Raw genomic sequence first — 144,179 nt, forward strand, 5'->3', positions numbered from 1 at the left:
ATGCGAACTCTTTCGTTTCCTATTCAGACTTCACCAAGTAGTTTTTTAAAAGTGGTTGTTTGGGGGTAAAAATGGAATGTTTATGCCTGTGGGAGGGTGTTTATAAAATATTTTTTTTTATTAATTTGTGTTTTTGATACACTTTATTTTCTATTAAATGCAGTTTTCTACGTATTACTATAAGAATTCATTTATTAAGATGTAGTAGTTATTTGCTTCAATTCTATTTCTTGTTTTTAAATGGAAAAATTCCTTTCTTTTTATGTTATGCATTTCTTTTGACTTCGAAAATTTTGAAATGCAATTTTGAAATCGAAAATTTTTCCATTACCTGAAATTTATTAAATTTACACAACGAATTCTATTGTCTTCTAGAAATCTCTCGAAAGCTAAATTCATTTTAACAATAACTGTAAGTAACTGAATGAAAAGTTTATAAAATATCTTTGTAATAAAAGCAGAATTTATTCCATACTCTAGGAATTAAAATAGAACTGTTAATATTATATAAAAGATGACATAATTCTACAATAAAAATTCTTTTGATTGAAACGGCTTTTACATTTTTATGGCAACACGAATATATTTAACATAAAAGTGTATAACATTCAAAAATTTTATTAAAAATGCATTTTTATATCTTTCTCTATTCTTATATTGTATAATAATAGTCATAAAATTTGTTAGTGTTTTAACATTCATCCTATTGCAAATAATTTTTGATGAAAACGATAATAGTGAAATTAACAATGAAATATATCTAGTGAAGCTATTTATCTTAATTTTAAGCTAAATAATTGCTTATTAAAATATTCTAAAATAAGAAGACATAAAATAGAATAAAAGAAATAGAAATGAATTACTCTAATTTTGCTGTAAGTGGAAAATGAGGGGAGGGGGGAGGAAATACAGATCGAAAATTCATAAATTTTTCAAATTATTGAAGAAGAATTCGAATAAACAGAGTGATTGAGAAATCTTGGATAGATTGCTAAATCGTTTAAAACAAAAATTATCAGATACAGAAATAAAATATTTTTAATTGCTTACGTTATAACTGTTAAAGTAAATAAATCTTAATTCGAGACTCTTAATTGTACATAGCATGTCCAGACAATATTTAATTTAATGTCATGCATATGCAAGCACTTGAGGAGTTATAGAAGGAAAAAACAACTATGGTACCCTGCTTTAAATCCTGCACAAATTAATGGCTCACATCTGATGAACATTTCCGTAACTGATCTTGAAAAAAAAAATCTAAGTTTTTAAAACAATATGTTAAAACCACTAAATGAAAGTTTCTCATTAAATCATTATCAAGCTACACATAGCGCCATCTATTGGATTATGCTAAAGAGAAAGGCTGTTTAATAACACTTTATGAGACATGTTATTACTATGCAGCATCGAGAAATGCCATTATTTTCTCTTAGATTTTTTAATATTTTATAACATGTTTAAGAATCCTCTGATAAACTGTATTTCAAAGTTAATTCAATCGATTACATAAATCGTTTAACAGGCACAAGCTTGCATAAATAAAATGTCATTATCGTATTTAAACTATGATAAGAATTAGAATCTCATTGAAAATTATATATTTTCTACTTGGCCATTCGACCATTTCAAATTTAATTTATTTTCAATAAAAGTAAATTCTGACACAATTCATTTTTGAATTAATACTATACTTTATATTAATATAAAATGCAATGATTACATTAATATTATGCTTTGTATTAATGCAAAATACAAAGATTGCATTAATACTATACTTTGCATTAATGCAAAATACTATGATTGAATTGATACTACACTTTGGATTATAATATTTGAAGTAATAATATATATTGTATCTAATATAAAATTTTATTTTCAAAAAGTAACAGAGATTTTGATAGATGTATTTAAAATTAGGAGATTTTAAATCATTTTATGCTTATACAAATTTTTCAGCTCGCCTTTTAAAAGAGTCAGTATTGGCTTGATAGCAACAGCTCAATGAAAAATCGACTGAACGCCAAGTAAAAGACCCAAGAAAGGACGCTATCGTTAATTGAATCTTCTTTTGCCCCATCTTAGAACTCTTAATCCTGTAAATCTCCGCGAATGCACTCCAGTACTCCATAAAAGTAATTACTATCCTGTTATGCGCCTTAGAAAGTTAAGGTTATCTTCTGACTTGGATGGCGTAAATCTGCATAGAAAACCGGGAAGGAATCTGATACCGCTGCTTTGGAAGCCTGCGTTTTTCCAGAGAAACTTTTGTTGCCCTTATCATGCGTAAGTAAATTAGACCAGTGCATTCTGTAATTAGATAAATGGTTGCGGTGGAATTAAAGTCCAGAAGATAAGTCGAATGATGCGGAATGCGAATAACTTTTCCGCTTGTTTACCAGCTTTATTACGAATGAATTATTTTGGATATAGAGTTAAGAATTCACGATATTTTTGTGTGAGAGAGATGTAATTGAAAATTTATCTTCAAAAAATCCTTTGCCGTTCACAATATTCTTATGAGGAAGGAACTTATCGCAACAATTCGCTTAAAAGAGAATTCCTTACAGGATTCACCTTTCATGAATAACTGAATGTGAATATCATGCGGATGAAAATAACTTTTCCGCTTATTTACCAGCTTTATTACAAATGAATTATTTTTGATATAGAGTTACGAATTCATGATATTTTTGTATGAAAAAGATGTAAATGAAAACTTTTCTTCAAAACATCCTTGCCGTTGACCATATTCTTATGAGGAAGGATCTTATCATTACAATATATTTATAAAAGAATTCATTACAGGATTCACATTTCATAAATAACTGCATATGAATATCATGCGGAATGTGGATAACTTTTCCCCTTCTTTTCCAGCTTTATTACGAATGAATTATTTAAGATACAGAGTTACGAAATCATAATTATTTGGTGTGAGAGAGATATAAGTCAACCATGTAACTCTCCCACCCGCCACGAAGGCACACGGATTTAAACCATAAAACTGAATGACCAAACCTCCGCAACAGCAACATTGGCGGGAACTGTGGTTGAGCCCTAAGGTCCGCCACCGGCACGGTACAACCCTCCCCGAAGGAAGTACGTCCCGTCATCGATGGGAGGAGTCAGATCCCCCACCTATCACTGTACCCTCCAGGGTGGCGAGATCCAACCACCATGCCTGAAGCATCTCATCCTCATTTCGAGGTGCTCCCCGGGGGACTGTGAGAAAGATATAAATGAAAACTTATCTGTGACCATATTCTTATGGTGAAGGAACTTATCACTTCAATACGCTCATAAGAGAATTTATTACAGGACATTTCATAAATAACTGCATATGAATATTATGAGGAATGCGGTTAACTTTCCCGCTTGTTTACCAGCTTTATTACGAATGAATTATTTAATATACAGAGTTACGAAATCATAATTATTTGGTGTGAGAGAGATATAAATGAAATCTTATCTTTGCCTTTGACCATATTCTTATAATGAAGGAACTTATCACTTCAATACACTTCTAACAGAATTCATTACAGGATTCATCTTCCATGAATAACTGTATATGGATATCAAAACCTATTATTATTACATAAATTACGTCACTTATAATAATAGTAGGGTTAATAATAGATTTTCGTATAGGTTTTAGAATTCTTTCTGTCTCTAGAAGGTATAAATCGTATATAAAATATTCAAAGTACTGTAATCGTCAAAAAATCAGACCCGGAGGTTTTAAGGAATCATCTTGTTTCGACGTCCACAAGTCCGAAATGCACAAGGGCCGCTGTGGCCTGGTGGTAAGATCTCGTCCTCGGAACCGGAAGGTTTCAGGTTTGAGACCCGATTCCACCGAAGAACTGTCGTGTAAGGGGGTCTGTTGCACGTTAAATCCGTCATGACCAAACGTCCTCTCGCTGGTGTTGTGTAGTGTGGAGAGAGGGTAGCCAGCTAAGGTGTCGTCCTCGTCATCTGACCGCGGTTCAAAATTACGAGGTCCGTTCCAAAATAGCCCTAGTGTTGCTTCAAAACAGGACGTTAATATAACTAAACTAAACCAAACCAAACCGAAATGCACAATTTTAAAATTTCATCTGCCTTTTGCTCCGTTTCCGTCTATTTATGACGAAAACGAACTCAAAAATGTTCGAGTTAGAGGGATGATATCCGATTGTAGACCATACATGAGATTTAAGGATTTCCATTAAATTTGAACGAAATCCATTCAGAGGAAATCAGTATGCTCGATTGTTCACATGCTAGTGAGTGCGGTAATTATAAAACGTATTTTTTTGAGAAATAAAATCTGTTCTATAGATTTAGTGCAATACAGTACGCTTATAATATAATCCATTTACAGGATTCATCTTCCACGAATAACTGCATGTGAATATCAAAACCTGTAAGATTGCTTAGTATTATACCAATTGTGTCACTCATAATAACGTTAACTTTTCGTGATATTTTTAGAATTCCCTTTACTTGTGGAAGATATAAATTACTCGTAATACTGTAAAATTCAAAAAGACCGATCAGGAGGTTTTGCGGAATCTACATGTTTAGGATCTCTCTGTCCGGAATACAAGTTTCTGCAGTTATATATGCATGTCGCTCCATTTGTCCGTCTATCTATGAACACGTTAAATCCGTCATGCCAAACGTCCTCCCGCTGGTGTGGTGTGGAGAGGGGAGTGCCAACTCAGGTGTTGTCCTCGTCATCTGACCACGGTTCAAAATTACGAGGTCCGTCCCAAAATAGCCCTTGTGATGCTTTATAACGGGACGTTAATATAATTAAAACTAAACTAAAACTATGAACAGATTACTCGAACATTCTTTAAGTCAGAAGGACGATGTTCAATTTATAGACTGTACATGAAATTTAGAAATTTCCACCAAATTTTGAACGAAATCCATTCACAGGAATTCTGCATACCCGGCTGTTACATACAAGTGAATTCGGAAACTAAAAAACATGAAGAGTTTGAGAAATAAAATGTGCTTTATAGATTCAATATCTTACGTATAGAACTGTATCACATTTTGAACTCATTTTTGTAAGGATTGACCATTAATTGGTTTGTTTCGCAAGCATGTAAATATGGTGATTAAAAAACGCAAGCAAGCTGAAATATATGAAATTTTCTTTGTGATTTTGCAACTACAATGTTAGTTCTATGTCAGTTTTTTCCTTTAAAGACCAGAAAAAGTCGCCATATATACTCATGTAGATTTCTAATACTTAATGAATTAACTGCCTTAATTTATGTCAAAAAATACTTATTGTAGAATGCAAATTGTTGAATTAAAAAGTTGATAATTTTTGCTGTAGCATTATTTATTATCATATTAATTTATTTTATTATTATATCATATTAATTTATTTTATTATTTTTATTTTTTCATATTGCTAACTTTTAATACAGAAGCAATATTGGTTAATACTTATAAATACATTTACAAAACATTATTTTATTAAATAAAATATCGAAAAGTTATGCAGTAAGAATTTTCTTTCGAATTGTTCAACAATAAGTATTCAGCCATCACCAATGAAAATCGATATTTATAGCTAAAATATGATTTCTGTTATGTTTTATTATGAATAAAGACCACAGAAAATAAACTAAACTAAATAAAAACTGATAAAAAGGAATTATGATAAATAGAATTACGGAAACGTGCTCTAATCATGACAAATCAATAATTATATATGCACATTTCGCTTAAAAATGGATTCAAATAACGTAGATTGTCAATTTTAATAAAATACAATTAATGACTGAAAATTGGATCAAATTATTCATATATAAAATATTCTTTAAATTTATTAATCATTTGCCATTCACAAGAAATTCGACAAATAAATGAGCAAAGTTTACTTTATTTTTGGTTCAATTTAAACAAAATCATAACCATCTTAAAGAATAGACACCCTCAATGAAACATTTTCCTTTTTGCAAAAAGTGTGCAATTGCTAATTAATGCCACTCCCAGCCAACCACTTTATGTGACAGAAATGTGACATTTTGAGGAAAAGGGAGATATACGGCTTTTAATTCTACTAGCATCTTGTAAGATAGAAAGAAAGGAGAGTAAAGTTGGAAAAAGTTATAACTCTAGAGAGAAATTAGTGTCAGTTAAACGCCGTATCAATTGTCCACTCTTAAGGGTAAAGGCACTTAATAACGACCGGGATTTCCGTAGCTTCCTTTGTAGCCGGTGGCAGCAGATGTTTTGAAATTGCGTTACGATGTGGAATCCTTTTCATGGAGAATTTCTTCTTTCCTGGAATGGAAGTGAAGCAGAATGGGTGTTGCCTTTCAGAAGCTGTCTGGAGAAGGAAATTAGTTATTTTTCGGTTAAAATACCAGAAGAATTAAGGTATTCTTTTAAGAATGGATAAATGAATTTCAAGTTATATATGGGCATAACTATATATTTTCGAACTCTTCTTGGAATTTATTTAAAATACAGTAAGAATTAAAATGATGTATAGTTTATAATATAATCAAGAATGTTAATTCAAATATATTAATAGTTTGAAGCAGAAAGGAAAATTTTAAAATTGATTGATTCTAAATTGAATATGATTAAATTTGAGAAATTTATAATCATCTAGATTTTATAGGAAACTAATAAGGAAATATACAATAAATTTTTGTTTAAAAATTAATAAAATTGGATACATTTAAGGATTATTTTTTGTATGAGTGACTCTAATATCAATTAATAAAACACTATTTAAAATACTCTATAAAATACTCTAATAAAATATTTTATTTTTTCTAGATGTGTGAATACCTATTTTTGCTACATAAAAAAAATGAACTAACTCATTTTTAGAATTATCATATCTCACACATCTGTATAAATCTATATTTGAAGATTTTCCTTTGGCATGCCGAATTAAATTATTTCAAAATATTTATATTTGTTGATATAACTTCTTTCAAAATAAAACTTTTTCCATCTCTATATACTTACTCCTTTATGTACTAAATTATTTTTTAAAAAAAGCTTTGGCTTCATCAATTACATTTAGCATTTTTTGTCTGTTTTTTTTTTCTTTTTAAGATGAATTCTTCTACTTTACACGACTATTTTATATTTGCTTTAATCATTGTCTTACTTTAAAATAGTTCTTTTTATTATTTGTATCGACATATTTTATGTGGTTTTAACTATTTACATTTGTTTTTAAATACGTGTTAATTTAAAAATCTATTTTGATTTTACCTTACGCTTGGCGCAATACAGTGGTTCTTGTGCTAGTAAATCAAACAAACAATCATGCACCAAATTCTTTGATACTTCTTCGACATTCTTAAATTTTCATTTATGAAAATATATCAAGATATTTATGAAGATATATTTATTTGAAAGTTAGACAATAGTTTACTTTTAGATCTCATGCGCGTTCATACAAAACCGAACTTAAATTATAATACTTTTAAAGTGTTTAGACATATTAAACGGCATATTTTGTTTTAGAAAAATGCATGCGATCGCCAATTAAATGGACTACTCTTTCCGAACCCGCCGCTTTATACGACATTGTTGTAACTACTTTAGAGAAATGGAGGAATATGGCCTCTAATTCTAGCAACATCTTACAACCGTTAAAGAAAATAGCGCAAAGTTGGAAGAAGTTATAACTCTAGAGAGAAATTAGTGTCATTTAAACGCCGTATCAATTGTCCAACCTTAAGGATAAGGGACTTAATAACGACTAGGATATCCGTAACTTCTTTTGTAGCCGGTGGCAGCAGATGTTTTGAAATTACGTTACGATGTGGAATCCTTTTCGCGAGGAATTTCTTCTTTCTCGGAATAATAGAGATGTGGAACGGGTGTTGCCTTTCAAAGGCCATCTAGAAAAGTAATTGCTTGTTTTTCAGTTATAGTTTAACTCTACCAAAACTAACTTTTCTTTTGAGAACAGATTGTTCAGTTTTATGAACAGATTTGTTCAGCTATAAATGAGAATCAGTATTCTATGTTTATATTTTCTTAATTCGCATTTATAATTATTTTTTAAAATGTCAAGAACTAAATTGATAGGAGAAATATATTAAAAAGCCCATAGATTAAATGTCTTTACTAATTTTAAATAGAAAAAAATAGTTTTGGAACCGATTGATTACAGTCAATTATATGAAAACACCTGTAAAATTTTTATGGAAAGATAAAATTTAAATTGGGGCAACATCAGAAATATTTCTTTTAATTGAAAATAAAAATACATAAATTTAGATAAATTTAGTAATTTTTATAGATGAATAAATTTAATTTTTAATAATAAACTACCAATGCTTGTTTGTTACTCTTACGAAAGCTTGATTGTAAGAAACTTTAAGATACTGGTACTGGAAACTTCTTGAAGAGGAATTCTTGATTCTAGATATAAAAAGCATTGACTATATTCTTGTATCCTCTGTAATTAATTCTTTGGTTTTTTATTCACTACTTACTTTAAAGCGTTTTAATGTAAATAATTATAAAATTTTGTGAGAAATTCACGGGGCAGGTGAGACTTCAAAACGAATTATAAACATAATTCAAATTTTCAATAGTTTAACAATCTTTTAAAATAATTTTTACATTCTTTTTTTGCAATGTGATGTCATTCTGTGATTATTTCAATGGTTGGACTTCCAGTTAAGAGCAGTTCGAGTTTGAAGATCTAAAACCTTAGTTGTTACATGCTCCTATTAAATTTTTGAAAAGTTACATTGTCAGCTTCAGTGTTTTGTGGGAGTTATTTGGCTCTACTGACGTACGCTTTAATACTGGATACTTCTTATGGTTAGTAATAAATTACTCTTAAAACGATAAGAAAATTCATAGTATGTATAATAAAGTTTATGTAAACTTGATCATCTATATTTATAGATTAAATGTTTTTATTTAATGCTTTCCATTGGTCTTACATATACCTTTCTCAATGTTGTATTCTTTATTATAAAGCAATTTGTGCACGCGTGCTTAATCAAATTGGTTTGATTTGTTAATATAAGTTATTCTAAATGAAACTTTTACAGATCTCAATAAGTATCCCCTACATATCATAAGCTGTGTCATTATTATTCAGTGTTTATGATTTATATAGAAATATTTATTAGAAGAAATGAAAAAAAAAACAAACAAACATGAAGGTTTAAATAAGATTTTAATTCATCTTCGCTTGATAATAAAATAGTTTACTCTGATATGTATTATATGCATTATATATATCCATCCATATATATTATATCCATTATATATTGTATTATATCTATTCATACAAAAGCAATACTTAAATGAAATTACTGTTAGCGAACAAGCCACAAAACTTGAACGCCATATTCTTTCTTCTAAAAACATATGGGACTAGCAATTAAAACGAATCTATTGCTCATTACACTACTTAAAGCGTCAGAGATTGTAACTTCTTTAGAGAAAAGAAGCAATTTAGTCCGCATTAGTTCAACATCTTAACAGATATAAACTGGTTAGAAGAAATTATAACTCTAGAGAGAAATTAGGGTCAGTTAAAAGCTGTATGAATTGCCCCCAAAGTAAAGAACTATAACGGCGGGAATTTCAGTTTGTAGTTGGTGGCAGCAGATGTTTTTAAATGGAAGAATTTCTTTTCCTGAAATGGCAGCGAAATGTAACGGACGTTGCTTTTCGAAAGATATCTTGAAAAGCAAATTGATTATTTTGGATAAAAGTTTTGAGAAAGTTTTTCTTATATTTATTAGATAGATGACTACGTGTAAAAAATAGATAAATATTTAAATTCCATGAGTATGCTTTAACAACTATATAATTCCGTTGAATGAGTGTTTGGGTGTTCTCTTTATTAACCGATTTAATATTGACATTTAAGAAAATGCTTATAATAATTAATCCATGTATGATAAAAACTATATATATCAATATTGCTTTTTACAGTTAAATTTTCTATTTGAAATGGCTATTAAAAATTAGTAGATAAAATTTTATCAAAAATTGTGATAATTTGTAGCGGAAAGCATATGACTTTATTTTCAGGGAAAAAAAAGAAGAAAAAAAATTGCCGCCTTAGAGTAATAGTATTGTATCCATTATTGTAAACGAATATAGACCATAATCATATCAGTGACTCTCCGACCCGCCCGAAGGCACACGGATAAAGTTAACTGTGGTTGAGTCCTAAAGGCCATCACTGGCCGAAGGAAGTAAGTCCCGTTATCGATGGGAGAAGACAGATCCTCCACCTATTTGTGTACTCTCCAGAGTGGCGAGATCCAACCAAAATACCGGAAGAATCTCATCTTCTCATCTTGGCCTCTCGGTTGCTGAATATTGACCATAGAACATTCTGTGTAGGATGAGGCTCTTCTTCACCTAAATAGGAATGCCAACATACATCGATTAAGTACTGGTGCTTTTAGAAAAATGCAGTGAATATTAATGGGCAAAATAAAAGATTCGTTTGGCGCAAATGTCTGTGCTAATGGATTTTGGCATTCCCATTTAAGAAAAAAATGGACCTTATTTATCGACAAGATGCTTCTCATAGTCAAATCATTATCTGCAAGTGGTAAATTTAGGAATGGAATTTATCCATCTAAAACATATTTCTGATAGTCAATGTTCGTCTACAATGATACAAAGAGCTTAACTACCCACAAGTGGTGAATTTGTAAATGGACATTATCCATCTACAAGATGCTTCTCATAGTCAGTGTTCATCTACAATAATGCATACAGCATCCTCATCTGCAAGTGGTCAATTTAGGAATGGACATTATCCATCTAAAACATATTTCTCATAGTCAATGTTCGTCTACAATGATACATAGAGATTAACTACCCACAAGTGGTGAATTTGTGAATGGACCTTATCCATCAACAAGATGCTTCTCATAGTCAGTGTTCATCTACAATAATGCATACAGCATCATCATCTGCAAGTGGTAAATTTAGGAATGGACCTTATCCATCTAAAATATATTTCTCATAGTCAATGTTCGTTTACAATGATACAAAGAGCTTAACTACCCACAAGCGGCGAATTTGTGAATGGACCTTATTCATCTACAAGATGCTTCTCATAGTCAGTGCTCATCTACAATAATGTATATAGCGTCATTACCCGGAAGTGGTGAATTTGTTAACTTTTCCCCCTTTTTTTCTAGAAATAAAATCATCTTGTTTTCTTGCAAATTAATGCTTGGTTTGATAAAATTTTGCCCAGCAGTTTGTCCTTCCTTCCTTTCTCAGCCATTTCAATGTGAAATATTAATTATAAAGACACTGCATTTCAAAATATTCTAGTTCATACCAATTACAAATTTATTGTGCATTTACAATCAAACTTTACTTATCTTCAATTCATTTGAATTTTTCTGGAAAAAAATCATTCAAATCTCTCCCGTTTTATATAAGATTTTACATATATCATTGCAGAGAACAATAGAAAACTTCAATAAAAAAGATAAATAAAAGTTTATACTGACAAAACGCCAAAAACTTTTCATTTTGGTTCGCATTTTTTTTTCTCAAAGCGAAATATCCACATAGTACGATGCAACATTTTTTTTCTTCTTCTTCAGTCTACTTTTGCTATGAAGGGTATAGTTTTACACCCGAAAGAATGAAACATTTCTATTTCGAGAAGACAATCCTCTCGCACGAATAGAATTGCATACCAAACAGCTTTTTCCGAATCCTGCAGCCTTCCTTATCTTCCAAATCGTAAAGAAATTTATGTCAAACGTCGGCTTATAAAGGCCATAAAGTTCACGTCGACTACTTTGAAGGGTGTTTTACTTTCTGATCGATTCGAAAAGGGCAAGTTTTTTTCTTTCTTTTAGATCCAATTCTTTCGGTTAGGTATCGAATTGACCTCTCGACCTTCTTTTGTCTGCTTCCTTTGGAGAAAAATACATCCTGTTTTTTACGTTTTAACTGAAAAGGGAATTTTTTTATTTGACATTTAGTTTTTCTGTAAACCCACTATGACATGCAACAGTAATAGATGTTTTCTGAAAGAAACTTGATTTTCACTTTCATTGTATTATTATTATTATTAACTGGCTTAAGCAGCTGATCAAATCCAGAAGCATACAGACACACAAATTACCATTTTTATTTCTTTCATGATTCTGAAAATAATGATGTGAATTTAAATATCACACAGCATGTTAAACAGAATCTTTTAAAATGTGAAGTGCTACCAATTCTTGGATATTGTGTTGTTGATAATAATTAAACTTTTAATATTTTTTCTGTATATTGAATATGCTCTTGCAAATGGTTTGAAATAAGTGCCAAACTTAAAGTTATGAAATTTTATCTAGTTATCTAATAATCAGTAATTAAATTCTTTTGGTTAGGTATCGAATTGACCTCTTGATCTCCTTTTGCTGCTTCTTTTGGAGAAAAATACTTTTTGTTTTTTCGTTTTAGAAGGTTTGCGTTACTAAAAATAATTTTTATTTTTACGTTTTAGAAATGTAAAAGAAGTTTTTTCTTTGAAATTTTGTTTTCTGTAAGAACACAATAAAAAGTAATAATAATTTTTTGAATCTTGTTTTAATTTAGTGTTTTTATTATAATGCATTATTTAGTGTTGTTATTATAATAACACTACTTAATAATTCACTTTATTGTTATTATTATGTTATTTACAATAGTGTTATTATTATAATTAATTGGTTTAGGCAGCTGATCAGATGCTGAAGCGTAGTGAGAGCCACAAATTACCATCTATATCTCTTCCAAGATTCATAATTAAATGATGAAATCAATCCAAATATCAAATAATATGAAATCCTATCAATTCTTGGATATTGTGTTCTTGGTACATATTAAATTTTTAATAATATTTTTAAATTTTAATATAGTATATTTTAATAATATATATTAGATTTTTAATAATATGTTTTTAAAATATAATTTTTAAAAATATTAAATATTAAATTAAAATTATAATATATTATGAATTTAATATTTAAAATAAATATTAAATTTTTAATAATATATTGTGTATTGAATATTTTTTTATCTATAAATGGCTAGAGATAGATATGAAATTTAAAATTATGGAATTTTACATAGCTATCTAATTACCAGCAATTAAATTTAACTTTTTCAAGGATACAAATATTTTTTCTTAACAGATTTGAAATTAATGGTTATATAAATCCCCCCCCCAAAAAAAAGAATTTTTGCTGCTATCTGTTGTTTTTATTAAATATAAAAATGAACATTCTTCCCAATAAATCATAAAACGATTAATACCTAAATAAAAAATATTAAATTGTAAAAAAAAAATCTTCAGTCCCTTAACTAAACCGTTTTTAAAATGACCTAATAAACGTATTTCATATTAAATGCAAGTTTGATAGATTGCGTTATAGATAGCGGTAGCAAATCTGATAGATTGCTTTTTATATAGAGAGATAGTATTACGAGAGATAGACTACGATAGTATTATGAGAGTATCACTCTATATTACATATATAGAGTGATAGATTACGTACATGAAGACTATTTTTATATCATGCATAATGACTACGTTATGAATAGAAAATATAACTTGTTTGGGGTTTGTAACCATATATGTTTGTAATCTCGTTATACTCATATCAAAAGTAGATTAATTTAAAATCCCCAATATTGAATTTCAATTCAACATGAAAAGAATGCAAAATCCAAAAATAAGAAAGAAAACTTTAATCTGTGGATCAAATTTCAATTGGCACTTACTTAAATAATCTCATCATTTATTGATGAAAACAGCGGATTAAATAAAATAACCTATTAAATAAACTGTTCCGAAATGAGAAATGTACTCATTCACATATTACAATTTCCTTCAATATTTAAATACTTTTCATTGTAACATTATGTCTAGTCATTAATTTAAAGATTTTGCATTCGTAATCACTTTGATGAATTAGAAGATTATTTAGCGCAGATATCCGCTTTGATCACAGTGTAAATAAATGGATCCTCATTTAATATCCTTTCATTGAGATATATTAATGTCACTTGCAAGAATTAGCAAATATTGAAAGAGTGTGTTTCTGTTTATTTGCATTTCATTCAGAATGGATTATTTCAGTTGAATGTAATTAGATTATATTGATTATCTTCAAAATAGTTAAATTGAATGGAGTGATGATTCCCTGATATGTTGACAAAGTTTTGAAATTTGTTACAGTATATTATTTGTCTTTTCTTATTGAGGATTAGCTCAGAAATAAACATTAAAATTTTAATCAGATTAATATTATATGATAATAGGTTTAACTTTAAAATATTTTGCATATCTATAAAATAATCAAAAGCTGAACTTTTTTGGTCAAACGATGAGGTTTTTTTGTTTTTGTGTATATGGCTTTTATATAAACGCATGGTTTTTAGAGAGGATTTATGTATTAACTAAGGAGAAAAATAGACAAATAAAATGAAGAATATGTAAAAGCAATTATTTTTTAATGATTGATATTTAATAATAGCACATAAAACCTAAGAATATACAAGGTTATCGTATTCCACCGGAAAACTGCATAGGAAGAAAAGCTTTAAATTGATCACATAGATATATTTGAAGAATCATACATCTAGATATCATAGCTTTCAAGAAAAATTAAATTATAATGAATATTGTAGCACAAGATTTCTGAGAGATCATACATAAATTGGAGAATAATATATAATAAAATATCTTTAATTACCTATTCTAGAATTGCTAAAAATAATTAATCTGAAAGTGAAATATTTTGAATGCGCTGAGTGTATTAAAATGATATACAATTTTAACTGTTTGGTTTGGTTATATTAACGTTTCGTTTGAAGGAACACTAGGGCTATTTTGGGACGGACCTCTTCATTTTGAACCGCGGTCAGATGACGAGGACGACACCTGAGCTGACACACCCCTCTCCACATCACACCACACCAGTGGGAGGACGTTTGGTCAGGACGGATTTAACGTGCAAAAAACCCCTTACACGACGGTTCTTCGGTGGAATCGGGTCACGAACCTGAAACCCTCCGGTTCCGAAGCCGAGACCTTACCACCAGTCCACCGCGGCCCACAATTTCAACAGTGGTTTCGTTTGAGGAATTATAGAATGAATAGCACATGTGGTAGGTTGCAAATTACAGAAATGTATTTAATAAACAATTATCCTATAGTCTTACATGGAAAAAAAATGCAGGAACTTAGTTTTAATACTGTAGCTACGAAGTTAACTTTTCTTATTAAATCAATCCATACATAGCGCCATTTATCAGATGTAGAGAAACAGCACATTATACACATTAAACATTATACACATTAAACAGTTTTATTACAGTTGTGTAATAAAACTTTATGAACCCTGTTTGTAATATGTAGCATTGAAAAATATCATTATTTTTAATTATTCATTAGATAATTTTGAAATGGGCCAAAGAATACATATAATGTTTCATAGAATAGATACATGAAACATTATACATATTATGCAATATTCTGTATAAAAAATAAATGTTATTTAACTTCTCAAAATAGAAGAATGGTTGAGGTACAAGAATTTTAAAAAATAAATGTTACAAAATATAAAAATTGTACTCTGTAGGCATAAGTAAGTAGAAAACAGTTTAAGAAAAATAGCATGTGCGTGTCTCTCACACATAGCCGTTAATGTCATTCGGATAGCTTAAAAGTTGTGCAATATCCCAGTCGCTGAATTACTCTTAAGAGTACAGATTTTGGACACCATGACCATCATATTTGACTTCTGATCATATATTTTTTCTTATCGTATTTCTAAAAGATATAATATATAGAATCCCAATTACTTCAAAAAGCGAATTATAACTGATCTTTAACTTTTGTAGACACTCCAATGTTTTAACATGTGGAGTTAGCACGGCACCAGCACATGTTTCCAATTCGTGGTGGTATTTTCGAGCAGCTATTTATGTAAATATCCTGTTCTATTTAAATTTCACTATTCCATTTTCAGTTATTATTTTCTACGTACCAAATGCGATGACATACTTCTTTTTTCTCAAAAATTGTGTATTGTAGACTTTCTGGATGACTTTTATGTACAGAACAAGAATTCTTGATCTGCGTAATTTTTCAAGTGATATCCGTATATCTAGGTATTATAAAAGAAATAGTGTCCTCTTCTAACATATTTTTCTGCTCTTCCAAAGTATGTGCTTATTTCACGTGTAAGTCTTTCAAAACTATTTTAAATTAGGATTTACCTGATTAGTAATATAATTACTTTATCCGACATAAATTGCAAATGGTAAGAGGTAGGAAATGCTGCTATAGTGGTTTATGACCCACATGGATTAATCTATAAATCTGAATTCTTTAGCAGAATAGGTCAAATTCCCTTGTATAAATATATTAAAAATGCTATAAAAACCTATTAACGCATTTAAAAATTTGAAAAAACAATTTAGAAGTAATAAATAATGATACAGCTCATATCAATCATGACTATACAAAGTAAATAATTTGGTAATGCAGCTTGCCAATTTATCAGTAATCACACGAGTACAGCAAAAGCCTACAGAGACGTCTGAAGAGCTGTGCTGTATTCGCAACGAATCGGAAGGATCATGATGGCCTTAAATTATCCAGCTGAATCTAGTAAATTCCCGTGTATCCACAGTGAGAAAGAAATCTTTAGTTTAGTTAGTTCAGTTATATTAATGTCCCGTTTTTCGTAATTTTGAACTTTGGTCAAATGACGAGGACGATACCTGAGCTTGCATCCCACTCTCCACACCACATTAGCGGGAGGCCGTTTGGTCCCGACGGATTTAACGTGCACCAGACCTACTTATATGCCGGTTCTTCAGTAGAATCGTGTCTCGAACCTGAAAACCTTCCGGTTCAAAAGACTTTACCACAGGAAATCTTTATAAGCCCAAGAGAATAATTAGAATCGAAGGAATGATAGTTGCACTTTTCAATTACACAAGAAAATTATTTTTCTGTCTCTTTGCCTCAGTCTGAAATGATGACTGCAAAACAATACCTCATGTCAGGGTAATGAGTAATGGAAGGGTTTCGAAAGATCCATCAGAAATAAAAACAATTTAAGATGGGAATTTTCACAAATTAAACTTACTTTTTAACCAAAATGAAATAATATTTAGATAATGACATTTTAATGAAATATCGTCTTTTATAATGATATAAGTAATGAAGTCAGAATAAGCATGAGTTAACACGACTAACGCATGATTCACCAGTAATTCATACGTGTTATATAATAATTAATATGCATTATCTAATTATATGACTTTATAATTTAGATATAGCAAAGAAGATGCCATTTAATTATATGATCCGAATCACAGGTGTAATCGATGGGCGCATTTTCATACTTAACATACACAGTACAATGAAAATTTATTTAAATCTGCACCTTAAATATATATTTTTTAAGACCTACTAACTTAAATACAAATAACTACTAACTTAAATACAAATAACTACTAACTTAAATACAAATAACTACTAACTTAAATACAAATAATTATTAACTTAAATGCAATGGAAATTCTTAATTTATGTAGCTTATATTGAAAGACATAACAAATTCATCAGCACCCCCTAATGATCATCCGATATTTCCTCATTATCCAATTAAACAAGAATATGGCTTTTTAAAACACAGGAAATGCGTCTTTCCTGTCGGAAATGACATAAAAAGACTCACCCATAAATATTCAGATCACTTCATTCAGGGAAAAAATAAGTTCTTCACATCTGTTCAAAAGACGGAAGCAGCTACTGCTAATGAAGACAAGTGTTAGTCCTAATGGCATTTGCATCCTTAAGCCTGTTTCTTTGTCCACTGAGACTGCCATTCTGTTGTCAGCGATTTTTGCATCCCTGTTGGGAAGATGGAAGCAGTCTGATAAGGAAGTGAAGGCCATCCATTTATTATGAGAGTATTCAATTAAAAGGGAACTCATTATCAGTAATAGTTTATCAAAGGAAATCTGTAGGACTTACAGTTGATTGCGCAGTGTTGTTAGGAATTTGTTATTTTTACACACACACACACTGCACACATGTGGTCACGATTTAATGCTTTTTTTTAACACTAGGGTTCCATATCATGAAAGTTCTGGTGTTTAACATTTCTATATTTCTTCACCGGTTTATTTACTGTTATCTTAACAAATGTGAACTTCCTTTTGAAAAAGAGTGAAATATCATAAGAAGAAATGAAAATCAAATTAAAACTTGAAAATAAAAAAAAAACTGCTTATTCGATTACACAAAGCAATGTGCTGTCATATAAAACATGCTCTTAATAATAAATAGTGCAATATAATTTAATTATTTAGGATTTTGATATTTCTTAGAAAGACAAAAATTTAATAATAATCAGACGTGGGAAAAATAAAAGTGATAAAGAAGTTATCCCGTAAGTAGCAAAACGTTAAAATCTCTCAGAGTATGTATATTTGGTGATTGTCGGTTTTAACGATGACCAAAATCTGCAAAGAAAAATGTATCCAAATTATTAAAATATACTCAAGTGCATAAAAATATATGATAAATATCTTTATAAATACATATTAAATCATGTGAGAATCACAAGCTGCATAACTGAAATCAATAAACTGACGAAATTTTTTCATGGCACTATTTGGTCACCGTTACAACCGATAAGTACCATATATTACGTAGTTATAAAACCGTCAAGAGTGGTCTCGTGAAATCTTTCTAGCATATTCTCTAATAAAGCTGATATTTCAACGAATGCCTTTCATGTCATTCTCGTACAAAAGTTACAAAATATTAACCCTTGGCATGAATTGAGCATTTTTACCGAATTTATCTTGTCACCCTTAATTAGCTATTTGGCGATTAATCCAGGGTGTGTGTTAATAATATTCAAAAATAGAATTTCTGTTTTAAACGCGTCTTTCTCAATAGATTGAAACACAAATTGGCACAAAATTGCAATTGTGGTCATAAAATCCAATACGAAATTTGATATATTTAAGTCATAGCGTTTTTGAATTATCGTGTTTAGATGTTTCTGAAAGTACAGACCTGACGGACACTCAATTGTTGTTGGATTTGTCTTAAAATTTGACAAGTTCCGACGATATAGATGTTAAGTCTCGGTACCGAATTCATCTATTTAGTTCTCTTCGTTTCATAGATGTCGTGTTAGCTTATATTCGAATAGCCGGACAAATAGACTTCCCCTTGTGGTGAAAGCTTATAAACCAGTTAACAGCTACGCTACACTGGCAATTGCTTTTGTATAGTGGTCATGTTACTTGGCTGCAAACTACAAGGTGCCAAGTTCTATCTTCGCTCGTACAAATCCGCTACACCTTAAAAAGATTTTACTCAAAATTTGATAGAAATCTATAAAGTTGGTGTAAAGACTGTACACCAACAAGATAGACAGAAGGACATTTTCCAAACGTGTTTTTCGAATTTAAGAAAGTCTAAAATGTGAAGATTCGCCAAACTCTCAAGTTCAAATTTTTTGACGATTACTATACTTTCTCTGTACTATGTATAGGAGAAAGTAATAATAACATTTTTCATATATTTTAGATTCATGTTAGGTTGCAAATTTTATTAATACAAACATTCAAATTACAGCTTGCATCTATAATCATCCCCTTTGATATATTTGACTGCTTTTATTTAAAATGTATTATAAAAAAGTTACAAAATATTTTCTATTAATAGACGAATTTTATTTATGCATTTCATATAGAGAAAACTAAAAAGCTTGAATGATATACTCATTGGTTATTATCTAATCTTCATCTTATGTATATGGACAGGAAAAAGAATACAGCAGCTTCTTAAAATAGAGGACAATGAGTCTCTCCTGTCGGAACAGAGAATAAAAAAAAAGAGCCCCATAAATACTGAGATCACATTATTCTGGAAAAAAGGCCTTCCGCATCTGTCCCGAGGACGGGAGCAGCTGCTGCTAATGAAGACAAGTGTTATTCCTAATGACACTTGCATCCTCCAGCCTGTTTCTTCATCCACTGAGACTCTGTCGTTCTGTTGTTATCACTTCTTGCATTCATGTAAGGTGGGGCTCTCTGACCAAAATGGGGAGATGGCCCATTTATTATAGGGGAATGTTCAATTATAAGGAAGCTAATTATTGGCAATAATTTATCTGCAGAATCTGCAAGGAAAGTTATCTTAGAAAGTTTGGTTAGATCAATAAATGTAAAGATTCAGGAAGAACTGAGGGGAATTATTAAGATTTCCAGGGAAGATTTGCAGTGTCATTGGCCTATTTCTGCAAAGCGCTAGTAGTATTGAATTATGATAGATCTATCCATCAATCATTTTTTTAGAGTTTCTGTAAAAGAATAATCGTGCATAAGTAATATGCATGGGGACAACTTTTACCTTAGAAAGTTGGTTAGATCAATAAACGTAATGATTCATGAAGATTTCGAAGGAAGATTTGCAGTATTATTCACCTATTTCTGCTAAGAGCTGGCCGTATTGAATTATTAAAGATATATCCAACAATCACTTTTTATTTAGAGTTACTGTAAAAGAATAATCGTGTGCAGGTGATAGTTATTTAGAACATTTGGTTAGATAAAAAAAATCCCCTAAGGATTCAGAATGAAATGAATGGAACGACCAAAATTTCGAAGTAAGTTTTGCAAATTTATTTTCCCATTTCTGCGAAGAGTTAGCAGTATTGAATTATAATGGATTTATATATCAATCAATTTTTATTTAGAGTTTATGTAAAAGAGTAATCGTCCATAAGTAATTTGCATGGAGATAATAGTTATCTCAGAAAGTTTGGTTAGATCAATAAATGTAAGGATTTAGGAAGAAGTGAGAGAAATTATCAAGATTTCAAAGGAACATTTGCAGTGTATTTGCCTATTTTGTACAAAGATTGATGAAATTGAGTTATAATAGATTTATCCATCAATCGCTTTTTATTTAGAGTTTCTGTAACAAAGTAATCGTGCATTAGTAATCTTCATGGGGATAATAGTTATCTTTGAAGGTTTAATTAGATAAGTAAATGCAAAGATTCAGGAAGAACTGAGCGAAATTATTAAAATTGCGAAGAAAGATTTAAAGCGTTATTTGCCTATTTCTGTAAAGATCTGGTAGTATTGAATTATAATGGATCTGTCAACTAATCAATTTTTATTTAGAGTTTCTTAAAGGAGTAAACTTGATATTTATCAAGTTTAGTAGTCAATGAATAAAACAATGTATCCATTTTCATGCGAAAAAGTGTAACATTTATACTAATTTTCAAATTCTCGTAATAAAAGGGATGCATTTTTTAAAACTTATAACAATAATGATATACTGTTTTTAAGCTACTTCAGGCTTGAATTACTTTACAATATATGGAGCTTTTACTTTCCATATAATAAATTTGACAATTTAAAAAAAAAAAAAATAATTGACAGAGTACAAAATTGCTTTTAATATGAATCTACTTTTTGAGGCTGTTTTGTTCTTATATCTTTAATATATCTATCACATTTTTGCTTAAATGAATACCTATTAAATATTTAAAGCAGATTTTTATTCTTTTAAAAAAGATTTACAAGAAATTTTAATAATTAACATATGAAGATATGCCCGAAAACTCTACATAATTACAAAATTCCAATATTTCATAGAATAAGATATTCACCTCATTTAGATAACTTGTAATGAATTCTGTTCTGATTCAAACAGATAAGAACTATTACTGCTGCAATCTAATATTTCCATAAGTGATACATTCTATATATATGTAATAATGTAGATACTTATAATTATATGCATATATGGTAGAAGATAATTATATTTCGTCATGTTAATTTCATTTGAATCATTTTATTATGTGCTAGTCTCAATTGCATAATAACTATATCAAAAAGATGTGATGAATACGTTATTGAAATGCTCGAATATAATTTGATTCTATATTTCGAATTCATTGGAAGTAACTTATCAGTCATATTGATAATAATTATAATATCTAGCTGAAATATTCAAGGAGTTTATTTTATCACGGACTTCATTCTTCAGTTCATTACTTCAGTTTTATATAATTATGACGCTTTGTGCATTTGAATAATATTTGTTCGAATAGACTATCGTGTTTCTAGAGAATCAATTTACAATCAATTGGTTTATTAAAGTCACAATTATATTTTGTTGGTATATAAAGCTAATAGAATGTAATATAATTCTGAATTATAACTGATTACTTTTTGTAATTATAAATAAGTTTTCCAGATAGCATTGTTAAAAATATAAGGTTTAAAAAAGTTATATTAGAATTATAACTACTAGATTTCTTGGATAAAATATTTATACCATTATATATATAATATACAATATATATAATAATAATATATAATATACAATATATATAATAATAATATATAATATATATTAATATATACTTATATATATTAATACCATTTATTTATACCTGGACTAAAGACACACTTGTTCAGATTTCTTTAAAATGCAATCTATCACCATAAAAGAACATTATGGATTACATTTTTTAATCACATTATTATACACATTATTTTAAAAATCTCAAAATATATATATTTCCATTTTGAACTTTTGAAATAATATTTGTCCTTATGTATTCACCTGAATGACGAAATTATCTTTCAGTGTATAATTGCAATTATAAGATAAATCAAATATTACACATTCAATTAATTTACTATTTATATTATACATATTTTTTTCATTAGGGAATATATATTAATAATTCCTATTTATAATAAAAAAATTCTAAAAATAATGTCAATACCATTTTTCAATTATATGAAAATATTTCATTCAATATCTGCTTATGCATATGTTATATGAGGTTCAAAGAAAAACTAATATTGAGATTAAAGTATTCATTTTCAAAATTTCTTCACGTAATGAATCATGGTAAGGTTTTTCAGAAATATAAGTATTTTAAAATATGTGAATATAAATATTGTTGCCTTATGCCATGAATGAAAGAAAAAAAACTGAATAATTATTTTTTCAAATATTTTTTAATACTATGCAATCATAAGCTCAAAGATGCCATTTAAGCCATCTGAGATTTAAAATTAGAGAGAAGAGGCGATGCAACTTTACGCCATAGACACGTGACCGCAATAAAAATTTGCATTTATTGTGATCTTAAATCTTAGAAATATGCTAAATAGAATCCAAATGCATTCACTTTTTGCAACCATTCTCTGTGATATAGAGTAACTGCAAACCGTTGCTGCATTTTATATCTCTGCAAGCATATATTTTAATTTCACATTTTTATATTTTTATTCTTTTATAAGCAGTAAAAAAAAAAGTAAAAACTGTTTCATAGTCACTTACGTAGTGTTAATAAAAATAATATGCTTAATTCAAGCAGTTGAAGCCAAAACTATTCTAAATAAAGAATTCACATTCTTAACTATTATCATAATTCATTTAATTTTCTGCAAGTTATTGCTAACTATTTTACAAAGGCGTAATCTGTTTATTCATTCGTTAGATTCAAGCTTCAAAAGCTATTAAAAATATTATCTGCTGAATTAAAGATCTAGAGCTTACGAAAGGTACTTAGAAACTGATTCCACACATTTTTGCATAGAAATTAGATGAACCGAAAGACATCTAAGCTGACATCACATTACCCACCATTAAATACCACAATGACATGAAAAAATTTTGACTTCAATTTTCCATAAAGAAAGCCTAAAGACTTTTCCATTAAATCAGTAGCCAAGACTGCATTGTGCCATCAGACCACTGTTTTAATAATCACTTCATACACAACGGGATGCAAACTCATCTTTTCTTCACCAGAAAAGGATGTAGAAATATAATTAGGTATATTTAGTATAGCCAATTTTTCTGTATACTAATTTCTTAATATTCAACACTGCAATAAAAAAGTAAGACTTCATTTTTCTTTGCAACTTGTTGGGTATCTTACTTGAAGTTCTGCTTATAGTATTAACACGGTAATAAACTTTAACACCTTGACTGCCGTGGGGATCACTGGTGATTTGCGGACCTATATAAATCACATTATAAGAAATTCAGCTCGACAGTCAAAGTGTTAAAGATGGATTTGAGATTGCATTATTCTTCAGCAACATCTTTGAAAAACAAAATATATCAGATATCACTATCTTAAGAAGATAATGCTATAGAAATCAATTTAACTATGAAAAAGAGAAAACCAGGACTTACTAGAATCCAGCCTAGAGTTTTCGTCAAGAATAACCTCCAAACATTAACTAAAAAAAGGATTTTTTTTCTGTAAAAAGTCAAAAATTGAAACTTTGTTGTCTTAAAATCTTATGAAGTAGAAAGTCTCAGAAATTTAGCATACAACTGAAGTTCAAGATCTCAAAAAAACTATTATTCTTGGTTTTTTTTCTTCATTTTTCTTATTTAAATAATTTTTATACTGAGATTTTTGATGCCTTTGGAATCTATAGCCCTTGGCGTGCTCCAATCGCAATTGTTTTGCAATTAAATTTATTGTTTATTGAATTTTTGGTACTTTCGCGAAATTAATATTAGTTATATTCATACAGATACCATGACGTTTGATACATAGAAAGTAATATTATTATGTTTTTAACATACACAAGATTTTTTTTTAAATCCCTAATCACTTTCAATAATAAATACACAAACAATTAATACCCGTTTTAAATTTTCATGACGAAAATTTATTTATATTAAAACTTTATTAGTTATTGGAAGAGTTCGAATTGCTGATTGTCATCATATAAGCACTACTGATAATCGATATAGATACAATTATAAACGGCGATAAACATATCAATCCACCTATGGACACATTAATTTCAAAGAATGCTCTCACGATATCGTTTGTATTTGTTTCACAGACATGATTATTATGACGCATACATCACACTAAAAAAAAATTCAGCAGTTGAACATCAGGTGAAAGATATAGTTCAAAACTCAATTATTTGTTCATCTATGTACCATCAAGAACAATTGATGGTACATATATGGCACATTATAATAATAAAGTGAATGTACTTTAATTTTGCTGGAAGTATGTAACTTGGCAATATGTAACATTCTGGAAGTATGCAACATTCGTGAGAATGAACATTTCTACTAAAAAGTTTTAAAATACTCTAGGCATGGTGTTCTCAAAAGATGCTATTTATAATGAACCTGATCAATGCATACAATACAACATGCATGATAATCCATATAGTAAACTATTTTATAAAGTAAATGTTTGATAATTTCAAGTGTTACATTATATATATATAAAAAGGAATATTGTCTCCGGAATAGAGCATAATCATTGATCAATTATAATTTAATTGTACTTTTAGTACTAAAATTGTAAGCTTAAAATATGAAAAAATAAATTTTAATTGATTAACAACATGAAATTTCAAGACATTTTCAAAAATCTAATAAAAAATATTTCAGAGTTGTGGAAGAGCATATAGAGTTTTTAAAAAAGAATTTGCAATATTTCATTTGAAACATAATATTGGTGGTTTATTAAACAAAAACTGTGATAAGCAAACTGAATATATTAAATAATGAACGTCTTATCAATATTTTTTCAGGCTTCAAGACATATAAAGCAAGATTAATGATCAAATTATTGATTTAAAAAACAACCGTAGCTTAGATATTAAATTAGATAAAAAGAAGATATCATTCTCCAAACTATTTCCTTTATTTCTTTTCATTGTGGTAATTTACATGCAGCTATAAAAATAAATGAATATAAAGTACTTCATCTCAATATTTATTAGATTTTTACTTTCTGCAATGCCATGACATATGATGTGAATCTCGATTTTCATATTAAAATATAAGACATATTCAATATGTGAACACGAGAGGGTGTTTCCTGTATAAAAAAAATAACCTAGTTGAAAATGAAAATATGAATGTTTAGAAAAAAGATAATGTATACATGAAGATTTTTATTGATATGAAATGCATAGAAATGTGCATTATTTAAGCAGCAGAAGATATAAAATATTTAAGTAACATGATAAGAGGATTTTATTCGAAAATAAAAACCCAGAAATAAAACATTAATTACTAATATTTTAATAACAATCCTTAATTGTACATATTTTAAAAATAAATCATTAAATCGTTTATTCATTAATTGTTTATTTATCTTTCAATTAGGTGAAACAGCAAAATAATTGTTTATTAAAAGGATTTTTCATTTAAATGCATAATTATAATAAAGGGGATAATTTTAAGAATTTTGCACTACATATTATCATCAATTAAGAATTCCCTTTTCTTCTTTTCCAAAATAAAATGCCACTGAATTAAAAGCTTTTTTTTAAAAAAAATTTAATGAGCATTGACAAAAGAAAAATATTGTCCAATCTTCAAATCATTATTTTTTGAGAAAAAAAATACATTGGAAATTTTTTGTCGATATTTTTTTCTAGGCACTTGATGCAGTTTAAAAGTTGAAAGTCTTTTCATAGGGCTCTAAGTTTTCAGATCAAGTATTTATTCAATCTTTTCGTCCATTCTTAACAAGAAGAATAAAAAAGGTTTAAAAACATCCAGGACTTTTATGCCATCCCCCGAGGTTGTTTTTATCTTTTCCTCCAGTTTTGTAATCTTCTGGAATGTAGATGGCATCAGTGGGGCATTTTCCATTTCAAAATAAATAAATAAATAAATGAAACAGAAGAATTTCCTAGCTCCCTGTATTCACCAGATGATGACATTTGTTCTACCAAAAGAATAAGGAAGAAAATCTAAATATGTTGACACTCCTTTTTCCGAGAATTTAACAGACAGAGATTGTGTACTTAGCACAGTGAAACAAGATTTTTTTTTATTTTACTCGTAGGCCAAAGTTTATAAAAGAAAGGGGAAGGAATAAAATGTGTTGATAACAAAATTTGAATTAAAGTATTTTTAGAAAGGAACCATATAGAACCATGTGACTAGACGTAGTGATAATATAAATAAGATAAGAATATTAATTTATAAAAATAAATCATATGAATACATAAATGTTTATTATTATAAGATTTCTGCACTATACTTTTATAAAAAAAAGAAATTGTACTTTATTTGGTTTAGAATGATTACTTAAAAATTTTAAACCATCATGAAAAATTTATATTCAAACTTAACAATTTAAGCAGTTTCCATCTTATTAATTTTAAAAATGACAATTGTATTGTTAAAGAAAATTGAAAATCTTATCGTTTCGTAAGCACTTATTGAAAAAAAATTGTAAATTTTTTTCCTAAATACGGCATTTTCTGATATTTTGAATAAAATAAATTGTATATTTGCAATATATAACACTGATATTTTCTTTTAGAAAGTTGTAATTAACAAATAAATAATGTTCCTTATAAAAAATTGTTTCTCAAGTTTCGATCAATTGTTTAAAAATATTAGATAATTTTTAAAATTCATAAAAGTAAGAATAACATGATTAATATTTATTTAAGAAAATGCATATCACAAAAAACAAACAAACAGATACAAAGTATATTTTAAATGAAGAGCAAACGTCCCCAAAAATGTTACAATAAAGTAAATATTAAAATATTTAATATAATATATAAATAATATAAAATATATAAGTAATATATTTGATGCACAATGTATAATTTTTTTTTAAATATGAGAATTTAAAAGTAAATAAGTAATTCTAAGTAAAAAAAAGTAAAGTAAACAATTCTAAGTAAAGAAGTAATTCTAAGCCTTAAAAACATGAAGTTGATTATATGCAATTTTAATTTTTGATTTAATAGCGGAATATATTCAGTCGTAATAGAAATTTAAATGGTGCAATGTAATAAAACTTACGAGAATTGAAATATGCACCAGGGATTCAAAAATATAATAAAAGTTAGTTTTAAAGCATTAAAAACATATAAGAAATTTAAAAGTTTTAAGCTTTCAATTCCAAAACACATATAATAAAATTAACAAGTTCTTTAGAAAACTTATTAATCATTTTATAAATTTTATTAAATTTATAAAATGAGAATTTATCTGTATAATATAATCCGAAAAAGTTACTTTCTAGCTACTCAAAGAAATGTTAGGTAATCAAAAAATACCAATTACTCAAAGAAATATTAGAAACCATAGTTACTTAAAAAAAAGCTATTTTTTTAGACGAAAATATTTATAGGTTAGTATGTTATCGAAATATTATTTGCGATTTTATAATAGAATGCTGAAAGATTTGATTCAGTATTATTTTGATTTTTGATGTAAATGCATTTATTTCTTAGAGACAAAAAGACAATGGAGATTCTCATCAGTATTTTCTTTCTAGCAAAATACTGTTAGAAAATTTATAGAACTTTAGTTGTATTTCAAATAAATTGTTCTCCAATCTTTGGATTCACAATTGAACCAGATCATTTCCTGTTGTAAGAAATACTGAAACACAAGCGATAATAATAATAATAATGATAAAATATTTTTTGAATGTTTCTTTATTAATGAGAAGAAATTTTTTTTCAGTAATTAAAATTCTATCTAATTACTCAATATTGTTTTCAAGAAAACACATTGCCAAAGGTATTTTAATAAAGTTTATAAAACCTGAATTAAAAGCAAAATTTTCAGGAAAATTTCCCATTACAACTTAAAAATTTCAACAAACATTTAAAATGATTTAGAAATGGAAAATCAGCTAGGAAGAAATGTCAAAAAAGAAACAATACAGTGGTTCGAAAGACACTTTCTGACATATAGGAAATTTATGTTTTCATTAAAAGTATTTTAAAAATATTTCGTATATTTCACAATTTCCTTTATCTTAAACATGTAACATATTTTCATTTAAATATAGTTTTTTTAAATAGATTAATATTCTTTAAATAAAAAATAAAATCTTTTCAGAATTTATTGAAGTCATTTATTTAGTAAATAGTATTTATATTCCCTTTTTGAAAGTTTTTTGTTGCTAGAAAAATATATAGAAACAACTTTAATGTGATTTTGTTCGCAAACAATCCATTAAAACTATTATATTATATGAGCTATTTTAAGCCATTAACAATTTATATTAAGCCAAAGAATAATAATCAGTAAGTATGCATGTTTACTTTGTAATCCAAATCATATCAATTCAAATTTCTTTTCTAATGAAATGTGTAGAAATAGGCTTTAACTACTTATTTTTTCTGTTATTGTCTAAACAACAAAATATCCAAGAAGAAAACAGATTTTTTTACCACTGTAAAGCGAAAATTGAAATGCACGAAAGCAAGAAGAAAACGAAAAACATTTGTGTAAACTTGAAAATGAAGATCTTCATTTGAACATAAAAATACGAATTCGATTTTTTTCTCCAGAGGTATTTATTCCCTGATACTTGATTCAACAACAGCAACAAAAAAATATCCTACCCTAAAGTACTTTCATCCCACTCTAGGTTTTCAGATCAAGTATTTATTCAATCTTTGCGTCCACCTCTACATCAAGAGGAATGAAAGAAAGGTTTAAAACATCATGAACTTTTATGTTATTCCCCGAGGCAGTTTTTATCTTTTTCTCGCATTCTGTAATCTCCTGGAATGTAGATGGAGCCAGAGAAGCATTTTCCATTTCCAAGAAAATAAAGCCAAGGAATCTTCCGTCTTTCTGCATTCACAAGATGACGACGTTTGTTCTCCCCGAAGAAGAAAGAAGAAAACGTAAATATGTTGACGCACTTTTCTTTTTTCGTGAATTTAAATGACACAGATTGTGTACTTAACCGGGCAAAACATGGTTTGACTTTTTCTCATGCCGGTCCAAACTTCATAAAAAAGTCAAAATAGGATAAAATGTGTTTACTTAAAAGCAGGAAGAATAGAAGTTAGATAAAACTGGGTATTTTGTCAAGATTATATTAAATCTATAATAAAAATCTTCTAATTTTTATTATTTCATTAATTATTTCTAAAAGACTAAAATCTGTAACTAATTACTCAGATTTCATAACTTAATTACTAAGATTAGTAATGTTTTAACAAGCAATTTATAGAACATGTTGGTTCATATAAACTCCCAAAAGTGAACACGCATTTCTTGAGGAAATATGTAACAAATAATTCAAATTAATTACATAAGAAATTGAAACTGGTGCACCTTAGAATGAAATAAGCAGTCATATATACAGATTAGGTACCCAAGCTCATTGTTTACTAATAGTTAATTTCAAACTAGTTAAAAATAAATATATACTTCCATTTGGGAAAAGATGTTTTATGTTACAAAAGTAATAATCCCAAATAAAAACACATTTTTTAAGAATGTATGTAACAAATTATTTAAATTAAATACATTAAAATATTGAAACTGGTGCATCTTGGAATGAAATAAGCAATAAAATATACGTACTATGTTTCCAATCTCTTTTAATTAAATTTAATTAATTTTAATTATCTCTCCAATTTAAAAGCAGTTAAAGATAGGTATACACTTCCAATAGGGAAAATGTTAAAGTCATAAAAATAATTATATTTTATGATTTTTTTAGTTAGTAAATTCATTTCTGACAAAAATTACGAATTTTGAATTTTATGTAATACTAGTAAATAGTAAATTTCACGTAATACAATCATTTGTAGTAAAATAATCTAACTTACTAAGTATTTAAACACCTAAACGTCCACTCTCTGTCTAAATCTGACAAATTTTGATTTTCGTTAGACATCCCATAAAATGATATAAAATTGTCTGAAATAGGTCTTTCAGGTCTCTTAAAAGAATGGAACTTTTAATTATGACTTTTATGAGTATGTAATGGAATTTGACTTTTAAAATATGAATATTCACTTAATATGTCTTTTACGAATATAAAATTTTACTGATTATTATTAATAGAAGAGTAACACTTTTTGAAAATTTAACATTCATAATTTTTTTCAGCAATAGATTTATTCGCTGAAAAAACATAAAATACAATTCTTTGCGCTATATAAAGAACATCTCTACATGAGAATATCTTTCGTCTCTCTTTCATTTAAATAGAAATTGCAAAAAACTTTTTCATTACTCTATATTGTTTTGTTAATAGAGCATAGTTATACATAAAAAATAAATTAATAAAGTGGACATAAATTGTTTAAAAAATTCTTTGTATCATCATTTTAGTATAATCATCATCGTTATTTTTGTCTTTGTTAAATATTTAAAAGAAAAAGAAACTATAAAATCAATGAAAAGAAATAGATGAAAGTCATTGATATAATGTGACCAAAGAAAATAAAGGGAGAAGAAATGAAAAACTCTATTAAATTTTTAAAAAAGAAACAAATAGTGAATGTACAAATTCGAAATTTGATTTTTTTTCTATGATATTAATGATAATTTTGAGGCATTTTCTGGAAAAAAAAGCAAAACATAATTATACACGAAATCTAATTTATTAATTCTTATTCAATATTTAATAATTATAGAACTATAGAATTAATAGTACAGACTCTCGAAGAACCTTATAAAATCAATTTTTATAAATTGAAATATTCTCATTAATGAAATATTTTTTTTTCTGAAAGGTTATAATATAAGAAATCTAATAATTTGATTTGCATTGATTTGTTAGTAATTAACTGGATATTGTGCTTCTGATGTACAATTTTTAATATTAACAGAGAGAACAAATTCTGATTTATGAGTTTTTGCGATAAGAATATTTAGCCGGAATATTATAAGAGTATTACACATTCCGGGCTTGCTCCTTTAAATTATGAACCCTTTGAATAAATATTATATATAAAATAAATAATACATAAAAAAGCTTCATATTATTAATAATCTGATTGATGATCTTGATGTCGTGTCCGCTTTACCGCGGAAGAGAGCAGCAGTAGCTTCTGAAGGTAAGAGCCAATGAGCCTCCTTGGGCAGAAGTCTGACTTCTAGCTCATATGAAGATGGTACTCACACACTCGCTTACACAGCCCCTTTTTAGGGGGAGGACTCATTCACACACCTCACAGATAGAACACAGGGTAAGGAATAATCATGCCCGAACCAGAATTCGAACCCGGGATGCCCAGATTACGAGGAAGTCGCGCTACCCCTATTCCAAAACGCCGACAGTAATAATCTTATTAAATACGAAATATTATCAGCTGTTGAATATATTTTATGATTATAACTGCTTCGCACAATAAGTTTTCATTTTTTTATGATAACGAATTTTTTTAAAATAAAATCAGTCTTCTTCATATTTAAAGAATGAAGAAGTCTTCGTAATTACAGTAACTCTTTCAATGCTAAATTTTGTTTGACAGCAGAGTATAACTTGAACTTAATAAGTGGTGTCAAATATTTTAAAAGTGGAACATTTTAAAGAGTACTCTGATGCAAACCTGAACTTACAACAGAAATATATTAGATAACGTATTTCAGATATGTTTATTTAAATCTGGCAATAATATCCTCTATCCAAATATGAATATAAGAACTTGTAAAAGCCAAGTCGAAATATGCTTCAGAAAGAAGAACTACACTTCCAAATTAATGAAATATATCACGTTATTGTTGCATAATTATGTTTTATTTTGATGGAATAGATAGCTTTGAGCCCCCAGCAGACGAACAAAAAAAATCACTGAATATTACGTTGATGACTTTTTTCTTGAATATATATAACATTTATATTGATTAAATTAGCATTTATCATGTTTTTAATGATATAACATTTATGATTACATTAGATGTATTGGTGGTAAAGAGGCTGTAGTAATTAAACATCAAAGAAAACAAGATAAATAATATATGAATGCGATAAGCTAGCGAAAAAATGGAAGTAATGAATTTCACATTAATAAGGCTACATTACAAGAAATTCTGAATGACATAAACACCAATATTAGTGCATGCTTTGAATTTACTGTGGCTAGATTGATGAATTTTCTCAAACAGAATAGCATAAGCTACATACATATATTCAACACACACACACGCACACAATGCCGACATAAAGAACGTTTGTAAGAAAGCTCTTTGTAGTACAACTTCTAAAACAATTCTAAGCGACAATAATTTTAAAAACAATTACTACAATAATTTTAACGAGATAGGTTTGAGGTTACATCAAGAAAAAGAATAACTTATGCGAAATCATTTTTTTCTGATTATTGTGTTTAAATTGGCTTCTGCATGCTCAGCATCCTATACCTACACCATTAGCAGTATTTCTCATTGAACCGGAAAATGATTAGCTAGATTGTTTCCTTTCCTATCACATTTGCCCATTTTATAGCCTTTATATGATATTTATAACCAAGCTCTTGTGATGGAAGAATTAAGGAAATTATCAAGTTTATAACCATACACAGGGCAGAACTACCAGCAATGTTTGGAAAATAACAGCCAAAAAATCTTTAAAAAAAAATCAAAGGACTTAAAAATTCCACATTGTTTGTAATTAACGTGAATTATGATGTGAACGCTTTTCTTATAAGTAAATGATTTACGATCTTTGAAACACTTATTTTGTGAAAAAGAAAGAATAAACAATTACTCGAAAATCTTTCCTCGGCTGCATTGCTAGAGAGGTTAGTCTTTAAGAGATCGCACCCAAAAAGAGATTTCTTTCGTTCATCAGAAGTATTCGATTTATTTGAAGTTGCCGCAGCCTGTTATTTTCAAGTAGGAGGGACACACTCTTTCTCCAATTGCTCAAAGGAGTCAAAAGAAAAACAACCCCACGAGAATTCGGAGGAAAGACCTCAGATTTCTTCGCTAAGATTCTTAATCAATTTGAGAAAGTTGAATTACCGTCTCTGATTACTGGTAAATGAGAGTGTAACTATCCGCCCAGAGAAGAAACCGAACACACAGATACAAAATAATTATAGAAATTGAATATTGAGTAAATAAATTCTTTACAAGTAAATAGGGAATAGTTAGTAGGGAAATGTAAAAAAAAGATTTAAAATTGAGAAGTGAGTAACAATTTGGAAAGAAGTTAAAATTGCTGCCTTATCATGGTTAGATATTTGATGCAAAATATCGATAAAGAATTATTAATACTTTTAGGAAAGATATTAAGAATATAAGTGTTCTATATTACACCTTGTAATAATTAACTTGAAATTAGATAAATTTATGCTATGATATTGTTACGAATCTGTAATGCTGCTTCCCAGCATAGTTAGTTCCACCATCGGAAAGAATGTTTTACAGTCATCGGTATTGTACGGAGTCCGGTGTCGCGTCGGAGGGTCCCGGAGCTTAGCGACAAACTTGGCGACCATTTGGCGACTTGGAGACGAATTTGGCGACTTTGGCGCCAAAATAGATTATACCCGAAACATTGAGAATTTTCCCGATTCGTCCAGTAGGAACGGAGATACGCCTCGAACGTTCCTGATTGGTTGAGAGGCGTCTAGCCCCGCCTCCTGAGACCTATAAAAGGAAGCGGCTGCAGCTGCTAGGTCAGAGTAGTCGGAATCGACAGCAAGAACTGGCCTTCCAGTGATTAGCTGAGCAGCGACGGAGTCAAGTGAGGGCTGAACTAAGCTGTGTTCTACTGTCTGCAGTAGAGTCTGTTGTATGCTGCTGTTTATGCTGTCTTGTATGCTGCACGTCTGGGCTGAAGATAATCGTCTTCTGTGCTGTATATAGTTGTCGTCTTTGTGTTGTCCTGTGTGTCTTCGCATAAATAAACGTCATTGTTTTATTTTCTACTGCCGCCTGGTGATTGAGCGTTCTTCACACCATATAACTTCTACTATCCAAACGAACCCCGGGAAAATTACGTAACAATATTATGATATTTTGAAACACAATCATCATACTGCATGCAGCCTGTATTACATTGTTATGATAACTATTTGAAGAAAAATAGTTATCTCGTTCTCCACTAGAAAAATTGTGAATTAAAAAGTTCAGCATAAAATTGCACTAAAATCAGATAAATATAAAAGTAAAGGTTTTTAATTTTTGTTAGGTATTCAAAAGATATTATTTCATGGTACTTAAAATAAAGGTGCTAAAATATCGAATATATTTCTAAAACATGAAAAATGCGCATTTTGATATTCTGCTAATAAAAAAAAATGTGCATTGATTGTTTAGTATGAAATTTCATACCTATACAATAAAAGAAAAATTTTACTTATATTTACCTAAATTTGTAAAAATCAAGTTTAGAGAAATGTATAGAAAAAACCCTTATATATTTCTCACAGAGGGTCTTGTTCTTAATTTTTTAAAATATTACATATATTATCTATATATTACTTATATTTTAAAATATTACTTATATTACTTATACTATCTCTCTAAATACATATTTTCGGTCGGGCAAAACGTGTCAAGAACCTTAATTACAAGTTGATATCATGCGATAATCTCAAGAAACGTGGAAATGATAGAAAACATTTTAAAATCGTACAACATTCAATATGATTTTTAACACACGATTAATTAATCAAAGTAGAAAAAAATGTTAACAGCTAGTTTGAGAGAAAAAAAATACTATCAACGTAATGAAGGCAAAAGTTTAATATAAGCTAATTTTAGTCACACCCAAGAAGCGTATTGTTCAAGTTCAATTTTACTTTTATTATTACATGAAATTTGGTTGGAATTATGCTTAAAATATTTTTAAAAACATACTCAATACAGAAAAATAAGGTATATGATAAAATAATAATATTTTAATTTTATTAGGATATCAAAATAATTTGAGAGTTATAATGTTTTCGATAGTTTTCACGAGTAAAAGAAGAAAAATTATCTTAATTTTTAATTAATTAAAATTTCAAAAAAATATCCGAAGTGGACATATCCATCCTCTAAAGTATATATGTGTCAAATTTGATAGTTCTACGACAAACTTCATAATTTAACGCGCCAGTACACAGACACGCTACAGACATACAGATTAGAAGGCCTTGTCATGCCGCTGTATCCATAAACATTCAAGTCACTGAACAGTTTGATGGTCATGTTATGGAAATTTTATTAAATACCAGAATATTTATAGAAGATAAAACCGAAATAAATACGCACAGAAAATATGTAAACATATATAAATTATATGTACACATATATAAATATGTACATTATATAAATTATATGTGCATTTCGCACATATACAAATACAATAAATGCAAATAAATATGTACATTATATAAATTGTATGTACACATATACAAATAAATATGCACATTATATAAATTATATGTACACATATACAAATAAATATGCACATTATATAAATTATATGTACACATATACAAATAAATATGCACATTATATAAATTATATGTACACATATATAAATTAATGTGTACATATAAAAATGATAGTAATATGAAGTCGTTTATTACTGTTTTCCAATTTGAAATATTATAGAAAAAATATCTGGAATAATAATATTCTAAAAGATATTATATGCGAAAAAAACAAAAAAACACGAGTTTTGCGATTATTGCACTTGTTATCATAACATAATAGATGAGAATGCAGTTTAAAAAAAAAAATCTAATATAAAATAATTTGGTTAATGGTTACAAAGAAAAATTGTTTTAGAAAGATATTTAGTAATGCATGTATAATTAAGAAGAAATTGTGGTGATTTTTCCGCCTCAGTCCCTTTATGTATGACGCACTCACACATACATATTCATATTTATTATAAGTAAAGGCGAAGATGAAAGATCATAAGTGAGAGATATGCCCTAATTTAGAATTAAAGAGATTGGAAAACAACAACAAAAAAAATCTAAAAAAATTATGAACGATTTCTTCACGCTTTCTGTCGCCCAGTTCCATTTTCCAGAATTTATAATCTCGAAGGCCATCCAATAGAAAAGAGATGCCTTTACTTGTAGGAAGAATTCTATTTATTTCAAGTTACAGCGGCCTGTTATTTTGAAGGAGAAGGGGAAATACAATCTTATCCGGATTGCTCAAAGGAGTCGAAAGAAAAACAACTTCCCGAGAATTGGAGGTAAAGTCCTCAGCTCTTACCGCAGAGGTCCTTAATCAATCTGGGAAAGTTGAATTACCGTCCCTGATTACGAGTCCCCGGAAGTGGAACTTTCTTTTCAGATCTCAGAGCAAACAAAGTAAAAACTCATTTTGGCAGATTTCTACGGCTCTTTGGAACGAAATGTAAATGCACTTCTAAAATGAGTACTCTGGAAAGTAGATAACGTGGTGACATTCTACTAATGGATAAACGATACAAAAAAAAACAAAAAAAAAACATGGTTTGCATAAGATAAAAATGTGACAGAAATTCGAAATAAACTATGTATCTCTAAATATAATCGAGAACAAATTAGTTGTATCATTATTCATTTATATAATTAAAATATTTTGAATTATCTTACTTTTCTTTATATTTCTATTTGAAAGGCAGAAAGAAGTTTCAGCCATTTTGCTACGAATCTGTAATAGAATGCTATTGTCTTCCTTCAAAAGTGATACCGTCGCTGAGAAGAGGGATTTGCAAATATTCTTAATAGCCAGGTTAATGACCTCGACCTTTAGCAACATTTGGTGATAAAAAATGTAGGTTCTGGAAAGTACAAGAATTATGCCATTATTTCTGTAAAATTCTGAGACCTGAGGATTCTTAAAGAACATTTCATGCTCAGAAAGTTATAAAATGTTAAGCTCTCACATACTGGGTCAATTTTATTTTGGAATGTTGATTGCAAAAGAAAGTTATATAGTATGTGCTGAGCACTTTTTTAATTAGAGATTTGATATTTACTTGTACTGCTATTAATATATATAAGTGATTCCTTGCATAATCTTCGGCTGTGTGTTGTGTTATCTGTGCGCCTTCTTTTGCAAAGAATGAAGCGACTTGTTTAACTTTCTTATAACATACATACATAAGATGACTTTTTAGATTTATTTGTACCAAGGAAAAGATTAGAAGATTTCCCTACTAATTCAAACAGCATTGTTGCTTAATGTTGCGCACCGTATTGGTTCGCGGTGGCCCTGTGGTAAGGTCTCGGCTTCGGAACCGGAGGGTTTCAGGCTCGAGACCGAATTCCACTAAAAAATCGTAGTGTAAGTGGGTCTAGTGCACACTAAATCATGTCGGGGCCAAACGTACTCTCAATGGTGTGGTGTGGAAGTATGGAGAGGGCGTGCCAGCTTAGGTGTCATCCTCATTATCTGACCGTGGTTTAAAGTTACGAGATCCGTCTCAAAATAGCCTTAGTGTTGCTTTAAAACTGGACGTTAATATAACTAAACTGTGCATCGTGTAATTTTTCATCACACAGCTGCGCGTCTGAATACGAGACAAACTATATAAAGCGCATTTGCAAAATTTTGCATATTACTCACTACTAATTCAGAGCCATTTGTTTATTCAAATTATTTTGTTATGCTACTACCAAAGAATTCTTATTCAGTATGAATATAAATTTGGTTTCCTTGCCATTCCTTGTAGGTAAATTTCACTTTTCTACTTTCAAAATGAAAAGAAATTAAAGATTTTTGAAAAAAAAAATCTGACTTCTTAATGAATATAGAAAATAACATATTATAAAAATAAATAAAAAAAATTTATCTTCAATGAAAAATTTTCAATGAATGTCTGTAATTCAAAGTGATGTAACCAAAATAACTTAATAAAGTTGTTAATATGCTGAAAAAAATTTGATTTACGTCCAACTACAGAAGAATTTAATTTTTTTTTTCTGTACAATCTGGAGGAGCGATTGTCATTTTAAAAAGCTCAAAAGAAGTTAGAAGACGTCAGTCTCATAGAAATTAATCCTAAGTTTCCTGCTTTTCTGACAAGTGTTTTTAATAATGGAACATCAATTTATACATCATTATTATGTACTTGAAGACAATAAATTTCTTTAGATGCTGAAGAACAAATATTAAAAGTCATTTAACAACAACAACAAAACATCTTAATGGTGCAAAGAAATTGATCAATTATTTTTACACAACTTCGTAGCAGAAATGAACTTTGCGTAAAAGCAAGATAGATTGACAGACATAAATGTCAAGGAATTTTATGCATAATTATATTAATATAATTATACTTGTAATATATGATTTTCCAGCATATAACAATTCAACTGATAACATAATTAATTATACTTTCAATTAACTGAGGTATGATTTCACTTATCATATATATTTCTAATACATTAATGATGATGATGTCGTGTCAGCACTACCACGGAAACGGGGTGCAGTAGCTTATGAGAGTAAAGACCCCCGAGCACCCAAGGACAGAAGTCTGACTTCTAGCTCATATGACGATGAAACTCACACATTCACTTGCACAACCCCTTTTTACAGGGGGGCACATTCACTCACCTCACAGATAGAACAAAGATGATGAACAACGATGCCCGAACCGGGATTTGAATCCGGGACATCCAGATCCCGGGAAAGATGAGCTACCCCTATGTAAGGACGTCGGCCTAAAACATTAATATGATACTGAAAAATATTTTTAAGAAAAATACAATACAATCATGTTTATATAAATTTTTAAAAAAATCCAGTTCAACCCTTTGTGCCTAGGTACAGGTGTGCGTCATAGGGCATGTATTGTTACGACAAATAAATACCTACTAAGTTTTAAGAAACAGCTCCTTTCTGATTTATCGCTGCGATTCCCTCTGCTTAGCTCCAAAAATTTCCATTGACAACTGACGATACTGCTTCGTACAGTAGTGGCGGAGTGGTTGGCTGAACATAAGAAATTTCTATTGACTTTGAAGCTATAAATTTGATGCAATTACATGAAATGACCTTTATCATGAAGTGTTAGAAAACTATTCCTTTAGAACAACATGAACAACATGGCATTATTTTGGAGGAACTGACCCTTTAAAGGATTATTTTTCTTTGTAATGGTATACTAAAATACATATTTGGGATTGGAATAATTTCAAACGGTAATGCATCAGAAGTTTATTATAAGTTTCCGGTACAGCTAATTAATAAAAGTATTGTACTATTTAGCCTAGATCAGAACGATGACAAAGTTAATGTATTGTTTCGAAAATTTGATATTAATATGAACTAAAACAGAAATAAAGTGGACGTTGATATAGTTGACCACTGAGTACAATTTTCATGATGTCTTAATATAAATTACACAGAAGACTAATATAGACACCTTATGCTCTTTAATTCTATTGGATTTGAAGGAAATATTTCTCTTTAGATCTTAGGCGAATTGTTTGAATGATAGGTCTATTTCATTCAAAGTATCAATGGAAATATTAGCATAAATATTAATCTGCGAAAGATATTTCTTTTGATAAAAGAGCTTGCATGTGGAAACTATTGTTCTTACCCGAAATACCCTAGGAAACTGGTGCTTACAAAGAAAAATAAAACCTTATAAAATAAAACAGTTATATCATTATCATTAGTTTATTTGGAAACAGTTATATCATTATCATACAACAACTTAAATATAAATCGCATATTAGTGTAGAGAAACATACGTATATCGGGCGGGCAAAAAGTCAGTTAAAACTTTAAAAATTCATAAAACCCGTAAAATTAAGCAAAATAATAAATGGTTTGCAGATGTAGCATTAATAAGTCACGTGAGTTCTTTAGGTAAGAAAAGAAAACAGCCGATAGGTAGCCCAGATATCAATGAATTAGTTGGAAATATGCAAATGAGATAGGCGATTATGAATACTTACGCTCTTAATCCAAAATCAGTTTTCCGTTGCATGCTATGTAAGTAAACAAGGATGCTATGTGGAAAAGATATAGCTTTGATGGTGAAGCTTTTTACCTGAACCAGGTATCAGCGAATGTGAAGAATTGGAAAGGACCTTTAACAGTATCAGGCCTCATAAAGCTTCTTCAGTGATTTGAGGAAACTGGATCGCTTGAATATCGTGTAAGGTCCGGCGACCAAGTCTATTGCAGACACGTTCGGAGCGCGTTGCAGTCGAAATAGAGACATTAGCTTCCAAAACCGCGGCAAAGACTAGCAGCGCACGAGAAGACGCTTGGAATTACCACCAACCTCGATACTCAACATTCTTCATAGAGTTCTTAATTCAGTATGCATACAAATTACAGTTATACCATGAACTTTTAGCATTGGATACTATAGAGAGAGAAGCATTTACGAGGTGGGATCTCTCCAAAATTGAGCATGGTTTCTCCTGGGTCTTCAACATTTTGTGAATATATGAAGCTGATTTTTTCCTCCATGGCAACGTTAGTACATACAACTGTCGTATCTGGGCGACGTCAAATCCACGAGTGTACGCTGAGAAACCACTGCATTCTCCCAAAGTCACAATGTGGTGTGGATTCATAGGTTCCTCCATCATAGGATCTTTCTTCTTTGAAACACAATGCCCAGTAAATGGGTGGAAAATGGTGACAGTATATGCTTCTACGAGAAAATATTTTACGTTTGTATGAAAAGATGCGCTTTCTGCTGTTACGTTTATGCAAGATGGAGCAACAGGTCACACTGCTTTTCCATTCAAGGATTTCTTGATACAGACGTTCGGGGAAGAGAGAATCATTAGTACACGCTGCAAGTTTCCATGGTTTCTCGGTCACCAGATATGATGCCAGCAGACCTTTGGCTATGGGGAAATTTAAAATACAGGGTATATCGATCCCGCCCATCCTAGTTGTCGGATTTGAAAGATTCAATCTGCCGAGAGATATAATGTATACAGCTGCACATGCTGCACTCTGTCATTGCTGGATATGTGACACACCTGCAATGTGTAATCAGTTCTGGTGCTAGACATATTGAACACATATTGCAATAATAAATGATTTGATAACATTATTTCTGTTATTTGCGTGTCTATTTTTTCACTTATGTACGAAACGCCGCCTATCGGCTGTTTTTTGAATTAATTTTTTTCGTACTTGAAAACAATTCATGACTTATCGATAATAAATCTGCAAACTTTTTATTTCGCTTAATTTTACGGGTTTTATGAATTTTTAAAGTTTTTAGTGACATTTTGTCCACCCGGAAAGACATACAGTGAGATGCGAATGAGAAATAATGAATATTAATGCATGAAAATATGCATCTTCAATTTGACCTCATCTGTCAATGTAAAAATTTGTATATATTTTTATTCCTAATTTGGATAATTTAGCAATTTTAAAGTTTTGAAATTTCCTTTATTTAATATCGTATTTTTGTAATAACTTATTTTATGTCATGCATTTATTTAATTGATTTTCATTTCTATAAGTTTGAAAGTTACGTAATCTCCTGCAAATTTTATGACAAATTAGTTGTTTAAAAAATAAAAAATAAAAGATTCGGTACACTTAGATATTACGATATTTTTATTAAGAAATTTATAAGAAAATTTATGATTAAATGTAAGCATGTGTTTGCCACGTAAAAAATCCTTTAAATTAAAGAATTATTTTCTGGCATTTAAATATTTTGCACAATTTGCAATTTTAATTTTCGTGGGCTTCATTTGTCTAATTAACTTTTATTCATATTGTATCAGAAGATATAAAATTAAGTTTTTTGATAATATGTTCATTGACAATTTTTTTATATTTTTACTTGAGGAAAAAATAAATTATATATAATTACACCATTTACCTTTAACATTTTAATAAATTTAGATATTAATGCATGTAATATTGACAGATTTGTTTGATTGAATTGTGGATATCAGTACATATTTCCTGACATTTTAATTTTGAGTGGAAAGCATATTTGATATTTTTTCAAATATTCTTTTAGAACATACGTTGAGCGTAGAATTATAAAAAATTCAAGTAACATACTAGGTGCTAATGATATAATTATGCAGAGCTAAAAATTTCAAAAATGCAAACAATTATTTTAGAATTCTTCCTCAGCTCCACCTTCAGAATACATATCAGTAAGTTCACAATCTAGGAAGTTTATTTTTTGCCTATTAGAAATATTAGATGAACAAGTTTCAATGGTTGGTGAAAAGAAAAAAAAATTCTTCAAATATCTCAAAAGAGCTGAAGGGAAAACAATTTCTCGGAAGTTAGAATTGAGTCCTTAAATTCTTCTCGCTGAAGTCCTTAATCAACTCACGAAATCTGAACTTCAGTGTCTGATTACAAATCTCTGTGAGTGAGACTTTTTTCGAGATCGGAAAACAAAGCAAAATCTTTTTGTTATAAGAAAATGTGCAAAGGATTTCTAAATCGTAAGGATCTTGAAACTGATTCCCTCAATGGTAGAATTGAACTTGCTGTAACCTTACAAAATATACAACAAAATTCTTTTAATATTTTTCACGAATGTACAGAAATGAATGAATGAATCTTGTAGAAAAGTCAATGTTTTTAGGATATATCAATGGCATTGTACAGAAAATGCACGCTGAACATGAATATATTTTTATAACTTATTGACAGTCAGTCTCTAATTGAAAATAAATTTTTGTATATTTCTGATGTGTTTTATTTAAGCTCAATAAAAGTATTATCTAATAGATGTACCTTTGAAAATATACTACTACTGATAAGAAAGAACATTTCTAAGCAACAAAAAATATATCATTGTTTAGTAACATTTTTTGGATCTTATACAGAAATAAAATAATTTCGGAACAAAAAATATGCAAAGAGTCTCCAACAAGTTTCTATGAAGTGGGATATATCAATTAAATAAGTGTTATATTAATTATAAAGTTAGAAATTATTAATAATAATGCCTGAGTTTAAGGATGAAAATGGGAATTCTCGTTTAGAAATTCTTATTTGCAAATATTTTTCTCAATTTTCTTTTCAAGGACAATAAACTCAAGTTGATAATGGATTTTAATTCATATATTACTGGAAAATTATTCCACTTAAAAAAAAATCTTTTCTATAAGCTCTTTTTGTTAGGAAAAAATGTGCTTATATAAATGAAATTTCAAAAATGGATTTTTTTTTCTATACAAATTACCATTCAAATTTTCAACTGATTTTACAAAAGATCCCCTCAACATCGAATGAATTCCATGTATTTTGTAATAAAAGAGAAGGATCTTTTATTTTTCTGAAAAAAATAAAGCTATTAATTATTATCAATTGAAAAATAACTAATAATATTTATTATCACTAATTGAAAAATGTCTAATTGTATTTATTATCACTAATTGAAAAATAACTAATAATATTTATTATGACTAATTAAACAGACAAATCATATTAGTTTAAAACTTAACTGAAAGACCTTAACTATATGAAACTTATTGTTTAATTTTGAAATATTTGAAGACTATAATTTAAAACATAGAAATCATGCAAGAAATTCTTATAAATATGCATATTTTATAAAAAAGAAATACAATATGAATCATTTTATCAAACTTTTCTGCAACTCCGCTTTAAGAAATTATAACCTCAAAGTGATTCAATCAAAAATATTTTTTTTTGTCAATTGGAAGAATTCCATTTATTTCAAGAACTGGCAGTTTGTTCTTTTCACGGATAAGAATAAACTTTTCCACCAATTGCTCAAAGGAGTTGAAAGAAAAACAATCTCGGGAGAATTGGAGGTGAATCCTCTGGTATCCCCACACAGGTCCTTAATCAATCTCAGAAAGTTGAATTACTGGCCCTGATTACGAGTTTCCGGGAGGGAAACTTTCTTTAAAGATACGGGAACAAACAAAGTAAAAACTCATTATGTCAGATTTTCCAGGCAGTTCTCAAGAAAATGTGAATGAGACTCTAAATTGAGAAGTTTGTGAGAAGCGCACAGTTTCCTGACAAGATAATGTATATGAAACAAACAATATATGATAAAGTAGTTATAACTAATTGATTTTCTATTTTTATAATGGCACAGAAAAGTAAACGAACCTTCAATAATATCTCTACATCAGCAAACAAAGATATATATATATTCAAAAATTTTGATTATTATATATCAAAATTTTTGAATATGGTGATTGATTTTTGCAAAATATTATTTTAAACATGGATTTAAAATTTTTGTATTATAAATTGTATTACATTTTTTTGTATAATATATTAAAAATTATTTATTAGATATTAAATTATTATATATATATTATATATTATTATAATGCATTATATGTTAAATTATTTTGTATTATATATTGTATTAAAATTCCACAAATTTAATCAGACAAATATACTAAATTTTTGATGCATTATTTCGAAAATATTAGTAATTTAATTTTACTGTTTTAAATATAAATATATCAATATTTTGGGAATTAAAGTCCAAAATTTAATAATCATTTTTTTGCCTTTCATATTTATTATTATTTTTCTATGACTATTTAACTTTTAAAAATGCCTTTTTAAGATGAAGTAGCTTATAATGCCTTCTCTTCTTGACAGGATTTATAAAGAAATCGATTTAGCTTGTATTTAAGGAATGTATTAAAAAACCATCCGCACATTATTTTTGAAAAGTAAAAAAGGAAACTGACTGTTGAATAAGGACATCAACTTTTGACATGAGTTTGTCTTTGCGATCCATTTACTGGGATAGCCCACTTGCATAATCCATGGGAGAAGAGGGTTCCAAAGTGTGACAATTTTTGATGCATTGCATTTTAATAACCTGCTTCATATCAAAGCTACATCCGTAAAGCATAAAGCTAGAATATATTTGATACAAGGATATCAGGGTTGAGAGGAAGCATTTCCAAAAGCTCGGCACTGAAATCAGTAACTTACAGAGTGTGATCTACAGTATTATTAAGCAACGACATTTTATGTTAATTGAAAATTTCATTTCCCTTTTCCGGAGACTTTTATTATATCGATTCCTACAACATCTTCCGGCCATTCTTGATAGCAGCTTGTTCAGCAGCTAATCTTTTCCCGGGATCTATACGTTTGATTAAAGTGAGAAGAATGTTGACACGTACTTGTAGGAGAGAGCTCTACAGTTGACAACTTCAATCTGTACCAGCAACAACTAATAGAATTTGGAAGATTATATGTTTAGTACAAAGATCATCCTTCAGAAGTCTGGTTTATTTATTACTGTCTAAAAAGATGTTTATTGTGTGTGTTGATATTTATTATCTGATTTCACCATTAAATAGTATTATGAACTCTATTTTTTGCGTCATAATATTTTTGATATAATTAAGAAATAATATTATTGACAATCAGTGCAGGAATTTCAATAAAATATATCAAAAATGTAAGAAAATAGCATTGTTTGACTATTTTCAGAGATAATTTTTGCACCAATTACATCGGGAGGAGTTCCATATAGCATGAATAATTTGTTTAACGTCGCGAATATAAGCATAAAGGGAAAATTATTACCTGAAGCAGTTAAAGAAATCATCAATAATTTCTTGAAATTATCATATTAAGAAGTAACATTATCTTTTAAATAATTATTTACAACTGTTTTTAAATAATTACTTTCATATAAAACATAACTGTTAATGGCAGGAGCCCTTATACTACTAACAAGGTGAAGAGTTGCAGGTACAATATACAATTTGATAATTTGAGATGCCATTTATAAAACAAAGTCCACAATGCATGAAGTTGATTCCAGCCACACAATATATCAATATCTCGATTTTGCAACCATGGCTTCCAAGATTGAATTGAAATCCAAAGAACCGTCTTGTAACCAGGCCTAGTGCTTGCTAAATCGGTCTAGCTGAAAGGTCATCCTGCGGATATGATGCGAAGTTTTAAAAAAATGTTACCAGATCAGGTTGTCATACGTATTATATGCCCACGGTTCCACACTGCAAGTCACAACCAAAATAACCTTTGCTTTGAAATGGGACATTAATAATTATAAATGAATTAATCAGAAGATAATTAATAGATGTTTTGAATTATAACGTTAAGTGGAAGCTTTCTTTAATCATTAAACAGAAACGGGATGAATATATTTTTTAAATTATGGTATCTTGAAAATAAGTTGTTCTGGTCTATAAAAAAATCGAGTTTTATTCAAAAATAAATTTTTTAATGTTTCATGTGAGGAAAAAACAGATTTTCATTAAAGTTTGATATCGTAAAAAGTTCAGGACAACATTTCCCAGTCAGAAGTATAATACTTTATTGTACCATTGATTATATGCAAGGCTTTTTAAAAAAATAAAAATAAATAAAATAAAATAAAAAGTATGGAAATTGAAATTTTTAGTGTTTCTAAATATGAAACATAACAAAACAAAATAGTATTAGTATCAGAACCTTCTGCAGAATAGTGAATTTGCAAATGAAACCAATAAAAATGAATACCGAATTGTTGGAAAGTATAGCACCCTTCCATACAAAGATGTTTTAAAAACACGCTTTGATATCATACATTTTTAATTTATAGGAATAGATTGTCCATAGCAGTACAAATATTTCTGCCAGTAAAAACATTTTATCAAATTAATGGAAAATCTCTTAAGGATGGGTAAACGCAAATGTCAGAAAAATGCTTAAGATTATCATTCCTGCGAAACAATCAATGCAAACTATATTATTTATAAAACGATTCACAACAAAAAGAAATTTTCACTGGCTCATAAAAATTTATAAACTATAAATTTTGGTCCATCTTTCCAGCAAATGAATAATTTGCTATTTAAGTAAAATATTTTGTATTGAATTTTATATGTAAGATGCTGCTAAAATTTATTGTGTACCTTAAAATATTTTTGGTCTTAAAAGTTACTTAGTGATTCAATAAATTAAACAAATAATTTGAGTTATGCATATTTTTATAATATTAGATTTTGTCCTTAAGAATTTTGATATAAATTAATATCCGGAAAAAATGACTGAAATAATTGTACAGAACTCAGCAGTTAAAAAAAATCAAAAATAAATTTTTATTTACACTTATTATTCATGTTGCTTATTATGTTTTTATGCGTTTCAAATTGCGTATCTAAAAATGATTTTAGTCTCAGAAGAATGCTTTTTGTTTTCCATAAATAAAATAAATGAATTAAATTATTCATAATTAATTATGCATCTGGATTAAAATTGATTTTAATTATTCTATTTTACGTCAAATCTTCTTATAAAATGCTTCAAATGACGTAGTTTAAAAAAGTAAATTAATTAAATTATTAAAAAAAGATAAATTCTTAAAACTCTTAGTTTTATTTTAATATGACCGAATTTCCATTAATAAAATAAGATAATAACATTTTTTTTAAGATAGTCAGCTAAAACTTTTTATTTAATGTAATTCTCAGCTTATTCATGCTTTAGAAACAATATTCATTTCTTTTAAACACTTGCCAAAAAAAAAAGTGGCTAGAGCTTTATAAAATTGGTTTCTGATGAAAATAAATAAACTATAATTCCGTTTCCATGAAAATTTTAATATGGAGAATAAATTGAAATCTTTAATTACAATTAATTTTTTTAATAATTTCTATATAAATTATTTTTTGCAACAACTATTTTATTTTTCAAAAATCGATGTCATTTATTTCATATAGGATATTAAAAGCTTATACTACTGTGTGATTTAAAAGGGATGAATATGTAATTAAGATTTTAATTTCCTAATTTTTTTATTAATATGAATCCAAAGAAGTTCATGAAACAAAAATAGAAACTTTTATTATATTAATATGTGCAACAAAAAAAGAAATTATATAAATTAAATCAGATCTAATTATTCAAAATATGCCATTGCTGCAGTTATTAATTTAGGAATCAACTAGACCATCTCCATGAATTCAGAAATCTGTTAGATTATTTCTATGACTCCAAGAATCTGTTAGTTCAAGAATTTAATTCTCCGTAAATCCATCAAAGAAAGAATGATTCCTGGTTGTGAGAAAGGAGTAGCCATATTTGGTATGAGGACTTGGGCATCAGAGAGAGAAAACTGATTTCGTTCCAAGTACCTGCTCGACATAACTGAGCATAGTGGCATGGAATTCACGCCTTTGGTGATCCTGCCAAGAATATACCTGATGTAGTTTGCACATTCCATTAAGGAACACCTCTCCGCCTGGATAAGGCAGCAGAGCAGGACTTTTGAGGAAATTCAAAACATTAAATTTCGAAGGAAAGGATAAAATTGTTCAGTTGAAACTTATTAACTATTTATTGCGCACATGGACATATGTGTCTTGCAAAGAAGATAAAATCATTTGATTGGATATTTAAATTTCATGATTTTTACAATCCAGATTATGTGGCAAATAATTTCAATCTGCTATAAACCAGGAAATATTTTTGGAATTCAGTCTCGCAATTGAAAAATATACTTCATTATGTGTAATTTTACATATAAAATCGGACCATTTCCACTTCACAAAGTCCAGCTTTTCTAAAGTGTGCATAAGTCATCTGATATTGCTATGGTAAATTTTGGAAACCTGCAGTATTAAGGCATTTTTATACATTTATATGAGAAATTGCTGTTCGATTTTATAATTCAACAACCTTTTAGACTTTGAGAAATTTATTCATTACCAAATTAATAAAAAATCTTTAGTTTTCTACCTTAGTGACCCTCATTAGAGCTTCCATATTATATTAAGTTTAAAAAATTAATAAATATTTTGATCACGTAGGATGATCTTCAAAAACAAATTAATTATTTACTGATAAAGTAAGTATACTAGAATTTTTTTTAAATTTGTATCTTTATAAGTTTATCAAATTAATTAACAACAGAATTAATTTTATTTCAAAGACTAAAAAAATTTTTTCTAAAAACCATCTCAATTGCAAAAACATTTCAATGCATTCTTATTGAAAAATATGGCCATTTAATGTTTCAATTAAATTACCATCACAGAATGTAATTGGTATGTTTGAGGTATTTTTATTCTAAATTGAGTTATACAGAAAATATATTTTGTGTAATAATACAGGCTACTAATGAAATAAATTATATATATTAATACATTGTAGGAGAGCTTTTTTATGAGTAAATTTCATTATGTATGAAAAATATTATATTCACGTAAACTGTTTTTCAAGAAAACACTATGAATTTGTTTTCTGTAATCTAAACACAAAAGAGTGGAAACAATTTTACTTTCAGAAAAAAATAATCAGAAAACTAATTATTTTGAATACATAAGAATTTGGAATTTCAATTATAAGTATATATGCTTTGTCCACAAAAAGTACAAACGATTATCTTCTTTTAATTACAAAATAAAATATTTTCTGAATAAAAATTGCTTATATAATTGGTATTATCATAACACCAGTTTTTATATAATCTATATAAAAAAAGAATTTAAAGAAGTAACTTTCATTCATATATTTAGCCACACGCATTTTCTCAAGTAAGAAAAACGAATTAGATTTACTTCTTTTCCATACATAAAATATCAGATCTTATTTTTACAAAAGTACAAAATCAACTATAAAAGAATTACAAAAAAAATAAAATTGGTTTGATATTTCACGAAAAGGAGAATTACAAAAATAAGCGATTTATAAGTTCTTAGTATTTGACTGGCATCGATCAGTTTGTCTTAGAAGTGTCACTTAAAAACATGAAGAAGAGACAGGGAAAAACAGTTCTTTTTAAACCATATCTTTTCCTCACACAAGCAGACAATACAACAAGGTAATAAATCATTCTGGGGCTGAAAGAGCTGAAAGCGCACTTCCGAAGAAGATAAAGGTAAAATCTTCTAATGTTTCGATACGGTACTTAGAACCAAATGTATGGAATACTTATTTTTCATAGAGATATTTATTTATGGATTCCTTTTTATTTCTCTTAACTTATTTCCGAAGTATACATTTATTTATTCTAATAATGGATTTTTAATTAGTGAAATAAAATGTAGGAGGTATTTTTGTTTCAATTATTTTAATTTTTTTTATTTGTCTCACACTTGCTATTGCAAATATTGAAAAATCTTAAAATAAATCTTTCTACTTGCGATGAATATTTTCCTTTTAAGAAATGACGATAAACGTATGGCATCATGATTTAAGTAAATTAATTGTCAGTTAATTAAACTTATTCAGGTTTCTGAAATTAGTATAAATTATGCATTGCAGCTAAGTATATATAAATTTTATAAATTTTTTATCTCTACATATATGTCGCATATATTGCTTGTATGTCAAGAGGTATATAAAAATTCACGAAATTTCATCTTTATGAACGCGAATTAAGACAAAATAAATAAAAATGTGTGAAAGCATTTCTAAATTTTAAGAAGAAATAGTCTGTTATTAATGGTAATTTTATTAGAGAAACTGTCTATTATTAATATATTTTTGTGCTTAGTCATTCTTTGCATCTTCTCTTAAAAATTAAAAACTTCAGAATTCAATCATTTCTAAAATCAAACTAGATTGCATCTCAATTTTTTGAGAATCTACAGAATTTTTCTATTCATATCAAACACCTCAGAATTTTTAACATTTTATGGATTAATTAGTAATTTTTCATTCCAATTACAACGTAAAAACAAATATTAACTCTAACCTGAATTTAAGAATACGGCAATCAGGTAACTGTATTGTTACAAGCAGTTATTTACATAGACTTGGTTTGCTACTTCTTTTATTAGACATACCTTCGATAAGAATTGCTTTCTCATACATGTTAGGATAATTTTATCGTTTTTCAATCTAAAAAGAACCAGACTGCAATAGTTTGGCAGGGAGAACATCATTATCATTGAATGAATTCATTGTGCCAGTGATTCAAAGCCTTGACTGGCCACATGTACGTTAATCCTTAAAGAGCTCTATTATTTTGATCAAGTGTGTTTTTAGGTTTATGAAAAAATGAATCAAAATGTGGCGGAGCAGTATTAAGGAAAATTCAATCCGAAAATCCATAAAATCAATGGATCCGGTATAGTGGGTGTGCGGTGTAGAAAACTGATTGACCCAATGCAAAAAACGACACTTTATACTTTGAAGATACAGATTCACAGTCGAAGCGTTCACCAGAACAGCATTTGCCCTAATCAGCACCACACAAATAATAATTCGGTAGTAAAAAAACGCAACTGCACAAAGAGTTCAGAGATAACTTCTCAGGAATAAAGACTTTGCACGATAATTCACGTCTCTCAAATGTCTGCTATTCGAGCTAAACAAGACTACTGATTTACTAACAGCGCAATACTCGACTCAACATTAACTAGCTCATAATTCAGTGCTGCAATTCACTTTGCTCACTTAATCACTTGCACTCAGCTCAACTAACTTCAGACATCTGATTTGTTTTTTATAGTTTCTGTTACAAAAAAGAGAAGGTTCTAGAAACATCATGAATATGTCATTAGAATGTCATAAGTCAATAAGATAAGTTATATTCTAATGGACTTATCATAAAAATTCCTGAAGATCCTGAAATCTTCCATTTTGTCTCGAAATGGCCAGATGTTCTCTAACTCACTAACTCTCTACCACTAAACCATGGAATCATAAACCCGTAAACGTTCAGCATCTATCAGAGTTAGTTATATATAAAACTATTTTCCTGGCGATAAAACTAATTGGGCAGGGAAGCAACATTAAAAATTCTTAATACTAAGTTTAAAATACACTCGAAAGTTTTAACTCTAAACAATATTTAATATGGAATTATATTATATATATATATATATATATATATATATATATATATATATATATATATATATATATATATATATATATATATATATATATAAAACTATCCGAATATAAAATTTATAATAAAAAAATCGGACAGGGTCAAAAGATTGGAAATGAAAGTTCTCCAACTTTGCCATCAAATCGTGATTTAAATTATGAGGTCTGTTCTCAAATCTTCATTATGACACATCACCTAGTAGCAATAATGAAACGAAAATATACCAAACAAGAACTATTTTAATCAATTCTTTCATGAATCATTTTAACATAGAATGACTGCGAGTAAATTTTGATATTATCTTAAAAATTATTACTTTTTAACGGCTATCATTCCCAATATCTTCATTAATTGTAGAGATTCAAGTCCATCTTGGAATTCCATTTCAAACTCAGATTACCTACTTAAACTCAGTAGCAAACGTGAGCTTTATTGTCCACAATAAAGCTCATGATTTTGATTCAAGAATAACTAGTAAAACTGAGCAATTTAAATAACGCATTTATTAAGACTTACATGACATCAACATTCATATCTCTGCATATCTTTATTCATGCAAATTTATTATGTTTTTATTTGTAAATCATTATAAAATGAATTAGAATATTTGATTTATGTCTGTCCCCATTTAAATATACAATGCTTTTAAAACTATTCTTTTTCAGATATGTGGTTACTTATTCATTTTAAACAAATAAATTTATTTAAATCTTAAACTGAAATTAATAAAATTAAAAATATTCACTCTAATGAAATTGTAAAAATAACTATTCAGTTCCATATTTTCATATTAAACAATGTGCAGATAAAAAGATATTTTCTCAAATTGAAAAGGGCAAGAATTTAATGACAACTACGAAAGCTCCCTCATGAAATACAATGTATAATGTGCACCTTCACAGCGACTAGAGTTTTAAAAGTGACTTTATTGTATTAAAATAAGAAAGATACATTCAGAAAAGATTTTATTAAAACACTAGAAATTATAAAATTTATTTCATGCAAAAATATAGAGTTTTAAATTGAATTATAAAAGTTTGAGTGATTAACAGAAATAATCTAATTGAAACAAAACTTTATCAAATTCATATTTTTAACTTGTAATCAGTTGTGTATAGTACACCTCATACATTTAAGTCAAATATGACTTCTGCATTTTTGATAATAAAATCCTTTTTACTTTTCTTCAATTATTTTATGGAAGAAATTAAGAAGTTATCAGTTAAAATTTATAATCAAGCTCTTTAGATAATAAATGTTTTAGTTTGCTAAAAAAGTATCTTGTGCAAGGAAGTATGTGATATTTCAGAGATTTGGTGAACCATAAAATGTACGAATATTCGATTAAATAATTTTAATTATAAAAGAAGAAAAAATTAATTGCGAGTTAATAATATCTCTCCTTCAGAAATTCGGGAATAGTAGACAATTTAACTATTACAAAAAGTATAATTCATTTTTAGAAATTTTAAAATTACAAATGTTTGAAACAGTATAAAGAGTTTATGAAATTCTGGACATAATCATGGTTTTACATTATCAAGAAGTTGGAATACGCTTTTGATACGTTAAATTATTTCAACATGTTCAAAACTATATTTAGTGTATGTGAAAAAATAATTATATATACAGCAATATTTTTTGAAATAAAATCTAGGATGTTTTGAATTACATTTGACTGGGTAAATGCTTTCAGAGAATTATGAACAAAATTGGCAGCTTTAAAATATAATTTTTTTTATTAAAAGTTACATTAAAATATCAAAAGATCATATCGTTTTTTTAGATGTTAAATGTACTATCTTACTTAAAAAAAATAGCTTTAAAGCATAATATAGTTTATAGGTAATATAAAACTGAATAAACGATATTCATCTTTAAAGCAACAAGATTTTTAAACCCACCCTTTACCACATTAAAATATCAAAATATCAATATAATTTTGTCATGTTTTATATCATTTTAGAGTTTAATATGAAATGAAAATAAACCTTTAAATAAAGAAAAGCAGTTTTAAAGCAGTAATATACTATGGAATTTAAGATATAATGTTCATATTTAAAGCAACAATGATTTGAAGTCACGTATCTTTCCAATGAAGTGTATAATTGGAACTGAATTATGTTTCAAATTTCGTGACATTGAAGTCTGTAATTTTGGCAAATTAGCGTTTTTTTTTTTATTTAAAAATTACCTGGGTATGTTTAATTTTTTAGTTGTTCTTTATATATATTTGAATAACAATGGATGTTTGAAATGGAATATGTCACATAAGTAGGAGGTTAAGCAAATTCATATGTTAAGAGATTTATTAGAACCTTTCCAAATAAAAGTACCAACATTTCATTTTTTTTACTTATTAATATGTACTACTAATATAAAAAGGATGTGTGTATGTCTGTGTATTTGTATTGTTTGTTCTACAGTATATGGTAAAGTCATCTATAATGTAATTTAGACTGCGAGAATGTACATCTCGGTTTAATTAATTAGAAGTAAATTAAAAGTGTGGTGTTTCTCCACCAAAAATTCAGAAAATATTATTGCACAAAAAATACTATTTATACTGTTACAAAATTTATGAAAGTCTTTCTTTCAGGGAAAGTAATTTAATTGTAGGACAAACTTTTTCTGAATTTCGGCAATTTAAAAAAAATATATACATGTTCATTATTTTTTAATACGTTTTAGTATTGAACTGAAACCATTTTCATTATTTCACGAAATATTTCATTGTGTCATTTTCTTCCATTATTGAAAGTGAAGCTAGAAGTATTATGTTTAATATTTTTATATTTTACATAAAGAATAAATAAGTGAATATACATTACCAAGTAAAGAGGCCAAGATGTCATGACAATTGGTTCCATTACAAATGGTTTGTATAGACAATGAATAGAATGTAAATATAACAGAGATATTTGAAAGGTATAAAGAGATCGTATTAGTGATCTGAATGTCGGGATATCATTGGCGGAAATTATTATTTAATCTTGAGGGTCATCACCATGATGCAAATCCTCCCAAAGGAGGTATGCTCCGTCATCGGTAAAAGGAAATCAATTGAAATCACTGCAGTACCCACCGGAATAGAGTGAACCATCCGCCATACCGGAAGCCTCTCAGCCTTATAACTTAGATGACTTCAGTGGGAGTTGGAAAAAAAACAAATATATATTAATAAGATCAGGCCTCAATGTTTATCAAAATTTAATGTTTAAAAATACTTTTCTGTGATGGGGGATCATGCGAGGGACCTCTAGTCCCTAAGTAGAATAGTTATTAGCATTTTGAACAGAAAAATGCTAGTTTTATTTTTCAAAAACCTGCTTTTAATTATGATATTGAGGCAAAATATGTAACTTATTAGAAACAAGTTGGATTAACAAGCCAAAAATCTTCCAAAATCTTTAGAAATATTTTTATTTAAATGTTTTTACATTTCATATACATCAAATATAAATCTAAAGTAAAAAGTATCTGTTCTCAAACGGCATACCTAACACAAGATTTAGGGCATGATGTGCAATATTAAAATAATAAAAATTCCGGTGTGCAGTTCTTCATTTTCGATACATTGCTATACATTTTTTTTTTAATTTTCAGACATAATGAATGTATTTTTTTTTACGAATCAAATAACAAGAGTTTCTGAAAAATATCCAGTGAAACGATTTTAAGACACTTATATCTGTATGAAAGAACTATAAAGGATTAAAGCGACTTTTATCAATATATCAAAATATCACAAATTCTTTTTCAATAAACATTTTTTTTTTGTAATTTCTTGATCAACAGCAATTTTATCATTAAAATGAAGTACTTTCTGACTTGAAAATACAGTGATACAATGTTCCTTATCATATGAGTAAGATATTTTAAAAATATCTAGTGAAACGTTTTCAAAAAAACTTATATCATATATTGAAATTTCTAAAGGACTAAGGATTTTAAAGCGACTTTTTTCATATAACATATCAAATTATTCCAAATCATTAGAAACATATTTTTATAATTTCTTGATCAAAAGCAGTTTTTCTTATTTAAAAGAAGTACTTTTTGACTAGAAAATAGCTATTACGTTTTATCATTTTTTGATACAATGTTCTGTGTCATATCATCAATAAAGTTCTAAAATATTACAGTAGTTTTAGATTCTTATTGCATTAAAGATCCAAAATATTCCAGCATTTTATAAGCATTAAATATAATTTTGAGTTTTAAAAATCTACTGTATTAACAACCAGTACGAAAAGTTTATTGGAAATTATGGCATGAAATTCATATTACAACTTGGGACTTTTAAAGAAACACAGATTTTTAAGCTCGGCTTTCATTGCATTAAAATACCTAAAATATTCCAAAATCTTTAGCAAATTTCTTTCTGTTCCTCAAAGGAATTTAGCTTCTTCTCCTCTCTTTCCTGCGCAATTTACCTTATCTCGTAATAATAAGCTTCCGCAAACGAAATCTCCAGGTCTCTCGAATCATTTCTTTTAATCGCAGTATCCAACACGCTTTTCACATTCCTCCTATTAGTATTCTGCCTCCATCCTTCCCCATCCCCGAGACTCATTTAAAGGTCTTATCTTTGTTCTTTGGGATAAGCTGAGCGCCTTGGGAATAATTCCCTCGCCATTGTTATCCTGGCAATCTTTCTCATAAGCCAACCCATGGGCTAGAAAAAATACCAAGTTTTACTCCGCCCCAAATCCGTCAACACTAAACTTTAATGGGCTCTGACATTAAATTCCAGCCAATTGCATTACGGGAGCCGTTCTCTTGCTGAAGATGCCGTTGGAGCGACGGGTGCGATTTTATGTCACGGCAGGTATTATAGGAGATTTTAGGGATGATTTGGTCCGAGAATGCTGGTTGGAGAAAGAGAATAAGTTATTTTAAGGGGTAGTAATGGAAATTCTTTTTAAGTGGTTCCGACGATGTCTGAAGAATTGTTTCGTCAGTTCGAGGAATTTTTTTTATTAGGATTTTATTTATTCGACCAAAGATGGTTAGGGAATTACAATTTAGCTATATATTAATTATTAGAATAAATATTAATTTAGATGTTTATAAAATAATTAAAGGTGGTTACAAGGTGACTTCCGTGATTATTATTTTAAAAATCTATTATAACTTGACTTATGGTTGTTTCGCTATGTTGTAAAATCGGTTATATTTTTTTAATAAAACCATTTATAAATTAATTTATATATTTAATTTATTTAATAATAACTTTAAATATTAGGCCCTTGGCATCAGAAGAGGATCAAGGTGTATTCCTATTCCAACAATGTATTGTAAACATTTTGGTTGTCTCACTAGATATATCATCTATACTCCTAACATTAAGCATATCTGCATTTTGTGTGTATTTGACGATGCAAACACTCCTCCTTTATGTAAACCCAAAAGAAAACCAATTAAGTGGATGTAAATGATATTTTCGGCATGACTTCAATATCATTTCAACAACACTCGAAAGTAAAATCACTATTTCCGCATTAGATGCACTATATTTTGAAATAAAAAAAATTAAGAACAAACCTATTCGAAAATTTAAAAAAAAAAAAATGTTCGGTATTATATTCAACTGTTATTTCATAACAATTTTTTATATTCAGGTAAAGACTTTTGTAATCGAATATTGTAATAGATTTTTTACATTCCGAACTTAATTAACTCCTTCAGTCATGTCATTATCTTAATAATAAAAACGATAATTCTAACGATATATAATTTATAATCCAATAACCGTTCAGCACACGCACGGCATCTTTTTGACCCCATACTTTCTTTTTGATTTATATATTCTAGGAATTTATAAAAATTTACATTTGTTATTACTTAGACTTTCATGGATGAACCAGAAGAAAGTTAGAACAACAGAAATCAATAAAAAGATGCATCTTTTTTTTTACCGGATGATTGGGGTCTGCGTGTGACAGCATTTCAGATACGTTTAATGTTATGGCTACAGCAGCGCGCAAACTTGAGCAGCAGAGATTCAGAACTTTTCTCGCCAGTGTTCATGCTGATAGTAAAAAATGACTATAGCTCAGATTCGTCAAATATTGATGAAATTCTATAAAATGATCATGATGCAGAATCTGAATAAAACACGGATTCTGAATACTATAGAAAATCTAATTGAAAGATTTTTTCTTATCTGGAAAAAATGACAAATCTTATCATAAAATGCATCTTCTTATAATGTGAATAAATTTTCTTGAAATTTATGTTAGAAATTAATTTTATTCTGAATGTGGAATGAGGATTTTTTTTTTTAGTATATATATAAAAATGAAATATAAAAGTTATGTATTCCCAAAGTTTTATGCTTGAACTTCTTTACTTAAAATTTTTCAAATTTAAACAATATATAAAATATAATTATATTCTTTTAATATACTGAAAAAAACTACTTATTTTAAAAATAATAAATTTTATATGAATGGAAATAATATAGAAATTGTATGACAGAAAAGGCAAATTCCAATTTCGGTTTTTCTTATTAAAAATCGCATTTTTTTTCGAAATACCATATTTATGTGAAAAAATATACATATATATACATATACTCTATACTACATTTTATTTTCATACAAATATCCAATAAGATAAGCAATAAATGCTTGGCAATTTGAGATGAAAATGGCAGCGCGCGTATGCTAATGTTTAAAAAAATAAGCAGCGATAAGAGTTAAATTAATAACGAGGTATGCAGTCGTTCATTCTACAATTCTTGGTTGATTTTGGATTGTAAACGGAATTTAAAAAAGAAAATCGAAGCATAATATATGATTACTTCTCACCTCTTCCTGTCTGATGGAGTTAGCCGAGTGGACAAATGAACGGTTGGTTACATAGTCACTATTGCTACGGTTGTCTTCCTTTTTTATACTTCGTTTTACCATTTTAAAGTTTCTCTGATTTGTCTTTGGCCTACTATTGTGATTGGCAAAAATTGTCGTCCTTGGATGAATCGCTTGCCAATCTGTAGCTAGAGAAATATCTAGTGTATCAGCTGATGAATAAGTAGGTGATGTTTGAGTATCGTATACTCCTTTCGAAGCAGAAATAGTTTAGAATTTGCATATCATTATAAGAAATTATTAAATCAAATCTATCTCATTGATATTATTTTCATTTTATTATTATAATTTATTTTGTGCATAATTTGAGAAGTTTAATTAAAAGTCGTTTTGATAAGACAATTGAGTTTTCTAAAAATTTCTGTGAGTAAATATCTTAAAATTAGAATGTTTCAAATATTATATAAATATATATGCATAGAAAAAGTATATAATGTTATTGATTGTTATAAATTAATTTTCAGGTCAAAAGCAAATATTTTGAATACCATTTAAAATAATGATTCAAATAATTGAAATTATAGCTGAGGATTCCACAATTTACACTAAAACGCCATGATAAATTAGCCGAAAAGTAGCAATCTTAAAAATAAAAAAAATTCCTGTTATATTTTTTCTCCGTCAAAATAAGGACTCCATTTTTTCCGCCTTGCTTACAAAGGAATATTATATGCTCTATTGCAAGCAAGAAGTAATATAGCATTTGTATCCCATTTATAAGAAGCAGCTTCATAAAATCCATGCTCATGATATTAGTCATATGTCTTCCTTATAATCTATATTACTCATAATTGTAGGAAATAATAATTTTTTTTCTAAAAGTTTCTTTGAATGAATGTATCAAATTTATACTGTTTCAAATATTATATAAATTTATATAAATGAAAATAGAATGTATTGTTATTGATAGTTTTAGATCAATTTTCAAGTCAAGAACAAATATATTTTAAATACCTTTTAAAATAATTCTTGAAATTAATAACTTGGATTCAAGAATTTAAACTAAGACACGATGATAATGTAGTCAAAAAGTAACTACTTCTCAAAAATGAAATGTATCCATTTATGGCTTTTGTCCGTCATAATTTAAGATATGAATATGAGAACATAATTGCGTTTCATTCATACAAAAAATAGGAAAAAAATAATCCATCCGTTATGAAAGAATAATAAATTTAAATTCCATTCATCCAAATAGCACCGCATTATAAGAAACAATGTATTCAATTTTCCTTCTTATTTTTTTTTCCTGTTTTTGATTATTGATATGGGGAGTAAATAGACCGAAGAATGGACTCTCATTATATTGGAATACTTCTCTTAATCAAATATTATCTGCAGAGACGCATCTATATTCGCTTAAGCTTGCAGATTGCCTCCTTTTTAATTTGGCTTCCATTATTATTTTTATTTCTTTTATATTTTTGTAATAAATTTCAAATGCGTCGTCTTGTAGAAGAAGATGCTTTAATCTTGAAAATGTAAATTATTGCAAATCCAAATGTTACTTGTAAGAAGCTGGCTTTGTGTAATCAGCTTAGAACTGATTACTTTACTTGTATTTTCTATAAAACTTATGTCTTTTTAACTATAAGTGACTAAAGCATTTGATAAAATCATTTCTACTTTTATGTTAAAAAAAAAGAAGAATAAAACGGAACTCAAGACAGTGCTGACTAACACAGATTTATAGTACATGTTTTGAATAATCTCTTTTCAAACTTATTTTTTTAAAAAAGTAATATTTTAAGCAGTATAGAAATGCAAAGCTGAAACAGCCATTATTACAAAGCGAATCATAAGCAGAACTAACATACTATTTTTACTTCGTAGTCTATTACAGATATTATTATTTTCAATGAGATTATTACAGATATTAACTTAATTGAAAAGTCTCTAATATTAGCCAACGATGATTTATTAATAATCTCTTCAATAGCGATTAAATTATTGTAATATATACTTCTATGACAGTTTCATTATTTTGCAATTTAAGATTTAGTTTAGTTATATTAACTTCCCGCTGTAAAGCAACACTAGGACTATTTTGGGATGGGCCTCGTAATTTTGAACCGCTGTCAGATGATTAGGACGACACCTGAGCTACCACTTCCCTCTCCACACCACACTATACCAGCGGGAGCACGTTTGGTCCTGAAGGATTTAATGTGCAACATACCCCCTTACACGATGGTTCTTCGGTGGAATCGGGTCTCTCACCTGAAACCCTACGCCCATGAGCCGAGATATTACCACCAGGCCACAACGTCCCGCTTCTGCAATTTAAGATATTTTTCTTTTGAATCTGAACACAGTGTCATGTTCATTAAAATTTATCCAGATTAATTTTAATTAGCTTTGGGTTCTTGACTTGTATTTTTAACTAACCAGTAACTATTAAAGATTATTCTTGTTTTGTTTGTTCGCCTTGGTTTTAATTGAATGACAGTCGCTAGGACAGTGATTGAATTAAAAGCGGGGGACGGGATCTGTGCGTAATTCTAGCTCTAACATTAATTTTATTAATTTGAAATTCTAGAACCCTTTTATTTATCATTTATTTTCTCACTGAAGATCTAGGAGAGAGCTGCTTTATTATTAAGAAATTTAATAAAATTCGTTTTTACTGACTATATTGGTTAAGGAATCTGTAGTAGAATCAGGGTTGCACAGTTGCAGTAACTGATAAGTTTCATGCTTGAAAAAAAATTCTTGCCTTGTAGTGTTATGATTTCGTCAATGATCAATTGGCCTGTTCCTTTTTGTATAACAGGAATATCTTTCATCATCCAAATTATCGCATAATTAAAAAAAGAGTTTAATTCTTCCCTTTAGTTTCCATTAAAGTTACAATATTGTATAACTAGAATGAATTCTTGTGAACTGGCTAAAAAGATTGATAACAGAAAAAAACAACAGAGAATGTATTCTTTCTCCATTACTCATGGATTTTTTGGATTTTGTTATATGGATTTTTTTTTATAAAACTTCAAATTTTAGAAAAAAAGATTGGAATATTCATTCTGAACTTTTTCATATTCCCTTATTAAGTGCACAGCTGTTCAGACCGCCAAATAATTATTTAAATCGTTTTTTTTTTAATTTTTATTGCCCATTGGCTCACCAACAAAAAAATCAGAGGACAATATACGCTTTGACGGATTTGATTCAATATTATTCAGCTATATTGCTGAAATTCTGATGTAAAACTTGTACATTAAAATTCATTAATTTTGCCTGTTTAGCTTCTTAGTTATCACTTTCTTTTACCCACAAATAGTCAAGTCATTAGAATATTAATATCATTTGGTGTACACTCAATATTTTGTTAAAAATATAGGATAATTTGAATTATTAGGTTGAAGTAGAATTATATCTGCAAATATTCAAATCTTATATAAAATATTTTCGGCTACTTTCACAAATATTTTATCACTCTGAAGTTTTTATTTTTAAATAAACAGCCTTTAATTTCCATTGAGCTTCGTAACGATCGCTTTAGCATTTTAGAAATTATCTCATAATGCGAACTCTTCCGATTCATGCTTTGACTTATGATGTTTATACCATACATTTCAAACACTTATATCTTATCTCACATTTCCTTCGTCTGGCAAATTCCCATTTCAGGCAATCATTTTTTATAAACAAGTATAATTTCAGAATTGGTTTCTTTGCACTTAGAGATGTACGAAAATTGGAGATAATCAAAATTCTCAAGTCGAAATGTTTGATGATCATAATGCTTTCGCTTGTATTTCAAATCAGAACCAGGTAAAATGAGTATACATAAACTTTTTCGCATGCTCTCCAAGACCATTGAAATTTTAATTATCATGTTTATATATGAGCTAAAATATAGTTCAACTGATGGTCTACATATTGACTGATTTAGTTCAAAATTTGATAAATCTCTCGCTTTATTCTACCGTACCTGCCTATTGCATAAATCTACATCATTCCATGTTGGAATTATTGTATTAACTTGCATACGAAATTATAGATCAAATACGGTCACATTCTTGACGAAATTTGCCAGAAATTTAATAAAGATTTGCATTTTAAGTCCTAAATTTGTTCACAGCAAGACAAACTTCCTTTAAATGGACTTCATTCGAAATCCACTAGAAATCTACACATTAGGTGTGCATACCACTAGCTAAATTTCATCTATTTAGCTTAAAGTAATTTTGAGTTGTCATGCAAATAGATAGATAGAGCGACAAATAGACATCATTATAATCCTGCTTTTTGAATTTAGTGATCTCTGATGTAGAGATGCATTAAACTCTTGTATCCGAATTTTCTTGTGAGTTATAATATTTTATCTTTATATATTTCATATACGGATGAGTAAAAAAGACAGAAAAATGCTGCACAGCAAATAAATAAATAAATAAAAGGATATTTATTGGTTCACTGAAAGAATTTTATAATATTAAGTATTAGGGCTACTAAAGAAACCTTCCTTGAATTAGAACTTCCATAGACTTCACTACCTGCAGTTTTAAAAGATTTAACAGCCCACTCAAAACAAAACTTAACAAATGTTAACTAATTAAATACTTCACCACACTTATACCTTCTATACTAAAAATAAAGTATCTACTATATAATTAAAAGAAATAAATAACTTTCGTCTTTTAGACAACGGTTTTGTTTCTCTCTTTTGTAGAACTAGACATTAAAGAAATCAAACTAAGTAACAAACAACTCCCTCGCGCTTAAGTTCTCAACTCTTAACGTCTTTATTACTTACTTCTTAACAAATCTTGAGCCCTGGAAGCTTCCGCTGAACGTCTCAACCTTAAGCTGATTACGTCATGACATTTCTTAAGGCCATTCCCTTCTTCATCTTTGACTCGTATTAACGGCAATACAATGTCCTAGAACGTTTCTTTTTCTTTTCTGTCTCACTTTTTTTTGCGCCCTTTCCTTTTTAAGGACTTACGTGATGCCGTTTGGCCCCGTGGATCAGGCGAGGAAATAAAGCTTAAGATGCCTATGGCATCTGTTGGCCATTTGGGTCAAATCGAAGTAAAGGAAGGTTAAGTAAACAAGGGATCCCCTTGCTTATGTGGTCTAAAAGGATTAGGTGATAAGATCTTATTTGTGTAATATATATTGTGAGTAAGGATTTTGGGTAGACATAAACTTAACGATGTTTTCAGTAGGAACAAAATTCTACTTTCTAAGGAAGCCAGTGCTAAATGTTTTGAACAGAACGAAAGACGAAGAACGGGAAATCCCGAAATGTTGATCAATTCACATATGCTACATACATGCTATAATTTATTGTTAAAAATATAACGGAGTAATATGGATTTTTAATCTTTAAATTTTTTTTTTCGTATAATTTATTGAAACATCGCAAGAAATGGAAGGTACAATTCTTCATTTAAATTACGCATTTAAACTTCATATATCTCTAACTTATTATTGTATTCAGTCGATGCGTGTAGGTTATTTTGACTCATTCCAAATTTAAAAAAAGAAGCACTTGTTTCTAGGATCGAATTACCATAAATTGAACTGTTAGTTTTCAGGTCGTCATTTATTGTGAATGGAAAAAAATTGTTATATTTATTGATTTTTTGATTATCAAATAACAGAGACAAGTTCTACATAGAGAATAGGAAAATTTTATCTAGGATTTTAATTAAATGGATCGCAAACTTATTTACTTTTGATAATTTAATGATGGTATTTTGCTTACAGACGTATGTGGTGTCATCAAAATCTGCAATTTTTATGACTTTAGAATTTAAAAACCATCAAAATTAGTCTATTATCAAAAGAAAAATCTAACAATTATATTCAGTTTTAAATAAACTATTATTATGTTTAAGACGATGAATATAGTACTTACTGGTGATTCCTATTGATCGTCAGGGTATAAAGGCTTAGCATTGGCAGGCAATAAATGGAAGAGATTTATCGTAATATTTAATGGCGAAAAAGTTAAAAAGTGTTTAACCACATCTATGCAAGGAAAATTATGGAATGTATCTTATTTCCAGTTACGATTAAGCAGATACATATAACATTCGGTATCTCTTGAAATTATTTCATGCTGAACATAACATAGTCAGACGTAGACTTCCCATAAATACTAATACGCTAAATTTTATTCCATCCTAGCCAATACATGAGGATATCAATGCAAGTTGTCAAGAAACAGCACTATTCCGTACCAGAATACAACACTGCCTCAAAGGAAAACATTTTGGAAAAAAAATCCTCCACTTTTTCAATTTAAGACCTTCTTTATCATCACACAGCATATTTATTGATAGGATATTCAAGATCTACAATCAGAAAATACCTTAAAGGTATTTTGCTACCTTAAGGCTACCTTGGCAATACCTCACCCAAGGCTACCTTGGCAATACCTTAAAGGTAAAAAGTTCATGATATATAATAAATATTTTTTTTTCAGATAGGATTGATAAAAATTTACGAATCAAGGAAAAAAGTGCGGAAATACTTTCATTAATCTGAGAGATGGCAATCGCATTCTTTAGTAATTTCTCAAATTGTTGAGTTTTCCAATTAATTTGTAATTTATTTCTTTTACTTTGTTACATTAGGTGATCAATAAGGAATTCTTCAGTATGTCCCCACTATTCCTCTCTCTTTTTTTTCACACAAAAATTTGTCATCTTAACCCAAAAGTCTCGTTTAGTGAGTTTTAAAAATCCCATGACATGTAATTAGTTTATTGAGAAATAGTCTCTTTTTATTCGATTTATCTATAACTTCATAATAATTATTGTAATTCCACAATAGTTCGCGAATTACTATCTATCACGCGCATGTAGTTAAGGTGTATGTACACTAGAAGTTTTTTTTTTTAAAAATTTACCTTTAAAAATCCAGTTTCTTCACAGTCGGTCATTATTATATGTTTAAACTCCTTTCAGTGAGAAAAAAACCATATTACAGTAATTATTAATTAATTAATATTTAATGAGCTAATTAGAATATTTTTTGAAACATATCTTAAATTCTAATTTATACAGACTTTCAATTCTAGTTGGAAATTATGCCTGATATTAGTCTTTATGTTGTTTGCCTCAATCAAGTTATAAAGATTGAGAGTTTTTTTTAACAATTTTTTCGTCAACAATGAATAGAAAAAGCGAGAATTTTTCCGAGAATAGAAAAAATCAATTTTAACTTTTAAATAGCTATTCAGAATTTATTTATATAAATATAACTTTGATTGAAACGCAAAACATCCACTGTTTTTACAGATTATTTTGATATATAAATAATTGCATTTGGTTCATTTCTTGTTATGATTGTTTGAATGAAGCAACATAGTGGAAAATTATTCTTCATAAAATGAGTTTAAAAAACACCGAAACTAGAGTTTTTAGCGAAAGTAACTCAAGAAAAATAATTATAACTCGAGAAATATTCCGAATATTGAGAACATCTGGGAATCGTTTGAAACCTAAAGAATCAGAGAACATTTTCAAGCAATAAAAAAAAAAATTGATATTTTGAAAGATTTTCGAAATTTTAAGTGTGAACGTACACCTTAAAGTAAAAATATTGCATGATAGGTCAATAATGTATTATTAATTTACATTATACACAAATTCAGGATAGTGTAAAAATTTAAACATGAATTATTCAGTATTAAAATAATTCATATGTTTACACAGAAGGGAAGAAACTATATATTATATTAAATGATATGATATAGTATAATAATATCATATATACATGATTTTTATCTTGTGCTATGCTAAAGAGTACTTTTTGTCTTAACATAGTTGCATTGTTTTCCATCGTGCTATCGGAACAATATGTCCACGCGATTATTTGTATGTTTAACACAGTGAAAACGAAACATCATACGTTCAAGGAAATATTGTTATCATTCCTACATAACTTTCCTCTCCTTCTATTATAATGGGTATTTTTCTTTCGGGCACTGTTCCATTATTCTCTTTTGAGGTTGCATTTATGCTGTCCTCAAAGTGGTATACCCACTCTGCTATTTCGTATGTTTATTCAGCGATGAAGAAACATCACAATTTCTTCATCATAGATTTCCTTGAATTTATGATGAAAAAACAATATAAATTGAAGGGAATTTTGATATCATTTCTGTGTGATTTTACACTACTTCTACTGTACTTTTCTTTCGGGTACTTTTTCTTCTGTCTCTTTTATACTACTGTCGAAAAGGTAAGTCCACATGACTACACTTGTCCTATCATAGTAACTTCAGGTGGGTGAGGCAAAATGGGATTTTTTTTTTATTATTATTCCATTATAAAAGTACTATGCTACCCCAAACGTTTTTGATAGAAGCTTCATAAAAATTGTAGCTTAAGGGAGTGAATTATAAACAATTAATTTTAATGAATTAATCAATTTTTTATATTTTCTAATTAATGGGATGAATCTAAATAAATGATTTAATTTCTTTTTAAAATATATACAAAAATTTAAAAGTAACAAATATTGGGTAACTATGGGACTCAAAAGATAAGAATATCTAATATTGTTGATTTATACTTTACATTTTATTTTGTTAATCTTATGATAGTTCTCTCAGCTAGAAATGTATGTTGATGATTTTGTAGAATGAATCTAATTTATAGTCATTCATTTCACAGTCCTTACATAAAATGGCTCAAAATGTAAACTATGAGATACAGAATATACAACCAAGTAATTTTCTTGTCAATTTTACACTATCGAATATTAAAACATTAAATGCATTATTTAAAAAATTCTAATTTCCATAATATGTTTTCAATAAAGTAGGTATAAAATAAATTAAACCTCGTAAAACTGTTCTTGCTTGATTACCGTTTTAATATAATTATTCATTTTCAGCTCATATTATATTATGCACACACACACACACACACACACACACACACACATGAAGATAGACTAGAAATTTTTACACATTTAGCTTTAAAAATGCTTTATCATCATGTAAATATATCGACTGTATTTCGTATTTCGAAATAACAAAATATTAAAAATGAGCTTGGCTTATTTATTTCACTGTAAAATTTCATGTATCTTATAGCTAGAGTAAAATAATTTGCCATTCTCAGAGTTGACCTAAAAACTAAGGTTTAAATTGTGACAACTTTGATTGTATCAAGGCTAAGAAATGTTTTAAATTTACCATTCTGTTCTTGTTATCGTTTCTGTCATTCCATATCAACCTGATGTCCCATTTGCTTAAAGATTAACTAATTGAATTGTTCCTTTAAAGCTAGATAAGAAACTGTTTTAAGTCTACAAAAGAAAATATGTACTTTTCTGCTCCTCTGCCTGATAACTAATCCCCCTTGCCTCCCAAGTTAGTTGCAAAATGGCAACTCCTGAAATGGGAAGCAAGAAAATTATTACACACATTCAAACATTGCTCAGTCATCCATTATCGTCTTCTCATTATTCGCGAAAAGCCATTCTGTTTGAAGGCATTCGGCATCTTGCCAGGGGTACGTTTTTATGCGATTCAGCTTCATTAATTATGAGATCTATTGCAGGGAAGGGAGGGGGGGGGAGGATTGTTGCTCTAACGCTTTTAGAAACAATAGCTACTTTTACACGTAATATTATATTATATATATATTATATATATATATATATATATAGGCATTACAACTACAGTCTAAATAATTATACTAATTTGAACGATTGTAAATTTAGAATGGCTTGTAATAATTTTATGCATTCCGTTTATTTTGTCCTTGGAAATTTCGAGAGGATGTGGTTTTAATTATCAAACAAGCATGGGAAATGGTTTCAATAGGAAAGAATACTTCGATTTTTGTGTAGTTTTATAACCCTGATTTTTATTGATTTGCGAAATGCATGACAATTAGGTAAATTAAATCAATGACAATGAAAAATTTTGAATTTTATAATATTTACCAAGAAAAATAATATTTGTAAAAAAATTCATTTACATTTTTAAACATGTTTCAATGAAACATATCACATTTAATACTTGGTTTACAATAGTACTTTTTATTTGTTGAACTTTTTTAAACATGATTTCTAGGAAGATTTGTGAATTTCTAAATGTTTCAATTATTTCTACAGAGGCATATGCCATTTAATACTTGTTTCAAACGAGACTTGTATTTGTTGTGCTTTTGAAACATGATTTCGTGGAATTTTTTGAATATCTTTAAGTTTTAATTATTTCTACAGAGACATATGGCCTTTAATACATGTTTCACGCGAGTATTTGTATTTTTGGAACGTTTTAAACGATAAAATATTTTCTCTTAAGAACTCCCTCTGATCGTAACTTAACTTAATGATTTGCAGTAAATGCGTGCAGTAGTCACCAAATATATTCGAAAACTCTTTAATTTTGTAATTTATTATAGCATCTCCACAAAATTGATGCCGATGGAAATTTCCCAAGAAGATAGGTTTATTCAGATCGAAAAACTAATTGACTGATTGCCTGAATTAATTAACATTGTTGTTTAATTAGTATCAAGAAATTTTCTCGTTATAGTTCTCGAGGTTATTCATTTATTCGATCCGGTATAACTTTTTATATATGCGTATCTTTTACAAAATTCTCAGTAGTTGTTGAGTTGTAATTAATTTGTTTGCTTAAAACAAAACTCCGATTAAAAGAGCCAACCCACTAAGGATCGTATATTAAGTAAATCTCAGACTGCTAAAATTTAAAAAGTGCATTTCCTTCATTTCATTTCACTGAAATTTCAAAAGCATTTACTAAACATGACTAATTCGTTTTTAAATTCTAATTATTATATGCCTTTTTTTTTTGGAAATTCAAATTATGGTTGAATCTAGTGATAAGCTATGGAAATTAAACTATGATTGATCCAACCGTAAATATTTCATTACCAACCAAAAATTTTTTATTGTGAGTGAAATGCATTAGTTCACGTAATTTTAACTTTTATTTCATTGGTAAAAAACAAATACGTAGAATAGATCTTATCAATCTTATTATAGATAATGAAATTTTATTTTCATGTCGTGGGAATGCAATTACATGACTGTATCAAATATGAACTTAGAATATGTCAATGGATTTTTTATAAATTAGTGTTTTGTGCTAAGGTTATATGAATTTCTTTCTATTTAAATTTTATTTTAGTTAACTTCATCCAATAAATTTATGAGACGAAAACTAGTTATTTATTGTCTAATTTGATAAGAATAATATTGGTAATGCTATTGCGAATTACACATAATTAAATTAACTGGCAATAATAAAGAGGAGTAATTTAAAAATATGAAATAAGATATCCAATAATAATAGATGACTTAATCAACCTCAGAAAGGATATAAAAGTGAATATATTTGGAAGAAAAGAAGTACACTTTCGAGTGACAAAAGAGTATGCAGCAGTAATGATTCTTCCTGTTTGAAAATGACGATATTCGATTTTATGAAAATCTATATATTCCATTTATATATACACTAAAAAGAAAGAAATACATTTTAGAATTTAATGAAGCATACGTCACAAAGAAAACAGAAATCTCAAAATTACAAACGAAGAAAGCAAGTCAAACAGCCTCTCCCTCCGAAGTCGAAATTCCTGTTCCTCTGGTTTTACGAGATGCAAAGTTTCGTAGCTGGAGGAACCCTCCAAGCATATTATCAGCCGTCGCCAACAAAAGCCAAGTTGAAATATTTTCCTCCAACAATTAAAATTTTTCTGAGTATTTGCAAAGAAACTAATAATAAAGGGTGTCCCAAAATTAACTCAAGATATGAATTTGCCATCATTCGTGCAGTAAAGTATTGGCAAACCCATTAAAAAAACCGTTCTACAGCTGATAGTTTAGGGTTAGTAAAAATAAAACGTTACCCAACAGAACAATGCGATTTATTGTTAAGCAATATTTCAAAATAATGAAATTCTAGTGAACACAATTCAAAAATTTGGGAATTGGTCCCCTAGATCCTGTGATTTAACACCACTGGATTTCTTTTTATGGGGTTATTTGAAGTCAAAGATCTATACCAATATGCTCACAAGTACATTGGCATTAAAGGTGGTTAGGTTATGTTCTTAAGGTTTTTTAACACAAAAACCATATCTGGCTAGCACTAAAGGGGGAAATTCAATTCTGCATCAATGAAATTCAGCCATATTTATGCAAAATAGTCAAGGAAAATATCGACAACAAGACAATATCCATGATAAATATCGACATAAGTAAGTGCCAGCTAATCCATGGAGGCTATTTATCTTATGTTTTGTTCCATACATAATCCTCTCTTGTGTACTTTTCAATTCAACAAAAATACAACAATTTAAATAAAATAAAAAAAAAAACTTTTTTTTTATTTAATTCAAATCTTGCATTAACACGTTGTTCTATCATGTAACGCTCCGTTTTTACTAACCCTAAATTATCTGCAGCCAAATGGGTTATTTTAATAAGCTTGAGGTTAATTTAGGACACCCTTAATTATGAGCAAGGAATCATAGTTTCGAGCTTGCAATTATATATTAACTTGGAAATATTCAAATATTCATAATAATATGCCAACAATTAGATATGAATCAGAAATTATATCATAAAAAATGGGATGAAATGATATCATGATAAAATATCACATCCTAAATGGAAACGAATGGTAGAAGAAAACATAAGAAAATGTACTGTTAAAATTTACTGGCTCTCATGTCAAAACACGTACTGTGGTGGGGAGAAAACACTGCTCAGCATAGCGAGATACAGTAACGTAAAAATCATATACATCAACCCCTCTAAATAAAAAGAAGGGGATACCACTCTACTCCTACACATGATGAACGATATAAAACGTCACCTCCAGCTGCTTCGCCAAAACTACCCTCTTCTCCCTTTCTCCTTCTTTTGAACGGAAAAAAAAATACAGAAGAGATTATATCATGAATGATGGTTTTGAAATAGGTAGTCTAGTGTTAACTGTTCACTACTTCATCTAAGTGTGGTGGACAGCCATTTAGGCGGTAGCTTCAATCCATGGCACGAGATAATAAAATAGTAATAGCGGTTGAAATGTCAACGTGATTTCGCTAGGAAGAATTTTAAATGACAGGTTATGAGGGGAGTTTCCGGGATTACTCGGAGGCCTTATGGTCAATTAAGTCGTGAAAGCTTCCGCAGACCCTAGAGAGATTTTAGGGCGTTGAAATATGTGCTTCATCATTACTCCAGGGACGGCAGAGAGATTTTCTTAAATAAAGTGTCTTTATAAATCTCAGCGAGTCCACAAGTTTTGGGAAGAATGAACTTATTAAATTGATGTGTCTTCATTTCTTGTTTCTCTACCATTTTTGAAACGGTAGAATAAATAAAAAATAAATTTTGGCTAATGGAAACTTTTAAAGAAGCCTTTTTAAATCGCTAAATGCTTTGGAGGAAACTTTCAGTATGAGTTTTACAAGTGAATTCGTTTGTCTTCTTAAATGTGAGTTTAAGGTTTCAAAATAATTTTACACATTTTATAATGATTGAAAGTGTTTAAAATTAATATTTAGCAGCGTTACATTGTTAACAAATTATATTGTTTATGATTTTCTATCAATTATTAAAAGGAACTTGTATTAAAACTATTTTGCATACCATTTTAAGAAGCATGCGATTGGTAGAATTATTATATATTCAATTATTTTATCAATTTTTGGTAGTTAAAAAATTTAATTATTCATTATTGTTAAATAAATGGTTTTGTGCAAAACTCGTTAACAAACAAAAGAGGCAAAACTCTCGATTGTTTTTACGCGAACAGGAGTTCAATTTCCAAAGATGAAGAAAATAAATAATTGAACTTATTTTACGTAATTTTATAAATTCTACTATTTATAAAATAGTATTTCTTATAATGCATTATATATTTTCTTATAAATAGTTTTGGTATATAAATTTTTTAACACATTTATTCAATTTATGGAACAAAAGTTTATTTGATAAATAGTTTTTAGAGAAAACCTTTTTTTTGGAAACTTTGGTTTATTTTTAATAATTTTATATTCAAAAATATTAATCAAACGATTGCTATTTTGACAAATTTTTTCTACAAATATTTGACCACAAATATGTAAGCACATTTTTGCAGGATTTATTTATTTCATCTCAGAAATGTTTGAAATTATAAACAAAGAAATTTTATTATTTTTATATACCAAATCTTAGAAAATATGTTTTATATTGAATATTTCATGTAATAAACACAGCAAAATTTCTTGAAAATATTGTTAAAATTAGAAATAAAAAAATCCAATTTAATTATTCGTATTGCAAAATAGCCTTCTGTGAATTAAGTACCTCATGTATAGCATGCAGATTGTTTAAGCTATCGAGATTTTATTATTAAAGAAATAAGTCGTACAATCAAATATATAAGAATTTAACAAAATAATGAATTAACAGATTTGTTAGCTATTAAATATGTGTATAATTATTTTGATGAATTAACAACATACTTATAAGTTCGCAGCAATTTCCGTTATCATACTTCAAAACAGTTTATGTCATAATCTCGTATATTCACCACATGTTTGGCGCAGCATGGCCTCATTTCATTCTTTTGTAACTTTGGGCTACATCTTATAAATATTTTCTTTCCAATAGTTTAACAATTCACGAAAGCAATTTTCTTTTAACAAATTTTACTACTTCTCTCACAATAGAAAGGCACTTTACTTAAAAAAATGAAGAAATAATGGATAATAAAAATGATAATATAAAAAAACCCAGAAAATATGAAATAATTCATCGAAAACTGTTATTACTAGAAACTACAAGTTACAGTACAATAGATAGAGAAAAGGTGTTTTATATTCCTCCATCCAAATATTTATTTCAAGGGATATTTTAGCAATTTTGTCAATTTGTAATATAAAGCCTAATTCTTTAGTTAGGCAGATTATGATTTATTTATTATTATATTTTAATTATTAGAAAATACTCTAAGAGGAAGATAAACGCTAGAGAACAATTGTTTCTTAAAAACTTATGCCATTTCCTTACTTTAAAAATGAAGAATTAATGAACGGTAAAAAAATAATAATAAAGAAACTGGAGAATGTGAACAAAGACTTCTATTACTAGGTTACGAGTTATATTTTCCAATATAATAGATAAGAAAAAGTTATACTTCCCTATCAAAAGCTCGATTTATATAAGTATTTTGATAATTTTGTCATTTCATATTATAAAGCCTAAAATCTTTAGTTAGACAGATTATATATCTGTGTAAAATGTTAGACAACGCTTTAAGAGAAAGATAAAAGATGAAGAAAAGAAGTTTCCTTAAAAATTTCAATTGATATTTTCTTCTTATTCATATCTCACTTTCATTATTTGAAATACAGATTCTATGCAAAAACAACAAAGTTGTAAAATAAAAATATATATAAGTTATGCTAAAATAAGATGAACAGTTTCCATATTTCTTTCATCAATATGCTCATTTAAATGGACATTGGTTACTCTTTTAATGAGGGTATTAATGCCCCTTTAAATGAGGGTACACTTCCATAATGTAAAAGCTTAATAATTTTGTTATACAGATTACATTGATAACTAATTTTAGTTGCAAGGAAAAAAAAATGAAATCGGAATTCAAAAAATTATTATTTTCTAAAAAAAATTTAAAATTAAGTATACATTCTTTTTTCTTTTTTATTTTGTATACTAAAGATATCAGTAACAATACAAAAGCAAAAGATTAAAATAATTTTAAATTGAATTTTGAGGCTCAATGAAACTACAAAACATATTCAGTTGTCTTTTAAAAATTACGATGCCATTAAGCCTCACATTGTTAAGCTCCTCTTGAACGGAAGAAGAGATAAATGACCATTTGGTGCAAGGGATCGAAACAATCTTTCTTTTCCGAGTCCTAAACGTTGTTGGGAAAGCTTTCCATAAAATGTATCCAAACAACAAAAGTCCGCTGGTGTTTGTATACAGCAGATAGGGGACAACAAAAACGTCTTCTGAACAATTTTTCACATAGTTGGTCAGATGAATTTCCATTAATTCTTTCCTGACCAAGGGTCTTAAAGAGTTGGAAAGTGCTCATTGGTGAAATGGGCTCTCTCTCCCCCCTTCACAGACCCATAATGGTAAGGCAATGAAGCAGATTTATGAGCAGGCAATAAAGCTGCGGTATTTCTTTCCCTTTGTGCGTGCTGGGGCAGAGAAGAAAAGAAACGGGATGGTAAAGTGCAGTGATGCTCTTGGCGTCCGAGAGATGCTGCATTGCGGAGGAGAGAGGGAATGAGGGTGCACGAAAAAATAAAAAAGAACAATCGTTGACACAAGGATAAGATTCCAGCTCATCATCATTACATTGCTTGGGTATTTCAAGTTCTACGATAAGAGGCCTTTGAGTATTATTAAGGAAGCTATGTATTTAGAAATCTTATTAAATGATTAAGAAAGGAGTCTAGATTGGCAAAAAAGTTAAATGAATCGATGCAAAGTATAAAGTGTGCTTATAACGAAAATTGAGATATGTATTATTATTATTGCTATATTTAAATATAAAATAGATATTTTCTATTAATTATAGTTTAAAACAACACTATGCTCTTAGTTTTTTATATAAGACCTTCGGTTAAAAAAAAAAAACAAGATGAAATATATATGCATATGTAAGCATTATTTTATGTGAAGCAGGATGCAGTTTTGAAGACAGTGAAAAGACTTTCGATTTCGTGACGTCGTTTTGTTTCATTTTGGAGAAGCAGACATATGTACAAGGCGATGAGCACACACACAACACAGAACGACACAGAGAGGAATGAGGAAAAAGTTCTTGGACATTTTATCCCTGGTCTTATATAACCTCAGAAATTGATAGGGAAAATATTTCTTCATAGTGCTAATATCTAATGAGATTTCGATAGGGATTTTCGTTGCACGCGTCGACAAGGTAAGGGAAAACACAAGGATCTTTTAAAAAAGGATTTATCTCGTCAGCGGTATTTTGTCCCTTCACGCGGAGTGTGGGAAAGTGAGGCTTTTAGCCGATTCAGCAATTTTACGAAGCTCTCTTGAATTAATTACGTAGAGAAAGTGGAATTGGAGTACGAAATAAGAATATTTTAGAATGAAGTTACTATGGGCTAAATTGAGATAAAATATTGGAAATTAATTAAATTGAAATTAGAATTAAAATATCATTACATATATATATATATGATCATAAGCAAACTAATAACATCTATGATTAAATGGTTTTGTGTGGTTATTTATAAATATTGTAAATGGGATTAATTTTCCAGTTATATTAGTTTATTTCTTTCAAAAATTAATTATTTACATTTTAAAATATTTTAAATTAAAACTAATTGTAGTGTTGCTCTTTTCTGTTCCTCTTATATACTTTTCAACCTGGGTTTTTTTTTTTTTTTTACTTTTTCATATACGAAGTATGCAAAGAAAAAATATGGTAAATGTCAAAAATTCGAAATCGATACCCCAAGTTTGAAATCACCGGATCTTGCGAATCCGAAAACGTTGTGAGGCCTGGTTTTTAAGATCCCGGCTTTGGAATTGGAATATTCCAAGTTAGAGACCAGGTTCCTCCAAAGAACCGCCAGATAAGCACATCTTGGGCACATTAAATCAGCTGAGGCCAAATATTCTCTAGCTGGCGTTGCGTAAAAGTTTGGAGAGGAGGTGCGAGCCTGCTTGTTTGACCATGGTGTAAAATTACGAGATCCACCTCAAAATAGCCCTGGTTTTGCTTTAAAATGGAATGGTAATGTAATTAACCAAACTAAATCCGAAAATATATTTTTGGAATTGTCTGTCTATGAAAACCACAAAAGGGTTTCAAGCAACAGGGATAAAATTTGGTACATTGTCTCTATTGAAAATTATGTCAAATTTGAAAGAAATTCTATTATAGTTCTGAATATAAATCATACTCTCGCGAATATAAATTAACACGATATTTAAAAAATGAAGACAATTAGTTGAATAAAATTTAATTCACAGATTTAGCATCTAAACCGTTAACATGCATTTAAATTTGAAACAAAATCCGACGGGAAGGGGGAGGGGACGTTCTTACACGTCCATAAGCATGCAAACTCGATAATTCAAAAACACAATGCCTTGATTAAATGAAATTTAGTATGTAATTTTGTGATTACAATTGAATTGTAATTCAATTCCAAATTTTTGTTTGAACCAATGAGAAAGAAGGAGTGCAAATTAACATATTCTGCTTTCTCTAAACACTAACTATTAATCGTCAAAGATCGCATTCCAATATGTTTTTTTAACTGTAACTAGAGTTCATTAAAGGTACACAATTAATAATACTCATATTTATTGGATAATATGCGAGAATGTTTAGTGAAGAGCACTCCTGCTGGATTGTGTTTAGTCTCTAAATAATTGTTCACTTAAATTCAATAAATGATCAAAACATAAGTTTCAGAACAATAAATTGAATTTTATTTATCTTGAACGATAAGTTTTCTAATAGACACATTGATATGCGCAAATATTAACCAGTGGAAGTGGTTTGACAGAAACTTTGATACTTTCGATTAGAAAAATTATTCCCTTATTTCCTCTTTGACAAAGCCGAGAGCTTCAAGAGTACTCGGACATTTAGATCATGAGTCCCGAAAACCTAAATATGTTCCAAAATTCAGCTTTTCGTGGTTCATTGTAAAACGAAGTAAACTGTATCCAAAATTTGACACAGAACTGCAACTTTAGTAATAATATCAAATATTTATCTAAGTAGTTACATTTGTGTGTTATTGCATTTGTATAGATACAGATATATAGACTGATATACAGTCAACCCTTTAATTGATTTGCTTCAAAATTTGCTACGAATATAGACTTTAAACGCTAAAATTGTACGCCAGATTTTGGGTGTAGTTGATACGTTATCCAGCAATCTAGATAATTTTTGCCGACAGAGAAGATTACAAAAGTTAGATTTCGTTCAAAATTTGAAAGAATTTTACAAATACGGTATAAAGATCACATATAGATTACCAATTATATAACCAATTCAACAATTGATAATATTTTCATAGGGTAATTAGGCCATAAAATGTGAAAAGTGACTTTCTTCAAATCAGTAAATAATTCTAATTTTCGTGCTTCACGAAAATCTGATTTGGAATTAATTTACAAATAGAATGAGATTTTGAAAATGCAGTAATTCCAGCAAGAGAATATTTTTAATAAATTTCAACGACTTCTTTTCTTTATACCAAATGCTATCAAAAGGGAATACAGCATTCATTTTTTCTTACGCATCATTCCTTTTATGCATTTAACACTTATATATTTAGTATACATGTGAAAAGCTAATGCCTCCTTTCTTTCAGCATACAATAAAGGATCATTTTTTACTTATGGAAAATAAACAATCTATAAACTATCATTTTTCATATATCTACGATAAAACTTAACCATATCACCTTCTGTAGACAACCAACCGCTAAACAAGCCTTTCTAAACATACAAACGTTCGACCTAAACCAATTTATTAGACGCGTAGTTGTAACGCCTCCCAATTTTTTACATGCAAAAGTAGCGTTGTTTCTAAAAGTGCCGGAGCAACAATACTTCCTCCAGCAATAGATCTCACAATTGATGAAGCTGAAGTAAATAAAAAAAAATGTCCCTGGCAAGATGCCGAATGCCTTCAAGCGGAATAGTAGTTTGGGAATAATGAGAAGACGATAACGGATGACTGAGCAATGCTTGAATGTGTGGAACAATTTTCTTGCTTCCCATTTCAGGAGTTACTATTCTGTAACTAACAGGGGGGAACTTGGTTACAAGTCAAACGAGTAGAAGAACATGAATTTTCCAAGCGGAATTGAAATGATTTCTTATCTGGTGTTTAAAAGAACATTTCAATTAGTTATTCCTTAAATGAATGTTTAGCTTAAATTTATAATGTGAAATGATCAGGGTATTGTTATATTTATAATGAGAAATGATCCGGGTATTGTTATATTTATAATGTGAAATGATCCGGGTATTGTTATATTTATAATGTGAAAGAACGAGATTCAAATCTTCTGTTTCAGTAAAAAACAGTATAATTTTGACCATTCCATCAACATATTCATCAAAACTCGTATTCCAAACTAAACATTCCCGTTTTTTCATTATTGTATATAGTTCTTATTTTGTGTGATGAATGTAAACTTAACTTTGAATGTAAACTTATGAATGTAAACTTTTTTTTTTACTTAATAAATCTCCCCACGAATATTCATTCAACTGATGGGAAATCCTAGAGATTTCAAGTTCGGCGATATTCTGTGGGAAAAAGAAAAAAAAAGAAATTATAATTTAGATCAACTGTAGTCTTTAATTTAATAAAATTAAATTCATTACATTTTTATGTTTGAGATTTGTTTTGAAAGAATTTTTTTTTTAAATATTTCAGTTAAAAGTCATTTGAAAACTTGTAATTACGTAAATAAGATAATGCAAGAATAAGGACCTCTTTCTCAGTAATGATATCTCATTTTAATGAACATTGCTAAAGGAATTTTATTTAATTCTTATATGCATGTTAATTTGTGTGATATCAGTAAAAGTCATAAAATCCTGTATATTATTTTGAAAATTAATTTAAGACCAATCGTGATCTTTTTTGAAATTTAACATTTCTTATATGAAGTTACAAATACACTCGCTTAAAATTTTACAAAACTAAATGAAGAGTTATAATAAGTAAAAGAATTTCACTTAACGAAATGTACAAAATATATTACAAAAATATGTTGTCGGACACTTGAATTAAGATGCATTGAAAAGAGTTGCAGCCATATAGAAAATCCATAACTGAATGTTTAATGTTATAGAAAAAGGAGGGTGATGCTTTATTTTGGCCCTAAACATTACTTTATATATATATGCCTCATTTATCTTTTTCAGAAGCATTTCATTGGAAAATGCTCCATGTTTTTATTTCAGTTTTGGAGAAAAGCTAGGGAAATTTTCAGCCGACTGCACGGGCTTATTGAATAATCTGTTGCAAAACTTCATCTACTTTTAAATAAAAATGATTAACATCACAGTCAGAAAATGGAATACATTGTTAAGAATTTATTATATCGATTTCCTGCAAAATTAGTTTCTGTTAAGAAAGAAATCTTTACAGATAGGTCAAAGGGATGCTAAATAAATGCTGGATTAATGACCTTCCAGCCTTGGTGACCATTTTATGCCTTTAATGCTAAAAAAAATGAAACTATTGGAATTAAAGCTACTTCTCGATTATGAGCAAAGATACGATACCTTTATAGAAATTTCTTTGCTCTGTTGTAGAAATTATAAAAGAACAGGGAGACAAAGTCGAGATCAGTCGATTTTTCTTTAACAATATAATCGTAACCCCCCGAGGGCACCTCGACATGAGGATGAGATGCTTCTGGTATGGTGGTTAGATCTCGCCGCCCTGGTGGGTACATAACTTGATAGGGGATCTGGCTCATCTATCGATGACGGGACGTACTTCCTTCGGGAAGGGTTGTACCGTGGCCGGTGATGGCCCTTACAACTCAATCGCAGTTCCCGCCAATGTTGCTGTTGCGGCAGTCTGGTCATTCAGTATTCTTTATCTGCGTGCCTTCGGCCGTGTCGGAGAGTCAGTGATATGACTTAACAATATAATCGTGTATCTTCGATTCATTACCATCTTTTAATCCCTTAAATCATTGGTAGGGAGGATTACATAAATAAATTGATGCATGGGGAAATTGTCCTATAAATTTATTTGTTTACAAAGGAACTGCAGACTAACGTTTGTAAGCATGCGGGTCCTCAAAGAATTATTCGTTATTAAAGATCATATAAATCTACATATTTTTTGTGTAAGTCCATTAAAGGCAAAATTATAAGAAAAAATATCTAACTGTATTCCACCATTGTTTTACCAAGCTTTAAACTATTAATCTGATATTCTATTTTAAAGTCATCTGTTGTCAGATAACTAATTCATGTTTTTTTTTTTAACGAATCAACTTGAAGATTATTTAATATATATATATATATATATATATATATATATATATATATATATATATATATTCAAATTTATCAAAGTTTTAGAGGTTCTTCATGCTGTAGTACATTTTGCAAACCTTAATGCTAGAATACTTTCTTTAATTTAATTTCCTTACATATTATTTCTTGAAGTAGAAAATAATTCATTGTTAAAACATTAAACTGAATTGATTCTGTTGTGCACTAGAGTACTAATTTACGCAAACAATGAACATACTACAGGAAACGCACATTTAATTATCCTGTTCATTGAAGAATTATAATTATGGAGCTTTCCCTATCTTTTCTCCTCATAATATAACTTTTAACAATACATCATACGTTCCAATGTTTAATTTATTAAATGATTCAATAATTAATTTGTATGGACGATTTGAGAAAGTTTTCAGTGTATTCATTTTGGTCTTCTAAAATGTTTATGGGTAATACCCAAAATTAATTGCTATGATAAATCTAAGAAAAAGTGTTTTTAGTATTTAAGTAGAATATTAGAAACACAGAAATATACTGATATTTCTGTGTCTTAACATTCTATCTTGGATATCATATAATAGGATCATTTTTCTACTAATAATTGAACTTTATAATAGCTAACAGAATAATACACATAATAGAAATTGCAAGCACAAGCAAAACTCGAGCGAATAGCTATTGTAATTACAGGATTTATTTAGATATTTGTTGAATGCAAATTAATTATCGCTTGTTTACACTTGGAGTTTCGTATTGGTATTCTAAACTTTATTTTATTACTCATAAACATTAGCAAAGGAATGCAAAAATAATATTTTTTTCAACAAGTTGATAATTGGCAAACAGGTTTGTTACGAATTTATTTATGTCTGAGTTAAAGTAAATATTTTAAAAATCTCATTCGATTGAAAAAAATTTTACGAAGCAAATATTTTGAATTAAATTAGATTTCTAAGTATTCTAGTATGGTTGGGAAATTATTTAATTAAAAATATCTAATGTAAGCGCTCTGGTAATAGGATGTTTTTGTTTGTGAGGAAATGGTCAAAAATATATTTAAAACTGTTTATGAAAACATTACTTGGAAATAAATATCAACATTATTTTTTTTCCGAATACGTTATTGACACATTTCAGTGAAAAATAGAAAGCAGCAAACAAAAGAATTTCACATTTCTTTTATGAATGTTGTTCTACTGTTGTACAAAATATAATTCAAAGGATTTAAACCTTTGTTAGTGGATTTAATTTATACAATTTGTTTGTTTATTTAATATTTTTTCCCCTTCTACAGTTTCAAACACAATTACGATGTGATCATTTACAGGTAAAATTAATAACATTTCTCTTTGAACCTTTTACCACATGATTAATACATTCAAAAAATTGATCTACGATTAATAAAAATTTTAACTACGTTATACTTGCTGACTGATTGATTTCTGCTTGTACTGTCTTTGTTAAGCGTCGTATATATCTTATTCATAACTATAAAATTTACAGGTTTATTTTGATTAGAATTATTTCTTGTTTTGTTAAGAACTCTTTATCTGTCTGACATTTTTTTTTTTTTTTTGTCAAAAACTCTTTGTCTGACAATTTTTTTTTTTTTGTCAAAAACTCTTTATCTGTCTGACAAATGTATTTTTGTCAGGAACTCTTTAGAAATGGACTCCACATTCCATAGTTAAATTATGATGACAATAAAAGGAAAAACTCTTTATCTCACATATTTCTGTTTAGAGTGCCTTGCCACAGCAGTTAGAGTACTTACCATAGAAGTGTTTATAGTTTTTTTTTTTTTTTTTTTTTTTTTTAATAACGCAATTCTTGTGCACCACATAGTACAGCACAAGACTTACAGAAGTAAATAGAAACTACATACATAGATAAAAACAGATAAAAATAAAGGGTTTATAGTTATCAAATGCATTTTCAGGACATTTTTGATATTGAAATTAACAGAACAGAGTGAGATATTACGCAGAGAATGACTGCTCGATTCAAGAAAAAGATTAATTTGATACTGTAACAAAATGGAATTCGTGATAAGAGTTCTACAATACTTATTTAAACATCTAAATGCATTTTGAAATATTTGATATATTTTTAATTACAATCAAACGAAATTCTATTAATAATATTTTTTTGTTCATAATTGCTTTCTTATAAGCCGTACAACTAAGGATTGCAATACCGGAATACCGAATACCGGTATTTTGAGCCATTTGTACAATTTTGTAATACCGGTATTCACAAGTTTAAATACCGGTTTTTCGGTTTTTACTAGAAATTTTTAAAATTGTCTAAACTATATGTTCAGGGATCGCCAACATAGCAAAATAGTATACGTTTTTGTTTTTATGTCTCCCTAACGGGAGAAATTAATTAACTAATTAATGGCTTAATTAATTGCTTAAATCTAAATTAGCGAAGCATGGATTATCCCTGAACGAAGAAATTGTATCCATAATGACTGATGAAGCAACAGTTATGAAAAAAGTTGGAAAGTTGATTGCTACAAATCAGCAATTGCTCATGAAATTCAGTTATGAGTAATAGATGAATTATACCAAAAAAATAAAGAACAGAAGAATCCAAATACTGTGGATATAGAAACTTCGGATTCCAACTTTGAAGAGAGTAAGAGTGAGAGTTATATTGACAATGAAGATAATGACAATGTAATTGTTGCAGAAGATATTGCTAATGAGGATGAGATATTAACCCATCAAGAATTGCTTCCTATAATTTATAAAGTTCGAAAAATTGTTAAAATATTTAAACGTTCCCCTATAGAAGATGACATATTACTAAAATACATACTAACTGAAAATAAAACAGAATACATGTTAATATTAGATTTTAAAACACGTTGGAACCATTTACTCCTAACAGCACACATCACTATCTGAAGATTATATATTACATTGAAAAATCGCACAGAGGAAAGGCATACCGAAATAGAAAATGTCTAATGGTATTTACATAATTATAATGATTTTAAAAATGAAAATGGAACAGAAGAAAAGAAAATAACCAATTCAAATCTGATTAAGTTTAGAGTAAATTTTCTTAAAATTTTTTACCCACAACCCTATCCACATTCAGAAGAATTCGGTTCAATTATCGAAGATTATGATGTCACTACTGTCGATAGTGAAAAGGAATTGTCTCTCGAACAAAAATTAGAATTGGCGATAAATAAGAAAATTTCAACGAACCAAAACACAATACAGAAATTAGCTGTATCCAAAACCATCCGATAAGGAATCAATTTATTTGAAGATGAGGGATTTAGAGGTAAATACTTGGAAAAAGTATATCGCGCATTGCTAACAGTACCACTAACTATCGTAGATGCCGAAAGAGCGTTTTCAACAGCTAGTAATTTTTGCACAAAATTACTTTTCGGGCTTATTGACAGTACAATTAATTCATTATGTTTTTTAAGATCACATTTCAAAAATTTGTATTAGTACCACAGACTAAATAGTGTTATTTACACTTTTTTTGTGATATAAATAAATAAATAAGTTGTTCCTTTACTTTTTTTGTGATTCTTTATATACTGTTATAATTTATAAGTTACATATTATTTTTGGGCTATTTACACTCTCTTATAAAACTGGCAAATAAAACAAAGAAACACCTCTGTTTTCTTTCTTTTTCTAAAATTTCTAATACCGGTATTAAAACCGGTATCCCGGTATTAAGATTTAAAAAATACCGAATACCGGTATTGAAATTTTGGTCCGGTATTGCAATCCCTACGTACAACATAGCCATGAAACAATTCTGTCTGTTTGAAAGCATTTGCAAGAGAAATTATCGAACTGAGTGAAACCAAATTTCAAAAGGCTGACTTTGGAAGGTTTGGGAAGATAAAACCTGAGAAGGTTTAAAGGGTCATTTGTTTTTGAATGATGGTATTTAAAAATATTTTTAGGAATGAATTGCTTTAAGAAAAGGGATTTATATAGCTTATTAGTTAAATTTAATTTGAATAATTGATTTGGTTAATCAATAAGTAACAAATCAATTCACAATTTTGTGTGAGAAAAGGAAATGAAGTGTCTAAGTATCTTATCGAAATATTTGTCAGAACTTATGTCAACCTTCATACAAAGATTTGTGAATTCGGTGGCAAGCACACTTCCCATGACTCTAAGTGCTAATGACACGATGCACCATAAACGGAGCCGGCGTCCTTGAATTGGTTTAGAGCATCTTCCCCGTGATCTGGGCGTCTCGGGTTCGAATCCCGGTTCAGGCATGGTTATTCTTCATCTGTGTTCTATCTGTGAGGTATGTGAATGTGCCCCCTGTAAAAATGGTTTATGCAAGCAAATATGTGAGTGTTATCTTCATATGATTTAGTCAGACTTCCGCCCTCGGGTGCTCAGGGGTCTTTACCCTCAGAATCTACTGCAACCCCTTTCCGTGGTAACGCGGGCACATCACCATAAACGGAGAATTTTGGGGTATCGAAACGTAAATGGATTACAGTGAATGCATGGGAAATGTATTATGAAAACTATCATTGACATTTGAGATTAAAATTTTGTTAATAGATATGAATGATATTATACAGATATAGTCTGGTATAATTTCGTGTGACGTTCAATCTCTCAATGCATTCTCCAGACTCCATGTAAAATTAGCTGTCATTCATTTCATTAGTTTCAAATGCAAACACACAAGGGTATTTCTGTAATGGTTACCCAACCTATTTAAAATTTGAAGAACTTAGAATTTTATATAATACACAATGTGTATCAACGTTTTTGTGAACATAGATAAGCGACTGGAAACCGACTGCATAATCTTTATTATGATTAGGAGCATGAAGCATTCTGAGCTGTGACAGGCTAATGCACGGAATTCAGTGAACGATAGAGTTATGCCTTGATGCATGGAATTCAACGAAAGATAGAGTTATTCCTTAAAGCATGAAATTCAACGAACGATAGAGTTATTCCTTAAAGCATGAAATTCAACGAACGATAGAGTTATTCCTTAAAGCATGAAATTCAACGAACGATAGAGTTATTCCTTAAAGCATGAAATTCAACGAACGATAGAGTTATTCCTTAAAGCATGAAATTCAACGAACGATAGAGTTATTCCTTAAAGCATGAAATTCAACGAACGATAGAGTTATTCCTTAAAGCATGAAATTCAACGAACGATAGAGTTATTCTTTGATGCATTGAATTTAATGAACAATATAGTGATACATCATGAAAGACGAAAAAAAAACACTTTAAAATATTTAACATTTATAACATTATTATTATTAATTCCTACGATTTCGATTAAATAGCGGCGAATATAGTAGTGAAATAACTAGAAAAAAAAGAGACACTGAAACTAAAGAAAAATAATTTGAGAGAAGAATACTTTGAATCCTACAATAAAGTATGCGGGACAATGTAAATTTAGATACGAATATAAGATATTTCATAACTTACTGCTAGAATTCTTAACAATAAGGACATTTCTTTTCCCATAACATAAAATCACAATATCATTACATATCGTTTATTATTATATCATTTCATATCTTTCTATCATAATGTCCTTTCTTATGAACGTTATATATATTTTACTATACTAACATGACAAATCATATTCTGAATCCTAATAGTAACAGAAAGTATTGAAAATCTATATGTTCCAATAGATATCTAATATTTGCGATTACGGTAGCAAACATTGCAGTATTTGTCAGATAATAAGAGAATATTTCTATCTGAGGCGTTATCTTTCAGATTTTCCCCGAAAACATGTTACATAATATTTTATTTAAAACTTATAAAGTTCTCGCATTACAAATTTTTCAAAGCTTGGAAAGATTCAAGTGAAGTTTATCTAAATATCACAGAAATTTCAAAGCATCATATTTTTGCCTTTGTTGAACGCTTGGATTACTTCAAGTTTTCATTCATATGCTGATACATATGATATTTTTACCGTTAAAATAATTCTTTTAAAATATATTTCGCAAGACTTTGTTCTGAAATTCTTCCGTTGTTGAAATTCCTAACATGCTTCTATTTTTGGGCAGAAAGTGTGTCATCGTTGGAGAATCAAATTGAATTAAATTAGTTGAGTAGAAGAATTTAAGTTCTATAAAACAATTAACATTATCTAGAATACTATCATTTAATTATCTTATTAGTTTACATGCGATTAAAGTCTCTTCGCTTTCCTCTTATAATGGTAATTCAAAAACTAAAACGGTCTAATTATTACTCAATAAATAATTTAATATGTACTACATTATAAAAGATGCATTCAATCTGATTCTATTTAATTTAGAGATTATTAAGTTAATTTTGCAACAATTAGCTTTGATACATTTGAAGATGATAAGAGTAAATAATTTAAACATTTTACTGTATAAACTGAAAATTAATGTATTCTCTATATTTCAGAAATAGTTTAAGTCAAAGATATCTTAAAAATATTGACATTATCTAACCTAAGAAAGAATCAGATGCTAAACAAAAATGCATTTCGTTTTTTATAAGCAAAAATAAATGCGTTGATTCGGAAACTATTTGGAATTAATGACCAGACTTTTAAGATAAATTATATATAAATACACTTTTTAAAATATTTCGTAATATATTTATTTTTATAAAATAATCCGAGAAAATATTTTTATATTTCATTACGTATTTCAAAGCAAAATAAAATTTTTACAGAAAAAAAAAATCTTAAATGATTTTTACCATTCAAATACCAAGCAAATAAATTATTTTAATATTTTCGTTTTTGATGAAGCATGTTTTTTCAGATATAGACTTCGAAAATTTTTGGAATTAATGGCTGATATTAAAAGCAAGCCATGCCTGGATAGAAGATAATAGTTCATTAATAAAGTTTACTTTTGGAACTCAATTTTCAAAATATTTTGAAGGGATTTCAAAATCTTGAATGAAAATTAGTTCCGCTATTTTGATGTATCTTATTAAGGATTTCATGTTTTCCTGCTTTTTAATTGGTTCTTTTCAAATAATTGGCAACTCTTCGGAATATAGTGGATTTTATTACCTTTCGTTGTAATTTATTGAACAAGAGTTATGAAATTTTACAGACATACGCAATGAAATGAAATCATATTAAATTAAAAAAGTAATTTAAATAATGTTTTTCATTAAAAATGTAAGAAATGTTTTTCATTTATTAATATTTTTTTAATTTTTATTTTCAAGTTAAAGTTGCTTTATTATAATTTGAAACTGGTTTTAATCTAATTGATATTAACTTGCCATTTTAATAAAATTAATATAAGAAATATTTTTATGGACAATACGCAGTGAACTACCATTAAAATATCCGGTTAATCTCAGCTAAAATTGTCTTTTAATCTATACTTATAATAAAGCTCAATGTGTGTGTGTGTGTGTGTTGGCGCTCTACAGGCCAGGTCATTTGACATACAGCTATCAAATTTGGTACATGTATACCTTAGAGGTCGGAAATGTGCACCTGGGGTCCCTTATTTTAATTATAATTTTAATTATTAATTAAAAACTAACTTTCCCGCTAAAAAAATCTTCCATTTTCCCCACCGCCAACTTTTCCGCCAAAATAATCTTCCATTTTCCCCACCTCCAAATGTGTAAGGCTTTTTCTCCCAACAGTAATGAGGCTAGGGTTAATATTTTTCGGCGGATTATTTAAAACGATTCTGTTTATTTTCTTAATGTTTGATGCATTTAAAATTAAACATTGTTAATTAATCCATGTTTCAGATTCATTCTGAAGTACTTTTGAATTAAAATAACACAGAATAAATGAAATTAAAAATGTATAATCTGCATACCGTTACCCCAACTGGCGTAGAAAAATTCACGCATTTGCGTTACCTAACTGGCGAAGAAACTTCACGCATGCGCATTGTTCTGATTGTTGTCATGACAACCACTATCAACGTATGATTTAAATAATTTTAGGTTAGTTGCATGCTTTTGTAAGTAAATTGTATTTATGTTAGTTATATATTTTTGGTATATGCTTATAGTTTTAAGTCCATCGTTTTTTAAGTACTTATTTTAAACCTATTTTAGACCGATTATTTTAAATGATTCATTTTATTTTCTTAGTGTTTGATGCATTTAAAATTAAACATTGTTAATGAATCGATCTGTTCATGATGAATCTGAGAAATTTTGTTGACAAATTCTTGAGATATTACATAAATTAAGAAAGATATTCTTTAGTGCCCATAAAGTTTAAACGCTCAGTGACTCTATTATCAGTAATCATATTATTAAAAAAAAGTGCTTTGTTTCAGTAAAAATATTATTATATTAATTGCAGATTAATAATTTACACTTTAATTTAAAGCATAAATTCTACGAGGGGTAACAGAAAATGAGAGAGATACATATCACGTTATGACTGAAGGCCTTTATAATATTATGAGTGAATTATATGACTATCAAAATTTGAAGTTTTAATATATTTTGATGAAGAATCTATTAAAGTTGGAATTTGCGTAAAACATTTAATTATTAAAATTTAAACGGACATTAAGATTGGCGAACCGACTGGTCGCCAAAGGCGGCTAGTATGTAAATAAAATTCTAACTCAAAATGTATATTTAGATATTTATTTAGTGTAGCGAAGCAATCTTTATTTGAAATTCATACAATTTTCATTAAATTAAAGAAATATGGAACAACTGAGAACCGAATAAATCTTTCTGATAGTTCTGCTAAACATAAGAATATGTTTTCAATTAAAATAATAATTTATTTAAGACATTTATTAAAATTGATCTTTAATGTTTCTCTTTTTAAATCATTAACTGTTTATTAATTTTACTATGTATATGATCACATATAAAGTACAAAATGTTTTGTATTATAAATTTCCGTTGTTAAAGACGAATTGTTTGAAACATTTCATATTACCAGTGGATAGGAAATTGCAAGAATAAAAAAATAAAACGTCTTTTAAAGAAAAAAATATTGGGAACAAATGATATTTAATTGCAATAGCGGCTGAAATTGTGTAATTCTGGTGACTTGGCATCTGTTGATATCAAAAATGGTACGATAAGTATATTTCAAACGAACGGAAATTTAATTAACTACTTTCGGATGTTGGGAGATGATACTTTTTTGAGATTTCATTCGCATAACAGATAAATTTGAGATAAAAACTGATTTTAAGAAATGTTTTATTTATTTTTTTTTCAGAAAATTTTTAATACTTGGGTGTATATTATTTTTTCATTTACAAAAAGATGTACCTTCGCTTTTTAGTTATAAATGTACATTCGTTTTATAGTTAAAGTTCTCATTGGATTGTAGAAAATAATTTTATTTCATCTTACTTTGCGTTTCAACACAATTCTAAAAAGCAACTGATGACGTACATATATTAATGAATGTAGATTAATATTTTTGATCTCTTTTGGAAACATCCAAAAATAAGAAAATGAATAAGAATAATGCCAAAATAATCTTATAATACCTAACGTAATTTGTAAATATGTATCATTACATGCTATCCTCTCTCTGTTGAGTACTTCAAGATGATCCTTTTAATGAAATGCTGATTTTTGAATAAACACTAGGTTCGTTAATAATTTTATCTTGTAATCTCTTAAGTGGTTTTATATCTAACGGTAGAAAGTTTTTCATCTTTGAAACATGAAAGTAAATCAGCTTCATTTATTGAAATGATTTAAAATTATCATTATAACTTACATTATTATTCATTCAATTTAAATACTTTTAATACTTATTCGATTTTCACAATACAACTATCTCTATATTTTTAGTAGCTACTATTTAAGGTGGTAGTCGTTTCTTGGCAATGACAATGCGTATTGGTAATATTTTTACGTTTTACAATTCTTAGAATTTTTTTTATATATCAGTTTTACCAAATTATGAAAGACCTTAAAGTATTTAAACAATATATTTTGAAAACTATCATAACTACGATTTTTTTATCTTATTATTTGATGAAAAATGTTTCAACAGTTAATTTAAATTTCATAAGATTTTTTTATCGCCTTATCATTAATAATTTAATTAAATATTCAAATCACGAGAAAAAATCTGTCTTTGAAATATTAGAATTATTAAATGATCGTTACTCTGTCAAACTGTAGTTAATATTTTGACTTATATGTACATATATCTTACGAATAATAATTTAGATGTATTTATGATAAATAAAAATTACTATGGCTTCTTACATGGTGATCAGTTAATAACCGTTTAATAATAATTTTTGAAGTAGAATAATATTTATTACGTCCAATTCATTTTAAAGTTAAGTTATGTATAAAAGTCAATTGGAGCCCCGTAATTGCGATAGAAAATATAAAATTAAATACATTAGTTGTTTCACCATAAAATTATCATTCATAAATTTTACTTATTTTCTTAAAGACAGATTGGTTTAAAATGTACTTATCAGTTCTATGAAATATGGATGCCAAATAAGTATCAGGTTTAATAATTATTGATTAATAATAGAAGATAAGTAGAATTTTCGTAAGAGAAATACATTTATTGTTAAGATAAAAATAAAATCACCTCTCCACATTTGGATTAGAGTTAAGAAAAGAACATCAAATAATAGTTAAAATATCTTTATATTTTATATAATAATTTTAAAAACTTCATAGAGAAAATGGAAATCATCTTTTGAAAATCAATAATTAGATAAAAAAAATCGAAATAATGCATTTTATAAAGTAAATATCTTATAAAGAATTAAAAAAAGGAAGAATATCATTTTTAAAAAATTGTTTATCCTCCGATTGAAGTTTAGCCTTACAATGAAAATAAAATCAGTATTTTTTATATAAAATGCAACAAAAAAAATAAATAAATAAATAAAAAATAAAAATTGACTTTTTTTTACATTAAAAAAGATTTTATACAGCTATAGTATCAGCATATCATATATTATAAATTTATAAATATCAGACAAATCAAAATCGAATTAAAAGATTTATTCCTAACAAATAAATATAAATACTGCGAAATCTTCCATCTATTTTCACCGACTTCTTCCAAAATAATGCTAAAAATAATTACATGTTGATAGACAGTATCTTATTGATTACTGAAATCCAAACCACATCTCTCGATCAACATCCTTTTTCGTAAAGTGTCAGAGATGTTCAAAGAATCATCTGGAACCTAAGTCTAGGGTCATTAAATTTTCCCAACAATGTTGAGCAAATGTGGGACAGAAACCTAATCACTGATACATTGATAATGGATATTTTCAACTCATACTTCTTTCGCTTTAACAGGTACATATTAAAGAAAGACTATAAATAGATTAATGTGTATAATGTAGTATATATACTCTAATCTATTTCTAATGCGTTTCGGATGTGTATACTTATTGTTAAATGTTTAAAATATTTTAGCATTGACTAAATTTAAACAAAATGCAGAAAAATCTTAAATAATTTTTTAATATAAATATCGTGGTCTCACAATCAATATATATTTAAATAAAGCGTTTTTATGCAAATCGAAATTATTTGTGAAATAAAGGAATTTAATTTTATGTTTGGATAAAGTGCGAAGAATGTAGGCTGAAGTTGTTATTTGTGAGCAAACATAATTCATATTTTAAAAAAATATTTAATATAGATCTCAAAATTACTTAATCCAAATTATGCATACGACATATAGACAATACGAAGTCCCTCCCCCCATAAAATTAATGATAAACAGAACCACATATATCATTATTTAAATAACTAAAATATAGCGATAAATATAAAACATTTTTTTTTCCTATGAAACATATTCAAATTCTTAGAAATAAATTAAATAATTTCAAGTGAAATCTTTACTATAACTGAAAAAAAATTTAATCCTGTTAATAGTATTCCCAAAGTACAAATAAAAATGTTTTATTTTTTTCCAGTGGTGCACACATGGTGCTGCTCGCGATGCATTAAATAATACAAGTACAAGCAGAAGAAAATATTTATGGATTCTATTAATTAATAAATTTTAATTCATATTAATCATACTCAAAATTGTGCTTAATTTTTTGAACTGTGTTTTTTCATGCAAGTTAACGTTTTATAGATTTTATTAGAATTTTAAATTAAAAAAGCAATTAAGCACTTTAGTTTCTATTTTCTTTCATTACTAGAATTAAAAAAATGAAAGAAAAATGGAAACTTCATAATAATATTCAAACTTTATTTTTTTCATTGTGAAATACTGAAACTATGTTTTCCAAACTTATATTAATAACAGATACTTGAGATCAATAATAGATAAAAAGAATACATGCCTTTTATCATCGAAAAAAAATCGAAAATGCTTAGATTTCAAAGAAAAATCAAACATCGATCATTAAAATAATCGCAGGGAATATCAATCTATTGCATTAGGTATTTAGAAAATTGTAATAATTGAAAATCATTTGTGCTTCAATAATGAAATATTAATGAAAAATGATAATTTAAACTGCATAATTTTGATAATGCTTTATTTTTAATTATAATCTATAAATAGAGATCATCAATCAATTCATTTAAAATACAGTTCTATGTACTTTGTTGGAAAAATGCCAGACAATAACACTGAATCTGCAAATCTTACAATGAACAATTCTTTTGTTGAACACCATTTTTAAATTTACGAGACAGTTGAGTTTGCTTGCGGTAGAAAGTAATTAATCTTCTCTGGATTGCTTTTATTTCATGAATTTTATTCAGCGTTGCAATTTTACAAAACTATATTATGATCATTTTTCAATTTTTAAAACTAACTCCTATATATATTATATATATATATATATATATAAATTTGACAACTCATTTGTTTGTTCGTTTCAATTTTATACAATTTTCTATGCCTTGACAGAATGAAACAAAATTTAACACATTGTTTAGCACCTAATCGAAGTATTAGATGCGCTATTAAAATAATTCTACGGGGAAGGGTTAAATTATTCAAAAATTTTCTGTTATAATTTTTGACCAAAGGTAAATTATTTTTACATTGTCATAAGATTTAAAGAAAGATAGGTTTTCAGGGACTGTATAAATATTTTGCTAATTTCAATAAGTGTTTTTAAAAAATGTTTGTGAAATAATGTTACTGAAATTAGAGTCGAGAGTTCTAAAATATGTTAAATGGCTAATTATAAAAATTCAAATTATGAGATGGAAAATGCTTCATATTTTCATCGTAATATATTTGTAGCAGGCTAAAGAAAAATGTTATACAATAGAAACCCATTAATAAAACTCAATTGAAGCAATATTCGAAACATAATATCACATAATAATTCAGACATAATTCACATAATAACAATAATCCTTATCAAAGTCTATGGAATAATGTCCCTTCGACATAATTAATGCGAATTTTACACAACGAAATATTAACTGTCAGAAGTGAGAATTTTTATATTATTACATCTATTTATATATATTTTATGTCATTATACCAATGTTTCCTCTTATACCTTCTAACTGCTGTTCCAAATTTAATATTATTATAGAAAAAATTATTAAATTGTTAGCTAAATTTCTCTTAAACTGATATATTATTTTTTTGTTATTTATGTTAATAAAATTGTCTTATTGAGCTATCAAATCTTAAAAATACTTACTTACCAAAGTACTTCCACTGTTTTGGCCACTACTGTTTAAATCAAAAATTCAATTTCTTCGTACACTTTAAACTTGAATAATTGTATGTCTTAAAACGTTTGATGAAAAAAATAGTCCTTATACCTTTAAAGCTTCTATAGATTCATTCAATCGATGTAATCAAATTCATTTCAATTAATATAAGGTTTATTATTTATTTATTTATTCATTTTTTTGCATTCGGGGCTATTACTAAATTTTACTGTCTTCAATGCAAGCGAAACGAAATATCATTTTCCTCCTAAGTTTTTCAGTGTGCCATCATTGATACATGCATCTTCTATAATCGAAATGCCATAACAGGTTTCTGACTAAAAACGATGCCATACTTGATTTTGAACATGAATTCTTGAGTAGCTACGTTGGTTAGTAATCATACAACTGCTGATGTTATATAATGAATGAGTGAGTGAAATTGACTACAGTGTATCCATATACATCAATTTCCATCAAAGGTTTTTCGATAAATCAACTTACCATCATATACTGGAGTTGACTTAAATATCAATTTCTTATGTAATCAAGATGATTCTGACGAAGAGATGGTACGGCATGAGTTTTTGGCTTATAGACTTGTCTAGAGACGCCGAAACACTTTTTTTTCTCCTGAAAGTAAATGAAAATGATTACAGAGTTAGTTTACAAACTAACACAGATAAGTTTGTAGATATTTGCAAACCACTTAGATTACACTCAGATTTGTTAAAACACAGATCAAGAAGGCAATTGAATAAATTTTTAGCTGATACAATATTCCCAACACATTTCTTTTCAATGTTCTGATTGCTGAACAATATCATGAACATATCGTAACATTATTGTTAGGCATTTTCAGATAGCAGAACGATTATATGACAGAAGACATTCTCTTAAAGCATAAATATTCCTTGGTACATCCTCCAACAACAAAAAAAAATCTGTTTTTAAAAATGATGAAATAATGTTGAAAAATGTTCCTTTTTACTCATCTTATTATTTCGTGATAATTTATGGCTGTAGAAAAATGAAAGTTAGATAAATCAAAATAAAACTCAAATGATTATGAAATTATAAGTTATTTTCCATAGACATATAATTAATTTTATTCATTCAGATTTCATAAAAATGATAATGAGTAAAGATCTCTATAGAAAAACCTTTCTTAAATATCTTTAATTATACATTAGAAATTTTAGAAAAGAAAAGGATAAATTAACATTTGCATTTTATACTTTTGTTGTTTTTATTTACTTGTAAACAATTTTATTGTTATTTGAAGGACATAAGTAATTTTGTATTCACTTTTCTTTAATGAATTATAATTTAAATTTCTTTTAACATTTTAAATTATTTCTACTATTTTAGTCATCTTTATATTTACTCAGTTTTAGTGTATATAAAATATGTTAAAACGACTGCGTAAGTTTTACCTATTGGCTTTGGATTTGCCTATGGCTTTGTGAGTTTCTTTTTATAAAATTATGTATGTTTTTTTTTTAATTTTTTAAACTCAGATCCGCTTTTCTCATTTACTTCGTCAGTTTAAAACAATATTTTTTATAATAATATCGTGAATTTTTTTTGTTATATTATTAAAAAACAACGATTAAAAATTACGTAAACGAATATTTTTAATAATGAAAATTATTACGATAATATTTTTAAATCTTCTGTTATCAAATAGTATAATTTTTATGGACATTGTAATTGTAACTTTGGGAATCTAATTTAGGAAATATTTTTTTAAAAAGAACGATATCATTTAACATCGTTCTTTGGCCCAATTTTCCTGTGTGAATCTGCATTTTTAAATTTGAATATAATTAAGACATTATATCGTTCCCGCCTCATAAACGACCACTTAGAATCCAATGCAAGATCAGCAGTTAATAATTATATACCGAGATAGTCAAGAATGGCGGACAAACTATAAAAACTAAGTTTAGATGAAAATAATTTATTTTGAATTTTTTCATATAAATGCATCATTTGAAATTATTATCTTTGAGGCTATTATTCCCATGTTTGTATCTTGCTATTATTATTATGTTTGTAATTATGTAAAAAAAATACAATTACGTATCTATTATTAAGTTATTATAGATATTATAGACCTTTTTTTTATTTATCTCATCATACCTTCGCCATTGGGTGGACCGCGACACTTTGAAAATATTAGAAGTTGCTCATACCCTGGAAAAGTCTGCCCACTCCTGCCCTTGAGGTAGAAAAAAAAAATCTTTGTATTTTTGTTTCGAATTTCAGGAAATACCCTTTTCCCATTGCATTGTTCAAAGGCATCATAGCAAATCTCTAACAAATTTAAGAAATATAATTTGAACAGTCCAGCATGAAATGTACAAACACTGTACTAAAGCTTTAGAGTCTGTATGAATACCAGTTGACACTTGTGTACATTAATCCAAGGAGCGCAACAACCTGAGGGATCAACCAATTGTTGTTAAAACTAAGATTTTCATTGATTAACAGCTTTCACTATGGGTTATACAAATGCTGCCTGTAAGGAAGCTGCTTGAGGGTTTGTCGCACAACGCCGAAGCAGAGTCTGGGAAGAAAACTGCAAATATTTAAGATTTAGAAATGGTTTGATGATAACTCTTTCATTCATCAGAGATACAATAATATCATTTGGGAATACAACAAAATACTTTCAGAGGTGGTTTTGTTTAAAATTTTCAATACAACTGACATAGATCCTAGATTATCTTAACTTTTCTTATTAGCTAGGGGCTAGTGATATAATTTGAAGAATTTCAGATTTCCTGACAAGGTTTGAAGGATCAGCGAGCGAGAAATTAATAAAAAGTAATAAAAAAATTCTTAGTTATAGATGTCGGGGTGAATCGTCGGTTCTCTTTCAATTTTTCTTCCACAGCATGAATTACTTTATTCATTGCAAAAAGCAAGATATTGACACATTCTTCAATACTAACATTGCCCCATCCGCCGTAGGACTGCTGTAAATATCTCCCGAGCAATTAATGCACTAATGATATTTACAACAGAGATTTCATGTTAAATGTACGTAATAGACGCATTCTGTGCATTCAAAAATTATATGAATGAATCACTTTACATGGGGTGTGGCATCCATTCTGAACCGCTATATCGCAGCCTTTTACTGAATATTTGTATTCTTCTTCTTTAATTGTTATGTCTCTGCATTACAGATAAATTGGCAAGCCAGCCAGAATACTCTTATAACTACAAGCTCAGCTGCAGTGTAATTTGTTCAGAGGACAATTTTCTTTATATAATTAAAATAAATTATGCCATTCCTTTAAATTCCATTAATTTCCAATCATCATTTGAAAACTGATAATAATAGTTACGAAATAATTTATAAAATTAACTTTTTGTACAGTAAAATTAAAAATAAAATAGACAAAACTGCAAGAGAATCCCAATGTAGACATTGCATCCTTTGATTGAACACTTTCCTAAAGGTGAATTATCATTTTACTCTATTATCAAGTATATCTGATAAAAAAATTTCATTTTATTTGATTTTTGATTTGTCTCTTTATCTGAATTATATTAGCCCATTGTCAGCTATTTATTTGATACGCTTCGTTGTTTATTGCATATTTTTGTATTAGTGTTTTTAGCATTCAATTTGGGATTCCTTATTTGTTGAAAACTGTTGTTTACCAGTATCCAGATAATGAGCGTCGTCGGAATGGTTTCCTTGTCATTATTTATCTCCTGCAAACATTGGATTAGTTGTTGTTACTGAAATTATCAAAAAAAAAAATATTGTTGCACTAGGAATTTAATTTTGAAGAGAGAATTAAATACTACAGGGCATTTCAAAATTCTCTTACAGCGATACAAACATCGCTACAAATTTTTTGTGATCTTACCATTCCAAAAATCTATTGATTTAAATCAGTAAATTGAACTCTCGATTCTCATCTGAATACAGAAGGGGATAAATGAGATTATGTAGTTTCCAGATTGTTGAAATTCTTATTAAGCTTGATAAAAACAAATGCAATTTTATCAACAATGGCAAAATCGATTAAGATTTATTGAAACATATCGCGTCTTAATTTTCCTGCAAAAAAATAAAGAAAGAAATACATTTTTTATGCATTATTCCTTATGATGTAGTCACTTCATTCATTAATATCGTCCACTAGAAAGTTTGACAAACAAAGCCCAGAATATAATTCAAGACGTTTGTTTGTTTAAAATCTGAGTTAATAAGATGGCCTAAGCTGTTTCAGAATTTCAAGTGAATCAGTGTTTCCTGAAATATATAAAACTTTTAATAACGTTGATTTGTTTCTGCTAGTAACAATTTCACACAGTCTTGATCTGGTGAAATATAATTAAATCAAATTGAACTCTTAAATTTCTTGATTTCTTTACTATAAATTTTATAACATTCAGGAATATATTTATTTCCTTTGTTTGGAGGAGTTTTGCACCCACCAAAATATTTGCTATACTAAACTTCTCATGAAAACAAACTTGCTTCAAAATCGTTAAACTTTTTCCTCTACAGATTGAGCATAAAAATACCACCGCTGTTCCAGCTTAATTATTATGCTTAACTAATAACCTCGTGTTTTAACCTTCAAAACTTTTCTGCTAAACAATATAATGTCTCTCTTAAACCTTTTTTTCTTTCAACTCGGAAATTAAAAGGAGAAAGGAAGAAACAAAAGGTAAAAATTCCAGCTACCACATTGTGTCAAATAACCTACCTCCAGCCCCGCCCCCGTCCAAAAAGACGAATGAAGTGTCTCGCTAAAGTGGCAAAAAGAAATCCTTTCGCTCCACTATTATGTATTCCTGATACCAGAAAATCCCTTTTCTTCGCTTCTTGCCTTGTTTTTCCCCATCTTAGGTACTCTATCCACTTTTTATATATCCACCTGAGTAGCTGTGGTGCTGATTTCTCTTTTTGTGGTAATGCCCTACGGACTTCTTCCAATGTCGCGAGTTTGATGGATTGTCGTTAACGACTGTCGAGTTCAAATCGTTAATCATTCCTCATGTATGGCCAATGAACGCTGGCGACATTAGAGACGTCAAAAAACCCATTTGAGTGATTATATCGGAAGTTTACTCGAAGAAAAAACGAAGAGAGGATAAAGTTTTAAACACCTGCTTTTGTTCATTCGCTTTCATTATTTATTGCAGGCATTGGAATGTTTAGTTTATTTAAATGTGTTTGTGTTTCTTAACTAGTATAATTTATATATTTTTGTGCTGTATTGTTCAGAAGTATCATTAATACTGTTACAGGACTTCTTTAATGTGTTTTTGCATTTTTGTTTTGTTTTGTATGTTTCGATATTTATTGTAAGACATGCATTGCTAGTATTAATTCTGTGTGATTAAGTTTACCATTATAGAGCGTGGACTTTTTTAAAGCTTAATTATTCATATTTCATTTTCGAAAGCCTTTGACTTTTTTTGTACTCATTTAAAAAAAATCAAATTGATTCAAAACTATTAAGTAATTCAGATATTCATTTCTTTAATAATAAGATATTCAATAAGAAATGAAGATATTTTTTTGAAATTATAAATAGTTTAATATGAATAATGATTATTTATTTCATGTAATTATCTGTATCTATTTTAAAAATTACTGCGTTTTAATACATGTAATATATTAAGAAGAAAAAAAAGAGCATGGAACGTCAGATTTCACCTAAATATAAAAATGAATGTTTTGCGTCTAATTGAAACCATCCACTTATTCTGTTCGTTTTATTTCTAAAAGATACTCAAAAATATATGTTAGAATTGAATTTTAAGAATGGTATTGCAAATTAGATAAGTCCTTCTGGTATCTAAGACTTGTCTTCTGAAAATTTGGAGAAAAAAAAAAACAATTATTTATTTCCTTTCTAATATTTATTTTTATTTTTTCTTCAGTAACATTAGTCAGTTTATTACATTTTCAACTTATTTAATTTTATTTTAAAAAATTAAAATTCTTAACAAGAATTTATTTACCCAGCTAATTTTGTAGCAGCTCATATTTTTAAAAAATCATTTGTGTTTTATTCTGTATCAGAGCATAAAGGACATCTGAAGGGCTGGAGTGCTTTTAATAGAATTTAGACACAAAATTAATATTTACTTTGATCTAATTATAAATGAAAACTTCACAAATTCTAAATACAAGATAATATGAAGTCAAATTATAGCGCATAATTAACATATTAAAAGTCTACTTTGGTCTATCGATAGTAGCTCTGCATAATTTTGAGCCATTGATAGATGGTAAAAAAACATCTGAAGAAATTTATAGACATCCGGCCTGGTCGGACTTAAATTACACAAAAGCTTAAAAACATGTATAAATTATCGATAGAAAGGTGCCTTGAATCTCTACTTTCCAAATAAAAAGTTATTACCATTGTCCATGACAACTTAATAATAATTGGTGTAGCTAGGTTTCATTCAATTTTGAAGTTTCGTTACAAATATTTGAGACAGACCTCAATTTTGAACCGAGATGATATGAATAGTGCATCTGCCGAACTGGATTCTCTCTCCAAACACTTCCACTTCAATAGGAAAATAATTGACTTTTGACGGTAGATTTAACATGCATTAAGCTTGGATATATGTCGAATTTTTAATAATTCATATTTGGATTACTTTGGTCCATGTATATATCTAATCAAATTTCATGACTGGATGGATTTTCAGGCCCACATATATGGTTAATCTTTGAAAATTATAATTTAGTACTTGTAATTCTCTGGCTCGAGCCTGATATAATGGGACTAACGTGGATAGTTAAATGTTACATGCATATATAGAATTGTTGAATTTTTATTTCATAACTCTTTGAAATGTACCAAAACTATATGATACTGTATGTGGATATATTTGGAAAACTTAATTTTCTTGGGTAATAAATAATTTATTATATGAAAATTAATCTTTTGAGTAGTAAGCGTAGACGTGACGTTTTTGTTAACTATTTTTTTAATACTCAAATAGCTGCATGAATCCTACTTCAAAAATTAGTGAATTAGCTTTATGATTACCCAGATAAGATGAAATTTCATAAAGCACCATCAAATGTTTATAGACAAGGGGACACTAAAAAAAGAATTAAAATCAAATTATGAAATATTCATAATCTAATGTCAGTGTATTTGTAATTTTTATATCTGATTGGCTCTCTTTACACTAAGGTTTTACACAATATGCAGTTCAAAATCTCCTATTTACTAATTGTCTGTGACAATGAACTGCTTCTCTTAAGATAATAGTTACATTTAAATTCAATTAAATTGTTCAGATATAATGTCATGTCCATGAAACCATAAAATTGGTACTTATTAACACTGTGTTATTTTAACTGCCATGCATATCTTCAGTTAATTGTGTATATGAACATTTTTAATAGTGACCAGTATTATAAAATTATAGAACGATTAGAATGTCCAATTCATCTAGCTTACGCGTTATTGCAAATTCACCTTTTTATTTGATTTATAAACTATATATATATTCCATTGTATCTTTTTTATAGATTTCTATAATGGGAGAAAATCAAGTGATCAGATATCTGATGAAACGATACAAAAATTTCAGGACAACAATACAATCTAATACTGGAAAACAAGCACAAAATTGACAAATTGCTAAACTGCAGAAAAAAATAGCGCCATTTTCGTATTGGTATCGTTAAAAAAACAGTTATTTTTTATTTTGAAAGGGTCTGAAATTCTTTTTATGTAACAATGTTTTCGGAAAATATCGCAATAAAACTCCAAAAGTTTGGTACATTTTTAATAAATTATAACTCTAATTAAAATTTTAAAAAATTGGTCAAAGGATCACACACACATATAACTCGATATCTTCGATGTTAAGGAAACCATTTGTCTTTATTATAGTAACTTATACTATGAAATAAATCATATTGCACTTTTAACTGATAACTTAACTTTAACTTAAATAGATACTAGAAGCTATCTATTTTTTACAAAAATATTTTTTTTTATAGAAATCCAAAGTAATGAGACTTTTATTATTATCTTTATTTTCATTGAGCATATGTAAACGTATATATGAGGTATATATTTATACTTTGAAATGATTCATAGCATAAGTTTACTGTGATAAGTAAAAATATCCAAAGAAATCAATTTATTACATAAATATCCGAAGAAATGAGATGGCTGAACATATTTTCTTGAGATATATATGAAGCTATGATTATTTGTAACAATTCTCCTCAAATGAAAACAACAAAGTGACTCATTATATTTATGAAAAATTCTAAACATTTTTTTATCCACATTCCTTTCGTATTTCTTCATCACTGATATCCGCAGCCCTAAAACTATCGACATTATTTGTATTTTCAAGAGGTATATTTCGAGGAATGAGGAATTTAATTTTAAGGAAGATCGTATTGTAACCATATATAGTTTCAATTAAATGGCGAAAAACAATTGGTCCGAAAAGTTCTTTCTAGATTGGAAAATTATTAAAACTGCTGTTTTAATTTCGTACAAGTTATCAAGAAAAACTATTTCCTACCGAATATCAGTTTTAAAAATGATGAATTATTCATTCAAATTCATTATGATAAAGACATTTTATTATCCAAATTAAAAAAAAAACGATTTTTTTTTCGAAAAAAAATAATAATAATAAAAAAATTATTCTAAGAACTTTATTTCGATGAAGTATTTTGCAATAAATTTTCAATTTTTGAAGTTATTTCAGAAAGTTTGAAAATGTAATAAATTATTTTGTTCATACCTTTCAAATTAAATATAACTTCAGGATTTACTTAAATAATTCATACCATCTTCGAATTAAGTTATCGAAGCTATGTTAGCTCATTTTATACCATTAAATATCAATTCAATAGTTTTCTTTCTTAGACTAATTTGAAATAAATTTTAAAACGAAAACAATTATAAGTAACACATTTACTTTTTGTAGTTGACACAAAAATGATATCTTTTCTTTATACAAAAACTGACAACGAATTTCAAAGTAATTATATAATACTTATATTTGCATCATTTTTCGAAACACGTTTTTCTAACAGAATTTAAAGGAGCATGGGGAGTCTTCTATGTGAAATATTTTTATTGAAACTGGACCAAAATTTGATAAAAATATATTTAAATTTTTTTTGATCTAAAATCTACAGAAAAGTCTGAAAACGACATAAAATCTTTTTCTGAATAATTTTCATTTTAAAGAATTTCATGTAATTCATAGAAAAATTCTGTCGAATCAATAAGAGCAAATTTAATTTCATAAAATAAACTTTTCAATATGAAAGGTAAAACAAAAAATAGTTTATTATTCTAGATATATTTATTTAGAAAAAGGATAAAGTTTCGTAATAATGACGTAAACGTAAAGCTTGTAGCTTTTTAAAATATATGAATGTACATAAAAGGAGTTTTGATTGTATGCTATATTTTTTATCATCTTGATAAAAGTAATAATAGAATTAAGTAATGTATAATTTTTTTTCTATTATGAACATGAAATAGATGAAATAAATTATTCCATTTCTTGCAATATAATTAAAAATACAATTTTTAAAAATTAATGAATGCCTGAAAGTTACATTTTATGAAATGAAAACAGAATTTCGTTAATTTATATAAAAGAAAATATTGAAAAATGAATGGAAATTAACATTTATTAAAAGCCTTGAAAAGAATTAATTCGCTGTACAAATTTATTAAGCAGGGATATTCTAGTGAAATTTAAATATTGCAAATGTTGGCTCAAAAAGAGTTAATTGTATTTCTCGTTTCTGTGCAATAAAATTATTCTTTATTGCTTCCTTCGGTTTCCTGGTAGTGGACATATATTGTTCAATATCGTGTATTATTAAGCAATTTTTCGAATATTGTGCAAGATTGTTGAAATTAAAAGGTTGCATAACATTGTTTAAAGACTATGCCACCTGAGGTATTAAAATACTTTTATTTCATTATTTTAAATGAAAATGAATCAAAAGGTAGGATTCAAGTTACCTTTCCTTAACTGTTTTTATCTTCGCAATTATCAGTAAATTGTTCCGTTGGGAAAATAAGAATGAAATAGAGCAAGCAGGTAAGAACAGAAATAATTAGAGAATCTTCAGTTAAATTATATCAAAAGAATGGAAGCATTTTTATAATTGCAGATATCATGCACCCGTCACTTACAGATAAATGAATATGCTAGTATAACATACGAACTCTTATAAAAACCCACAAATAAAGAGTGAGGTTATAAATATTGATCTTTCCATCTAGTAAAAATTTTAAATTAGTCAAATCAGGGGAAATATGTTTTTTAGAATGAATGGAATTAGCGGAAATCCACAACGACCCAACCTTACCGAAAGGATTGAAAGTCATTTTCACCTTTTTTTTAGATTGAGTGGGTGTGGTTTCTACAAATTCCACGATGGAAACCATGCCATTCAAACAGAAGCAAAATGAAACAAACCACGGAGACGTAACATAAGTAGCTTTGGGGTGTCAAAGATATGCCATCGACTAAAATCTTCAAATCTTATTGAATCGAGTAAATATACAAGTATTGCCTTGAACAATGACTGTATTTCATTACTTGTTACACACATACAAATGCTCGAAAAAAATTGGGAAAAAATTAATAACAATTGCTCGATCCAGTCAAGTATGGAACTAGGTTATTTAGAATAGTCTTTGCATGAATAAATAATCCTGCTTTCAGAATAGAAACACGAATGGGTTAAAATGTAGTTTTTGAAAGATCAAAATAAATATATTCAATATATCAATCAATACAATATATAAGCAATAATTCATATTATATGTAATCGTTTCACCGCCGGCTATAATGATGGACAGAATTGAAAAGTATCCCTGCTCCTTTATATGCTTCATAATCAGAGCAAATCCCAACTTCTGTTTATGTCGGTATTGGTGTTATTGATGCAAGAAAACACACTGTATTAAGCACGAATATATAATTCTTATATCGTTTAATTATTAATCTCCCTTTACGGCCCAAATTGAAGTTTCTAGTGAAATTCTCTTTCAGCACTTTTATTATATTTCATTCAGTTTTGCAATTGGAATTGCATATTTTTTGTTAGTGGATTCGATTTCAGTGTTTTATTTGAGAGTTTATGTATATTTTTTGTACAGAAGATTTTATTATTAGCAAAGAAAACTTCTATAATTATTATATATTTACATCTGAAGCAAAATACAAATATTATCTATTTCTGAAGCACTATGCCATGCTACAAGTTTCGTTAGTAACTTTATGACAATCAAATTCGTGATATCGTTAATATGATAACAGTCTGTCTAGACAGGCACATCTTCCAGTTGATTAAAAGAAAATCTGGAATGGAGGGAAGCTACAAATTTATAACCCAGGAATCCAACCATGGCAAAATATCAAAAATATAACATACAAGTAGAGATAAGATACAGTTCCATGCGATAAAAATAAATATTAGATAAAAGCCCAATAAAAAATAGTATTAAAAAAGAATATAGCCAGCGAGACGGACGATACGCCATGAAATAGAGATTATTTTGAATTGCATGAAATTCAGTACAAAAAGGAAGGAAATTTACTGAACAATTTTTATCTAATATTTCGCATTAAAGAGACTTGCCATATATTTTCCAGTTGAGGATGTTAAATGTGCCCTTTAAAGCTATAAAAATTTAATTATTCCTAAGATAATTGTATTAATAGCCAATACTTTAATACTGGAACTATTCTCGTAAGAAATTAGACACTAGAACAGCAGTATCAAAAATTAGACTATCTTATGAGCCTTATGCACGATTTCCAGGATTGTATAACATTGCATCGAATGGATACGAAGAAAATGAACAATAAGACACTTTAAAAAAATTATTTGATATGTTCGGAATACAAGAAGGCAATTAAAAATGAGTATGACCTACATAGATTATTCAAATATTATTGCTCAATAAGTGAAGAACAAAAATGGTACTTTTCCGGGTATCCGGATGCAAATGTCGCCAATTGTGAACCAAACGCAAATTTGGCGGGTATTCTACATTATTTGGCGATTTTTCGCTTTCGCCCGGCTAACGGATTGTGAACCAAACGATAATTTGGCATAAGAAATTTGGCGGAATTCTACATTATTTGGAGATTTTTCGCTTGCGCCAGTGTAACGGAAAAGTACAGCAAAAATCAAGGCACAGAAATTCTTGTACAAGAATAATAGATAAAGTTTTAAAATATACATCATAAATGAAACTCGAGATCAATTAGAAGCATTATGGTAGCATAATCATCAGTAAGAAAATATTTCATCAATGGATGAAGCAAAAATATAAAAAATTGACATACCATTGTATGGATTATAAAAACTATCAAGCGAATCTTCCTGTACAGAAATGTCAGAAGATAAATAACTATAGAAACAAAACCATTTTTGAAAACGAAGTATTGGAATATTTTAATCTAGGCAGAAAGTGGAATGTAAAAGAAATGAAAAAAAAATGTGTTAGTTAAGCAATACTGACTCCAATTAGGTTAAACGCTCCAGAGACGAAATTTAAAAAAAAGGGGTCAAAAGAGGACTGCATTAAATATGAAAATAAATCGAAGTATGGTTCAAAATGCTCTTATCATGTAATTTAGCAAAATTGTTTATCATAATTATTCTAGCATCTCCTAGAAATAATGGAATTATTTTTTCATTATTCGATGATACAAACCTAAAATTTAAAGTGAGAATGTAATTTTATATTTTTGGTATATATATTTTTAAAATTTCACCATCCGTTTAAACTAATCCATCTAGCCTGTATTGTTAATTGAATTCAATTCAATTTCTCGAAAGTGTTTTTATTAAAAATTTCAACAGACTGAAAATCGAAAATATAATTAATTATTGAAATTTAACTATAATCAGAATAAATTATTATTTACAAAATAAATTTCAAGAAAAAAAGATAAATCAATAATGATTGCAATATCTGGTTTGTTCTGAAAAAAATATACATTATATTTTGTTATGAAGATTGACTATCACACAAAAGGACAATCATCATTAGACAAGGCAAAACATTTTTTTTATATTATACAGCTTAAAGTTTGTAGTATAATTTTTCAATTCGTATTTTCACTCGATTTCTAAATTTACTTAAAAATAGAGCAACTGTTTGTTGTATTTTAAGTTGCATTTCTAGTATAATAAACATAATCGAATATGCATTTAAAATTTTTCCTTGACGTTATGTACTATTTGATGTAGATATAAAATTTGTATGAAAGCATATAGAAGTTTCCTTAATCAATTCCTTACTGTTTTAACTACGCATTTCTAGAGAAAGATACTTCAATATTCATCCAAAATTTGAAACTGATATATTTTTTTGGAAATACGATCTTTGAAATTTTATTTGTTTTTAAATTTAGTACATTATTTCATCTAAGAATTGTAGTACTCACAAGCAAAGTTATAGTTATGATATTTAAATTGAGCAACGCAATATCAAAAATAGTTTTCAACAGAATCAAAAATATAAAAGGCATGAATATCCACCAAAATATTGATTTGAATTTTTCAAAAGCACTCCACTTTGTTCATAAAGCACTCTACTCTGTCTAAGAGAAAATAAAAATAATACAATTTCATATTACGGCTCATACGAATATTATAAAGCATAAATAATAAATATTGGATAGAAATCTCAAAAATAATTTACATAAATTTGCATAGGAAAGTTTTGAAACACACTGGAAAAACTTAGTAACAAATTTCTCTTCAAGTAATCAAAATTTATCATTTTAAAATATAATTTAAACATAATCACAGAAGGGAATATTTTGCAACATATAATTTTTTTCCTAAAATATTATAGAATATTCAGAATTTAAAAATAGAATAACCCATTAGAAAAATAAACGAAAAGTAAATTTAATAAAATTACTAATAAACAAATATAAATTAAAAAAAAAGTCTTTATCGTGTTTCGTGAGATGAAGAATTTTCAAATATCTGAATTTTTCAAATTAAAAATAACAAAGAAGAATTATTCGAAACAAGTGTAAAGATAAATAGTCTCAAATAAACGCCTATGTTTTATTTTCTATTCTAAAAGACAAAACGAACGGTGAGATTTTCTTTTATTTACCAATTCAATGGAAACTCGTAGAAGTGAATTATATTTTAGTTTTTAAATGGGAACAAATTTAATTTGATAGATAACAGTTAATCAGACTTTTTTCTAACAAATGTGTGAATTGATTTTTAATCCTAAGAATTACTGAAAACAACTTCAGTTCTGATGTAGTGGCGTTACATTCAATTAAAGCGATTGCATTTCTTTAATTCAGAAAATATGTAGCCATTCATTAAAGGATTAAAAAGACAATAAACTCAACATTAAAGCTCAAACTCCAGAATGGTTAAATGGCAAAAATTCTTCTAGATCTTTATTCATCAACAAAATCTTTTCTAGAATTACTTTTATTTTAGATATAATAGGGACATCTGACTTTTCTATGTGTTACTTTTCATTTAACCGGAATTTCCTTTTAAATCTTTCTCGAAATAAGTTAAATAAAGCAAACGATAAAGTGGTCTTCCAGACAGATTCTTTTACAAAATGAACGCGAAACATCCAATCAAAAACATTTAAAACAGCACGAATGTTATAAAAAAAAAGAATAAAATCTTAATAGCGAAAATGGAGCTTTATTTCTTTTTACCAAAGTGAATTTTCTGATAGTGAACTGCAATTAAGCTGTGATTTATGCAAATCGCGTTTCCTTAGTTTGAGATAAGTTCTTCGTTAAATAAATACCAAGTCCGAAAAAAAGTTTTTTTTTATATATGAAACTGGGAAAAAAAGGCAGCAAGCACGAAGCGTTTGAATAACGTATTTTTTCGCAATTAATGGTGATTATAAAACTTTTCTGAACTCATTTAGAAATAAACGTATAATCAACAACAATAAATATGGAAAAGCTAAGTGTTTCTTATTTCACAACATAGATAATTCTGCATATGGTTTCTAACTTGGAGCAGCTCATTTTAAAAGTATTTTTTTTTCTAGAATGAAAAAGGTGAATCATTTTTAGGAAACTCTGAAATAAAATAAAAATCACAGTTTTAACTGCGCAATTACGTTAAAATCAAATAAAATCTATGACAGTTTCGTTAACGAGATTCATCAACTGTAGTTATAAAAAAGTTTTTTTCCCCCTAATTTCAGAAAATTATAGCTTTCTCTATAAAAAAAATGTTTTCTAGCTAATTTCACATTTATAGATTTAAAACTATTTATATCAGAATTCAGCAGTTGTTCTCGATTACTTTTACTGCTGTTACGTCTGGTATAAAGCAGTACATCTACATTATAATAAGAACTGAAAGATAAAATATCAAATACATTTTTGCAGTTTTATACTTCAAGTAATATTTTTTTTAAAAACATGATTTTATAATTAATATGATTAAATTAGTTTTTAATTGTGGATATTTTATTCTTAATGTAATTAAATATTTTATTGGATATATATGAGATGAAATTAATTGCATTAAATAGTAGTTTATCTTTTATATTTGGAATCAGCTTTAAACTAATTAAATTTATTAACAATTAATTTAATAACTTATTTAGCATGCCTCAAATACTAAAAAGGTAAATAATCAAATTATAAATCTGAGTTTTTATCAAAATTTATTTAATTTTTTTTGTAATATCTTGATATGCAAATTCAATTTTTAATTACAAATTCACGCTATGCTTTGAGTAACAAAATTTAATTAAAATAATATTTACTTATTATGCTCAAATATTTTCAGATCTATAAGCATTAACCTCTATTAACCTCTTTCTTCCTTTTATTAAAATCTTTTATTTTTTTTAATATAAAAATGAAAAGTAAATGTTAACCTATCTAAAATGTATAAATATTAATTTTCATGCATCAAATGCTTGTTTTCTTTACAGTATCCTGTAATATTAAATATGTAAATGTTTTATGTTTCAATAATCCAATTAATTTTTAAAAAATGGATTCACTTTGAAACAGCTATAGCAAAAAATATTTAATTAAAAATCTTAATAAATGCTAATCACATTATTTTAGAAAAATTATTATGAAAAATCCACAGAGACTGCGCAAGTAATTTTTTTTCATTTACACATGCCTCTGCTTTTCTGCCTTATAAATTATGTTTCCCAAACATGTTAAAATGAATGAATTAATACAACTATTGCTCCTCAATTTTTGTTTTCAGCCTAATCATGGTATTTGATTTCATCGAATGATCTCATGTAAATAATGAACGGTTTTCGATATGCTATTTTGAATCTATTCAATAATTTCATTGAAATTTCACGAAAATTGAAATAAATTTGATTAAAATAAACTATATGAGCTAAATCAAGAGCACAGAGGGCAATAAAGCTATGATGAGTGATCATAAAATGTGTCAGTGATTTTTTAAAACCAAATCAGATATAAAAGATTTTTTAAAGCATACAAATATACTAGATACTCTCCATTATAGTTATAATGGATTATGGCGAGATATACAATGCACGCTTTAACATTATGATTTCATTGAGAAATTGTGAAATTTTATTTCACACACATCAGATTTTCATGGCTATAGAATAACTAGTAGTGAGTACCGAGTAACACAGACAGAAGAGAGTATATTATCAAATACGCAGACATGTTTTCAATGTCTTATAGTTACTTTCAACAGAATCTTACTTTTAAAACATCCGTTTGGAGATATTTACCTTGAGTAGACGATAGTATTTTAATGAATATTTTTAAGAATAGAGAAGAGATTTGGGTATCTTTTAAAGCAACGGATTGTACCAAGAAACCTTTATTTTTTTTTCTTCTAAAATACATTTTTTTCTGAAATTTTTCCCCCCATTAATTAAATTTTCACTAAAAAAATACTGATTAAGTTTTGTCCCTGTAAGCTATAAAATTAATGGAACTTCAGAGTTATATCAAAATTATTTCATAACAGTGCTTTTAAATTCGTATATCATTTAATTAAAAATTCATTTGTGATATGAAAAATATAAAAGCTGATTTGATATTCTAATTTTGACCAATAATTTTGTTTCCAATAACTTTTTAAATCAATGAATAGATTTCCCTTATTTTTAAATAAAAAAAATGGGTTGGTTGGTTGGTTGGTTGATTGGATTTTTCTGGCGCAAGAGCCATGTTTGGCTATACTGCGCCAAGCTTATGGTAGATAAACACTATACTGGGCCTAGACATATGGTATTAAAAATATGTCAAGTACAATTGAGACATACAATTTGAAATTACAAATTCTCGTTATAAAATGAAAGACAAATAATGAAAAGTATCAGGATTCTTAAAAATGCAAATTATATTCCAGAAAGGAAAATTTTCCAAAAATGTTAAAAGATTAAAATATCAATGAAATTAAAATGTGAAAATGCAAATCTCGTAGCATTAAAACAGATAATTCATTGTAATCTTTTTATTCGATGTTTTTTTATGTATTTGTTGTGAATAAGTGTATTTGAAGATTCATTGTAAATTTTTTTAGGTCAACCCATTGAACCGTACATTTTTGGGGACTTTTTCCAAAAACAGTTTTATCAACTGTGGTGAAATCGGTAGAAAGTTCCGGGGCAGGTGGGGTTTCATCAATTGTTTCGTGAGGGTTGTACTCAATAGCATTATCCGATTCTATTTCGGTGTCAGTGTTTTGGTTGGGCTTATCTGTGGACATTGATTCAAACTCAGAATTGGTTTCATCCATTTTATCAGCTGATTTGGAATCTATGGTCTGCGAAGAGCTAAGGTTAGAGACTGGCATAGATTGGGAGATTTGTCGAGGTGAAGTCTTCCAGAATTTAGAATTCGATTTATTTTCAGAATTTTGATCTTTTTTATGTTTTTTCTTATATGTAATAGTTTTAAATTTATGTAGGTCATGTGGTATTTCACTAGATGGGACATTAGTATTTTCACGTTCATGACCAGTTGGCTGAGGAGCACCAGTTCCACCAAATGCAAGTTTCGAAGGGTTCGTTCCCTTACAAACTGAAGATATTTTACTTTCCAGTTTTTCAGTTCTCACATCATATTTTGATTTTCCTTTTTTCTTAAGATCCTTAGAAGTTCTTGAAGGAAGGTTTTGAGCAATAACGGGAGTACATGGATTAGTATCTGGCTGCGATTTATTAGTTGTTAAAGGTTGTAACTTTGTAAGTGGAGGACAAACAACTCGAGTTAGTTTTTCATCTGTCTGAGTACAACCAGAAATAGTATTTTTGACTACTTGTGAGTACGGTAATGAAGCTGATGTATTAGAAGGTTGGGGATACACAAGTTTCCTTGCCTCAGAATATGATAAATTTTTAGTTACTTTTAACTCTTGAATTTTCTTTTCCATTTTCCACTTATTGCACTCCTTGGAATCTGAGGTGTGCGGATTATCACAATTAACACATTTGGGATCTGCATTGCATTCTGTACTCGAATGTCCGAATGATGCACAGCGGGACACAAGTCTGTTTACCTCGACAAACGTTTTTCGAATGGCCGAACCTCTGACAGTTAAAACATCGTAAAGGAGTAGGAATATAAGAGCGAACCTTATATCGTGCATAACCAGCAAGAATAGTTTTCGGAAGCTGAGGAGTACAAAAAGTTAAGATTATGTGCTTCGTTGGAATTAATTGACCCTTAAATTTTATTTTTATTCGGCGGGCTTCACAAACTTTTTGGCATTTTAGCTCACTTACAAGTTCAGACTCTGAAACAGATTCGAGGTCAAGTTCGGAAATAACACCACGGCAATAGTTTAATGATCTATGAGCATATGTTTCCACAGGAAATTCTCCTAAATACTTCAAATTTTTTAGTGCAAATATTTGTGCTTTTGTGACTGCTTCAATCAATAAATCTCCAGATTTGAGCTTCTTGGTATCTTTGATTTCTCCAATGGTTGAGGCAATAAGTTTTTGAATTAGAAAAGGCGAGACTTTATGGAAGGTTTTGTCAGTGTGCAAGATGATAAAAGGAGTGTTTTCTGTAATCGAATGTCCGGACAAAGACGTTTCGAAAAGACCCATGCAAAGTACAATTCATATTCGGGTTTCGACGGCACCGCCCTTCACGGAGCCCAACAAGGGAAGGCAGCCACCGGCTCTAGGCACCCCCAGCCTCGGCGCTTACCCTGATGCTAATTGAAACCTATACGCTAAGAGCCACTTCCAGGAACGTCTACCACCCTTAACGCAGAGCCATAGAAGATGACCCTTTCGCTTGATCCCAAGCAGACTAACCACTCAAGTGGCCAGCTACCGACCGATTGATACACCGGGGACCACAGTGCACCACCCGTCTAATGGGTCGCCACGCACGGCCAACACGTGGGGTTTTAGGCTGTCCATGAGAAGCAAGAAGCAAACAGAGCGGCGACAGCTTCTCATGAGAGCTCCCTCGCTTGCCGTCGAGGGAAGAAAAAACACAGCAGAAAGCAGAAGGCGCAGGGGAGTGGAAACGTAAAGGTAGTATAGATCCCTGGGTACCTCGGGATTAGGACACCCGTACTCACCTATAGTAGGTGAGCCCCTGAGGGGAAAAAAATGGGAAAAAGACATTTCGTTAAAATTTTTGTTCTTTGAATACCTTCACTAACATTTTGTAATATAATGATATTATAAATGTTTAATATTATAAGAAATAGCAAAAGGAACAAAAATCTAAAGCTGTTAAAGCTTTCTGGTTGTTTAAGAATATGAATTCTCAAATTTTAAAAAAAATTAAGTATGAATTTTTAATCTAAATAAATGTTGTAATAATTTATATTAGGCAAAAGACAATATTTGATATTTGCAGAATCTGCATAGTTTTATTTGTGACATAATAAGTGATGTCATAATTAAAACCGCAATAACCTGAAATAAAATAAAAACAAAATTAAAAAAATGAATTTTTTTTATCACTTGTGGTTTTATGTCTTTTAATGAATTGCAGATAATAGGAGTTTAAACAAATACCAAAATATGAAAGCGTGCTAAAAAGAGAGCGCTATAAAATTAATTATCCTGATTCCTGGTTTCCTAAATTAACACTTTGCCAGACCAGAGAAGAAAGTAAGTTATTCCCTGTAGAATGGCAGCGGATCGACCAAAATAATAAACAAATCTAGCTCATCAGGTTAACAATTGATTAAAAATTGGTATTTTCATCGTTCTTGATTTAAATTAGAAAGTAAGTTTTTCAACTGTCAACTAAAAAAATTGAAAAGAAAATGAAGTTAAAATGTAGAATTGAAAAATTAGTTATATTTTTAAAATTTTTGTTGGGAAATGGCAAGAGATTTTTAAAAAAAAGAATTCTTAAAATTTCCTAACGTATATAAAAAGTGAAAGACTAATTTTAGGTAATTAATTTTAGTTACCTTTGACAGCATGGGGACATCATGAGCGAGTAATAAATTTGTTTTCTAAATGAGCTGATTTAGATAAATGATATTTTGTCGTAATAAATGTTACAGCTTCACGCCGATAGATGGCGTATCTGTCGAGTACAAAGTTTCTGTTAATTCCCTTTTATATCTGAACGTAGTGAGTTTGTAAGAACGATTCTGTGACTTAGACGTGGCATCCAACTGTGAGAGGTGTCCTAATCTGTAACAGTCTACCTGAAGAGGCACAAAAAATGTGTCCGAAAATAAAATGGTGTTCACCAGAAGGAAATGAGTATTATTTGAAGAGAATTACAACAAAAAATACTAAAATCAAATAAAAATGAAAATTCATCAAAAAGAGCCAACAAGTGATTAAAAAATTCTGCCATTCAATTTCATTTAGCCAACAATACGACTACCTGTGTAACAAAGCTCAAAGCTGAAAGGGTCATAGTTATTTCTGAACATCATAGAAAGACATATACAAATACTCACAAACTAATTTTTATTACCTGGTAACACATCCTCTTTAGCAATATTGTTAGATATTATATCATTTAATATTCAACTTTATTATGCAATATTGCTTGATATCATATAATATTATGCAGCATATGCGTGCTACTAGGGTAAGTATAGAATATTAACAGCAATTTAAATTATCTTTCTTTCAATAAAATTGGAGCACTAAATTTTTATAAATAGCATAGAAGAAAAATAGTTAAAAATAGCCTAAATGCCAAAATTTATGTCAAAACATAATGGAAAATAATATCAATTATGATAGTTTTTATATATCTTTACCCCCAAAGTGATCCATTTCTATCTCTAATGAGAATTGCAAGACGAAAGACTCTAAAGCAACTTCTAAACTTTACCAAGACATGAAACAAATTCAAATAATCATACCATAAAAAAAGAAAACACTCAAAAAATAATTTCCTTCTACAGAAACAAAAGACAAATAGTCTATTATTCACATTATGTTAAAAGAACCATTTTCTCTTCCAGGATTCGTTTCGTCAAAAACCAATCCATCTCTGTCCAGAGCAAAAGAATCTGCTCCGGTTGCGGAATGGTATTGGTAACGGATTGAAGTCGTTTTTATGGAATCTATTTAACTTCTAATGTATTGAATCCCACTAAATGTGACTATCCCCCTCTCCCCCATATTGAAGAAATAGATTAAAATGTGAAACAAGAGACGCCGCTTGCAGAAAACTTTTGGGCAGACGATAAATTTGTGGGGGCTTTAAGAAAGGGTCAAATTTTATTCCAGACGCAATTTCAAATGGCAGAGTTTAGAAGGTATTCGTATGTCAGAAGCCGTTAGAAAAAAGTGTCTGCCGTTCGATTTCATTCTGAAATTCCCCTGAGATTTCTTCCAGAGTGAATTTTTTTAGATCTCAAATGTCAATAAGATTTCTACTTTTGAACTAAATGTGTTCTTTTTAGAATCTTGAATAATAAATAGATATTCTTGCATAATTTTAGGATACATTTAGGATTCACAGATAATTTTTAGATCTCAAATATCAATAATTTGTTTCCTACTTTTGGACAAAATATTTTTTAGGAATATTGAATAATCAATCGATATCCAAATAATAGGATAAAAAAATCAAAGTAAGGAATTATGAATTAAGCACTATTTATTATTAACACTATAACTTGATTATGGTTTCGTGTGCACAATAATTTATATATATTTACCATATTCATGCTTTTGACAAATGCTGGAATCATTGTGTGAAATATAATGTGGTCATAGCATAATTAGTTTTTGAATGGAGTCATCTGTATCTGAAATTGACTAACAAAATAAAAGGAAACTTCATACTCTAATTATCAAAATTATGAGTGAAAAAATTACAAAACTAAGCGCAGGAAAAAATAATTTTGGTTATTAGAAGATTTCCGTACTATCATTCGAATTTCTTTAGATATACGAACAAAATAATTCATCCAGATTTTAATTAAAATTTTCATTTCCGCTTTTTTCTCGTGCGGAAGCGCCAGCATATGCATGTGCTACTTTGCAAAGGTAAGCATGAGCGTGGAGAGACTGGCTTTGCTACAAGATTTTAATAACGAAAGTTACAGAAATGAGCTAGATGATGCGGTGGTATCGGAGCAACAATCGTTCACAATGAACTCAAGATAATGAAAACTTTTTTTTTATCAAGTCAAAAAATAGGCATGTAGAAAAAAGTGGTACAGTTTGAAACTCATGAAAATTGATATTTTATTACATAACAATCGGATCCCTTATTTGACTTGCATCATTTCTAATGGACAGACGTTAACAATATAAAAGAAACTGCACAGACAATTTCTGGTACTTTTTTTATGCATCTCGTGTCCCTGTGCCTTCACAGTTTGCATATGAATTTTGGCATCATTATGTTCGTTTGCTTTAGACTTATATGGTCTTAAGAATATCTCAGTTCCTTCAATGATCTCTCTAGTTTTATTTTAGAGCCTTTGAAGTATATAACCTGTACTTCAGAGTCTATCATGGTGGGATTATATCATTACAATATGAAGATCGTTCCTCGTGTAAATTCGACTCTTTCCGCCCAATAAATAGCTATTTTTCAGTTAACACATTAACAGATGCGCATGCAGAGTCATTAACATTTCTTTTTAATGCACTAAAGAACGTTTGTTTTGAAGTTTTCCGTCGGATGGATATCATTTTCACTTGTTTCAATTCATGGATATATTTTTTACGTCATGAGATAAACAAAAACTTCTTTTATGAGTAAAATTGTTGGGTAAAATAGAATTTTTCTCAATAGGAATATATATATGCAAGATGTAGAGAATTATTTTAATAGCTTTTATTAAAGAATCAACTTCTATTGTTTTGTGGTATTAAGGAATTAAGACAAAAAAATTTCAGAATTACATAAAGTAATCGATCTTCCTAAAATAAAACTTCAAAAATAAAATTATAATTTTTTTTTTCAAATTATTCTATATTACATTCATGTAACCATATAATGCACCATTCTATTTTATTGTTTAATATATCTTTGATTTTCATGGGAACTTCTAAGAATTTTTAATCTATTTCTTATTTATATATACCACATTGATATTACAAATCCTTATAGAACACTAAAAATATCTTATATCGAGTTTCACAGTAAATTTTAAATAATGCCAAAGGTAATAAAATTTAACATCTTTTATTATTAAATTTTCAAATATATTAAATAAATATTTTCACTTTGCGAAACAAATAACAAGGCTTTATAACGATAACCCCGAATACAAGCATAAAATAGGTTTGCCATGATAAGTTAACATGATAATAAAATTTACTATTTTACTACCGAAAAGAATTCTTCTTGCTCGCAATTGCCTTTTAATTAAATATTTGGTAAGTGTTCTGAAGATTAATTCACAAAAATAATTTTTAAACTTGCTTATTACGAAAAAAAATAAAATAAAATTAGCGCATTAATTAAAAGGCTATATAATGTTTCTAGTAACATTTCAAAATAAGGATGCTATTAATGCACTCTCGTTTGTTCCATTTAAAATTTATTTCCTATTTATTCCTTTAATAGGAATTATTTAATTCTAATAAAATAATTGTATTAACACATAAAAACAATAGGAAATCCCTTTGCTCTATAAAATATACAGCCTTCGATGTTAATCTTTAAATGTTAATGCATTTGTATTTTATTCCTCCTCCGAGGCCTACAATAATTCTGTTTGATGATTGATTTTGCCATAAATGTTGGCTTGCCTGTCGGTAATAATACCATAAACTAGCTCAATAGCGTTACTGAAAGTAGCTTTACGTCCGAATTGCTATCTATATTGAATACTCAGACAAACAAATCTGCAGTTAAGCACATTGATATTGCTCTTTGAATACTGTATAATCTATAAAATGTGTGAAACTATTAATATTATGTGTTTCATCGTGCTTACTATTTTTAAAAATAAGATTTTAGAAACGATTAGATTTAAGAGTTTAGTTATATTCCTTTCAGAAACAAATATATAAAGAAATATTTAATGCCGATATACATTCGAAAATAATATATTTTAATATATAAGAAAACCAGTTTTTTAAAATAAAATATTTTGATGATTTTTTTTTCAGAGGGATGAGAAGTAGGAAATTTTTTTTATTAGAGAGACGAGAAGGAGGGATTTATTTTTATCAGAGATATTATTATGCTTCAGAAATATCAAAAACACAAACAGAAAAAAGAAAACCAGGAATCTACGAGAATAAACAACTGAATCTACGAGAATAAAAATAATACAAGTCTGAAGTTCTCAATCCGAAGTAATCAAGTTTTAAATTTGGATACATGCTGTTTTTATATCCTCATTCAAATTTTTAACTATGTCTGAAGTTAATGATGAAAAATTGATATAGAAATTCTTTTACATTCAATGTTTATAACTGATCTTTTGAAGCAATTTACAAAATAATAATAAAAAAAACGAAAAAACATGAAATTTTGGCTGGCATAGTTCCTTTTTTTCTCAATTCAATTACAGTTTGAGTATATTTTAAAATTGAGTGTATTGTATATGACGAAACAAAAATAAATAATTATCCAACACATCTAAAGTAATTTTTTTCCTAAAAGTTTATTTTTAATATTCTTAAAACCAGAAAAATGATTAAAAAATTGTTAATTTACTTAATGAAATATTCTAAACTTAATTTTTATAATTAGAAAGTCCTAAGTTTAAAAAAGTTTCTGAATTTTTTTGACATAACAAGGTTTTATATTTCAAACTTTTATTTAATTCTCAACTAAGTTATATAATATTAATGCAATTTGACGCAGAATGTTCGATATAATTATTTTGTACATGAATTATATGCATGTACATTTACCCTAGTTGGAAAATGACATGATTCTATTTCTAGTATTTCTTCTTCTTTGCCCTACAATTGTCAAGTTCCATTCAATAAATATTTTTCTGGTTCTCATATAAAAAGATACTAGAATTGCAACTAAAAGATCTGAGCTTGTAGCAATCTTTATTTTTTTGGGGATCTTTCCTTTTGTGTCTAAATCCGTTAGTGGTTGTTCCTTGCCATTTTGTTCTATGGAACGATACCACTTAACGAGATAAATGGAAAAATTTAATGTCGTTCGCCTTCCTCCATGCATATTTCATTAAAACACGCCCACGTGACTAGTTGTGAACAAAGGAAGGATGTATGCTTCCTCGTTTCGGTACTTGTTCTAAATGCATTGCAGGAAAAACCAAAGATCATTCATTTTGACAAGATAATAAGCAAAGAAGTGAAACGTTTCAGCGTTTGTTGTAATGCTTTAATTAGCGTCGTAATCAGATGCAACGGCCATTTACCAAACATTTTATGTCATTGTTCATTTTTTTTGTTCAAGACCTTTCCTTTTAATGTTTCCTTAATGAAATAATTTTTTTTTATTAACATAACAGACAAATTTATTAATATAACAATTTACCTATATTTAATTATTACGTATATGGAAACGTAACTTTTTCATTTAACATTATGGAAATGCTAATATTTCATATTTTTTAATAGTTCTGAATGAGAATCTAAAGTAAACTTATTTATTAGTATCAAACTTTACCACGAAATAAATTAAGTTTGATTAACTATTTATATGCCAGTGGTACTTAGAAGAACTACTTAAAGCATGCTAATATTATTCTTAATATAATTATACTTCTGTTGATATTTTAAAGAACATAAAGGCCATAGCGCCAAGGGGAAGCATCAGATATTTGCTAAAGGCAGAAATTAATAGTTTTGTATTCTTATTAAATTAAGTTGTTTTAATTTAAAAAAGCCTTTTATTCTTTCCTGGACTTATTCTGTTCGAATACTTATCTAAAAATTAAAAAAAAATGGAGGTAAAATAATTTTGTAAATAAAGTGTTAAAAATAATTGTATCAATCCAGTTTCGAATTCTGTATCTGAAGTCCTATTTGTCTATATTCATTTTTTTACTCTGCTTATTTTTAGTGGATTTATTTAAAATAATTAATATGGTGTTATAACTCAGCCTTTTATCCTCAATAAGCAAATATAACTGCATATACGAATTAAATTTGAAGTATCTTCTTATAATTTAACTGCTTATAATTATTGGAAAAAGCTAACGTAATAGGAAAACTCTTAAAACTTGGACTAGATGATTTCAAATAATGTGCTTGAATGGACTATATATGAATCAAAAAGCGCTATAAATTTCAACACTAATTCAAATAATTGAATTGAAAATTAAAATTACAAAAGGCGTTTAATTAGGATCAACTAAGTGTACAATACTTCTCATTACATTAAACCCCGTTTAACCGAATTCGGATTAATAGAATCCGAGTTCACTCTGTAATCTTAAATCCAATAAAAACAGAACTTTACTACACAGAAATAATGGTTATTTTATAACATATATTGACGTATGCAGTGTAATCCTAAAAAAATAAAATTTTATCTTTAATAAAAGGATTAAATTTAGCCTACAAAAAGGAGTATGAAATTCTTTTTATAAAGAAAAAAATTTAGAATTATATATTGCAATTAGATACAAAATAGTGAGGGATATTCATGGATAAATCGAAAAAAAAAATACCAATTTGGTATGACTTCCCCCATTTAGTTTGATTAATCGCTGTTGAATTGTATTTTTTAAAACAGAATTTTTTTCATTATTTTGATTCCTTTATTGGAGTACCATAAGTACATGAATAAGAACGAATCAGCGAAATAAGCTGGTTAATATTTTCTTGCAATTATAGTAATAGTTTGGAATCGAGTTACTTCCATTATATTGGCGAAATGTACCTCCTACACGAGATTAGAAATTGTTGCTGAAGGTCTTTAGCATTTATTTCGAATCAGTATAATTCATTTCACTAAGACGTGGATATCTAGGTAGAAGACGGTGACAATCTCATAATAAATATATGACAAAAAAAACATTGTTTCATTTATCTTATATAATATTTAGTAAAAATGCAAATTCAGAGTATTTCAGCAGAAAAATGTTACACGACAATTTTAATATCTAAAAATGTCAGATAGTAAAAAATTGAAGAAAAAAAGTCGTTATGAAAAGTAGCGCAAAATCACGAAATGAACATTCCTGAAGAGAATTTCATAATAAGGCTTTATAGATAAATTGAGTTCAAAACTAAAATAATAAATATTATTTTATAATTCATGGGGAAAAAATTGACTAATTCAAATTCTTTTGTTAATTTAAAACTAGATTTATGTTGAAAAGGAAGAGTATTCTGTCGAAAATTAAGTGGATAATTTTATAATTAGAAGAAGCTAAAAATTAATTTCTTATCTAATTTCATTTGATAGTTACAATAGTAGCATGAAAGACGAAGATTAAAAAGATATGTAACTGCCAAAATAATTTATTCGAGATTTTGACAAATCTTCGAGGATTTATGAACATCTCTGAATTCGAAGGACAGATTTTTATAAATTTCTATTTCATTTCAATTCAATGCATTTCTATAGTCGATTTTCCCTTTTTTCTACAGGCACTTCATATCTGAAATGTTGTGCAGGATTATATAGTCAGTGGCAATATGCCATTTAAAAGTTTCTCTAAATGTATTATTCGAGTACTATTTATTTTAATTGTATTTTATTATAATAAATAGCAACTTAATGATTTCATAGCTATAATATTAATATATAAAAATATTTGAACATATTAAACAATACAAATAATTTTTTTTTTCATGAACACTAATTGTTCCATTAAAATCTAGAAAATTTTTATTTAAAAAAAGTGAAAGAAAACATTAAAAGTATTATTTTTTTTTGAAAAGTGTTTTTTTTCTTTTTTAGTTTAGCACCCTCATCTACCCAGCCGGATTCTGCGAAAGAGCCAGATACCATCAGGTGTAAAGGCCAAAAAAGGGTAAAAATAGGGTGGAAATTTTAAAAAAATTAAAAATATTATAACACATTTTAAGCAAAATTGCAAAAGAATCTAAAAACATTCTTTTATAATTAATTGTGTATATAAAAATAATTCCAACAAACAACTAGAAAATATATATATAAAACCAAATCCAAAAAGAAAGACATAATAACGCATTAAAATTTTATTTTTAAATTAATTAGAAATTAAACACTTTCTAGTTAAGTCGTGGCACAAAGGTGCACATGACCTCAGAAAATTTAAAAAGCTTATTTTTAATCTTAAAAACAGAATCTGCTCTTATTTTGTATATTTATAGGGGAATTACAATTTACAATTTCATTATCATATTGTTGGCAAATGAAATGGAATTTTTGAGCATCTAAAATCAAATGAACAATATCAACGACTGATTCCTCGAAGCACAATGAACAATTTAGTTTTTTTTCCATCTCTTTAGATAATAGAGATACGGCTTTTCCTCAGATAAAACGAAAATTAATAATATATTAAAAAATATTATGCAGCGATCGAAGCTTCTTACCTCCTCCTACTTTAATACCTATATTCTAAATCATATTTACTCCGATTTCTTGTCAATCCTATAGTAATATTTTCCATATTTTATATTTTACACCGAAATAGAAAATAGAAATTTCTATTTTATTCCTCACTATTTTGAAAAGAGAATAATAATGCAATTGAGCTGCAATAAATATCACAAGAAAGAAAATATTTAAACCATTTAAATTTAAAATATATGTGAATATGCTAGGAAATCCAAATAATTCAAAACGATAATCTGCGTTTCACACTTTTCCATCTCTGCTTTGTAATCTAAATTTTCAATAAGAAAAATAATTGTGTATAACTTAGCACTATAATAAAATTGTTGTTTTATAACTTTTTAAAATATTAACCTTTTTAAAAGTAATATTTTTTTTTTAAAATTTAGTAACATACTGTTAATAGAATAAATTAGAAATTGGGAGGGTACACTAATCTAATACCTAATCTTGGTGTTTAATATAATTTAGTTTAGTTTCATACTCATCCCATTTTAAAACAAAAGTGGGACTATTTAAGGATGGACCTTGCAATCTTGAACAGCGGTCAGATGACAATGATGACACCTGAGCTAGCTACCCACTCTCCAAATTTCCACATTACACCAGACACCTAAGCTTGGCTTAAATAACAATGGGTTGTATTTTGGACTAATTCCTTTCAATAGAAAATCTGTGTCGGTTCATCTATAAGTACAAAATATTCACAAATATTTTGTTGAATAAAATATTTCTTGAGATTTAATCATCTGTATGCAAAGTTATATAAAATCAATCAATCAATAGATGCATGTGAAAGTGTACAATTTTATCTAAATTTTCATTTTGATAAACCCCGTTTAATTAAAAGTGCAAACATATTATTTTTTCAGTTATGCAATTTATTGGAATCGTGTAACATTACCTCAGATTAAATAATTAAGGCCTTATAAAAATGATGAAATACGCTTTATTAAGATATATTTTGTACACTTGTTTTCAATGAATTAATTGCGGACAATTTCAATCAATTAATCGAAATTAATATAACAATGTTTCAATAAATTAACTTTTTCAGTCTAAAGTACAGATTTCAGACTAAAGTACAGATCCTATGATCCTGTGAAATATTGACACACAACAGGGAATGTCTAGAAGATTTCCAATAGTTAATTAACCAGTAAATTATCTGTCTGGACGAGAAAGAGACGAAAACAAATAAAATGTAGAAACCTGGTAATTTATAGCTATAAGAGTATGGATAAGCCCCACAAGGCTATAAATAAAAAAAAATATAAGATTAGACGATAAACGTAAAAAATATACATTAGAAAGGCTAATTAGTTATAAAAGTTACTATGTTCCCATAAATGCGTATTTATAGATACTAAATCATCTTTGTAATATAATTATAATTGTATTTAATACGATAGAGAGTAAATGTAAAAAAGATACATTAGAAAAATGAATGATGTCTAAATGTATATTTCAGACATCAAATCACATTGTAATATAATTATAATTGTCTATAATTTTTATAGACTTGTATTATCCTGAAACTTGGCTTTGATGTGTTGTTGTTGTGACGTATGACACTTTACAAACCCACCGACAGTTACCTTTCAGCGATTTAAGCCGAGTGAGAGTCTTGTTTTTCAGTAGTGCCATCTAGGGCCAAGAGTACGACTTAGCAACTCACGCACCCCAACTCTTTTTACGGAGTGGACTTCATTCATACATTTCATTCACTCACCCACAGATCGTAATTTAGACTTGAATCATAGAACGATCACTTCTGAACGAGTACCCACAGTGGTATTACTCTCGACATGGAGGATTTTGTGACCACGACAGATTTATACGTGCGCCAGCCACCACACACACGGAGAGGTCTTCGGCCGGCGGGTTTCGAACTCACAACCTAAGGGATGCGAGTCAAACGCCTTACCAAACTAAAAAAAACTTGGTGTTTTAAGTAAAAATCACCTAAAACTGTCTAAAAAATAGTAAATTGTACTTTTATGTATAAATTTAGAACTTATATATACTTTTCAGGTAGTTGATATTCAAGAAAAAGCATTTTTAGAATTTTAATTCAAAATTTCTTAAATTATCAATGTTTTTCCTCCATACTTTAGGAGCATATTAATGCATAAATCTCTTTGTACCTGTTTAAAAATTAAAAAATAAGCTTTTCAGTGATTTCAGTTTTATTTCTATACATTTCTTTTTTGTTAATATCAGAAAATATTTTTTAAATAATGTTTCTAAGCGTATTTTATGCAAATACGTTTAGAGCATCCATCGCCCCAGAAACATTTCATTCGATCTCCCATTTTTTTCCATAATGTGCAAAGTGCATCATCCAATTTTTAAATAATGTTTGGATGTAAACAACAAATCTTCGGGATAGAAAAAAAATGAGATCAAATCCAAGTAAAAAATCTTATGTGACTGTAGATAAAGAAACGACCAATGATATGAATGGACATCACAAAACTATACGTATTAAAGTTTCGCTGATTAGTTCCTCAAATGATGTGGATTTCTGTCTATTCCATTTAGATACGGCTCTTTTAAAATCAGTTACTTAAAATTCAGTTACTTAGTATTTGAAACACGTGTATGAGGGATACCTTAAAGTCGCAATGCATTCATTGTTTTATTGTATTAGTCCCAAATAATTGTTAAACATATATATCATTTTCTGAGGTTGAGCTTATCAGGCTGCTTTTTTCTACATTTAAAAATTTTCCTTCTTAATTTTTTATTTACTCAAAAGGTTATTACGAGAGAAAAGAGAGATTTCGTATTTCACGTAAAACTTCCTTCGAATTGCAATGGTGGAACAGTTGTGCAACTACCTAACTAGCGATAACAATAAACCATTTCAAAGGAAGTAATGATTTTTTTTTTCTTGGTTAATCAGAAAATTATATAAAAATAAATGTTAAAAGAAAAACAAATAACACCATCCATTTATGTGTATGGGTTTCTGTTTTTAGTTGCTGTTTTCAAGACATAATGACATACATGGGTAAAATCGGAGGTTGCAATTTCATTTTCAGGATGATAAAGTTTTACACAATGAGAAAAAACTTTAGTACATAATGCACATTTCTACAAAATCATTTGGCCTCGCATTCTATTTTGCGATGAAACAAGTCTTCCGAGACAATATATTCCAACACGTCTACGAAAAAACAAGCAGGATCTCAATATTCTTTTTAATATATTATAGATATTCGAAAGAAAAAACCCAAAGGGACTGTAGTCAGATTTGATCACATTTTACTCACTTAAGGATCTCTATTATTTCCGTTCTTGGTGACACATTGGTGTCCTTTTATTAACGCAATTTCATATAAACATTTTAATGAAACTTCAAACTCCTCATGAAAGGAATAAAGCATTTACTGGTAAACATACATTTTTAATTAAAAAACTGAATTTTTATGCTATTCTAGGATTTGTTCTAATATATGATTAAGAATTATAATGTATTATTCCTTTAGTACAAATCATTCACCTCATTAAAAACCTTTCATTAACTAATCTTCTTCTTAATTTATATAATGAAATTTAATTATATTGAATCTTAGACATCGAATTGCATTTATTTGGAAACCCAACAAAGTCCTTGTGGATGTGTAAGCCAATAAATCTTAGAGTGATTAATTTATTACTGGCCATTAATTACATTTTTCACCTTTGCGACTCAAGAGAGTAAAACAGACATCTTGTATAAAGTTACTACTGATGAAATTCACCTTCTCTGGAGAATATAGCCATTTAAAATGGCATTCTCTCAAATATTCCTTCTATCGCCTTTCTATAAAATAGGAAATAATTTAAAATATTCAATTCTGCATTGAAGCTTCTCTTTTATATTTTCATTTGCCTGTTTTTTTCTCCAGATTCCAAAAGATTTTGAATCTATACACTAATTCCTGTATATTATTTTTTTAATAAAAGAAATAATTATTTTGCTTAATTTAACATGTGAAAAATGCATTAAGTATGTGCTGTGAAATAGCAAGGTATAAATATGTCAGAAATAATTGCCAATAATTTTAAAAATTGAAAGTGGTTCATCAGTTTTTCCTTTTTACTATAGAAGTAGTAAAGAAGAATTAAAAGAAAAGAATGTCTTAAAAGCCAATTTTATTTCCTATTTTGGCTTCTAAATGTGAAACATATCAAGACGTTCAACATAGAAAAAGATATATGTAAGTATCCAACACATTCTTAGAAGTATGTTTTCAAATCCGTTAAGTGTTTCCAATTATATCAAGCAGATTAAAGTTTTGTTTTTGTTTTTTACTGTCCTAAGGATACCCCAGATGTTACAATATTATGTTACTTAATTTGCTGCTTCAGTAGCTGCATTTTGACTGGTATTATATCGTTGTGATTATTTAGCAGGGATTTGTTGTTTGTATGTATTTTGTATGCATTTGTATGTACGATTTCTGCAAGTGCTCCATTTGTATTTTTGCTACCTATGGTTCGTGTTTCTCATGCTATAACGTGGCATTATCAGCAAACGAGCCTTTCACCATATTACCACAAAACGGATTTCTTTAAAAATTTTATTCCAGGGTTATTCCCTGATTGTTATGTTGTTGTTCTATTCTTGCATCGAGCATCAAATTGTGAAGTGTATAGTAGCTGATACAAGATATTCAGTGTATCTGTAAATTTCTCCAAGTTGCGGCTAATAATACCCTGAATAGTATGAGAATGTCAACGTGTTAATTTTATGGCAAAAAATTACTTATGACGTATTTTGAAAAGATAAACCTAAGATTCAATATTAACAGATAAATTGCTACCACCTTGAAGTCATGAAATCATCATAATTGAAGTTTGAAATCGCATTAAAAACAACGATGATAGAGAATCTGTAAAGTTCTCCAAGTTGCGGCTAATAATACCCTGATTAGTATGAGAATATCAACGTGTTAAATTTGTGGCAAAAAATTGCTTATGACGAATTTTGCAAAGTTCTAGCTAAGATTCAATATTAATAAATAAATTGTTACCACCTTGAAGTCATGAAGTCATCATAATTGAATTTTGAAATCGCATTAAAAACAATGATGATAGAGAATAACAAAATATTTCAAAGTGGTCTTCGAAATTACTAGAAACTCGTTGACGATTAAATACATTATTTTCCTTCAGTCATGTATTGTATATTGACCTGTTCATTACTTTCAATTTTCTAATTTAGTAAATAACACTTTTCTTCCTGGTTAGTGCTGGTTTAAACATAAAATATCACAATCCAGATTATTATGATAAGTCAGGGTAAATAAACGATTAATAAAGTAGAAGTCCACGTTTGTTATTCCTCTTCAGTTCTTAAATAATACAAATAAATAAGTCAAAATTTTATAAAATTAAATAAAAATTAGATAAAAGCAAGATTTTTTTCAAATATTGCTTTATTAATCCAACAATTCTAAAATTAAATTATTTCATTAACTTTGAACGCTTTCATTGTATTGCAAAAGCAAACTGTCCCGCTCCAAGCAAAAACAAAATCACTTTAACTACTATCTAAACATATGGATAATATTCTAGAATTAAGAAATTATATTTGGCTAATTTGACATTTTATTTCTATTCCATGATGATGCCAATAAAGCTCCAGAAAAGAAGAAAAATAAATAAATAAATAAATTTGACCCATGCGGATGCTACTTTCTTAAGAGTTGCTTTTCCACGGAATTGATGAAAGTAAATAATACATTAAATATTGAGGGAATGCTTTTTCATTCATTCATCACAACAGGATTTAAATACTTTTTTTCCCTTATGTCCTCTTCAGCTGAAAATTACATTTTCGAGATTTGAAAGATGCATGTCCTTTGACCGTTAAAAATATGGTCGATTTTTTTCTCAATTCTAAAATTTTTCTTATAATTTGTTCATTCTGAACATCTGACAAGTGATTAATGATAGTTTTGATGACAGAAAATTGCTATCAACGATTTTGAGTGTGTGTCACAAATATCAAAAAACTACATTAATCTTTTTTTATATAAAATCTGAATTTTCAAGATAGAGAAAATGTATTTTCGTTTTCCCTTGGATTATTTTCCCTTTAATATGGCAAAGATAGCAATGCCATGTTTAAGTTTTATTTCAACTTAATTATTATTGATAAATGGCAACTGATAGCTTTGAGGAAAGCAAAATTTCTAAATCTGGTTTCAGTACTACAATCGTAGAATTGACATACTAGATTTCACTCATTTAAGTCGCTGCGTTTTCGCTTTATGGTAATTGCAAGCAAGTGAAATTACCGATATACAGACAATTGATACTTTCAAATAACGAGCTCAAAATTTGCCTTTAATCTACTTATGTTACTATTACTACCTTTTACTACTACTACAAAATTCGCTGAAAATCTACACTTACGTTGCGTTGTATTGCACTAAATTCCATATGTCTAAGTTCGTGCGTTTTTGAATTTTTCCACTTACATGCATGCAAAAATACAGATTAATAAACGAACAATCTCTGAACGGATTTAATTCCAATTTTGATCTATATTCTAAGTGATAAATCTATATACCAAATATTATCTACCTGGCTCTTTACTTTTGTATATATATTGATTTGTACTCGGACAGTCGGGGCTCTCACTGAATTTCGCTCAAAATAGGCAATCTAAATATTTGCTGTAAAGTTTACAGCCTATATATTTATTTTTTATTGCATATAATTGTAACAGAATTCCTTTTTTTTTTATTTTGAATTCACTGAGTACATATGGCATCTGGTATTCATAATATTTTCATAACTCTGTTTTAAATGGATAAAGATTTTATTTTAAATTTTCCCTTTCTTTATTCCATAAAAGCAAATAAATAAATAAATAAAAATATATTAGATATAATCGGTCTCTAATATTTTTTTATTTTCTTATTTATTTATTTTTATTAAAAATGCTTGAGCAAAGTTTAACTAATTATGTAATAAATATATTACATAATTAGTAATATAACTAACTAATTATGTAATATATTTATTCCTTTTTGCTAAAGGGATATCTTATATAACGGCTGCGGATTCAGCCGTTTGATATTAAAAGTACTGCAGTGGAAATGATGACAAATAAAAAGTCTTCAAAGATTGGGTCCGACAAACGGAAAGGTTTGATTTAAATACAATTTATTAAGAGGAAATAAAATTAAACACATGATGAACTATTTACAGATATGATGGAAAAACTTATAAATACATATACGGTCATTAGAGGACACGAGACCAGCACCGAACCACATCACAAACTAATGACACGTATTTATATCATGTCTTAATTCTTGTATTTGCATATTAGCTACGGTTAAATAAATGCCAGATACGATACCAATTAAATAGTTATATGTTTAATATCAAGTGAAGTGATTTACTCAAACTAAGGACGCACAATAGCAGATTCAAAATGCATTACATCATTTTTCAATATAATACGGGGACAAAAAAATTTGGAATTTAGAACCTTAATGCCGAAATTTCCTAACACTTTTCTTTTCATACGAATTGTCTATAAGAAATTAAACTATTTTTCTCTAGATTCTTTTATACTATTGAAGTACATCTTACTTAGAATACTTAAACTCTGTGAACTCAAATTTCAAATATTATAAATATATGTTTGTGTATGTGCCTGATTTTAAACATATGAAGCTTAAACTATGGCAAACATAATAAATTTTGAGGTATATTATCAATAATGTTAATATAATTATTACATTGACAAATAAAGATATCAAAGTAATTCAAAACTGAAAGTCTTCATTTGCATAAACATGCAATATTTATATATAATAAACAAAATTCAATATAGGAAATTAAATATGTAGGCTACGATTTCATTTATTTTTTTACTTTAAGGAAATCATAATTTTCCGAATATATTATACTATGAAAGCATTCCAGCTATTTTATACAACGTTTTAATGTTTAAATCCAACTCCGAAATAGATTCTATTCTGTTCCATATAGTCTTACAGTGATATCACAGCCTCTGAGAGTTCTGATTTCACCTCTAATGGATATTTAATTGCGATGTAAAGGCACCCAAACAAACAGAAACAAAACCAAAAGTTCAAAACTTGTCTTTTTGGAATTTCAGCAAGCTCAAATAATTATCAAAATAAAAATAAAGGAAATTCTTTTTTTAAAAAAAATACTTTCTTTACTCTGGAACGAAAAACAATTCTTCCTTTATTCACATACGGTTAAGGGAAACAATTTCCTCTTCCGGGAACTGTTCCGTCAAAAGACAATCCATCTCTGTCTGAAGCAAAAGAATCTGCTTCGGTGGCGGAATGATACTGGTAACGGATTGAAGTCGTTTTTATGGAATCTATTTAACTTCTAATGCATGGAATCTCACTAAAATGTGACCCCTGCCTCCCCAACGTTGAAGAAATAGATTGAAAAGTGAAACAAGAGACGCGGCCACAGGGATCTTTGGATAGACGATAAATTTGAGGCGCCTTAAAAAGACTCAAATTTTATTATGGGGACAATTTCAATTCGGACAAGTTAGAGGGTATTCGAATGGTAAGGAATGGGAAAAGAAAGTAACTGCCTCGCCATTTTTTGTGCTACCTTCTTTTATTTTAAATTATTAGAAAGATTTTAAACTGATGGTCTCGATATTTTTCTTCTCAGAAACGCTTATAATAAATACTTTTTTTAGTATTTATTTATAAATAGTAAATTATTATTATTCAAACATTAGCATTTTGTACATACATTCATTATTCAGCTGATTCGTAGTTACACATAGTATAGTTTAAAGCAGATTTTCAAAATTTATTCAGAACTACCATTTTTTAAAAATAATTTAAATATGTTTAAATCTAAAAGCAAGTCTTAAATTTAAGAACATTATATCTGAAAGTAATATTTGGCATGAATTAAATTGCAACAGCTAATATTTTGAACATAAGTATACTAAATAGTATAGCAAAAGATTTTACTCAATTAATGCACCGTTTTTCCTTTAATTAAAAATGGCATACTGAAGTTTCATAACTCTTTCTACTGTCACAAAACATTTTTAGCATTTTTTGTTCACATTGAAATCTCTATTTTATAATTTTAAAATATAGTTATAAATCTTATTATAAACAACTCTATTTTGGAAAATTCATATATTATAAATATTATGCCGAAATATACTATCCCATAAACCAAATGCAACAGGCAAATGAACTTTATATGTATGTAATGTTTTTTTTTATGTATGTTATTTAATTATCATCTAGAATTGCTATTAACAGATGTAATTTATTGTTACAAAACGTCAAATCTCATATGACAGGTGATGTAACTATCCATAGAATTGTTTTGCACCAAAAATGTGTGCGTGAATTGCGTAAGAATTAAAATAAATTTAATAAAATATGTATATGAATCGGAGGTAAAATATATCATGCAAAACAATTCGAGAATTTTTTTGCCAGTATGTGTATTAATGCACTTGGATTTATGAATTGCATATATAAGAACTTAAAAAAAATAGATAAATAATTTTCGCTTGCATATTATTAATGTTGTTAAGCACTTCATCTTGTTAAAAGGCTTTATTGTTAAAATATAACTTTATCTTTGGAATATAACTTTATCTTTCATCTTTAAAATATAAGTTTATCAAAATACATTTTATGTATTTTCATAAAGCTTTAAATGCTTCTCACAAGATTTTAAACGCATTTATTACAGCGTCTTAAATAAAAACATCTTAAGCTTCTTTTAGAATTAAAAAAAATCAGATAAAATTAACACCCATCTTAATCAATGTGCTTAGAATGTAATGCCATTAACTATTTAATGCGTTGGGGAAATATGATATTTTTAGAAACATTTATTTGAAGTATAAAATGCTGCAAAAATGATGATAGATCCTACACAGATCTATCTGATAATTAGTTTGTTATATTATTACACCATCCAAAGTAAATCCCTCGCTTATATTTTTCTAGGTAAACAATTTTAACAGAAATCCTAAAATAGAATGATTCTTTTTAAATTAAAATAAATATCTAACAGTTTTCTTCTATTAAATAAATTGTAAAACGCTTTCCCATGCGTAAGGTTTTTTAAATTTTCGTCATTAGTTAATATTTATCTGTAACAAATAATGTGAAAGCTCTAATGTTAAACAAAAATTGCACTTCTTAATGAGATAAAAAATTCTAAAGGGAACATTGTGTAAAATTTTAATTAAAACAACTGAGTCCTTAATATGAATATACTTATTAAATTAAAATGCAATTTTTTGTTATATCCCAAATCTCTTGAAATCGATATAATAGTTGAATAAGAATAAATAACAAGTTTAATTTTTTTAATCAATCAAATTTGCTTGTATTTTTATTCATATATACGTATAATTTGAATACGCGTATTCAAATAATATCTATATATACAATACAATTTGAAAACTATATTCCAAATGTTAATATTAGAAATAAGCAGGATAGCTTAAATATATCCTTTAGTTTAATTCTATGAATAAGCTTTATCATCTTCAAAAATGTGTGCTTCGTCAATTATAAGAATTACTCTTTGAATTTCAAAGACAACGCTCTCAAATATTTCCCAACCATCTAAATTCAGAGTTTTTTTATTATGTTGCATTTTAATATAAAATATTCAGCAATTATATTTTGATGTTAATTTTATTTACTGTTTTAATTTACAGTCAGAGAAGCTTCAAGTCAGTAGCAGATACAATGTACTTTTTTCTGTTATTAACTGGATAAAGTTTATAAATGAAAAATTTTAATACTCAAAAGAAATATGTTCTTATATTATAGTAGTATACAGAATTTCCAATTATAAACAAACACCATGATAAATTTAGTGAAGAGAAAGCCGTAAATAAACATAATGATGTTGAAATACGTTATTTATATATTTGTACATTTTACAACAATCTGAAATCAGTAGATTCTCCTTACATTAACACTAATGCCTTTTATTCTGCTATTAACTGCATAAACATTTTACTAATTAGCATCTTCAGTAATAAAATGAAAGTTAACATTTTATCATTGTAGCATTCATAATTTTTGCAAGATAATGGTATGAAGAGTTGTTTTAATTCAGTATATTGTATATTCCTTTAATATTTTCTTTAAAGATAGAGTTATTTCAAAGATGGAGTTATTTGTTGCAAAAAACTAGATATTATAAGATTAGTTTCAAAATAACCAAGATTTCATTTATTTATGTAGAATTGAGATTAGATTGCTGTTAAATTACAATATATTTATAGTATTAAAGACGCTTAGCATAGCATAATAATATTAAACATAAGATTTAAGATCATTCTTATGTTTATTTAAAAAAATAGAAATAAATTGGAAAAAAAATATTGACAAAACTTTTCCATTGTAATAACTCCAAAATTACCCCCAGAAAAATATAATAGGTTAGTATGAAACATACCTTATTCATTTTTTTTAATTTCTCTGTTTTTAAAGCATATCAAATAGGGATGAATGAAATTTCGCTGAATCAACAAGTGGAAAAATATTTTTCTAACCTAACATTTTTACCATAAAGGGCAAAATTAAAAATATATAATTTCTCAATTTTTTTCAAAAAAGTATTTAGAAAATGTTACAATCATGCGAGCGAAAAATACATAAATATTTTAAAATACGATGCATTATTTAAAAGCAATTTTTTATATGTGCACTGCAAATTAATAAAATATTTTGTTGAAAGCATGGAAATATTTGTTTAAATATAATTGTTAATTATTTTTAAGTAAAGGCAACATACAAAAGTAATTTTTATTATTTTTGTGACTCTTATAATAATTTTAAATAATTAAGGAGAATGCTATCATATAAATTGCTATTAAATATTTTCGAAATTATAATTTTATTAATTTATTGAATGCAGTAAAATCATTATGAAAATTAGCGTCTAATAACATTTACAGGATTAAAAAAATATAATCATTTCTTTTATCAGTTATATAACAGTTCTTTAAAATATTGCAAATATTTTTTTAATTATTCATTGTTTTATCATAGAGTATCAAAAATCGTTTTTATTTATATATATGCAGCATTAGCTTAATCAATACACTTTCACTGTTCTTTAAATTATAGCCTTTATATCCTATAACTATTTTTTTCAATTAAATTTCAAGTTATTGATATTTTCAAGCTATTTTATCAAAAGAAATATATTGTATTTATAAAATAGATTTTATTAAAAAAAAGGGGAATAAATAAAAAAAAATAGGTAAAAATAATTTTATATTTATCCTAGTTTTTTTCAAGTTTAATGGATCGTGAGTTCAATATCTCATAACACCAAGTATCTGGCATGTGCATATATAACCTCTAAATGCGTCGTGTTTCAAATGTGCTCATGCGTGCGAAAATCCTAGCCCATGCACTTGTTATCGTCCACAAGATAATTTATTATTCCTAGGTTATAATTAGATAATAACCGGGAAGTTCCAATGGTGGATACTATTCTGTAAAACTATTTATAAGTCTCATCCAAATACATTTTCAATAAAACGTCGATAAGTGTGCGTAAAAAAAAATAAAACTTTATAACTTGATTAACTATATTTTAAATCTTTCAAGATGATCACAGTATGTATGCATAATGCATTAACTAGATTAAAAAGGATTAAACATATTTACTCATTTATTAAATAAATACAATGAAATGTATAATCGCAAATCATGTGCCAACCTGCATCTGAGAATTTTTCATTTAGAAGATTCAAAAGCAATCATCCAGCTTTTCATTTGAGCCTTAATTTTAATACTAATTATATAACGCTAGAGCTTCAACAATTTGCTGGCATATAAGACTCCGATTTTTACTGTATTCAAATAAAATTTATTCTAGATAATTTACACCTGAAATAGCAAAGTAATTCCACAGTAAAAAAAAAAAAAAACATTGTCAAAAATTCGCTTCCAGTTACGGTATTTAAGCAAGTAAACAAAAACATCCATAAGATGGCGTCATTGCTATTATGCATTTAATATTTTGGTTCATTCTGTTTATAAAGATTGGAAATCGAATGGATTAATCTACCATAATATTCTACATAATTATATTTTATACCATTTACTTGCACTCTGTGACATTTAGCATAGTATAATATTCTACATAGTATTCTGGCATAGTATTATATTCTATAGCATAATATTTGTATTCTACATCCAGTGGCATACACCACTACATTATATCCATTTTAGTTGTATAGAAGATTCCATTAATCTTCATATAAGATGACTTTCATTGATGGCATTATCAATGGTAGAGTTATTATCTTTTTTACGATAAATGGGCGGCAAATACAGCTCTCTTGTGTCTCATTTTCCTCATAGATGTCTCAATCTCTTTTTTATACTCGTTTTTCCTTCATGGTGTAGTTTTCTTTCATTATTAATCGAATACAGGTGTGGAAAAATATGTTAATATAATTCAAACAAACAAAGTACTCTGCTAATCGAATTTCTAGAACCTAAAATACTATAATTGCAGCCATAAATGTTTTCATATATAGAGCATGATTATAAATTGCATCTGATTCATATTTTCCGGAAGATATCAAAATATAAATTGTTTTCTGTTATATTTATTGCCGTATTACATGATTTTTTGTGGTATAATGAGATGAAGATTCTGAAGGAGTGCAGTTGTGTTAATAGGAAAATTTAAATTTTCATTTTCACCCACTTAATGCAATTTAGTAATTGCATTTTATTTTCTGACATTGAAAAGAATGTATTCAATTCGTGATATTATAGAGATCAATAAGGGGATATGAAATTGAGTACAATTATTGCTTGAAAATATTTAATAATATTTTTTAAAAATTGTCGAAAAAAAATATTTAGACATAATATTTTTCTCGAAATCAATTAAATAACATAACTTAGAATTAAAAATAAAACCTGAAAAAATTTATCAAATCTTATTTTTATTCTTCATTCTGTGGAATAAACGAACATTCTAAGTTTAGAGGGCTAAAAATTTAAAAATTTTGCAGTATTTTTCATCGCAACAATCGAATGAACTTCAGATCAAATATTTTTTTATTCCTAATACTGAGAAAAATAAAAACAGAACTTTAATAGTTAACTGTTTCATGTAAATTAAGAGAAGAAAAATCTATTTAAACGATAAATGGGAAACAATTTTTTTTTATATAGTATAGTAAAGGCCTTTACAACAAATTCGTAAATAGCTTTTTAATCCTACACATAATTGAGAATTTTAACTCTGATGAATTGACGTTGCATTCATTTAAGGTTATTGCAATTTTTAATTCGGCAAAATATGTAGTAATTCATTAATGAATTAAAAGAAAAATAAATCGCGTATTGAAGTTCAAACTTATAAACAGTTAAATGACAAGAATTTTCAGTATTTTTATCGGTCTATTTGGAATAATTTTTATTTTGTATAAAGTGCAAATATCCGACTTTTCAATGCATTAATTTTAATTTGACCATAATTTGCTTTTCCACCTTTCCTAGAATAAGTGAAATAAAGTGAATGATAAAAATCGTTTGTCAGAGAGATACTTCAAACAGTTGAACGTGTAGTATCCAATAAAAATATTTAAAATATCACGAATGTTAAAAAATGGAATAAAATAAAATCTAGATATGCGAATGGAGTTTCATTCATTTTTCCCAAAGGGAATTTTCTGAGAGTGAATTGCGATTAAATTGTGATTTACGAAAATCATGTTTCTGTTGTTTAAGAACTTCGTTAACCAAATACCGAGTCTGAACAAAGTTTTTCGTAAGATTGCAGAAACAGGAATTGTGAAATTAACTACCTTTGATTGATATGTTTTTTTTTCGTGTTAAACGTTTATCAACAATTATAAAGCTTTCCCAAATTCAGAAAGAAAAAATATGTTCAATGAAAAGAAAAATAATCATAACAATTAGATTATTTGCCTTATTTCAAACCTCATGACATTCTGCACAAAGACATTTATTAGAAATGCCTTTCTTTTTCATTTTTATAAGAATATTTTATTAACTGACCAAGTAATGAAATTTTTTTATTTAGATTACGAAAAATTAAAAATAATTGAAAAATTAAATTAATGATTTAAACTTCCATATTCAACTTGACAGGTAGTATTATATGCATAATTCATACACATTAGGTACTTCAAATAATTAACTATAACAGTTTTGTTAGCTTTGAACATCAAAGATTATCTTTCATCTAATGTCTAAAAGATTGTTGCTGCGCATAAAACTTGTGTAATTTCTGAGAATTAGCAAATTAATATCCACACAACTGTTGGAATCTGAATTGCAATGCTTGAAATTATACCAAGTGTACTGGAGTGAGCTTACTGAAAATAGTAGAATGCTGGGTTATAAAATAGATATACAGCATAGTCACAAATATATTGAAAATGTGATTTGTAATGGACATATATTACCTTAATATAGTATATTGTCAAACCACACAAGATTATGAATTGAATGTAGTTTGATTTTGTAATAACAATGTACAGCTTTATGACTTTTAACTTTATAGTTTTATGAAGGGATAAATCTCAGTTATTCACACTGTATCTAGATTCCGTTTGTTAAGGTAACATAATTGTAAGTTTAATACATAATTCAGAAAACTCTTCTTGGATTGTACGATTTAATTTTATTTACTTACATTGTTGAACTTCATTGAAATATCAATGTCCTTGTATTCTTTAAAAGGCATTTTTTAATACTTCACACACTAAATATTAAAATTATTTAAGTTATTTAGTATTAAAGTTTTAACTCTATATTCTCTGAAAAAAAAAGAATAACGTCTTGATTTATTTATTTGGATGGGTAGGAACTGCCAGTTAAAAAATTTTGCTTCGACTTATTGTACTGTACAAGTTCATTTTATCGCTCGCATTATTATAGTCTATAAGCAATGTTGTATTTTGTTTCTAATGTAAACAAAAAAAAATACATCCATATTTTATGAGAAATGTTTATGCATTTTGTTTCTGATTTCGGTAAACTTTAGAAATTTGCAAATATTTTCCTCAAAGTTTATGATATTCAAATAACTGCTATCTTCTAGTAATTTTTGGAATTTTACTCTTAATTCAATCTATTATTTATTTGTTTAATATTGTTAAAGAAATCATCCTGTAGGAATAGTGTAAAAAAGAGGACAGGTTAAGTTATGAAAAACTACTTTTTATTCCATTAGAAAGTATGAAGCACAGACGACAAAATATAACCAAGGTTTAAACAAGGAAAAACGCTGGTAGAAACTCAAAATACAAGCAAGCAGAAAAGTGTGAATTCGAAACTTGCAATAACATTCAAAGTGCACAGATTGAGAGCTCGTTCCACAATCAACACTCGGTAAAAAAAGAAATCGACTTAATGAAATCAAAATACCTTCCTATTTATTTAGTTTTTCTGAAGGACTCTGTTAAATCTCCTAATCTCGTCTTAATAGAGATGCAACTTAAATTATATTTTAAGGAATTTTAATTTTGTCGCTAAAATCGTCAAATTTGCCATGCCTGGAAGACCGACACCTATTCAGCATCTATTAAAATTGTTTATATATGTTTCCTTACATTGAGATTAGCTGGGCAAGTGGATAGTATTACACATTAGTAGCCATATCCGTTTTATGCAGTAATTAATTCTTCAAGCATTTCAATTGAAATGCATAGATAGTTTAGATTTAATGTAAGTTCTTTTTAGAAAAACAATATCGATTTAGCTACCAAATTTGAAAGTACGCAATGGCCATTTCTATTAAAGTACAGGGCGGATACTCTAAGTGCTTCATTGTTTTAGGGAAAATACATTACCTAAATGAAACCTGTTCCATAAATTTATCTTCTCTTTATTTTGTTTTTATATTCAAACTTAAATTAATTAGATATCCAAGTATTGTAGAATAATTAATTTAAGATTTCTTGTTGAATTCCTTGAGGCTCACCCTTAAACCAGTAAGGCAAAGATTGATTGATACATTTGCCGATCATTTATCTCCTCTTTTTAAGTTTCCCACTCTAATGATTAATATAGACCTTTTCAGTTTAGTAACAATGCTGTTTAATATCTCTAGGGGCTAGAGATAACAATTTGGGAAGGTTCTTGCAGAGAAATTGTTCTCCCAATTTAGATACATCGCCCTCTGATATTAAAGTCATAATTCAACAATTTTCTTAACGATGTATAAAAAAATGTGCTTTAAATTTTATATAGCAAACCTTGGTGATAACATATTCATACTAGCAATTTTTGGTGAATAACCATTTAGCCGGAATTATTAGTTTATTAAAATTTCAAATGGGGGAATTGATTTCTTTTGCAAATAAGTTAGTTCTTAATGATTTTCTTATGAGTGTATTTTAAAATTTTAAAATTATATTCCTACATAATTCGCATTATTTTATAAGTCTTGTAGAGTTACGCTCATTTAGATTTATGCATATTTAATTTTCTAGTCATTTCACTTAATATATATAACTAAATATAACATGTTGACTGAATCAAAGCAGGTTGATAATCTTAATTAAAAGAACCATTGAAACTCTGGATACAAAATATATCTCATAATTTATATTATATATCTAAACATAGTTTTAAAAAAAATTCTCGTACTTAACCAAAAACATAAGATCCAATAATAAAAAAGCAAAGTAACCAATTAATAACGCGATAAAAATACTCAATTTATTAAAATAAAACATTATTTACTTCTGAAGATAAATGCTATCGATAATATTTATATTATTAAAAAATCTTATTAAAAGCATGCTTCAAGCACAAACCTATTCAATATGAAAATATAATTTGAATCTCCACAGCTTGATTGTCAGCAATGGAAGAAAAAAGAAAGAAGAAATAAAAAATAATATTAATGGAAACGATTGCATTTTATTTACATCAAAGGAATTCTTACTCATTTCTGAATAAATTTTCTTTACTCAGCTTCTTTACTCAATATATTCAAAACCCTTTTTAAAGCTCATGAAATCTTGATTGAAAAGTTTGACAGCAATTAAATCGGTATCAATAATAAATCCAAAAAATTATATTTTCAAAGCCAAGTAAAAAATATAATTTTTGTCTAGAAAAAATTTTGTTTATCGCAAAAACTGTCAAATCTTGCTTAATTTTTAATTAAAATTAAAAAAAAAATTATTATGAAATGTATATTTTCAACTTCAATTTATGCCAAGTTTCAAAACTCTAGGACGAATAGGTAGGATTCTATATTGTACCAGTATACACATTTTCTTTTATTGTAAGTTTATAAGTCTTGATATGTGGTTGGGCTAATGAAAAAAACATTAACTCTTACAATTTTTAAGATAGTTTGATATGGAAAATAAAATCGCATTTAGATATATTCAGTAAAATATGCGTGAATTTTACTGCATAAATGTATTTTAGATTTGTATATTTTTACAATAATACTTGACTTATAGTTAAATTTTAAAATGAAATTTATCTTAAATTAATGAAACGGAATAAAATTTATCAGTTCTTCTAACAATTTGATACATAGAAAAAAAATCATTCAAAATAAATATGTAACATATCATTGAATTGAGAACCTAATATTGCAATAATTCAAGGCAACTGACATTTTGACATAATCACTAAACAATAGACAATTTTCATAACAAAGGTTTGTTAATAAATTCTTTGTAAAATTATCTTCAATGTATATATAATGTATTTTTTTTGGGAAAAAATCATTCAGGGCTCATAAAATAAACCTTGGTCATAAAAATGTCAGAAGAAAAATTACGTTACATCGGCGAAAAATTAATTCTACTGCATTAAAATCAAACTAAAAGTTTAGCCTTTAATTAATCATAAAAAAATAAACTTAAGGTTAACAAGAATAGTATCATGAGGGTGTGTTCTTCGGATAAAAGTATTTTGCATGTCATTAGTCTGTTCTATATGTTCAGAAAATTAAGATACTAAATTTATTTTGTTATGAGCCTGAGATAATAATCCTTCATTTTTGTAAGCCACAAACTATCAGACGTCTTTTTCAAACAGAATAGGCTGGAAATTTCTTACGTGTGAGGGCTATACAATATTCTTTTTATTAAATACTTGCATTGGAAAAATGGATAAAGATGCTATGTGATTTTAATCAAACGATGTATCTTCAAACTGTGGATGTTTTTTGTTATTGTTTTTCCATCAGTTTGGAATCTCAAAATTCTATAGCAACAATTACAAATCTTGTTAAGAAGATCCTCAAAATTATTTTTTCAAACCGAATTAGTTAATAATCGTTATAAAAAAGAAATTACTTAATTAACAGTATAGTATTTACTTGGAGATAAAAAAAATTATCTGAATATCCTAACATTTTTTTTTATATTTGTATTCTTAGAAAAAAAATCTACTTTTATACGTTTACTCATTATGTAATAGCTACTGAATTTTTAAATATTTTATATTTCATATTCTAATTTATTATAAATTTTCATTTTTCAAATATTGAGCGTTATCAGAAATAAATCATGAATTATTTTGTATTGCAGCAGATTAAATAATTGATGAAGGTGTAGAAGTCCTCTTTTGAATATTTGCATATATAATACTGTACATAAATGTAGAATAATATGTTTATAAATGTAGCTTAATATGTTTTATTATTAGTAAATAAAGTAAAAATTGCAAATAAAATATTATTCAAATTAAATAAGCTGTGGATGTTTTTTCATTATTTGAATAAGCCTCAAAACTCTAGCACCAGATTACTTCTAGCACAATTTTATTTTATGGTATTCTGAATTTTTTTAGGCAACAAATTATATCAAAGAACGAGCACCAAAAAATAACACACACATAAAATATCTAACATAAATCAGGTATAAAGCTCACTTCCTATCGTAGTCCATTAAAGTTTCATTTCCTCTCTGACATGAACTTATAACAAAAAGATGTCAACAGTCCTCTGGATTATTCGTCCTTCAGTATTTCAACATAGATCTGTGTGACTTTCAGAATAGGCCATGCAATATATTTAGCTAGTTGGACTTTCTATTCCCATTCCGTGATGATGCCAAAAAAAAAAAAAAA

The sequence above is a fragment of the Argiope bruennichi genome, chromosome 5 (assembly GCF_947563725.1).
Source record: "Argiope bruennichi chromosome 5, qqArgBrue1.1, whole genome shotgun sequence".
Classification (NCBI taxonomy): Eukaryota; Metazoa; Arthropoda; class Arachnida; order Araneae; family Araneidae; genus Argiope; species Argiope bruennichi.